Below are 144,179 nucleotides of genomic sequence, written 5' to 3'. Positions count from 1 at the left end.
CCAGTGTTGATATCTATTGCAGATGTGCAAGTTATGTTTGGATACAGGCTCCAGTGCTTCATAGCTTTCAGCCATATACAGATCGACAAAGCCAGAGTCAAAATAGCTCTTTTCAGTTTCCCACAGCAGCAATGTCATTCACCCTAGCACAGATGATCAGCCTTTCCCCAATTCCGAAGCATCAAAGAGCCTCTTACAGTGCTGAATAATCCTTCTGACAAGACAGTTTGGGAAGAGAGCATTTTCCAAAATCCTACATGAATTTTAGGGGCCACTCATTCTCTGTATGTACCTGCCATCAATTCCCTTTTCAAAGGCAGCATAAACCATTGTTGTGCCACTGCAAAGAACTTGTTTCTTTTCTGCTATGCAGAGCATCAATATGAAAGTGCCCTTGAGCAGGTGCAGACCAATGTCTCTTGTAAAGAAGTCACCAACCCCCCTCCCAAGCATCTCTAAAGTAAATGCACACAATAAGGAGCTGCAACACATTGGTAGGGGGTGGGGAAGGCAGCAACATGGAATAAATGTCCTAAGTCCTATAAAGGCATTGACTAGGTTTATCAGCAATGGATGGATTTGGGGTTAGGATCATCAGGATAGGAGGATTTAAAGGTTCCCTTATTTCCAATGTCCTTCCCCTTTTTATGGTGGCCTTTTTTTCCACAAGTAAATTAAAATTGTTGCTGCAGTATTGCTGACCTCTTTCACACAGGGCATCAAATCTCCAAAGAGCCCCTTAAAGCCCTGTCCTTTCCCAGTGCTGTATCCTATTAGTGCACTGACCCTTTGTGCATCCAGCAGAGCCACTAACCAAAAATGCCTTTGGAATCTGAAAGCTGCGGCACAAAGGCAGCCCTTGGGTTTGAATAGGGCAGAGCAGAGGGTTTATTCCTCTTTGGAGGGAGCTCTTCTCCATGGCGTGGGGGTTACAGCAGAGCAGAGAGAAGAGAATTTGGGTCCTTCAACAGATAAAATTCTTCTATATAAAAAGGAAGCAAATTAGAGTCTCTGCCAAGGGTTTCCCAAGACAGTTCTCACCAGGTGACCTTGGTTGAGTAAATGGCCTCAGACACAGCCAGCTTTCCAAGCCTAGGTCACCATGGGGAAAAATGCTCTGGGATAAAAGTCTTTGAATATGAATCAGAAAAAAACGGTTTTGTACCTCAGAAGGCAATCCTGTTCAGAATGTAATAAAGGGAGCACTTAAAAAACAAAGCATCTTTTAGGTGTTAGAGTTACAAAAACTTTCTTGAAACACTCCTTAAATTTAAAAGATGGGAGCAGAGTGCCTAACAAACAAGTTTTTAAATAAGCCTGTGTGAGTTGGCTCATGTATCCAAAGGTTTTCAAAAAGAGGTTGGGAGATATCTACGTGCAGAGAGCAAATGTCCTAGATTATCTGGAAAAAAATCAAAATCTGTGACTGTTCTGATGAATGCTGATGTTCTTCAGGAAAAAAAAATCCATGATGAAATGGTATCCCGGAGTGATGAATTCTCTTACACCGTTGGATGTCAAGGGCTGCAAGCTGACTAATTTCCAGTAACACAGCAGAAAGCTGGTAAGACAGAGGCACCATACCACATGGCTTACTCCCATCCTGAATGCTTGCTTTGTATTCCCTTCATCCACCTCCATCTGATGTATTCTTCATACTAGACATGTATGAAGTACTTTTTTCAGTAAGAAATTTGGGGGAAAGAGGTAGAAAGACAACTGAAATTCCGAAGAACTGAACTATCACAAATGAAATTAAAAAAATCTCATGAACACAGCTGTGCTTAGCATTTCACTCAAAAGTTATTGTATCTACAGTTTCGTCTGCACTTCTGCCTCTCCTTCAATCACTACTGACTGCGCTATGTTCACAGGTCATATAAGACTGGTAATTTATGTTATCCTTCAATTCAGGTGTTTGAGATAAGAAATAAATACTTGAGGATTGTATGTCTACACCTATTACAATATTTCTCGTGGTCATTACCACTTTCCCTTAACTTGAAAGCCCTGCCAAGTCTTCAAAGGAGTTAAGAGAAGACTTAACATGTTTGTCACTCTGCTACTGAAGTCAAACAGAAGCCTGTTTTCCTTCCTTTTTCTTCCTCATCACTCATTATTTATGTATTTCACCTTACCCAGGTGACCGTCTTCCTACAAAAAAAGTAAATAAATAAAGAGATTTTGATGTCTGCTCACTTCCCTTGATGTAGCCGAGAAAAATTCTGGCTCACCCAATTCACTGCATCACCTTGGCTGCCAGGGAAGCACAGGACAAATCCCATGGAGCTAATAAAAAAGCACTCAAAAGTGCACTTCAGGTAAAGATGTTTTGAATTTTCTCTAAAATATTTTTTTTTAATCCTTTAATATTTAATCAACTTTGGTAGCAGTAGCTCATCTTCAAAAAAAAATTAAACATGAATGTTGTGTGGATATTTACAGCTACTTTCTGCTACCACCATGAGTGAGAAAACAAAACAAAGATGCATATTATGACCCCTAAATGGACTAAAAAATATTCTCATTATTGAGAGGTGAACTCCTGTAAGTGGAGTCAGGAAAGATATGGATAAAATAAAGATATCAAGTGCCAGTACTACAGCAAAAACAACTCCCCCCTCCCCTTTCAAATATTTATATTATTTATCACCTAAGAATGTAAACTAAAGAGGAGAGGGGGAGCTAGGTATATCAATACTATTGCCCTCTTAATATCTGCACAAATCAACACACAAAAAGCTTTCCATATTGCCTACTTGTTTCTCTTAGCAGTAGTCCTTCTGCCTTTAAAGGCAAGGAGCATCTTTCTCAGAGCTCTGTACTCATGTAAACCTTCTCTTAGAAAGGGCTCATCTCCCTAAACTATACTAGGGCTGCTTTAGTCCTCAAAGAGAAGAGGGTTGGACAGCAACAGGAAGCAACAGATTTTCAGTCTCTCTTTTCAATTTTTACTGCCTACATTAGTCAGCTGTGCCCATTCAGCATGTAACATTCATATCATTAATAAAACAGTCTGCTAACATCCTTTGAGGAAGGAAAATAAACCCGAAGCATTGATTTCAAGCTTCAGCTGGAACAAGCACCCAACATCAATTGCACAAAATGAAAGATGAAAGCCAAGGCCTTCAGCAACACCCACATGCCCATGTTTCTAGCAGAGGGTTTCCACCTGATTATGTTTGTTACCCCAGAACCATAGAACATTATGCATCTACACTGCTCTGGGTTCACCACACTAGTTCAATGAAGTCAGTGGTATTTCCATAGGTGACTTTGTTTACAAAGGTGCCAAAGCTGGTCCACACCTCCCCTACTGCAGTCGCTACTTCAGCAAACACCTCAAGACCACAGCCACGCTCAGGGATATAAAAAGCCTTGAACAAATCCAACTTGGAGCAAGAAGTTAACAACTACAGCTAACAAAATAAAGAGGTTTCACCCACGCCTAATATAAGTGGAATAAAGCTCTGAGGAGTAATTTTTTCCTCCTATGCTTCTTCTTACTAGGTACTTTTGATAATGTGAGCAAAGTAGAGGGCAATCCCACTTCAAATTCACCTGCTGCTATACCCTATATCAAGCAAGTGTCCTGCTGCAGTTCAAGCTGTTTGTAGTCTATTTATTTCCTTCACTGCTAGAGAACAGGTGTATAGTTTTGTTATCACAAGGTAAATAACACACTTGTGTTATACCCTAATCTGAACACACAAAGCAGAAAGGCAGGCCGAGGCCTTCGCCAACATCCACGTCATTGACTCTAACAGAGGGTTCCCACCTGATTGTTTTCATTAACCCAAAACTGTAGGATTTGTTGATCAATGCATCCAAAAAGGATGAGACAGTTTTCATTACTTTATCACAGAGCTGGCTGCTGCAATCAGAAGTAGGCCATTCAAGCTGTCAGTCTGCCAGAGGCTTCATCTTTGACCCTCTACTTGGTAATTATCCCCTCATACAGCTGACATCAAATGAAACATATCAGGAACTCCAGCTGCATTCAGTCACCATCTTGGTGTACACATCTTATGACTCCTTCTGAAGACAAGCAGCCAGAAGCCAAAAATAGCTTCCTCATCTTATTTACACAACAATCATGAACACTGTAATAAACAAATAAGCTCTGATGAAGCTGCTTTATAAAATTACTTCAGATTTAAATATTTTATCTTCCACCAAGAAGGATAAGCAGAAGAGCTAACACTATCTTTAAACCAACAACAAAAAAATCATATCTGCTCAATTGTTTATTTCTAACATTCATATGAATATTTAAGATAATCAGGAGCATGGAGAAAGAATTACTTTCCAACATTTATTTCCTTCAGTTCTTACTAAAAAGTCCTAATCAAATATGTTTAATTCTTCTGCTAGTTGGCACAACCCATACTTAAGCCTCATCGACTGTAATGAAATTTAGGCAATCACTCAATTTATCCATTGATTTAAGTGTTCCCTCAAATCGGAGTGCAAAACCAAAGGCAAATTTAAAGCACAAAGAGGCTAAACTGCAACACATTGTGATCCTGAGTGAAGGAGTTCACTACTAGAGGAGTTGGTCTCTGCTTTGTCCAAGCTGTCGGATTGCTGAGTTAAAGATATACAAGAATAAAAAGTCTTTATGCTTCCTACCACTGCATGCTGGGAAGCTTCAGTTCATTTTTTTGCTTCATGTAACTTTTATTGATTTCCTTTTTCAAGTAATCAGTGGGTTTTAAGACCAAGATTTCAGAAACAGGGGAGGGAAGCTCTGAGCAACCCATCTGTTCTCAAAGATACCATTCATCCAAGTGACTGAACATGTATAGCAAAGGTGGCTGGCCTTATCAGTTAGACAATCACAGAACAGGCAGGGTTGGAAGGGACCTCTGAAGACCATCTAGTCCAACGCCCCTGCTGAGCAGGATCACCTAGAGCACATTGTGCAGGATGGCATCCAGGCAGGTTTTGAATATCTCCAAAGGAGGACACTCCACAGCCTCTCTGGGCAACCTGTTCCAGTGCCCTGTCACCTTCACAGATAAAGAAGTGCCCTCTCATATTCAGCCGGAACCTCCTGTGCTTCAGTTTGAGCCCATTGCCTCTCATCCTGTCACTGGTCACAACTGAAAAGAGGCTGTCTCCATCCTCTCAGCACCCTCCCCTCAGATATTTATACACATTGATGAGGTCTGCCCTCAGTCTTCTCTTTTCCAGGCTATGCAGGCCCAGTTCTCTCAGCCTGTCCTCGCACAGAGATTTGCGTCATCAGCAAACTTGCTGAGGCTGCACTCTGTTCCATCATCCAGATCATTGAGGAATAAGTTGAACAAGACTGGACTGAGTACTGACCCCTGGGGGATACCACCAGATACAAGCCTCCAAGAGCAGCTGGGGTTGGAAGGGACCATAAAGATCATCTAATTCCAACCCCTCTGCCATAGGCAGGGATGCCACCCACCAGATCAGGTTGGCCAAGGTCCCATCCAGCCTGGCTTTGAACACCCCCAGGGATGGGGCATCCACATCTTCTCTGGGCAACTTGTTCCTGTGCCTCACCACCCTTCTACAGTGAAGAATTTCCTCCTCATGCCTAGCCTATCCTCTTCTGGTTTAAGACCATTCCCCCTTGTCCTATGCCTTCTTACGGGTAAGAGGTATAAATGGCATAAAACAGGCTTGATTTTTACCCAAAACAGAGCTCCTTTCATCTGAGAAGTTTCCTGTGCTGCTCTGTGGAGAGCAGCCCATGCTGGAGCAGTCCGTTCCTGAAGGACTGCACCCTGTGATACGGCTCCTGGGCCGGCAGTTCTCAGCCCAGCAGGCATTTTCTTCTGCCTCAGGAGACTTTCTGTCAGCCTTTTTCCAGTTAAGGTACGGTCACCTTTATGGCTGCTGCCCTCACACATTTACCCAATCCCATCCCCTAAATGACTTCAAACTGGATTGCATTTTAGGATTTTATTTTTTTTCTTTAAATGTGGGGCCCGGCCTGGCGGCCCACGTGGTCACCGGCCCCCGGCTCCTCCTGCTGGGCCCTGCACAGCCACGACATGTCCCCGGCGTTGGCGTTCAGTGGGGACCGGGGCCGTCTGCGCCCGTCCTGCTCCCAGTGCCACGAGAAGCTGCGGACGAGCTGTCGTGGTGTGGAGCGGCTGCGCTGCCTGCGCGAGATGCTGTGGGACCTGTAGCTGGAAGGGCTCCACTGCCACTGCTGCTGCCGCCGCCCCAGCCCCACGTTGCGTTGGGCCCTTCCCCGGGGCCGGTGGGCCGAGGCGTCGCTTCGGGTGGGTGGCACCAGCCTCACGATGGCTATGATGGGCAGCCGGCAGAGCGGGCAGGTGGCTCTGTGGGCGGCCCAGGGTTGGATGCACTCCCTGCAGAAGGAGTGCCCGCAGGGGTCCAGCCGAGCTGCGTCAGCCAGCGGGCCCAGGCAAATGGTGCAGGTCTCTTGTCTGGGGGCCTCCGTTGGCAGCTCCTGGTGTGGCTGGCTCATGGTGCCTGCTTCTGTCCTGGTGTGGAGATGCTTGTCTTCTGCAGGACACTGCTCTGATGACAAGCGGGTATCAAGCGCCTCTGGTCCTCAGCATCTCCCTCGCGGGTCACTGCAAGAATCCCAGAGTCGCATCCCACCAGCAGCACCTTGACACCTTGCGCTCCACCAGGAAGACCTCGACGCCTTGCCTGCAACCAGAGGGATCTCAACATCTCACGTGCCACCAGAAGGACGTCAACATCTCAAGTTCCACCAGAAGGACCTTGACTTCTCAAGTCCCACCAGAAGGATCGGGGTGCCTCAACTGCCACCCAGAAGGACCTCGTGTCTCTCGTGCCACAGGAAGGACCGTGACGTCTCACGTGCCACCGGAATGACCTCGATGTCACGCCTTCCAGTAGAAACACCTCCAACTCTCACGCTCCAGCAGTAGGATCTCGACCTCTCGAGTGCCACCAGCTGGACTCAATGCAGGCTGGACGCTCAGGGCACTTATGGCCAGCTGCCTTTTTTGAGGCCATAGGGTGACAGTGACTCTCTGGTGACATCACAAGGCTCTTGGGGTGCCCCTGATGGCAGCACTTAGGGAATTAATATGATTGTTGTGAGAAGATGCTGACATGAAACGGCTGCTCCACAGTGACAGAAGCAATGTCTGCCAGGCTGGGGTCGAGGCCGGGTGCTCAGCCTCCGGCCTGGGAACTTCTCTCAGCCTGTCCTTGTACAGCAGCTGCTCCAGTCTTCTCATCATCTTTGTAGCCCTGAAGTTAGATCCCTTGTGATGCTGATCTGCTTGGTACCAGGACTGCTGTGAGCAGCCTTCTGTAAAAGAAAGGGTCACACCTGCAACTGCAGAAATTCCACACTGCACAGACCTAGCAGAAATACCACACTAGCTTGGAAATTGTATCAACACCTGAGCATTAGCCAAGTGGATAATAATCATTCAAACCATATAGCCTCTGAAAGTAGCAGAGGAATTTGTGTTAAGACCTTAATCTTAAACACTGGTAGCACTATGAATGCCCTGGTAAGTCATGGTTTAAAAATTAATAAATAAATAAAATTGTTCCCCCCTGCATGAAACACTCTAAAATAGAAGTGGACTGGCAGGAGTTTATAGAGACCAGGTTTAAAGCAGTTCAGTGCTTCATTACAGGGAGTAAGTCATGGGAGGACCTTGCATGGGCATCTGCTATAAGGATCAGGACCTAAGAGAGGAATCCAGACCATGGATCTCAGAATCATTAGCTTCCACATACATAAAATACTTCCTAAAACCTGGAAGACTCAGAAACTGAGCATTACATTTGCACATTTCTGTGCCAGCACAATGTAGCATATGCTTGACACATCTAGAAACATTATGGTGATGCTTCCCTTTCCTGCCAACCATGACAACTCTTTCTTTTCCTTCCTGATTTTAGGCTTTGTGAATTGTTTCAATGCAGGAAGAAAAGGAACAGAATAGTGCTTTGGTACCTGGGAAAATAAAGTGCTTAGAAGAAAGAGGCAAATCATGTGTTCTCAGGATCAGTTGGCAAAGGAGGCAGAAAATACCACAGACCGTGACACAAACTGAGAAAAGATTTTGTACTTGCTTTTCATTTGTTCCCACAACAGATGCGTGCTGGCCTGACTCAAATACCCCATGAAGTAGCAGCCACTGCATATGCTTCCAGATCCGTGTCAGCCTAGCTGAAGGGAAATGTGCTGCTAGCCAAACATGAGCTGAAGGACCAGCACAGCAGCTTCGACCCTGGACATATGCATCTGAATGCCTAAACATCCTCATAGTCCCATCACAGTCTGCATAGCCTAAGGGTCCCTTCCCACTCCCTTCAAGGCTAAAACTGCATTTGCTCATCTCAGCCAGGAGTTGGGTTCATGGTACGTAGCAGAGTTGATGAACTTCATTCTCAATTTTAGGAAGACCGCAAATGGAGGATCCACCCTTCAAACAGGTTCAGATTTGGGAGACAGTCAAACATCTGAACGACGTGATCCTCATCTAGATGATTCAAACCATCTGAGCACCACACAAGTCTGCACAAACAGACTTAAGTCCCTTGAGAAAGCCCTTTCTCATGAAATTTTGAATATTTTCAACCCTGGCTTGGCAAAAAGTAACATGAGAGCAGATTCCCTCGTGGTATTTTGGTATTTTTGATTCCAAACACAGCCAGAAACAGAGTGAGAAGATGGATTTCAATACATTAACTGAATTTATTAGACAAATAAATTATTTTAACTTTTTTTTTCTGATGACAGGCTCTTTAATATTTTTGAGCACAGACCCTGTAATCATGATCTATGTGATGGCTCAACTATGTTTTGAAGCCTTGCTTCTAGGCATTCAGTTTTCACTCAGATCAAAAAATAAATACATCACATGGCAAAACTGTCTCTTCCCTCCTTCCAAAAAGTTAGCCCAGTCCAATGACTGACCACTGTCCCACGGAAAGGAAGTAGTAAAACTCTGCTGCAAGAGTCTCTGCATTTCTACAGCAAGAAATCCTCTGCCTGTTACACTGTTGGAAGATAGCTCTAGCAAGGGTTGGTGGGAACCCAGATGCATTCATAGGCCCAAGAGGGACCAGTGCCTTTAAATCTCAGGGTCATTCTTCAGAAATGTCACATTCCTGCTCCCAGGGAAGTCAAAACAGTGGTATGTTTCCCCAGAAAAATCTAACAGAGGTGCCACCAAAACCAGAGGAAATTATCATGCTCCTCCTGACTTTCTGGAAGGAGAAAGCTTCATTTCAGAAAAGGGTGAGAGAGGGTATGTATTTATATCCAGCAGCAACAGGAACAAAAAATAGTATTTTGCCCAGAGCCTGATTCCTGAAGAGGCCAACAATGGCAAAAATAGGATAATTGTAAAATAATAGCTCACGGTGTTCTCACACTTTTTTTCCATGCTGCTAAAAGCAATTCACTCAATCAGCAGTTGGCTATCACCGAAATTCCCTCCTTCATCTCTGTATTCCACTCAGGGAGTAGCAAATATAGGGCACTCAGCCCATAACTTTCGTTATTTTCGAGCAAGAAAATTCTTATAAAGATTAAATAAGCCTCTGATTTAATAACCATCAACTGAGCACAATAGCTATGCTTGGAACAAGAGATCTTAGAAAAACTCCCTCCGTGACTATAGGGCTGATTCTCTCATATTAAATGATCATGGCATGATTCCAAATGCAGAAAAGCCAGCTCCTTCAGGATGGTTTGTTCTCAATTTTAGCTAATCTTCCCAGACTATAGGATATTCAGTAATAAACCAATCAGCAAGGTGGCTTCTAGGATGGAACACCCCACTTCTCAAAACTTTGATCTGCACCTGGTCATACAAAATAGTCTCATCCTACACAAAGGCACACATTTGCATTTCCAATGCTAGCTTACAGACAGCCCATGGACACTCTGGGATAGAGGTTATCTTCCATCTGCAGATTCTTTTTTCAGTTGAACTTCATAATATGTTGGCTTCCCTGTGCCCCTGTTGATCACAGTCAATATTTCTATAGCATGATCGATAAGGTTGCTTTAACCTGGCATGAGTCTGGATGTTTCTGCTCTTTCCACAGCCTTTGACAAAAGGTCATTCTCCCCAGAATATACCATGGTGATCCAACCTGACAATTATTCAGGACCCAACGGTCTCATTAAAAACAAACAAGACTAGTTAAAAATAGAAAGGAAAAGGAATCATATCTTATTTTTTTGTTTGTTTGCTTTAAACACATCCAGCAGACACATCTGCTAAATCTAGGCTAAAGAGATCCAGTTTGGGTTTATGCAGCTAAAAACTCCTTGCAATTACAGAGAACACATCCTGTATATTTGACATCTCCTTAGCCTCTCTCCTCAGGCACCCTGTCAGCAGGGCAATTTCTCCTTTCTGGAACACCATTCTCTCTCTTTGAAATAACATTGAATTCTACTATGCCCTCCTGCAGTTTCCATGGACCAGATATTCCTCCCCTCCTCTCAAACCGTTCTGTGATGTTACTATGTGCAATCAACGTGTTGTGCTCCATCTTACAGGCAGCTGAGGTCTTTGAGGATTAATAAAAGGTGCAAGGTAAATGTTAGGTATGTTATTATTACTTTAATTAGGTGTCCATCTACTAACAGCTCCTCGCTGAAAGCAGGAATTTAAAACTGGGTTCTACCAACTTCCTGCGCCAAACTGCCCATCTCCTGCCAGAGACATCAGGAAATTAACTGAAGCTGGAGGAAACGGGAGACAAGGGAGGACTCTTTAACCACATGGCAAACATAAGTGCAGAGGAGAAAGGGCCCCTTTCAGAACCAGCTTCCTGGTTTTGTGGATCCCAAGTGTTTCATCTCTCAACCTACCGCCTCATTCTTCAGAAGCCTCAACATCTGAAACGTGTCTAGAACGAGGGATGGAGGAAGTCAAGTCATTCTTCCACCAACAGCTCCAAACAGTGCCAGCACAACACACCAGAGATGTCAACATTTGGCCCTTCCTTCTCCCCCACCATGACAGCCCTCTAAAATAAGAGGTATTTCTGGAAAACCACAGAAAAAGACCGTGCCAATGGAGCAAAAGCCCCAAATGAAGCGTCGGCCAACCATCCCAGAGATAACCACCTGACCAAACTGACATGGATTTCACTCGAGCTAGCTAAATTCACTCATAATTTGCAAACGTTCTCAATTCATAAATCAGTAACGATTCAAAAGTGATTATTGCCACATTACATCATCTTCAAAGAACAGCATCACAATGCAGCTGCTTGCTACATCTGTAAGCGTTTTATGGATACTATCCACAAGTCAAGGAAAAGTATATTCTGCCAGGACCCACCAATTTCTAACATGCTGAGAGAGACAAAGGTAACTGAAACAAGAACTGATTTACCCTTCACCTCCTACAGGTTATGCTTCTGTCTGCTTAAAGCTCTAAGCGAAAGGAATCTGGCACACACTGAAACAGTTAATTTGAGTTTCCATCCCCAAATTCACCCCTTCCAATTTGGCATGGTGGGAGTATTCTCCATAGAGGCGGAATACAAGTTGCTGCAGATCAGGACTCAAGTACTTGGCAGGTATCTGCATCCAGGTAACACCTGGCTGTATTGTCCTGCCTGTGGTTAGAAGGATGATTTTCTACCTACCATAAGTTCAAGGGAAGCAAAAACGCAGACACCTAGATACTAAACATACAGCAGATTTACAGAAGCCAAAGGGTCTTGAAACCTTGTAGGAAGCACTGAAGCAACTCAGTCTCCAGTTGTGGTGAGGAGCTTGTCAGCTAACATAGCCTGTACTATTTCCCTTCTCTTGCTCTTGGATAGTCTGGTTTTCTGTTTTAATAGTGTTTGCAGAATAAAACATACCAGGTTTTCAGGATTTTGCTTTAAAGAGTCATGTGACTTGTGTGTGTTTTTGAGGCTTAGCTATGTAATCTCCTTTGGCAATTTTTCTATCAGAGGTTCTAATACTTCTGGAGACAACATCAAAATTATGCATGGATTTATGATTACGTACAAAGCTGGCGTTATTCAACTGCAAATCTGTAGCCAAGAGAAGGATGGAAACTCCCTAAGACAGATGATTTATAAAAAATAATAACAAAAATAACTCCTTTCAATCATACAAGGCCTGGAGCATCCCAGGTTGCCCTTTTGCCACCCAGTTCTCTTGCTCTAGGGTCTGTTCCTTGTGGACAGACACACATGGGCCACTGCTCAATCCTCATACCCCTGCCCATATGTTTAGTCTGCCATTAATGTCACATAAGGGACTAGCTGGAAGAGATGCTCCAAGGGAAGCAGAGCCAAAACATCCCCCCTCTCTGCAGCCAAGCACACCGTGCTGCCAGCACATCTGCTCCTCACCAAGCCAGCGAGTGTCAAGGTTATTTTGGGACCTGCGTCTACACTAAATGGTAGCAAAGAGCGCCAGCAGTATGAAACACAATAAGGATGGTCTAACCGAAACCTGCAGTTCAGGGACCAGCCAGCACAATGACAACTCATCCCCCCCAAAAAGAGAAGGCACCCGCATTTTTAAGGATGTAAGAGACAACACAAGGTACTAGCTCCTGATGGATTAAAGTGAAGCAAGTGAACGTGACAGGCACCCATAAAGAGAATTTGAGGGTGATGGGGGCGGGTGTGGTGAAGCTTGGAAAAAGGTAAGGAGGGGGTGATGCTGGGGATTAACTAAATGATATCAGGTGAATGGGGAAGAGGAAAGTTCAGCAGCCCTCTCCTTGGGCCTGGACTTCACAGCAATGTGCCTATCCCCTTCTTGCAGCCAGAAGGCCTGTTTTAAAACACCCACACCTTCCTTTTTATTACTGCTTCTATAATTCATTCATCCGGGGGGGAGGACGACACTGCATATACACAGCATTTGGTTTTCAGCAAGGTTCTGCTAGTTGTCCAGCTTTGCAGCTGTGTGAAAGGAGCCCTGAGTGGCCCTGCTTGCACAGGGGCCATAAGAGCAGGGACCACCATCCCTAGTGGGTTCTTGGCCTCCTGTGGCAAAGGGAGCCGTGCTTCCCATTTACTCCCCGTGAGGAGGGGGAACTGCTCAGCCCAGGTACACACAACCTGTAGCAGAGGGAGCTCTGGGCTTGCTCATTCTTTAGCAACACTCCTCCAGCTCGCTCACCTCAGCACACAGGTATTTTTGGTGTAATAGGTACCCCAGCCACAAATTCGCCCTCTGCCTTGCCTTGGGGATATACTGGAGCACACAGTCTGAGCTGTACCTGACTGCATGGTCAGCACCAGGCAAAGCATGGCATATGGCTTCAGGGGTGGGGAGGAAAACACGGGGAGGCATGTCTGAAAGCCATCACTGACCATGTTTAACAACACCTCAGAACAGAAACACAAGGATTGGGATAGTTAAAGCCACAGGAAGCTTCGACCCCTCCTCCTGGAGAAGCAGCTCAGCATTGCTTCAAGTTTGCTCTCTCTCTTTTGTGCCTAGAGAAGTGCTCACGGGCTCCAAAGCACATCTGCTTATTTTCGCAACTGCATTAACTACTCCAACAAGAAAATACTACTCCCTCCACAAAAACCTTGCCTCATTTATGGCCTTATATCCATCCCAGCAACAACACTATTACAACCAGAATTAGTCATTTGATTGCGAATTCAGTAAAGACTGCACTTAGGGAAACAAATTAATGGAAGTCTTGAAACATGAGTACCTTAAACTCTAGGAAAGTTCAAGCCTCGAGCCCTTCTGCAGACCTTCGCTACCACATCATGACAACATCGCCAAGAAAAGGAAATATAGAAGAAGATACCTAAGGAATAAAAAAAGCTCATTTAGGATCCATCAGCAACAGCCTTCCACATCTCTCAGATTTCCCTGAGGGATGCATCCCCTGGCCAAGACCCTCTCTGCTGTGCAGGGCTGGAGTGCATGGCGGAGGCGTTGCCTGGCCAGGACCCAGTCCTCAGACAAGACTTGGGGTGCTAACAGCTCTGGCCACAGCCATCCCCACAGCTCTGCTGCCCCAGGGAAAGCTCTGGTTTTCAAGCAAGTGATATTTTGACAGCAAGTTGAAACTGCATGCAGAAAGCAACTGTTTTGCACTGTTGCTTAAGCAGATACTGAAAACGCAGTTTTTTCCCTCAGTAAAAACATTTCAAGAACAACAAAACTGCTGTAGCCCCACTGTGAAACCAACATGGCTAACACTATCCACACAGTCCCAAGAACTAGGTTAGAAACTGTACAAAACTTTAGTTTGCATGAGTACGTGATGCTGTTGGGGCCATTCTGTACATCAAGGTCTGATCAGACCAGAATAGCTATGGACTATCCAGCAGCAGATAGTGATTTATATGTTGCTGTTCATGGGCACAAAAATAAATGCTAAGACTTTACTCAAACAAGCTTTGGCTTCTACATATTTAGAATTTAGGTCCCAACCTACATGAAAAAGATAATCTAGCGTGAGTTTTTATATTTTGTCTGAATGTGCTTTCTGTTCATTGCCTGAATAGAAATACACCTTTTGTTTGAAAACAGGAGGCATATTCCAAAAACATACAGGTCACAATTCTACTGTTTCATCTAGGGCCATAACACTATATAAACTGTTTCCACTTCTTTTCACTGTGTCCTTTCTTCTTTTCTGCCAGTCTTCACACTCACAAATCAAATGGCCTATAAAAGCATTACAGCTGCTGATTGACTAAGAATTATGCACAACTAGTTTCCTAAGATACCATACATCTTTGATACTTTTCATTTCCAACCAGCTGTCCATCACGCAGGCTTACTTCTGGGGCAAGCAACATATTTTATATCCATACAGAACCAAGACAAACAGAGGCTCAAGGCAGGTGGATTCACAAGGCTCTACTGCAATACAAACAGCTAACAGCATAAACCTCTACCAGCTTTCGCTTACAAAAACTAAGTATGTCAGACTAACAACTGTCAAACAGTGTCTTCAACCAGGGAAGAAAGAAAAAGCTATTTATTTATTAATCTAAGATGCAACTGAGGGAAAAAACTTTAAAGAATGGTGTTAAATGACTCTCACAGAACAAACATCCTGCACCAGAAAACTGGGTGCAGCCTGGAAGTTTCCTAGTAAGTACGTTGCTGTACCAGCAAAGCCACCACACTTGACACAACAGGAAAAAAAGCAGACAAAACTACTAAGATGTCTCCTGCATCCAGCTCTGACGAACTGTCACAGGGGAGGTCAGGTCATCCTGTAGCAGATAGTGTGCCAATAATTTCTATTAAATTCCGGTGGAAAAACTTATCATCCGGAAAAAAAAGTTTCCTTCAGCTATTGTTTCCTTGCCAAAGATCATTCCTGCAACTAAAAGGATGGGGAAGAGGAAAAAAAGAAAAGAGACTGGGTGAATAATGCTCCGTGACTAATAGCCGTGGTCTGACCAGTCTGAAACAGCTTCAAGTACCCATGACCTTTTGAAGAGCCACAAGTTAGATGCTAACAAAAACGCATAACGTAAGCTCTCACACCCCCTTCCTTTTATCAAACGGGCGTCAGGATGAATAAGCTGACAAAAACAACATGGAAGTAATCTGCTGAGTAATTCCACTAATATTCCACCGTGGGTTGGCTCTGAGAGTTTGAAGCACACAGCTACGGAGGCACTGCGCTGACTGTTGCAGATGACAACTTCTCATTAATCACACACAAACACTACGTGTTGTTCCACAGCTTACACAAATGTTCTCCGGGAACAGCACTCAAGCCATTAGCAAATCGACGAGCCCTCCCATATATCTCATTACATGATTTCCCTGAGAGAACGTGAAAGCTTTCACCCGACTGCTCCACGCATCCCACTCCCTGTTATCAGCCTACGGGACTTCACTCAGCACATGCGTTCCCACACTCTTTAAAGGTCTTCGGTATGAGTTCTGCTTTCAGGAGGTGGCATACTAGTTAACTGTTCGGGGGTTGTTTCCTACATCTCTTCTGTCAATCAACTCAGATCTACCCAAGGCTGCAATATCATTAGATCAAGCTTGGCAAAAGCAGATAATAGTAGTAAAAATAACAATAATGCCACCATCCAACTCGTATGTTAGTACTTTTCATCAGTAGATCTTAAGGAAGGTCACTAACACTGTACAGAAGGGTCACTGTTACCCTTTGGACCTTTGGCTGCTTAGCACCTTTCTCATCGTTGGACCACAGACGTATTCCTCTAAAGCAATGCATACTAATCCTGAGCAAATTGAAATGAAGTTATTCCTGCAAACAACATTTTAAAGTCACCAATAGACAAAAATTCATCATATAGTTATATAACTATTGAAAGGGAGTTAATAATTTACAGGACAGTTTACTGCTTCACTCTTTTTCAAGTCACAGAATATATTTGTCCTTCTAAGTTTCACATGTTCCCATTCCAAAATCACTGTTAACAGACTGAGTTTGGCCTATTAACATCTAAATTAGATCAGAAATACGCAGTATATTGTTTTTATTTCCTGAGTAGACAAGTAACATCTAAATTAGATCAGAAATACGCAGTATATTGTTTTTATTTCCTGAGTAGACAAGTACACAATTCTGATTCAAATACTGAAATTCACTGAAATGTTTCCTGAATCAACAAATGTCAGAAAGCAGTATAATCCACTCTATAAAGAAGAAAAAAAAAATTACTGCAGCGGTTACATTTCGAATGCATATTGCCAAATTCTCAAATGATTGCATGGCCAGAAAAAATACACACCATTAACTATAATGAGTTATCTGATAATAAAGCTTACTGGAAAGTGCTCAAAACTCCCAACTAAATCATCTGCTAGCTGTAGAAATCAAATCACATTTACTTAGATGCCTAAATATCGTTTAGCCAGCACTCAAATCGAGAGCATTAGTCTACCCTGGATGAAAAGCTTGGGCTTTTCAGTTTGGGCAAGAGCTGTGGTGTGATGGCCATCCAAACCTTTGGGAAAAGTCTGGTAGTGCATTCAAAGCCCATGCCTAGCACATGTTTATAGAAGGCAGAACCCTAAAATCCAGATATGACAACTTAAATATAAGGGAAATTCCAATTCATATTTCAAACCACCACCATCTAGAGGGAAACTTGTTTACACTTGTAAACAAAACTCATAATCCTAAAACGGAGAAAATGCCCTATGTGAACTCAACACAGATACAGAACTGATTATAGAGCAATAAAGCAGAACTCTGAAGTATGGCCTGAGCAGTGAATATCAGAAGCCAAGACCCCTCTTGTCCTGAGGAAAGCTTAAGCACCAAACATACCTGAATGAGTGTGGTGACAGTACAACAAACTGAGGGGACCCTCTCAATTGCAGACAAAAAGCCATGGATGAGAACAAAAGAGGGATGGGGAAATAAATGTCTTGGGGAGGCTCTGACAATTTCAGAGATGAGAGGTGACAGAAAAAATTCTGAAGAGAGAAGTAAACAGAGTGGAAGTCACAAACAGGAGAGTTGACAGCCAGAAACTGTTCAGATTTTAAATGAACTCAGTGGACAGAGAAGGGGAAAGATCATTGAACTGTTACCCATGAATGACAAGGATGGAAGTGGAGCACTGCGAGGAAGAAGACATCCAGCATATTTGGCAGCAATAGCTTTAGGAGGGCCTTGAACGGGGACACAGTGGCAACTGATGCTGCTTAGTCTCTGACACATATCAAAGAGGGAAATGGGGATAAGTGGAAAAGCATCCAACCTAGGAGGAGAGTTGAAGAAGAAAGAAGCACCAGAAAATTCAGCACAGACAAGAGAAGAAAAACCCTTCGGCATGTGCAGAATTGCTGACAAAGTGTTTACTGATGAGCAGTAAGAGAATCTCATCACGTCAGCTTCGCGAGCTGGGAAAACCACCTCACAGCTGAAAAGGGGCAGAAACAGTCCCTCAAACAAAGGCAGCAAAAATGCAAAGGGAGCATTCTGGAGAGAGCATTTTTAGTACAGTGAGGGCGAAGCAGAAGAGGAACGTTACAGCAGAATGGGAGATATGGATCCAATTCCTTTTTCTTGACCTGCAAAAATACGTTTCCTCTCCCATCTACCGAAAGAAAAAGATCACCTTTCAAGTTTAAAATTAAGCCTCTAATTTTTTGCAAAGGACATCAGGGATCTAAGGGGTAAGAGGTCCTAGAAAAACTTGTAGCTAAAAACCTTCCTGACTCCACAGACGAGGTCTCAGCAAATGTCGATTAAAAAAAGACCAGTGGTAGCTAGCAATGGCCAGAAGCATATGCAATGCTCCAGTTAACCCGCCACGTAGTGTTTGCTTGTGTAACACATTCATATTTCTCAGATAACATTTACTAAGAGGTTTCGTACCCACTGTTTTGTCCTCTCAGAGTACAGATCTCAAATAACAGGGCTGAGACCACCAGTAGCTCACTTCTCACCACAAGTACTGTAACACACTTCACAGAGGAAGAGCAAGGAGGAGCCCTTCAGCTGCCATTAGCTCCCGCGTGACAATGCCAAAAATTTGTTATTTGAAAAGTGCATAAATATTCCCCTGCTCTGTAGCTGTGTGGCCACTGGGCCTGCACCTATTTGACAGAGGATGTTACTGGTACTGGGTTTTAACTATTCTTAGCTCCACTTACCTGGGGAAGTGCAGGAGGTTTTCAAAACCATCAATGATCCAGGAAGGGCAGGCAGGGAGGAATAAAAGAGCTCTGGTTTCTCTGACAAGGATGCCTAAGCATTAGTAGCTATATCAGCAAACTTGGCTCAGACTACTCTGCCAGAAAGGTCCATTGGCATCCAATGAGGTAAGGCGTCTATGAACACGACCGTGCTAATGCCCAAGCTGATGCCCCTAAACACACCGCACAAGCTGCACTGAGCTGTTGCAGTTAATAAAAGCATTTTCTCTGGGTATAAGCCTGCTGGCCTCCTATAGCAGCCCATGCTCACCAATGGGCAGGAGCCACCTCTATCCTGATCCAGCAGGCCCTGCTCCTGAGCAGCCCAGAGGGCTTGCTGGACGCTGTAACACCACATGCTGTATCCTCCTCCTCACCATGGATGAACCACACTACGCTGAGCTAGGGAGAGCAGATACTTTCTCCCATATAATGGAGTCTCTCAGCTTTACACAGATTAAGCACCCTCTAAGAGGAGCACTGGAAAAAGCAAGGTGGGATTGTATTGTATTAATGTCACTTAATGGTAACTGTCAATGATCGTGATGGAATAAATATGGAAAGGAAATTACTGTAATTGATTGACAGTCTGGAAGCTTCCACATACTATATAATGAGAGAGACCCGTGAGAAGCTGCTGCGGTAGAGGCTATTAATGCAAATCATATGCACCATACCTGCTCTCTGAATTATGCAATGCCATGTGAATGTCTAATTCACTTCACCAGGCTTGTCTCTATCCAGAAAGAATATTCCACTGACATGCTGATTAGTATATTTAGGAGAGTTTTAGAAGTTCAGTGGTAGAGTGGGTGCCATTGCAGTGTTATTAATTTAGTTCAGAACAAAACAAACAGGTCTGTACAGCTATCAAAATCACTACATAAGTCTACAAGATAAGTTTGTCATGGCTGATGGGAATTTGCAGGAAGGCCTTGTGATATGCAGTAGGAGTTAATGAATAGATAAGGAGGGTATCACTTTTCTAGGAAGCAGTCGTTGAGGACTTGAGAATTGAAGACAAGGAAAAACACTTGATATAGCTTCATGATATTGTGCATTGCTTTCCAAAGAACGTTGTGATAACAAGTGGACAGGAAATTTAAAGGGAATTTAGAAATTTAGTTGGCATATTCATATTGCAATGGTGCCACAGGCACACATATAGGAAGATGATATCTGTCCCAAGCTTTCTGAGATAACGCCATCATATTTTGCCTCTAAAAAAGCATATTCAGATCAAATATCATTTAAATCAATGATGAAAATGATTTTGAAGGAATAACCATGGCCCCTGGGGAGCACTTGTCCTTCATGCAAAGCCGTAACACAATTAGCACCACAGCGTCTGTTAAAGGGCAGCACAGACCTGGACCACAGGAGACCTCACACAGTTTCAGATTAAGCCTGGGGATGTGAAGAAAGCTCACATAAAGCCTCCTGTGCCTATGCTGGCTGTGTCTCCCTCATTTCCACAAAAGTAAAAACCATTCAACTTTAACAAGAAACTGAGAGAAGGCACTGCAAATGTATACAGCATTCCTCACTGCTTTCTCAAAATAGCTATTTTACAGGTCTGAAAACTAAATAATACACCTGAACATTAGCCTTCTGTCATTCACTATCTAACATGGATACTAAGAGCAACAATTTTGCCTCAATATCGCTTGCATTAAAGGGTCATGGGCTAGCCATGTCTAAAAAGAAGCAGAGGGCCCACCAACCCGGTTACTAAAGTGAAAAATGCCTGAAGAACAGCCTTGTCTCAAGATTAATTTTGCTCTTCTCTCACTGCAGTAACAGAGACCCAGCCCTATGAGACACCTCATCCTTTTATGCCTGCCCAGTACACTGTGGAACATGGGAAGGCCTCATGCAGGGCAGCCACGTGGACATGCAGGGCAAGGCCAGACCTTCCACGTGAACCAGCATCGAAGGCACTTGCTTTGACTCATGTAGGATAAGGAAAAGCATGCTTCCCACTCCTGCATCATAAGAGGCCCCAAGGCACCTCCACATCTCATATGCAGAAAACACGGGTAGACTCCATGCGATAGATTTTCAGGATCCTCTGCAGTGATCTGTACAGGACCTACACTTTCCATCAGTTTGCCTGCAAGTAGCACTTGCACAAAAGCAAAGGTTTATCATTAAGATTTCATAGAGTTATCACTTGTGTGGTGATTATACAAAACAGCCCCATTACATTCTAGGCTTTATGGCACCTAGATATGCCTAGGGACAAATGCTGAGAGCAGAGCCAAAAGGATCTTGAAAATAAATGGAATGAAGCAGTGCTTGATATTTGGCAAGCCAGCACTGTGGAAGCAGAGATCCACGTGTCATTGTAATGTTACTCTTGTGGGGAAAAAGCTGCTGAAAGCCACTCTGGATTCAGGTATTATTACTTTATTAGACAGAGAGCCACATCCCCGAAAGGTCAAAAAAAAAAAAACCACACACCAACAGCCCCTCGGTAGGGTACAGTGATTTCAGAGGAGGGAGATGCAGAGCTGTAAGCTCCAGAGAAATCACCATTTCCTGGCAGATACACAACTCCTGAGGGGGCCGCAGGCACCCCAGGACCTGCGGACCCCCCAAGGGGCTGGGAGCACCTACAAGGATGCAATGCATTTTGCTGGTTCCCCTCAACCCCCCCCCCTTTTTTTTTTTTGCACAGCCCCACCTCAGAGGCTGCTTTAGGAAGGCAAGGATTCAGGATGGTTTAATCAGGCTTGCCTTGTTAGTGAAAAGAATATACTCCCTGTGACATTTTGATGTTGTGAATTCACACCACAGAAATCCATTGATGTTTCTCGGGGTGGGGGCTGAATTTGTCTGGGAGGGATGCACAGTGCAGCACGCTGGTGAGGAGCTGGGGCGGGGATGGGGAGAGGTTCTGCAAGAAGCAGAGGAGGCTTTTTCAGCCTTGGAGGAGCTATTATCCCACCCGGGGGCCAACACTCTCAGATTTTCGCAGAGATTGATGTATTCAACATGCAGAAACACTCTGAGGGAAAAATATTTTGCATTAGTTCAGCTTCCAAGATTTCACTATTTTACTTGCAGAACAGCTCAGTTCTCTCTGTGCTCATTCAGCAGGAAGTTTACTTTTGGGCAGGACAGGCCAGAAACACAAAATCTCGGTCCAGATTTCATTGCTCCCAAAAGCACAGGCACACAAGGACTGGGACTGCTGCACTGCCAGTAGCCAGCTGTGCATGAACTCCACTCTGGCACCCCACGGGGCAGGCACAGCTTCTGCAGGAAAGCCGATCCTATACCTTGAACACCGCTCTGCACAGCCCGGTAATGAAAGAGGACGGTATTAACATTCCAATCAAAACATCCAGGAGGAGGAAAAGAAGAACTGGTCCTTCCAGTGTCAACTCCAATTAGTGGGAAATAGAAGCCACAGACGAGAAATAGGAAGCATCTGTATGTGAAAGCATGTTTAGCTTTGAAGCTGGTGTGGGAATATTGGCTTAGTCCTTACTTTCCCCAAGTGTTATGTCATCTCATGTGTAATGTTGACACTTACAAGGATTACTTATTAAATAATTCCTTTACAAACAACAGGGAATAATTCTGGCCTTTGATATAGACAGATTACAATCTCAGATGCTACTATAGAGATCTTATATTCATCTGAACAGGCTAAGCACATTAAGAATCAGGGAAGAAAAATATATGAATGCAGAATATGGAAAGTAAATCATAGAACAGGAAAATCAAAATAGCCATGCTGAGCCACAGTTTTTAGTACCTGAGAAAGGGAAATTACTAAGATTAAATCAGCCCACATCAGTCATTTTAGTAAAAAATGTGTTCCATGCCAATCTGGGTGGAATGCCTTAATTCTTTTGTCTTGACTTTTATATATATTTATATAATTTTAAGTAGTATCCCATTTGGGGAATGGGAGAAAAAAAAAAGGAGAGTTTAAGAATAGCCTGCAGATGTCTAATTAACCTGACACTGCCCTCCGGTCAGGCGCAGTCAGCTCCCAATTACCTGCAGGTGCTTTAGCCAGGTTGTGGATGGAGCCTGGCACAGCACAGAGGTTCCCAGGCCAGCTCTGTAGGGGTGCAGTACTGCACGTACACTGCTCTCCTGCTCCTCCTAGTCCTGGAGCAGTTCAGCCTGTCTCAAAGAGCACAGAGATGGAGTTAATAAGCTTTGCTGGTACCTGCATCAGCTCTCCATGGAGCTCTCCTGAATACCACCACTCTGCTGCAGAGCCATTCACTGCTCTTCCTGGAGACCCCAGACCTAGTGCTATGGTCCTGGCAAGCTCTGCTTTGTGGGGCTGCAGCCAGGCTATGTAACATATAACAGCAGGCTTGGAGACCTTTCTGCCTAAAGTCCTAAGAGGGCAGATGCAAGGGGCACCGACTTTAAAAAAAAAAAAAAAACTATTCTTTTACTAGGATTTTTTTTTTTCCAAACCAACCTCATCCGAACATCTGCAGTAACATGGATGTGGGGGGAATGACTTCTTCAGAAAAAAAAAAAAAGCTGAACCAAAAAAGCAACAGCGTTAATTTAATTTGCTTCCTCAAACTGCAAGTCCTTGTACGTGCTTAAAGCAAATGAGGCATTAAGGCTGTGAAAATGCATGGAGGCCCCTGCAGCAGCACTTCCTTCAGCAGAATGAGAATGGGAAGGCCTTTTCACAGCGTCCCATTGTCCCCGCCAGCCGCTAGGTGTTCGGCCCTGGAGCTCCAGCTAGCAGCACAGTATGGGGTTACCCAGGGCAAGGAGCGACAAACAATTTAAAACTTTTCCATAAATCTGAAAAACAAAGAGGCTTTTTATCTCTGGGCTGAAAGAAGTAAACGAGCAGAGCCTGCATCCCCAGAGCCCACTGCTCCGGCCTGATCAGAGCAATCAGGCTGATGGCCTGACAGCAGACAAGCTGCTTCTTGAGCAGGAAAATCGCTTCAGAAACCCTCCCCGTGGCTTGTCACAAGAGGGGATGCCCATCCCCTGAACCCCTCTGTCCTTCCTGCTGGTGGAAGCAGGCTGTTGCTTCTGCTGCTCCTCACACCACCAAGAGGCACAGAAACCTCAGCCTCCTCCGTGCTCACAGCAACGCAACAAAGGCAGAGCAGGGCCCACTGTTAGCCTCTTCCTGAGCTTTACAGAGAACCTCATGCTCTTTATTGAGAGAAATCAAGCCAGAAACATTTCTTTTTTAAACAGCAATTGGAAAAGCAAAGCGAGGAGAACTTTTTCCAACCTAGAGTGGCACAGAGCGGAGAATAAGGACTGAAATGACTGAAAGCCTGCAGAACGTTTTATGAAACAGTTATTTTTCCCCCCTAACAATGGTACTCTGTCCCTGACATGAATCAAAAATGTCACAAGGCAGTTTGGTGAGGCCGCGTGTGAATGCTGGTTATTGAGCTGCAGCAGCTGCAGGCAGACTTTGTGGTTAACCCTGTGAGACTTTCACTGCTACAGCTGGCTTTGATTCTGTCGCTGCATCCAAGCAGCCGCTCCTTCCCACTGCGCCTCTGCTAAATATAATCACAGCCCTATCAGCGCCGGCATTTCCTCTGCGAGCATCACAGGACCAGCTCAAAGGTAAAGGCGTCGAGTTAGGCGATATCTGGATGTATTCCTGCACCACTGAGAAGCCTTCTCTCCAGTGGCAGTACTAGGAGGTCCTTTGGCGTTCTCTTCAATCCGAAACACCAAGGTTACCCGCTCACATGTTTATTGCTGTGGTATCCAGCTCTACAACACACTTTTCCTAGAACTATCAGCATAAACGATGCTCTCAGCTTGTGCAATACCAACAGCAGAGGCCAACAAGGCAGTAAAGTTCAGCTATTTTGCCTCTCAATTGTCATGAAAATTTCTGCAGCTCTTCAAGCTTTGGGTAGAAGCCTACATTACTTTCAGGTTGGCTCATATAAATTTGTCTTCCTCACAACAATCTGCCTTCCCCGCAGGAAAAAAAAAAAAAAAAAAAACGGAAAACAGAGCCAGAAGGAAAGGTGCACAATTCTCAAGAAACACAAGCCTGATTTTACATGAAAAGTGATAGCTGAAAAAAAAAAAAAGCTTTTAAAAAGTTATGCTTTATGATCCATGACTAGTTTCAACCATCGCATCTTTCCCAAAACAGCATTTTGAACAGAGATCTTGACTGGTATCTTTAAACCAGTTCAGTATTTCTGTAGTGACTCTGAAGTAGCGCACACACACAAAATTGAATTGGTTTTAAGTTCTAATCAAAGCAATTTAGGCTACTGCAGTAAGCTGCATACACTTCTGTTCATCCATGCAACTCCTTGCATACTGATTAGTCCCATCACAAAATACTGGACTAGTATGCTTCTGAACTAGACCCTGGTGCAAAAAAAAAAAAAAAAGGAAAACTGAAAATCTTGCGTCTCAGTGGATTTATATGCACACAGAAATTTACATATTTGGTCAACTTATATGCATTTGCATCAATGTAAGCCCACAGCCAGGTTAACTGAGTAGAAGATTTGTTCACTGCTACAGGAGTAATTTAAAACTATCATCCTCCTTTAAAGCTCTGTCTTCCTCACCTGCAATACGCACAAGAAATTCTTCCAGGGCCCTACTTTGATTTTTTACATAGTTTTCCTTACAGGGCAGACTTGGCTTTCCTAGAAAGAAGGCTTCAGCCAGTATCTGGTGGCTTTTTGCCACTGCATGTGTTGCCACTCTGTCCCAGCTTTATTGCCCTGCCGATGCTATCCCCCCCACTGAGCCCCCGAAGAACATCCCTCTTTCCTGCAACCCAACCCTACGGGCAGTATTGTCTTCCCAGCACAAATATGCAGTAGATATCTGCAAGAGCAAGCCACTGGAAGATGCATATCAACTTAAAAACACAAGGCCTTTCAGATGTGGGCTCTCAAAACAAGCAAGCGTGCATTAGCAGCAGCAGTCACCGCTGTATTTTTTTTCCCCCCAGAGTTTTTAAAGATGGAGGCAAGGAAAAAAGGCAAATTCCAATGCCATCAAGTTGCTTGTGAGTGTGCTCTGTGTGGGATGGCGCAGCAGCCAGGAAAGCTCCTGCTACTCTCCATCACCCCAGCCCTCTGCTCCACCTGACAGTGTTTTAGCCTGGAGCATACCTAAGGGCTACAGCACGAGCTGCCCAGGAGGAGAACAGAAACATAAAGGCTCAGTCACATCATTAGGCCACAATTTGTGCTAATTCCCCAAATTCTGTGGGAGAATGTGAGCACCTAGGAAATAGCCTCCCTTTGAAGAGGAGAACTCAGGACTGAATTTAGACCACCTGTCATCCTTTTTCCTTTATTTAATCCCTACCCTAACCCTCAGCCCCATTTTCTTTACACTACAAAAAAAAAAAATTAAAAGCTCTCCTTCCCTAATTCTAATGCAAGCCTCTTGACAGCCAGCAGGACCGTTTTAATAAGTCTTGGCTAAGCATGTCCATTTTTAATCATTCAAGGAGAAAAAAAAATAAAAAAAAAGACAGATGGAAGGATGAAGAACAAGAAAAAGAGGAACTTTGGGCAGTACACAAGTGGCCAAAAAAGTGCAACCTGGTGCCACTGTAGAACAGATCTGCACATACCAAAACCATCCTGTGGTGCTCGCTGTGAGGCCCTAGCCTGGGGTCTGCAGATAAAATCAGGAGAAGAGGAATGGATGGGAGCAGAGGAGCAGAAAGCTCTCACTGCAGTGATGGGCTGGAGCTCAGGGGGAGCTCCCCAAGGGGCACCCTGACCTCCCTAAACCCCCACCCAGCCCACGCCCCTGTGCAAAGCCTGGAGCCCCACTGGCAAGTAGGGTTTCAAGCTGCAGGAGATCCTGCCTTTTGCCCAGGAAGCAGAACCTGGCCATCTCTAGGCTGCAAGTCTCCCACAGCACCTTCTGAGGAGGAGGGTGTTTACCCTTTTACTCTGGCCACAATCTGCTCTGGTTAATTGCAACCCAAGCATACCTGCCTCCCCCACTCCTCAGGGGGCCAGGGCTCTCCTCCCTGCCTTTCCCAGCAGCTGCCACCCACCTCCCTGCCCACCCCAGAGGGTGGAGGTGGCCAGCCCCTGTGTCACCTCCCCAGCACCTCAGGCAGAGCAAAGAAAACAGCAGTAACCACCCAGCAGCTTCACAGTTACTCGTGATGCTCATCAGTGCACCTGAAAGTTATCAGCCACAAAAAAGGGAAAGGCCCCAGGAGTGAAAAGGGAAACACAGAATGGCTGTGCAGTACTGTCCCACCCAAGTGTTAGCATCAGCCCTCTCCTGCCCCCCAGGGCAGGGCTGTCTTGGTAGCAGCTGGGGGAAAAAAAGCATTTCCAGATCACGCATCTTCAGAAGCCTTATCCTATGTGACTTGGTTAAACCCTCAGGGACTAGGAGGCCACAGGGCTATGTGGGAACAGAGCTTGACACTGTAAGGCTCTGGCCTTTTCCCTAACAGTGAAACAGAAAAATGTCTGGTGTCTTTTTAGTCAGAAAAAGGGATTATGTCACTTGGCTAACCCAAGAGCTTTGTATTACCACTGTTGTTTAAGCTTAACCTACACTGTGGTAGTGAGCCTCCTCACTTGGATGTATGGTTTATACTGCTATTTCTGCCAGCATACCTTACACCTGGACCTACCTAATGCAAGGAAATAAGCAAGAACAACACGTGAAATCTGTTGAAGTAAGTAATCAGTGTTCCCTTAGGCCTCCCCTTTCCTTAGGCCCAGACTAAGATTTTTTGCCTGCATGTAGTTTCTCAGAGCTGGTTTGCCCCATGAAGTCAATAAGGGCAAGTCAAGCACTCACAGGTCCAGAAACTTCAGTTGTGCACCATCAGGGGGATGAAATCAAACCCAGATGCTATCATTGCAAGAGTGTGCCTTAGGTTCATACCCTCCACAAGGATGGGGATGCATGTGAGCATTATATGGCCAACCAAATTACCGCAATAGATGTGCAGACAAATAATTGTGTTGCATACAAAATTGTATAACATTGTTCTCACTTCACAGGTGTACAGTATGCATATTTTACAAAGACTATAAAAATAGATGTTTCCAAGTTTAAAATATTTGGACGTTTATTTTTCAAATTTCACAGATGTTTGTCTGATTTTAAAATTAATCTTCAACTATAACATAATACTTTAGAAGAGCCCAAGCCTAATAACACAAGCTTCTCACACAAACAAACTTGGTCAACTGTATGTTGCCCTTCCTGAAAGCTACATTTCTCCAACATTTACCTACAATGAACGCAGCGAAGAGAGTATTAGCATGTTATAGAACTGCATCAAATCTGAAGACTTCTGCATTTCAGGTTTTGCTTTTTTATAATTATTTTGAAACAAGATTTTAGTCACAACATTTAACCCTGTTTGACATTGTAATTCATGGAAAATCCAGTTTTACTTTAATCTGTTCTGTTTTGAGAATTCCCACATTTTGTATGATCTACACAAAAACAATGTTTGAGACTCAAACAGTCTAGACAAATCATTTTACAAATGTTTCCTTTTACTAGTTTCAGGGAAAAATATATAGGCTAATCACATGCATGGACCATGACTGAGAAGCAAGAAGTTCATTAACAGTCGTAAGAGGAAGAAAAGAGTTGTTCAGTCTCATAGTGCTTGCAAAGGCCTTAACCTTCTGTATGTTAACAAGAACAACCCGAATCCATGAGTACAACTCAAGAGCATACACAGCAAAACTTGTATTGGTAGAGACGCACCTTTGCAACTTGCTTCAGTTTTTTTTTTTTTACATTTTTTCCAGAAAGAGTTGCACAAGCCATACTATGAGCTCAGCAGCTGAGGAATTTTTCAGACTTTCAGTAGACAACACAAGTCTAGGAGATCTTAATGTGAACAGCCATAACTGCAAGCTTTGGGGGAAAGGTTCATGTTTGTTCTGTAGATGCCAGGTGCCTGGCATCATAGGGTTGTGGCTAGTAGCCAAGCCAACATCATTGCAAGACAGATAAGTAGCAGTTAAGAAAAGCCAGAATCCCACTGAAATCAAGTTTTGCTATCAAAACAAAATAACAAAAGAAAAATCAACAAATCTTGATTTCAATGGATTTGGGATTTCACAGGAAATATTTTCCTGAGACTTGCTATATTATTTCTCTTTTACTTAAGCTTACCAAATTCTACAGACAATATGGCCAAGAAAAATACCTGCATGCAATGAAAGTCAACAAAGAGAAATTTGCTTGCTTAAACAAAGCTTGAAATACAGGAAAGGCCAAGAAAACACTTTGTTTCTTGCTACCTCAGATCAGATAAAGTATGCATTTGCTTTCTGCCAGCAGTAACATATTTTTGGACATCTTACCATCAAGGGAAACCCCAGATCTCTGTTCTGTTTTCTAAAGCATTACTCACTTGAGTGACTGGGAGAAGAATAAAAAAGGCAAGAAAAAAGGCTTTGATTTCTTTGCAGGGATCGCACCCCACCGTCCTAGTCACACACACCCCAGGCACAGGATCTTCTGGTTCAGCCTCAATATTTCCTTGTGCTTGATACTTTACCTACTCCAAAAGGCCTTCCCCCATACTCAGCTTCTTATAGCAGAGACACCTCACTAGTTAGGGTGCTCCTAAACCTCACAGCTGGTCTTGCAGCTCCAGCACACCTCCACAGCTGAGAACCCACACCTAATCACAATAATTTGTCATAACTAGCTAATAATTGGAGGCAATAAGTAACAAAGCAAGAGAGATTTCAGATCTGCCACCACGTTCCTCCAACCACCTGGCCACCTTTGAAAGGCTTGTTGAAGGCTGTGACAAGCACATCGTGCACAGGGATGATTTAGCAGGAGAGGTGAGCAATGCTCAGCCTGAAATCCCATTCCTGTTTTGCTAGAGCCTCTCAGGGACCCATTCCATGAAGGTCACTATGTTTATGGCAATGGCCCAAGCACCCACTGTCCCCCTCCAATGGCTGCCACACGTTTCCCACTCATTGTCCCACTGCCATTGTCCTGATTTTCCTTCGGCAGAATGGCCACAACAGCACTTTTCATCACTGAAATGCGCAGCACAAATGGGAAGCACAAGCCAAACAAAAGCTACAGCCGTTCTGTTTACTAGGGAAAAAGATCAATGGGCTCCAATGAAAGGACAGGAAACTGATGTTCTCACTGTAACTTGTTGGTAAAACAGTGAATAGTGCTATCGAGGCTGACAAAGGCTCTCTTTTTTTTCCCCTCTTTTGCCCTTTTTTTTTGAATGAAGAATCCAATGGAGAGGGTTATCATGTAGTTATCAACAGGCCATGAAATAGGGAGCATCAGCAAGTTTATTCAACCCTTTTATTTGCTCTTAGAGAGTTGAACAGAAGCCTAGAAGTGCACACTGAAAAAGAAAAAAATCACACACGAAAAGACAGCCTGCTGGGGGGGTGGAGGAGGGGAGAATTGAGCAGGGGCACAAGTCTGAGGGGTTTGCAAACGCATTTGCTCAGCATTTTTCCTTGTTCAGAATGCATAGAGCATCTCAATGCATTGGTGAGGATGAGCATGGCCAACCTAGAGAAACCACTAACCGTTCCTTACACCCACGCAAGACCACACTACTGCTGTGACAAGCCAGCCCTTAGGGCCCTATTAGAAGCACTACACCTGGTGTTTACATGAGTAGGCCCTTATTCAGCTGCATCTGGAGCACTTTGGGATGCTCTAGTCTAGTCACCATCAACATTTACTGGGAACCATAAAATGGGAGCTGTGCTCTGGTAGAAATACTTCTGGATTGAGCCAACTCATTAGTCAGGATCATGTTGTCCTTCCACAGACACAGTTTACAACTCAGAAAAAAAAATGGGAGATAGAGTGACTAACAACATTTGGCTATGCATTGTCATATAGCCTATGCACCTGGCTTGTGCATTAATCATATACCTGCATATTTAGGTATATCCCATACATTGGACACACTTTATGTACCACACATATCTGCAATGATGGTAAAGAATTAAAATGCCATCATATGACTAACGCCAAGTGTTTTGCAAACATGAGAAGCAAAAATCTTTTTGCTCTCCCAAGACTGCTTTGCAATGTCCTACATATAAAATTTCAAACTCCAAATTCAAAGTGAAGCTTAACACAGGGGAAATTGTGATTTTCCTTCAAGGCTCAAAGGAAAATTCAGGATTGTATGAAATACACGAGGTTAGTTATTAGTAATGTTGTTCTTCAAAGGACTATAGAAACTGAGAAGACTGATGTCATGGGAAAGCCAAGTAATTGGTGAAAATGTTTTTAAAGGTTAACTCTTTATTTTACTGCTTTTGAAGAACTGTAAGGAGAGACTTGTTAAGATTTCCATCCTGCTCACTTTGTGCCTGCAGTATGATACCTGGGACTTATCACTTTCTGTGAGCCCGTTTTCCTCCTCAGGGTTTTTTGGCCCCATTTTACACGCTGATATAAAGCTGGTGCCCACAGAAGCCTGAACACAGCAACACATCAGCAAGAGCTGTCCTCCCCACTGCACACACACTGCCTATTGCAGAGCCTTTGAGAGCCTTCCAGTTCACCTTAACCTCTGTGGGGAAGTTTGCTTCCCTAGTGGCCAGGGTTGCATACATGCATAGAATCACCTAGGTTGGAAAAGACCTTCAAGATCACCAAGTCCAACCATCGACATGACCTACCAAATCCCTAAACCATGACTCTTAGTGCCATGTCTACATCTCTTAAATACCTTCAGGGATGGGGACTCCACCACTTCCCTGGGCAGCCCATTCCAACACCTAACCACCCTCTCCATGAAGAAATTCATTATAATGTCCAACCTAAACCTTCCCTGGTGCAACTAGAGGACTTTTCCTTACATTCTGTCACTTGTCACCTGAGAAAAGAACATGGAATGCCAGCATGGGGTCATGTCACCAGACGAAAGAGGCCAACACCCAGCATGGAGTATGGTCTGCCTTGTTCATTCCAGGTGAGCACTATTCACTCAAGCTACTGCCATGAAGCTAAATTAGACCAGAGCTTGTGGATATTACACAGTATGGCCCTAATACAAGCATGCTTGAAAAGCAGTTTGTACGCTTACTGGAATCATCAACATCCTCTACCTGTTTACCCTCAAACAATGCTTGCAGCCCACTTGCCTTGCACAGGATGCACACTGAGGGAGGGATGCAGAGGCAGATTTGAGGGCATCTTGCCCATAATCAGCGTGCCCACCTCTGCCTCCTGTGTCAGACCTCAACAGAGCCAAAAGGAAGGCAAAAGCGTTCTCCTTCCCCAGGATCTGCAGCACACATCCATGCACATGGACAGCCAGCACGTGATCCTCTTCCTATTCCTTTTTTTAATGAGAGTTGACAGGCCAGCACTTCTATTAGGGTTTGCACCAAGAATAAAGAATGTGTAAACAGTGACTCACTCCAAATAAGACATGCATAACCCTTTTATTTTTCTTAATATAAGAAGTCTTGCTTCTGCTCGTCATTAATTTTTAATTCTACAATTCCTTGGTGTGGTCCTATTGAAGCACCACTTCAGGTTTTTCACTAGTCACAGACACTAAAATTATTATCTGCCAGATAGTTTAGATGCATTTTGCTTCTCTGCAGAGATACTTTCAAAAAGCGCTATTGCTTACGTTAAGGGCACTCCTTCCAGCATAAAAGTTTACTTGACAAAGTATTCAGCAATATTTATTACACTGAGTGTATATCCTGCCTTAATCCAACAGAACTTTCAGTTTTCCTTTGGAGGCATAACAGTTGAATTGATCTTTTATACAGGGGGACAAATTTAATTTTCCAGCTCTGATTTGGAAAAGAATGCCTATTCAAGACAGCACTTAAGCCTTGCTGAAGTCAATGAGACCTAAACACATGTTTACAATTAACCACGTGCTTAAGTGGTGGTCTGAACCGGGTGAATAAATGTGAAGGCAGTAGGTCAGCTTGCATAAGAAAGAATTACCAGTCTGAGAGAGAATTACAGAATTTGGCTATAAGAGGCTGGAGGATTAGTAACAAATGTGTCATTCCTGTAAGTAATTTACTTAAACCAAAGCCATAGCAGAGCTGTTTAGAGTGTGCTCTCAGATTAATTTGAAGGACAGACTTAGAACATAATTATCAACCAAGAACAACTGTAAATTTGTAATAATATATCAGAATCACCAACCAACTCTCAAACAAGATCTATAGAACCGAATATCCTGCTCGGATTTAATGAATTCCAGTCTGTTTCAGAACTAGGTTGTGATTTCACATGGAAAACTGAATAAGTAACAGTGCAGGCCAGAAAAGTAATTGTGGCTCAAAAGATGAAACCAAAGAGCACATGTAAGAGCCTCCGAACCCTGCCAAAATTATTTTAGCGGTAGCAGTTTATGAGAACAGTATGAGAAGCCATCAACAGAGCTTAAGGAGTTTAAGTTCCCAAGTCCCATTGACTGATAAGGGTCCTGGAGATTGTCAGACATTCCTCTAGGTGCTCTTAAGATAACTTAATGAGGAGGATAAAATCCCTGTATTGGCCATATTTAAAGAAATACATTATGATTTGCAGGCAAGTTTATAGTGTACATTGCTTACCTTCTTTCCCAGATTCATTGAACATTACTGGCACGTGACTAGCTGGTACATCTACGTTTGATGAGGAAGGTCACACACTCCTGCACTGCAGAGGAGGGGAGGAAAGGGAATCATCTCCAGATGTCACTCCAGCTCTGCAGGATCAATGTGAAGTTTAACAATTAAGAAGAAAGACTTGGACTGACAGACCTTTTAGAAAAAAAAAATCCGCTCTCCTACTGCACTTTTAATTCATTACAGTCACAGCTGGCTATGGAAGTGACCCTCTGAGCTGAACTGATACCGCTTTTTCAGTGCCAGAAATGAAAATTCCCAATAAGAATTTGAAGAGCATAGGGGTGAATGCAGCTTGCTGAGGCAATGCAGGGCTTCAGAACCCTGGAGCAGCAGTGGGAGCCATCCCTTCCAGTCATCTCCCCTCCTCCTCATCATCCTCCCTCTGAGATCAGCAGAAGCAGCAGGCTGGGCATCTCTCCTGGCTTTCCCCTCTCAACAGGTAACACTGCTGCCCTTGTGCACAGAGCTGCACACAACTATTCTGGGGTGTTCCAGGTAACAGCCCAGCTCTAGAGGTTACAACACCTCTGGAAGTTACTAATTAATTCACCATAGCTGCTCTGCCCTCTCCACAGTAACTAAATCCAGCAAACGTGTGTGTTGTCAGGCTAAGGAGCGCAGGGCTCTGAGGTACAAGGACGGATACACTATTTCCTCAAATTTTCCTCAACTAAAATCAATGTGCAACTCTACAGGGAGTCAACACGTGAGGAAAGAAAAAAAAACTCTTTGGAATGCATGCCAAGTGCCTATATACATAAGGCACAGCATGCACATGAGCACAGGCAGCATTACTGCTGCTGGAGTGATTTACATGCATCAGAGCCCTGGTGGGGCTGCTGCTGTGTTTGGACACATCCGTATGTCTCTGGCTGCCAAGGATAAGCGAGCTCCAGCATTGCGCCTCTCCTGGGACCCTGGCAAGCATGCCTCAGGTGCAGGCACTCTGCCTGCAGCCCTGATCATAGGAGCAGGGTTGCACAGTCCAGCTGCCCGGGGCTCCCAGGACAAGTGCCAGCCCTCCAGTTGCTGAAAAGGACTTTTTTCCCCAGAACTTAAACATTACACACACAGTGTTTCAGTTGGTCCTAGAAACACAGTAAAACTGATGCAGGTAATACTTTTGACTTCTATAAGATCAAGGAAGATATCTCTCTAAATAGCAACAAAACACCAAGACCTATTGACTTAATGCCATTCCTTCAACACTGAGACATTTCTGAAGCTGATATCAGCCTTCCAGTGTTTGAGACCTTTCCTCCACCAAGCAGGTCTGACCCACCTCTAAATCATAGAGCAACAGAATAGTTTGGATTGAAAGGGGCCTTAAAGATCATTTAATTCCAACCCCTAGAACTCCTCCCACCAGACCAGGTTGCCCAAAGCCCCATCCAGCCTGGCCTTGAGCACTTCCAGAGATGGGGCATCCACAGCTTCTCTGGGCAACCTGTGCCAGTGCCTCACCACCCCCAAGTAAAGAATTTCTTCTAAAAATCTAATCTAAGTCTACCTTCTTTTAGACAAAAACCATTACTCCTCATCCTATCACTACCCTCCCTGACAAAGAGTCCCTCCCCAGCTTTCCTGTAGGCCCCCTTTATGTCCTGGAAGGCCACAATAAGGTCTCCCCAGAGCCTTCTCTTCTCCAGGCTGAACATCCCCAACTCCCTCAGCCTGTCTTCATAGGAGAGGTGCTCCAGCCCTTGATCATCCTTGTGGCCCTCCTCTGGACTTGCTCCAAGAGGTCCACATACTCCAGGTAGGGTCTGAGGAGAATGGCATAAAGGGGGAGAATCACTTCCATCTACCAGCTGGTGATGCTTGCTTGGATGCATCTCAGGATACAGTTGGCTTCTGCAAGCACACCTTGACAGCTCATGTTGAGTTTTCCACCAACCAGCACCTCAACCCCACACTTTCATCAGCCAAATCTTTCCCCCATCACAGCTCTGACTAGTACAATCACCACCCTCCCATTTCCCAAAACCACTCCTGAAGAGCCTCTTTTAAAACATCACAGCCTGTCTTTCAGATGACCCATCTGATCAGTCCTAGCAGGTGATCAAAATCCCAGGCATGTCAGCTGTTGCTTAATCACCTGCAGCCCAGACTTGGAGAACAGGTTAGGATGCCATTTCTTTGCCCAAGCATGCTCAGCCTGAGCGTATGATCATCCCAGTGTTGTTGCTGTCATTGTGGGCTCTGCACCAGGTGCAGGAATTTCTCTTGATGTTTGCTATGGGTTTTAGAGAAGCACAGAGGCAAAGAGTGAAGAAAGAAGGTTTAATACCTCCTCCCTGGGACTCCTCATGGCTGGGAGGGCTGTATCTGCTGCTTGTGCAAGCCCGTGGACATCTTCCCCCGGCTCCAACTGGGCATTGCTCATCCTGGGGGAAAACAAGGGAGTGAGCAGCAAAGCAGGTCTCTGCCCTTCCCCTGTACCTCCTGCCCAACCTATGTGCTGTCCCTCAGAGAGGAGCATATGCTCCACAGCCTCTTGCTGGCGTTGGATGCACGAGATGCAGCTGGTCAGCAGGCCGATCAGCCGCACTTGGCACACGGGCTCCCGGAGCCAGAGAGAAACCACAGCACGGTGCTGGGGATATATGACTTGTCAGCACTGCAGCGGGGGAACACGACGCAGGGATGGATGAATGGAGGCTGCTCAGCTGCCCTGGCCCACCCAGCTCAATCTGCCTGCCTTCCCTCAGCTCGCTTTCTCTTATCGTCATTGTAAGAAAGTGCAACAGCTTCTAAAATTGCCGTATCTATGCATAGCATTCACGTGCTGCCTTGCAAAGCCCCCCAAGGCGCAATGCTGCACTCGGGACATCCCACATGTGCAGCATGAGGAGGCTTGCAGGAAGATGCAGGCAAACCAAGCTGGGCTCGGGTGTTGCAGCCCCCGTTCCTGCTGCAGATCCCTTCATGATCAGAGTGCAATGTGTGGCGCCGGCTCCAGCATGGTTTGGAGGCAGCAAAAGGCACGCCAACTTCAAAGGGATCTTGGCTGCCCAGAGCGGCTTCTTGCAACTATTATTCTCACTATACTTTCCTTTTTTCAATTTTTGGGGGGAAGCAGACTTCATGACGCATCACACAAAGTATTTTTCTCACATCCCCCACCTCCCAGCCAAGGAACACGAGGTGTGCTGCTGGAGCTAATGAGCAGCCCCACGTGAGCCCATCTGCACTGCATGTGGCCCCAGTTTTGCGGCTCATCAGGCAAAAACTCTGCTCCTGCCTGGTCCTGCACACATGCACATGCATACTCAGAGAAATGCAATGCTCCTTTTGGCTAGGAGACAGGAAAAGACTCTTTGCTCTTTCACGTGGCCCCTAAACCTCACACGTGGGGGCTGTGAAAGGAATGGCGCAGGGACAAAGTACAGAGCTTCAGCTGGTTGAAGATGCAGGGTAGGCCCTTACATAAGCACGCTGGTGATCTATACATAGATCGACAGCTGGCTGGGATCGCTTTACGGTCCAGCGACCCAGGGGTCAGGGCAAAGGAGGGACAGGAGGATGGCAGCACTTGCAAGTTTGCCATTAAAAAGCAGTGGGCAAGCTGCAGCCCCGGGGACAAGTCTCAGCTCAGACTGGAGGGACCACAGAGCCACAAATAACACCGGCCATCCAGTGCTGCAAGCTAGCCCAGGCCATTGTAGAAGTGCACAAAATGATGTGCAGAGAGGCACACACAAGGTGATTTTGCTGCCCTTAGGTCAGCAGCCTACTTTTTTCAGTTCTAAGTGTGGATAACCAACGCTGGATGCAGAGGAGGTGCTGCAGATACCCTCGGAGGACTTACCCAAACTTTGAAATAAAGCTTCATCCAGGGGAGAAGAGCCAGGGAATGACACAAGGCTTCAGGTGTGAGTGGTCCAAGCAACCTGCCTTTGCTTCAAACCGTCTCTCAAAGGGATCTCACTGTCCAGCAGGATTAGGCACATCTGGGGGCTCCAGGACTCTCACGAGCCACCGGGTATTTTATGGAGCAGCCAGCCCAATCCAAGACAGTCCCTCCCTGCTGACACGAGGGCTGGCAGGCTGAGCAGAGAGGCCAGGGATTGAAAGGACCATGGAGAATAGACTCATTCCTCCCTGCCAAGATGGCTTTCTCTCAAGTCATCGCCGAAGCACATTTAACACCACAATGTTTGGAAGGAGCCTGTGTGGCACATATAGGTTGTGCTAGACAAGCATGTAGCAGCTTTCTGAGCTGGCAGCAGGCATAGTGCCTTCGCTTTTATACACATATTTTTTAGGTTCGGCTACTTATTTAATTGCCTGTCCCACTTCTGAAAAGGATCTTCTGACTGGTCGTTTGCAGTAACACTGAAACACAGGAAACAGCGTGTTCCCACACTGCAGACCAACCATTACATCATGCCAGCGGCTGATAGGAAACACTCCCTGCAGCTGCCCCAGCAACTCCACCCCACGAGCACATGCAGACCAGCCCACCCCAAGCTCATCGGGTCAGCAAGGAGCCCTCGGAGCCCCAAAGCCCAGCCAAGGGGACCTGGCAGCGCTTTGTACAGATGTGCATTTCCTAGGCTGCAGATGAAAGCAAGAAGCAGGCTGGCTGGCCCAGGAGCATCAGCCAAGGCTCCCACTTCTCCTCCCACCCCCAAGAAGAAAGGCAGGCAGCTAAAAGCGTCATTAGCAGGACAACTCCGTCCGGCGGTTGTGTCCTCCCTGGCAGAGGGAATGTGAATGGGCAGGAGCAGAAGCAGCATGAGGTGAGTCAGGAAGAAAGCCTGGAGGGGATATGAAAACAGTTCGAAGAGCCTTTCATTGCAAGGTTTTGTTGTCCTGAATCTGACCCAGTCCATGGATATTAACAAGTGCTGCTACTCCACAACGCCTGTTTCATGGCTGTGAGTTGGTCATGGCTGTGAGTTGTCATGGCTGTGAGGTGGTCAAGGCTATGAGCTGGTCAAGGCTACGAGCTGGTCATGGCTGTGAGTTGTCATGGCTATGAGCTGGTCAAGGCTACAAGCTGGTCATGGGTGTGAGTTAGTAGTGGCTGTGAGGTGGTCATCAGTCTTCTGAGGTAGCAGATGCTCTCATAATTAAAACCACCACAGTCAACTTTGGCCATCTTAGCAGAGATACTAAGGATTTAATTGGAAATGACACCATAAATATTCTCCTTTTGTTAGTCTAGACGGTCCACTCGGCCAGACCTAAGGCGTGTTGATGGAAAAGCTACCACTGCCCTGTTCCATATCTAGCGAGTTAAGTCACCAGAGTGGTGAAAGTGACGCATCAGTAATGGGTCCAAGTGAAATATTTATTTAAATGGTGAAGACTCCCCAGAAAACAATTAGCTAACATTTGCTGAACTGCCAGCAGCCTGATTTATCTCATTATTCAGCAAACCGTACATTTAGGAAAAAATATCAAATGAGAGCTGGTATGTGAAAATATTGCAACAGAGGACTGAGAGCAGCAAATTCTTGCTACAGAGGACAGATAGTACTATTATTATTATTATTGTAATTGTGATTGTGTAATTTTTCTGCAGCCCCTTCCCTAGCAATACTGGAAAGCAATCCCTCAAAGGAGCCTTGTTCTACCAATAGGGGTAATTACTATTTTTTTCACTAGAGATGCAAGTGAAGAAACCTCAGTCTCACATCACCGTATCTTTTGCGGTGCCCCCACCCAAATTGCTAACATGTGTTTCAGGCCTGGGGCAAGCCTTCAGCTTTGGAAAATAAACTGAAAACAAGAAATTGAGGGGTTAGTCTAGGTGTTTATCTTCCCCTCTAACCCGACTACCAGACAAATTATCATGATAATCCCAAAATGGCAAATCACCAGTGGGTCCTGGGAAAGTCTCTGTAGCAAGGAAGTAGCTAGACTTTTACTTCAGAGAGGGAATCTATACAGTAATAAAATTTGCATACTTTATAGCCATAATAATTGAGGCTGGACCTAATGGGCACTCAATGCTTGCTACTGTTTGAGTTCAGCTGTAGAATCTGGCCATAAATATCACAGCTATATCAGAAATTTTGCTGTCCTGCAAGCTGTTTATCTTTCCCCAATGTTTTCAAACAGCAGTCATCCCGCAGTCCTGCCCTAGATACACTTTCAGTACATTTTTCCCCATATAAATATATTGTAATAATATATATATAATGAAGTATATGTATCTAGTGTATCTATTTTGTCACACATACATTTTGTGTATATATTCACATACTATACATAAATGTTGTTTTGTTTAGAAATATACTGCTACGCTTTACCGCTTCAGTCATAAGTGAGTATGCTGAACTACAGCTGTAAAAATAAAGGAAATAAAAGTCCATTTTATGACATGTCATCACTTATTTTTTCCTGTTTACTCAGTAACTCACAGTGTCAGACAGGCTGTAAAGCACCCTCAGACCCTAGTGTGAACTCACAAAGTTCCTGCTGTGTATGTAGTCTTCACTTACACTTAATTTTGCTTTGAGTGCTCAGAAATTAGTCGCCAAGGGTCTCAGCAAGAGGGCTGGGATTTTTTCTACTACAAAAGTAGCACATGGTGCCCTGGACACTGGTTGAGCCCCAAGAGTGCTTTAGGAAAGCATCAGAAATGATGCAGGACTGGCATGTCTTCACCGGGGAAGTCCCATGTGCTGGTGCATCTTCGCCAGCCGCCTCAGCCTCCACCTTGGCCACCCACCTCCTGCACTGATGACCTGAATCCTATGTGTTTATGGTTGCTCTGGACAAATCACTCTGGCTACAGAGTCTATTTTAAATAAGCTCAGTCTATGTATATGCTCTGAACACGTTCCCATGCTACAGAGACAGCCCCCAAAGTCACATTTAGAAAGAAGCTGTGCCTGACACTGGGTTAAACTAGTTATTAACTCTCAAGGCTGATCATAGTGGCATTTTGTACCTCAGGGTAATTAATGGGCATAATGCATCTTAAGGCAAGAAAACAGCAAAGAAACAGTTTTAGTCTTATTCTAAACTAAGCCAGGCAAGGCCAACAGTGTTCCTCTGAAGAGGGAACACAGGCCCATGTAGTTAATGTTATTACTGATACAAGCGCTCTTAGGAAGCCGACAACTTTGTGCCAATTCCTACTTTTCTGGGTTCTTCCTTTTTTTTTTTTAATTTTTTATTTGTTCTTTTTATTTATTTCAGTCATATCTTCCCTTCCCATCTGCAGAAAGATGGAGCTGAGCGGAACCCAGAGGCAATTAAGATCTGCACCACGTGATGCTTTCAAGAAGAAGGTGAGGAAACATGCTGGCCATTATGCGGAGACCACGGAGATGAAGGAAGAGTCACGCTAATGAAGACAGGAAGGACGATGAACTCAGACTCGGAGATACAGGAAAGTGAATAAAAGCGCCAGACTGAAACACAGCAGCAATTTTATTCCAGCAGCAATCTTCTGAAACAGAAATTGGGATTAAAAACACGTTTATAATGAATGACCAGCAACCTCCGCAGACCAGCAGCATTCACGTGGGGGACAGAGGAACAGCCATCAGCAAGGTCAGAAGCTGAAATGGGCGCTGGAGCCCCAGAGACCCCCACAAGAAAGAGCCACCAGCCATCTCCCCCTGCCGCAGCGAGCTGACGGAGCTGGCAATTCTTCTGCAGGCATTAAGGTCCTGATCTTGCTCCCAGCAAAGTCAAAGGCAAAATTCCCATTGTATGATGGATCACAACTAATTTCCTGCAAGCTCGTTGAAGTTGCTCGAGCCAGCTTCCAAAAACAAGCCAATACATTTTAAAACCACAGCTGGGGGTCTACTGTATTATAACATGACCCCTGAGAGGGTACAAATTGCTGTGAGGTGAGTCCTCCTAGCTATTGTTTTAGGCTGCTGACTCAGGAAGACAGGGCTGCCTTGTTCCACATCTGAAAGGGCTTTTTTATTTATTTTGGAACCACGCAGACTAGAAACGCTTTGGGGTTGTTATTTGTGGGTGGAAGGGGGGGAGGTTAGGGTGTTGTTTTTTTTCCCTCCGCCAACACAAATTGTGAGGAAACTCAGGGTTCACAAGGAGCAACTTTCTGGAGTGGTGGGGGTGTCGTGCAATTCCTGCAAGTCGCTAATAAATGCCAAGGAGAGAAGGAGTGAAGCAGGATGCTGTCTGAGGGCCCTGCTCCTCAGCAGTGAGGGCCTCTGGTGATACACCCTGATGCACTCGTGTGGGTGTAGGTGCAGTGCGCCAGAGCTCAAAGCAAGATCAGCGGCTTTGCTTGGCAGATTATTTCTGATTATTGCACAGGTCTGGAAAGCCAGTTGCTGTTGAGGTTGAAGCCACAGTGCACCACTGGCGTGGCCAGGTCCCCCCAGCACACCAGTGATTTCTGCTGCGGAGAAGCTGGTCAATCTACCCCCGTCACTACTGTGGCTGTTGCCTGGATTCTGTTTGTCCGGTCCTGAATTTAGCCCACACTTAACTACACGCAGAAATAAAATGGGCCTATCGCTTTCCTATCAGCAATTTATGGAACATTAAAGCCTGAATTGGCAAAAGTCCCACTTCACAGAGAGCAAGATCAGGCACTCGTGCAACGCTTCACGTACAATTACTTTTAACTCGGCTCAGTTACCAGTGTACTATAATATCTGCGAGAATTTTTAAATGGATCATTTTGTCAGTTTTTCTCCTTACGCTTGCTCTGCCTTAGACACTTGTCACCAATTTTATTTAATTAGCACTGCAATTGTATTAACACCACATTTTTTTAAATTTAATTATGCTTCTGCAGTACCCCAGCTTGTTTTGTGCAATTAGCGCTCTACTTTCATACAAATTAATCTCCCTGGAGAACTGCATCGAAAACAGAGAAAAAGAAGAGACCTCATTTAATGGAAGTAACAACGTCAACTGACTATATGTGCATATAGCCTTCATATGTTGCCAAACACACAATTTGAGGTTTGCGCCTCTCGTACACACAAAATGATCAAGCAGTTTTATCAGGAGTGAATTATTCTGCTGTCAGTAATTTTATTTTGTTGGGGGATTTCCATCCTGGGTGTCATGCAAAGAGTTAAGTCCGTGCTCTGCTGTATCAGACAATTTAATCTAAAGAGGAGAGGAGGAAGACTGGTTCCTGTATCTGGAAAACATTTGCTTTATCGGGGAATGTAAGAGTGCCTCTAACAGCCCTTTCTCACTTCAGCAGCAGCCGCAGACAATCTGAGGCAGATTTAGGGTATTTCAAGCCAGGGACAGCTCAGCTTCTGCCATTGCCCTTCTGTATGGAGGTTTGTTTAGTGTTTTGGCTGCCCTCTGTGTAAACGGTGATGAACCTGAACCACTAACCTCTCCTCTGCTTTGCTCATAAGGCGAACAGCAAAGTGCAGCCAGTTCCTCCGGTGGGAGCAGCAGATCAGGCAGCCTTTACGCATTATCCTCGAAGTGCGTGAGGGCAGTCAGCAGCGCAAATGTCATGAAAAGACAGTGAGAGTGACAGCATGGTGACCGGCTGGCTAGGAACCATAAAGCACTCACCAGAAGCTACTTCTGAGTCCTATCAAAAATCAGAGAAATTGGACCTATGGTGGACACCTGAGGCCATCACCAAGACGAGGACTTGGTAGATTTTTGGCTGTTTCCACCAGCTCAGTTTCACAGGAAATAACATCCTTGCTATTGCCCTCGTAAAACGTTGACCATGGCAGCAGGTCTCTCCATCCTTCCCAAATCTGGCAGTGTGGCAGAGTCATGTCATCTTTGGGTATCCCTCTCAGAGTTACCTGCTCATGGAGCAACCACGTCTGCCCCAGCTTATCGCACCATCCACTAAGGGTCAGTACAGTAACCCAAACAGGCTAGATCAAAAGCCACAAAGTGAAAAAGAGCTGAAGGCATCTGTGCCCAAAAAGTGTTCACTCACACTCATTTCAGGCCTAAAACTGCAGTGATTTTCTAGCAGTCTTCAGAGGGAAGCAGTTGAGGACACCCAACTGTGAGAGATTTCTCCTACAAAGCATTGTCCATGTCACAGAGGAGCTGGAAATTGTGTCAGGAGGAAGAGTTTGGCCAGTCTGGATATTACTCCAAATCCTTGTCCTTTGGAATGGCACTAGTTTTACACAAAGACAACTCACAACACTCACATCTGATCAGAGGTACCAAAAGAATACAGTTTTTCACATTGTTACAGCTTCTTCAGCTTGCTCAAACCGTGATGGAGAACAGATAATCTTTAAAAGAAAAGCACAAATGGAAAGCTGGTTAAAAAGTGGGGAAGCGTCAATCAGCCACACAAAGCTGACAACAGATCAAAGACCGTATCAATGATTAACAGGAGTAGATCAGGGATTTTTGTTTTTTCAAAGCTTATTCTGAGCCAGCTGAAAGTGAAATACGTGGTGCTACAACCTTCCGGTGCATTTCATCATAAAAGAAAGTCCTACTTCATACACATCAGCAAAATACAGACCTGGCATTTCTCGTCACGACTGACTTCTTGAAACTTTACCCTTTAGTCGATCAAACAGGCTGTTCTGAGCATCTGACAACCTTGCCATAGCCAAGTCAAGTTGAACACCAAAGAAATAAAAGCTCAAGACCTGGCTTGATGCTTCCTGTGGTCTGGGAGAGTTGAACACAAAAAGAGTGGCACAGTGAAACTTGGCTTTATCCCATTGCCATCAAACAGTGTTTTGTTGGTTTGGCATGTTCTGGTTTTAAGCATATAACAGGAGAAAATTTGGATTGACTTAGTGACAGAGGGGGTTTAAAAGGTTGAGAGATGTGAGGTCATTGTGGAGAAGTGTGGAAAAGAATCCAGAAGGAGATGCCTTCCCCACCACCCCTGATGCACGCTGGAGGATGCAGAGGCTGAGGACAGCTTGGAAGGAACAAGCTGTGAACCTTTTTACACCTGGTTATCCATACATGTTTGAGTTTATGTGTCCAGTGACACCTCAGGTAGGCTACAACTAGGACAACCTGGCACCTTCAGAGATCCACGGGGCGGTGACTCCATCTTGCGCTATTTTCTCCCCAAAAACTTACAAGGAGGACTGCGACCAGAGTTGCTTCCTTGGTGGAGGCAACACTTCATCCCCCTTCTCCCTTGTATTAGGGCCCCAGCGTTATGCAGGCGGGGCTGTCACGTTGGCCAGCATCAGTGCCTGAGTATTGCGGCCCCTTCTTCTTCCTCGCCCAGCAGGGGTTTGCATTTCTAGATGCTCAGATGCAAAGCACCAGGGTTCTTCTGGCCAAAAACCTAGTGACAATCAGCATTGCAATGCTCAGCCACACATTTCAGTGATACCGCCAGCTAACAAGTTTCTCGTTAGCACATTAAAGCACTGCTGGCTAAAAACCCCTTGTTAGCACTTGCTGCATGGAGCAGTTGCTCACTTCAGCAGCAGACCAAGTTACTTTAGAGATTAATGGCACTGCCGTTAGGCTTTGTCCTTTCTATTTGTTAACTAGTTCGTTCTGCAAATAATAAATACGGAGGGGGGGGAAAAAAAACCACAACCCTATTCTCCAGAACACCACTGTGAGGAGACAGGATTAGAATGACATCAAGTGGCTTTCAGCGTGACTTTGTGCAGTGTCAGGGTAGACATTCATACGGCAGCACAATTATTCAGTCAATCCCACTCCCTGTCAAGTCAATGGATACTGTGCCAGTGACTTCAAAGGAAGAAGGATCATGCCCTCCTGTGCATTTTAGGGCTTTAACAGAGGTTTCTAAAAGCGTTTTTTAAACAAAGTAATCCCATTTATTTTTCAGAGAAGCGTGCAGAAACAGCAGACTTGCTAGCTGCAAGGGAATTCCATTTTTTTTCCAGTTAATTGTGTTCCTAAGCAGAATGAGAATGAAAACCGAGATCTTTTTTAATCTTCTGCAATGTGAAAATTCCAAAAATTGCAAAGCTCAGTTGGGATCAATGAAAGTGTTGTTTTTCAGTAACATCAAAACATGTTGTTTCGGTTTTGATATCTGTTTCATAAGAGATTATGCTGTCATAGAGCAAGCAAAATAAGTATTTCGGTGATGTTTTAGTTGAAAGAGACACCAGAATGGCCCGGTATGACAAGATCTGTCTGGACTGTCTGGACCACATTGCAAACTCTTCACTCTGGGGTTTATTTGTAGCTGAAATTTAGAATGCATTGATTTCTCATTCTCTGATGGGAAACAAAAACAGCAACAAAAACTGTAAGAAAGTTTTGTAGTAGTTTTATGCATCACCTGTTAGCTCACAACGTGCATTAAGGGAACATTTACAAAGAGTTAATAAACGACAAATAGATACTGTGGACATGCTACAGACATGAATATTATGTATTACAAATGCTCATAAGCATACAAGTGTGACAGAAATTGAGAGAAGCCCATTGACCTCCTGGCCTCTACAGCAATTGATTAACCATATACTAAGACACCTATTTATCCTGTATTAACCATTGTCCAGCTTTGCCCGCTTGTACGGCCTGCCCCTGACAGAAAGCAGGACCACTTCTGTGAGAGCTACCTCGCACCAGTGCCAATAGTGATTGTTCAGATCTGGAGGCCAGCCTCCCCCTCCAGGCCCAGCACCCTGGCCGAGATGCTGAGTGGGTGCTGGGGGATGTTTGTGCCCCTGCTCGCCTCTGGCAGGGCAAAATGCTGGAGGAGACAACGAGCAGCAAAGGGGTGGGAGCAGGGGAAGATTTACACCCTCCCAGGTCATGAGGCCGCTGGTTCTCACATTGTCCAACTTAATGTACTGCTTAAAGGCCACAGCAGCAAAAGCAAGCAATCTGTCAAGCTAATTTTTTATTTTTTTTATCACCTTCAGAGTCCTGAGCGAAACTCTCCCCTGTCAGGAGACAGGGAGTCACCTGTTCCAGGAGTCACCCTGTCCTCCTCTGCCCCTTTTTTGGAGCACGAATGCTCTAGATGCGCATCAGGCAGGGATGCAGTGCTACCTGGCACCTGTGGGATGGACGCCAGTGAACCCACCCTCCGTACAGCTAACCTCTTCCCTGCTAGCCTGACACGGCACAGCCACAGCACAATAAAATGTATCCTGCTAAAGTACAAATGCGGTTGTATTGACAGCAATGAAGAACAATGCATTGAAATAGCTGTAGTGTTTGAGATATCCCAGTTAATGTTGCTGGTTTAAGGAAATCTTAAGAGGCTTATTACATTAGCTCTGTTTCCCTGGTTAAGAAAAATCAGCTTTAACTCACTCTTCCCCAAGAGAAGTAAATGGAAAGTATGGGTAGCATGTATCAGAGATACTCAGATTTTACCTAAATCAGTTTAAATTAACACTGAAATTTTCACTACAAATATTCGCTACCTCATTTGCAGTGAGATATATATCAGTTTAAACTCATACAGAGGCTTACTTCAGCCATTAGAGAACAAACGAGTTCAGGCAGACTGCGATCTATTCTCACAGTCGCTAACATTGTCGTTACTTCTAAACTGAATGAGATGTGCCAGGATGGGCTTTCGATCTGCTGCTGAAGATGCGAGATGTTTACAGTCATCTTTCATATTTAAATACTGAGGGCATAAAGGTGGGTAGCTTGAAGATGGGTTACAGCACATGCAAAGCTAAGAGTCCAGGAAAAAAGGTCTGTGCTGTGAAGAAAAACTGCTACGTTTTTAAAAGGTGGTATGTAAATTCAGCATCAATGCCCTTGTGTGCAAGCCTATACATATCAACAGGGTAGTGACAGCTCATCTACACAATGTCCCCAGTGCCATCATGGGTGCTTCTGCACCACCTTGTCCCTGCATGCCCTGGCCTCTAACGCCAGCCCTGGACCTGCGTGCTGTCCACAGACAAGCTCCTCAGGCCAGTTCCCCATCTCTAAAGCACAGGATAATTCCCAGGAACTGAAATCCCTCTCACGCAGTGTGACAAGCTGCTGGGACAGCCCATGGTGAGGATTTTGCTTGCAGCAGCAGCACTGGGGCAGCAGGCGGGGCAGAGGGGCTGTTGCTCAGGAACGTCACTCGCACCTTCCCCAAAATCCCCTACCCTATCCAAATTTTTTGCTTCTTTTTTGTTCCAGCACAGAGTAATCTCCAAACAGCTCTGTGTCCTTGCCAGACCAACCAAATTGCGATAAAACTGATCACCCTATACGCTTCCCATAGTGTAATACGGCATCACAGTACCATGAACTTTCCTAGTTCTTCGTTACACTGAACAGGCAGGCATCACTATTTTTTGCCAAGTCAGCATGGCTCAAGTCAGGAAAAACAAAGTCACCACTCGTAGCAATGCAAGCCTCATATAACAGCATCACAAACAGAAGGAGAAAAAACTCCCACAGAACAAAACAGGAAGCAAAGGGCAAGGTGGAGCTCCATTTCCTAATTCCCAGTGGTCTGTACATAAGTCTCCATACGTTCCCCCACAACAGACCTGTTATGTGCCGATTAACCCCTACTGTGGCTGATTCTCTAACTTTGCTGTAAGATTATTCTCATTTTACTGAAGAAGGGGAAACCGAGATATGGAAAGACAAAGAAAGAGGAAAAAAAGCCTTGCCCAGCCTGAAAGATTGCACTGCAAAGAATAGATTAAAGACTTACAGTCCTAGCAGACACAAAGCTTGTAAAAATTATCTTTTTTTTTTTTTCTTCAGAATTTTACCATCTGGCTGCTATTGTTATGATTATTATGGAAATGTTTTTACTGTCACAGGGAAGTAACAGCAGTGGCACTATCTAACAATGCAACATCAAGAGGCAGCGAGACAAGTTTGCTAAGAGCGTGCAATGAACAGAGAGCCATCTCCATACCAAAACAGAAACTCTGGTCAGTATTTCCCATTCACATGGTTTCCATTCTCTAGATATTTCCTGCTTAAGTACACTCATGTTGTTCATCCTAGAAGTACTTTTCTTCTTTCCAAAAGATGCTTCTGGCAACAGTCCTGATGCAGAAACACAGATTGACTGTTACTTTTACAGTCATCTTAGCTGATAGATTGATCCATTGATCTGTTATTTGTCTTTCTTCATACAAGTATCATGTTGTTGGATGATTTGCAGTTACTTTTAGAAACAGGTAATCATCCGGTCAATAGAGCAGAGGCGGTTCGATAAAAGATGCAGCAAATAGAAATTCACTGGGTCCTGAATGAGTGAATTAATGGTTTACTAGATCTTAATAAATCATCAGCTACTTCCTCATGTATGTTATGGGAAAAGCTTCAAAAATGTCCGGAGGGCCAGGTGCCCTCAGCAGTGGCAAAGACCACAAAGAAAACTACTCACAGTCAGAGGGTTGGGAAGTAGAGGAGGAGAGGGTAACTAACAGACGGGTTACAGCCTGTGGTCAGCTGTATTCAAAATGCCTGCCATGGGGATGCTCCAGGTTGCAGGGGGCTGAGGGGGGAGGAAGACACCTGTATGATGTGACTGGGCATGATGAAGGTTTTCTTTGGGAAACACCACAAGAATCACAAAGCGAAACACCAAGACAAGCAGGTGCTGTCTGGAGGTTAATTGTGGCCATCAGAGATGAGTGGTTACATGGATATGCCTGTTTAAAATTAACGAAGACGTTGTTAGCTTCTACAGCTCTTTATAGAAGAGGCTGTGGAAAAGGACAGAAGGTCCTCACGCAAAGCTAAACAAACCAAAACATTGTTTCATCTTCTGAATGGGATCTGATAAAGTGGGTAGAAACAGATATTTGCTTGGAAACAACAAGAAACCTTACTGATGGTCTCAATGGACTCAAGAAAAAAGTGCTGACCAGAGCCCACTGGAGTATACAACGTGTGCAAGTCAAGGCATCCAGATTGTTCTTCTTTTCCGGTACATTTAGTACTTCTTAGGACCCACCAAAGAGGAAAACAGAAACAAATGGACAAAAAAAAACTATTGTCACAGCTTCTTAAAAAGCATCCCTTGCATGATGTGTGCTATGGCGGGCATGGCAGCAGTCAAGCATTACCACAACTGCACTGATCACCCATGTAGCCAAGGTAACCAAGATTTCTTGGCACAACTCGCAAGAGGAAGAGGACCCCTTCTTCCTCCTCACCGGTAAATTGATGCCCACTGCTGGCAAGGCAATGGGTGACTTGGCAGGGGGTGAGCTGGGGGCTTTGCTCCATCCCGTTGTGCTGTGTGGGAGAGCAGTGCTCACACAGTTATACCAACGAAAGCTTCACTGCCTTGGACTGCTGCCGAAAATTAGAAGGATATTTCCATGCAGCCTCACAGACTAGCTCTCTTTTAATGTTTTTACTCCGCTCGATGACTTAAATCCAGTCTGTGAGTTCATGGTCCTGGAGATTCCTGGAGGTACTGTAAAAGTATAAAATAAAAAGACAGACCCTATCCCAAGGAGCTTACAGTCTAAATACAGGTCAGAAAGATAACAGATGAACAGGCAGAGTGGGGAGTGCAGCTGAGATTAACCAGGGATAAAATACAGAGGAGGAAGAGGTGGGGATAAAAGACTCAACCCGATGAAACCCATACAAAACTTGGAGGGAGATGAGAAGGTCCTCCAAAGCACGTGCTGAACAAGATTAAAGAGGTAGGAGGAGAGGCAGGAAATGATAGCACCAATGAAGCCAAGGCAGGGGAAGGTTTCCAGAGGAGCACCAATGAAGCCAAGGCAGGGGAAGGTTTCCAGAGGAGCAGCACCGACTGCCTTGAAGGTAGCTGGCAGAGACGAGAGGGCATTGAGATCAGTTTGACCGCTTCCCCCACTGCCCCTTCCAAAGTTTTGTGGTGAAAGTTCAGGGATATCCATTGCTGCAAACTATCAAGGCGAAAAGGGCTGTTAATTCTGGGGTTAGGTTTTGTTTTTCTTTAAGGGCGATAGGGCTTGAGAGATTCCCTAGAGCGTACTCTTTTTATAATCCTTTTGGGATTAAGTAACTCCAGACACATTTCCCTGGGGGCTGGATCCCCTTTCAGTTTGGCAGGCTGGATAGGCAGCTGCATGTCTCCCTGCAGAGGGGGAGGATGTTAACTATCTCCCTGCCACTGTCTCCACACCATGCTTGACATCCTTTCAGGGTTTTAGCCCAGGATCAAAATGACTTTTACTTTCTAGGACAGGTACAACATGCGGAGAAGCAAAAGGATGAGCTGCCATTCTTTGAGAAGGCTGAAGCACCAGAGGGCTGTGGTGCATCTAGACACATGGCAGGGAACTGAATAGCCAACCAAGCCTGGATCCCAAATGTCATGCTGAATGCTGCAGCCGTGGTTGTGCAGTACAACTTCATGCCGATGTCAAGCAGGGGAGAGGGATGCAGGCTGGAAGAGCAAACAGGTACCTTTGTGTGGGTGAATGCTTCCTTCTATAGTATGTGTATACATACTTTCGGGACACCTACTGTACTAAACCACTGGCAGGCTTGTTTTCCTGATATTTGGAGGAGAACAGAGAAATCTCCTCTCCTGCCCTGACAAGGCAAAGCACTCACAAGAACATGAAGCCGTGTTATCTCATCAGATACAGAAGCTTATCAATTTACCCCAAACTGCATTTGTCCTGTTGAGGATGCTCCACTGCTTGGCCTGAGCACAGTCTGTTCCCATGGCTCTCGCAATGTGACAATCTCACAGGTCAATCCATGCAGGGCGACTTGAAACCTGAACTTCCCCAGTTCACAGATCATCAGACTTACTCCTTAATTAAAAAATCCTACCACTGGCCTCAGTGAGGACAGAGCCAATCTAACCCAAGGTAAAACCTCATCCCTATTATCTGAGAATTTCTGTTAGCAGTTTTGTTTCACCCTCCTTTCAAGAAGCTCCCTGTTACAACATGCTCACATACTTGGTTTCGGTGTTAGCTCTGTAGCTGACAATGAACCTGTCCAATATCTGCTAGGAGAAGGCAAACGTGACAAACCTGCAATGGTGATACATTTCATTTTGCAGTGATGGGATGGGTAGTGAAGCAAGAAATCACCTCCCGAGACAGCATGGGAAAATTGGAAAATAGTCCTTGTGCTTCCTGAATGAGATATCTTGAGGGGAGTAGCTGGTGCCGTAACTTACACAAGCCACTAAACTTCATTAGTGGAAAATTGAGTAAATATCATTAGAACCTGGCCAGCCCCCGCTCTTTGCTGGCTTTGTTTGGGGAAGCCATGGCACCAGAAAACAAGGAAGCAGAAGGCTCATTTTTCTGCCCCCTGCCACACAGGGACACTTCTTTCTCCTTGTACAAACTGAGCTCCCGCACAGCACACATGGAGAACGCAGCCATCGCGACTCCCCTCCCGTGCTGGGATGGGAGAAACACCTGCACATTTACAGAAAGATTACATTAGGGAAGTAAATCCACCAGCTGTGCCAGCCAGGCAGCGTGAGGTGTCACGTGCGTTTGCCTGGTGTTCCCCTCCTCGCAGAGCCAGCACGAGCCCCGTGCGGGGTGCTGCGGGTGGCACCCGGCCAGCGCAGATGCCTGCGGCTCACGCAAACCTCATTTTGCACCTTGTGGTTGGTGAGAGTGCTTGAAGAAGGCAGGTGCTCGAGGGGACCGGGCTCATGCACTGCCGTCCTGTGCAGTTGTGCAGTCAGAGTCCCCCAGTGGCTCGGTCAGGGTCGGTGACATTCCTGCTTTGCATTGCAGCCCCTGCAAAGAGCGTGGTCTTTATGGAAATGTCAGGCCCATGTGTTTATTCTCTGTGGGCAGAGAGTAAATCTAATTAAATCAGAAGCCTTCCAAAGGGTCATTTAGGCAAATTTGTGGAGCATATTAAATTACACTACCACCATTTTCCTGCAGTTTTGGCCTCCCAGTCTGAGGGACGGGGGCTTAGAGCAGATAAACTGATGGAAAGTTCCTCAATCTCCAAGGAAGGATGGGAGAACAAGTGGTCTGTTCACATTTTCCCATAAGTATCACAGTAGCAGCCTGTGAGGGAAGGGTTTATTTTAGGAAGAGCTATTTTGAAAGCTAAAGTGTCATATCCTGGCTGGCTCTTTTCGTGGTGTTACTATAATCATCCGGTTATGACAAGCTTAATGCAGAAAAAGCAACCTCTATTCTTTTTTTTTCTTTTTTTGGGAAAAGAAACAATGCAACTGGACTATTTTTGGACAAAGGCTGTCATTTTATTTCTTTTTTTCGATACGCTTTTTACTTTTCCCTCTCATCTAACGCTATTTATAAAGCGTCAGACGTTAGATCTAGGAACTGCCTGTCCTTGCTGCTGCAGAAGCCTGTGCTGGCAGCTCTGCCCAGCCAGGCGCACCTGCGAGGGCTTGCTGAACCTAGCACGGCAAGCGCTTCTCCAGCTGGCACACGGGCTCCCCTGCTCTCATCCAGCCCTGGCTGGGGACAGGAAACAACGTGCAGACCCTGGTTGGTGAGCACTCACCATCCTCACTATCTGAGCACTCTCTGAAACCAGCCCCTCATTACCTGCCTCCAGGCTAGGAGCACGCCCGCTGACCCCAGGGCGAAGGGATCAGGCAGAGAAGCCCAGCCTTTGGCACAGCAGCCGTGAGAGATGGGAGGTGGCCGGGTGGGCTGGCTAGTGGTCAAAGCGCTGGTCCTGCTGGTGGCACGTGCAGCTGGTGGTCTTGGGATCGCTGGAGTTAATGCCCGGGAGCTTGTCCTGGCTTAAGCCACATTTTCTGTGCACCAGACAGACAAACAAGACAAACACAGACTGCATCGTCCCTTGTGCTGAAGTAGCTCCTGCTTTGAATTCAAAGGCAGAAGTAGGAAATTGATATACTTTCTAATTTATTGGGGGGAAGATAACTCTCAGAAAACCAAGGAGACTGCTCTCAATTTATGGAAAGTGGGCGCTTTTAAACAGTGAATGAGTGAATGTTGAAAGAGTCCTGCCTATAGAGCTACATGCATTTAATATTCAGAAGACTCACAGGAGATGCTAAAGTGCCCTCAGCTCAGAAAATTAATAAAATATTATCTCACGAGTGAACTTCAAAAGCTTTGGCAGTTCCATTCATTCCACTTCAGATAAGCAGCCAAAATATTGCAATATCCTGCTAACCTGATGTGAAACATCCAGCTCTCCTTGGCCGGTAACATTAGGTTGGAAATGTGTGAACAATCTTTAATATTAAATATTTAGTCATTTCATCTGCTCTGTCGTGCCTCCCTATGCATGGATCCAGTATTCCTGCTTCTAAAGGTAGATCTAGGCTCGGAGAGCCAGCGGGGCTTTGACAAAACAGCAAGTTTGAAGTCTGAAGACGTGGGATTAAAACCCAGGTTTTGGCAAACCTAGCAGCCTTGTATTTAAGGGGTGAACTGTCCAGAGATCTCTCATCCTGGGACAGGAAGACTCTGGCTGATGAGCAAAGTGATCTAGTCTGAATAAGACTGGCAAGAGGACACCGTGTGAGGAGAGGTAATTTTAGGGACATCTTGCACTTTGTGCTCGCCTTGTCTCCCAGCAGCCCAGCCACTCTCAGTTATTTCTCTCTCCCTTCACAGTTATCTGGGGTTTTGTGTGAGTGTGTGTTTTGTTTGTTTGTTTGTTTTTGTTTTTTTATTTTTTTTTTCCCAAGATTCCTCTTGCCATAATAAACTACTGGCCATACTAGAATTTAAGTTATTGGCACCAGCTGAACCTTCTAATTCTGAGCCGCTGAGGGACCCTGCCTTTCCTCTACAGACAGGCAAAGGAGAGAGGTCTCTGGCTGACCCATGCCAGCATTTAGGGCTCATGCTCCACAGCACTGAGACCCGGCACATGTTGGGGATGCAGGTGGGGGCCTAACAGAGATCCCAAATTAACCTGACGTCTGTGGGAATCCAGGTGGACTGCAGCCTCCCAGAGTGAGCCCAGATATTCGCTTCACCCCAAACTGACACTCTCATCAGCGTACTCTACAGACAGAACAAAAATTAAATCCCTGCGGCATCTGATTCTCCTCTCTTCCCTGCTGCCAGTCCCTCAGTATGAGGGCTGGAGCCCAGGGAGAGCGTTATTAATCTGTCGATGAACATGAAATGCTAGCGCTCACAGGACTGTCAATCCAGCACAAGTAATGAGTTAAATATATATATTTATATTTAATTTCCAATTCATCAGTAATTCCCGACAGATGGAATCCTTGCATTTCAGGTCAACTTGACATTGCCAGCGCTCAAAGGTTCAAGTGAGCATTGCCAAATTTAATGAGCTGCAGTAACAATGTCTCCACATTATTGGACTAATTACTAGCTTCTGAAAAGAAAAGAAAAAAAAAGAGGGGGGAGGAAGAAAAAGAAAATCCTCTAAACAGATGAAACTTTAATTAACAGCATTTTGAGATGTTACTTATTATGGAGCAAATGCCACTTCAAAGTGAAAATAGCCTCTAGGTGGATAACAGATCTCATGAACAGTACGGGCGTCAATTCAGTACTGACTTGCTTCGCATGCACGGCTTTCAGCCCTCAGAGCAACCAGACTTCGTGGCAGCAGCACTCGTGAGGCAGAGTTTCCACCTCCGCCGAGCAGCCCAGGCACACGGAGAGCTGCTGCGGGTGGATGCCGCCTCTCAAAGCAGGACGCGGGACACGCTGGCTGCAGCCTGGCGATGTCCGGGGCTTGGCATGACTTCCCAATGTGAGATTTGGGGCAGGAAATTAATTTCAGGTTTGTTCAAAGCAGTGGCTACAGGCTTGGGCTTCCAGGTTGAAAGTCCGAGTTTGGCTGAAGCCGGTGGAAATGGTGTGCCTTTAAACTTGTGGAACTAATAATAGGATTTTGCCTCAAATGAATGAAGCAAATGCAAGGCTAATTTCTTCAAATTAACTCTAAGCAACTTCTGTTTCTCTTGCTCTCTCACACACACTCTCTCATTCATTCACTTATCTAAACAGACAGAAAAAAAAAATCCTAGCCTTCAAACTAATCAAAATATTTTCCCTGTGAACTGAGAAGGAAGAAAAGGAAGAGGTTTGTTGCTACTTCTATTTTTGAATACTGAGCATTGCTCAGATCTGCCGTGATGAGGGGCCATGTCAAATTGACTAGATCAGATAACAGCAGGCTGCAAAAACTTTTCCTTACCCTGCGGAGACCTTCATGAATCTATTCATACCTTGCTGGTTTCAACCACCTTTGGCAGTCCTGCTGCTTTGAATGGCGACTGCGGCAGCCCGGAGCAGGCTGGCACCTCACTGCAACATGCTCAGGTGATCCAGGACGCACAAATCGCATTGGTCTGCAAAGCCCCACACTGTCATCTTGTCCCATGCCATCTTGCAGCAGCCCCCAGGCAGGAGGAGGCAGGGATGGATAACGTTTGGCATCGCGTGGCCATGCAACATGCATGCTTGCTGTGAATTCAGCCTTCCTAGTGCTGGAAGTGGAGGGGAAGCCTCAGATTTATTTAAGTGTGAGGATATATCTCAATTTTCCCCTTGTGTTTCTTTTTGGTTTTTGTTTGTTTGTTTGTTTGTTTTCCCACTCCTATCCTGAAAGGCCTGTTCCCGCTGCAGAATTAGCACCTTGATACATTATTAGCTAGCCAAACATAATGGCAACACCTAAGGAAAGCTGCAGCCTTTGCCTTTGGAGCATTTTCTGCCCCAAGAAAAGGACTGTAATTGAAGCCATTTGGGGGGAACAGAACAGCAAGCGCTCTGCTGCCTGTACAGGGAAATACAGGGAATTGTCCCCCAGGACACTTCCAAGGCACAGCCTGGGTGGTGAGCGTGATCTTCAGCCCCCACAGCTTTAAAGCACAGCGATGCAGGCAGGGGCAGGGGCTGGAGCAATGGCTGGGGACCCTCCCTGCAGCAGAGGGTGAGCAAGACGCAGCCTGAGTCACAACGCCTTCCTCCTTTCAAGGCTGAATCACCTCCACGGAGCTGGGAGAAAAAAGACATGCATCACAGCTTCTTGCCTCGGCTTTCTGCTTGCATAGGTCCCTGTCCTCCCAGAGCAGCACCTATTGCATCCCAGCAACCAGACCAGTAAAATTTCTGTGCTTTGTTAAGCACCCAGGACCACACCTAAAAGTGGGCTAGTAGAACCCAGGAACTTCACAGTTTAATACGGAGAGTTCACTTTATCACCACCTCTCCCCGCTCCACCCTCAAAATAAAATATTAAATTAAAAAAAAAAAAAAAAAAGCAAGCAGCAGCTAGGAGGCTGGTGGCTATGTTTAGCTGGAACAGGATTTGAGGTTTTGAGGGAAAACCCCTGGCTGCAAAGCACCTGGCTGATGCAATAGAGCAAGAAATAGGCTTCTACCTATCAGAAGAGGGATCCTGACATCAGTGGGTGTATGGCTGCTCCTTACTGAGAGGGAGAGGGTCGCAGGGCCTGCAGACTGAGGTGTACAAGAGGAGAATATACCACAAAGGGTATCTGCATTGCAGAGGGTGCCTTGGAGGATTCCATACTGCTGAGCTGCACTCAGTTCATAGCCACATAGGAGTCTTCATGGCCATCTCCCTGCATGCAACAGCCTCCAAAATAATACCTGGATAGGTCCTAGCCCACTTAAGCTATGATTTTCCCCATAATGACAACAAAGATGACAGCTACCACTTAGCCAAACACAGCTGGCTCCTGCTGTGCTCCCTGGCCCAGCCCAGGCTCTTCACCAGCGCCAGTCCCACCTGGGCTGGACACACAGACCCAGGGTTTCCTCGGCCATCTGGCTTGGTGTCTTCTGTGAGGCTTTGTGCCACTGCTCTTGTCTGTCTGGGAGCTAGTTCCTCTTCCAAGCCATTGCAGTCTCTTCCAGTGCCCTCAGCTTTACTGGTGCCCGTGACATTTGGGACACCCTGACCACCGGAGTGGAAGCCTCCGAGGCAGCCTGTGGGATGCGAGCGGCTGGCTGGTTTCCAGGCCTGTGGTTGCCATCTTTTGTTACTGGAAATACCCTAATTAGTTTCTAATGCACCGCATTAACCTGACACCATCCACTTTACCCCACGTCCCTTGGCTTTTTCAGGACTTTTTATTTTAATCACCCGTGCAGATTGCAAATGCTTTTCCCAACACGGTGCTCCTCGCTCTGCTCACAGATGAAGGTGGTCTGTGAAAACACAGCGGTGTCTTCGGCTGTAGAGCAGGACAGCCTGATTCTCCCCTAATTCTTTCTCCCCTTGTCACCCACAGACTTCTCGCTGCACAAAAAAACAAGTGACCAGCCTCCTCCTAATCTCACTCTTGACACTTAAAAACAAACCAAGCACAAATCAGTCTCCCTTACCAGAGGACAAGAAAGATCGTCGGTACATAGCATTTGGCTGTTATCGGTCAGGCAGAGCCCTGCAGCCTGGGTGTGAGCTTTAGCAGCCGTTTGCAAATCTGCCCCCTGGATCCAGGTTGGCCTTTCAAGCACCTCTCAAAGGCCGTGGGTCTGAGACGTGTGTCTGGTCCTTATCTAGTTAGTTCTTCCCCCTGACTTGCTACGAAGGAGGGTGGGGGAAGAGATGGACCGGACAGATGAGGCTGGCACTTTGATTTACTCCAAGTCCTTGAAAGCCTGTTGTTATTAAATGCAAAAGAGGAGTAAAAAAAAAAATACAATAATAAAAAGCAACTAATGCATCCCATTTTTATGGCCAAAAATAAAGGCACTTGGAAGGCAGGCTATTTAATGGCTATCATTCCTCCTGTGTTATTCGAAGATCCCCTTGTAAACGGGAATCCTGGGTCTGTTTTGCCATCTGTTCCCTCCACTCCTGCCTAGGAATCCTGAAAGGGTATTTATTGTATATGCAGGTTCAGTGAGGCCCACTTAATATAAACAAATACTGCACGAAATATGGTGGGGCCTGCTCTTTCTGCAGTGCCTGTATTTATGAGGAAACAGTACAAAAACAAATATGTAATCTGGAAATAAACCTGTTAAATGAATAAAAAGTCCTACAGAGCAAAACATAATGATTAGCAGAGCCATTCAGTGAAAGACCCTGTTAAGGGAACACATCTGCTGTCATCCACTTTGCATCAGTGCCTTTCCCCCATGATAGAAACCCATCTGAAAGCAGCCATCAGGAAACCATGGGGGAGGGGATGGGGAGAAGGAGGCAGTGATTCAACCCAAGAGTTACAGGGCCACTTCTGCTGGCTCTTGAAATGCCCCTTGAGTCCTGTTCCCTGCTGTCCACGAAATAAAGCCTATGTTATTTACAGTATGCACTAGGTACAGATGACAGCCACTCAGCTGAAGAAGAAGACGACCAAGGAGTAACAACAACAACAAAAAGATTAGCAAAGCAATTGAAGGCCAGCATGGTGTGCTGAACAAAGATTCGAATAAAGAACTTGAAGTGCAACATGTTTGTGCACACACGCATAGAAAATCATATTTTGCTTCTGACCTTGCGCAGAGCCTGGGCAGGGCTTGTACAGAAGAGCAGAGCGAGATAAACCTGCTGTGGAAATGCAAATCAGTCATGATCTATGATTGCTAGCTTGACTTCTGTGCAACATAGCTATTCAAATGCAGGAAGTACTGTTCCAGCTACCTGTTCCTATTAACTCTATATTTACAGACCCACAGTAAAATCACGACCTGCTCCACACCCACCCCACCCACGCGGAGCCAGCTACAGGCTAGGTGAGTAACCACGCTGCTGGTCACCCTCTCTGCCTGTCATTTACATTTGCTCCAAGATGTGCTGGGTATTTCCTACCGCAGCTTCTGCTTTCCACCGTGGGTTGCCCGATCTTCCCCATGGAGCCCATCATTAATGAGTCAGTCTCCTCCAACAACGCAAACGCGACGTGGAGAAGTGGCCACAGCTGATGCAAGCCCGGAAAGTGATGCACCAAGCCCTGATGCAACCCCCCTGGGAGCCACAGTTACTCCCCCGGAGCACGTGGGACAAGGATGCCCTGCTTGCTTTCAGCGTGACTCTGGCTTTCGCCTTCGATTGCCAGCACAAAAACTGACAAAACCCATGGCTTCCTGAGCCAGATAAAACTCTGCTTTTAACCTCCAGCTAACAGCTGCAGGTGAGCTATCCTGGGTGAAAACACTGCACAGACAACGTGCTTTTCCTTTGTCACACGTGCTACTTCATGGTCACACTGAAGTGCATTGCCTGCCTGTGTTTTCAGCATCAGGATCGTTTGTTCTTCTTGCTGATCAATCAAAGTAAAGCAATAAAACCTTCACTTTTTGGCAAGGAAGACAACGCCGCAACATCTACCAAGTAGCAGGTCTGCGACTCCCCTTCCCCACCCAAAGCACAGAGTAATGAATGCATCACGTGGCACAATTTGAGTACTAATTGGCAAAACAGGCACAATAATTTGCTTGAACGTGCACTGTGGGGATGGTGGACTGTTTGCAGTTAGCCAGCGCAGATGTGCTGCTCTCTGTGTGCGTGAGATATATGTAAAAGTTCAATGGGTTTATGTCGCTGCAGTTACTACTGCTGCTCACTGACACACTCTAGTATTTTTATTGCTTTTTCATAGCTGACATGATTCTGATGGTATGTAATTAAATATTTTACAAAGATCAGGTCTGATCTGTCAACCTTTATGCATATGAAAAATCTCATGGTGTTCAATGCCTCTACTCATGTACACAAAGCAGGCTGGGCTGGGTTCCCACAGCTATAAAAGTATTTTTTTCCCCCTCTGTATTACCCATTTGGGACCCCAATGGAATTAATTGTGAAAAAAAAAAATCCTTAAATATCCTTCACTTTTATTCTGTGTATTGAAACCTTCAGCTAGGATTTAAAGAAACTATAAGAACAGTGTTGTGGCAGTTATGTTTGGCTGGGAGTGGAAAGAAGTAAGAGTTTGTGTTTTGTCATAGGCTGAAAGACATACTGCTTTTTTTGCCAGTCTGTATCTCGATGTGGTTTCCTGAGACTGATTAAGGGCTTGAAGGGTGTTTTTTTTTTCAAGAATTCATGACTCACTTTTTAAAACAGTGTATTTCAGACACAATGGGGATTGCCTGAATATTTTTTGTTGTTGCTGTTGTTTTGTTTTAATGATACCTGCAAAATATGTCACAGTCATATGCTTCCTTCAAACTGATACGCATGCAAAACTCTCATGTGAGGGTGTCTCACAGGTGCTGTGCTCTGGGTCTTTCCCTCCAACCCAGCGCCTTTTCATGCTCACAGGGATGCTCAGCCGCAGTGCACTGCTCTAGAGCAGGAGCTGAAGCTCTGCTGTAGCAAAGCGTTTCAAAGTGTGGCTTGGGGCTGAGCCACAAAGCTTTTCAAGTTTTGATCCAGATCTGGGCCTACAGGGCAGGTGGATATTTGGACATGAATTTTAGATTTGGATTCGTCTGATGGAATCACGTTTAAACCTTTGCAGTCATTCTTCTTCTAGGACCAAAGCACACGTACACAAGCGTGGGCCACTGCATATCCTCAAAACCCTCAATAAAATCTTCTCTCATTTCCCAGCCTCTGCTTCCCCAGTGCCTCCACAGCTGGGTGCAGCTATTTTTCCGATTTTCCCCCAGCAGGGAACACAGTGAGGGCCTGAACACAGCCAACCAGGCTTTCCTGTCATTTTATGCACACACCCTTAATATTTTACTGCCTCTTGGACCCCTGAGAAAGCATCTCTCCCATCTTTGGGCAGAAAGGGAAAAAAAATATGAGTTTCTGGAAATGAAGAGGCCTTTTAAACGGAAGTCTACTAAGTTATTAGTCTACTATGGAAACCAAGATATAACAAAGTTGCACCTAATCTTCGACTGGGAATCATTAAACCTGATCACAGCACTGCCAAAGCAGGCGGAGGACAGACTTATGCCTTTCAGTAAGCTCTGCTGGACCACTAGTTTTGCATGGCACTAAAATGAAACCCATTACACTTCCCACACCTCTGGACGGAGCGTTTCCACTTCCCTGTGTGCCATGCTGCTGCCAATTTGCCATCACAGGGCCAAAAGCAAGAGTGCTGAAGTGCCAGGAGAAAGCTGATCCCACATGACGCATCGGGGAAAGACAACACGCACCAAGGCTGCTGGAAAAAAAGGCACTCTCCTGGGTTCCTAGCCCACATGAAATTTTATGAGATTTGAATGAAATTCAGATAAAGAATCCAGGCCAACAGCTCCTTATCCAAAATGAACTCAATCGCTGGACTTTCGTCTTTTTAAGCGTCACCTGACCGTGCTTCGCACTGCCTAGGTTGAGCTCTGCTTCTGAACTACCTCAGAAAAAATTAACCCTTCTGTTGGCACCATAATGTGGGGTGAACTTAAAATTAAAAAAATAAAATAAAAAAAAATTAAACGGTATAAAAAAATAAAACCCACTAGATCATGACACTACAATGACCCCAACATATGGATGTGTTACAGCCCCTCAACAAATCAAGGGAGGCACTTAGAGACACGGAAACAGGCAGCTAAGTGAGACACAGGTTTTACTTGTCCATGCACACCTATGAACATGAACATATGGATTTCTTTACATCTTGACCCCGGAGAACTGGCATAAAACTTGAAAACTGCCACCTGGTTTCTGCAGTAATTTTTCCATTTAGGGTTTAAACAGCATCTAAACCCATGTGTGTGTGTTTTTCTCTTGCAAATATGCAGCACAGACAATTGCAAAGCAAGGAGATGGGCGTGAGAAAGAGGATTTCTGTTGACCCAGGGGAACCAGGAGAGGGATGAGCCCAGGCCTGCCAAACAGCTGGTTGAACTGCAGAGCCTGGTCTCAGGCTGTTGTGAGGCTTGTCTACTGAAGGCACAAAAAGCACCTTCTCCTCTGCCTCCCTGTTTGTTGTTTTTTTTCATTGCTCCCCCAATGCAAATGTACTGGAGGGTGCTCCATGAAGCAAGACTGAGGCATGTCCCATCACCTGAGAGGAAAAGCAGCATGCTTTTAAATGCTGTTTTTCTAGGACGGCACAGGAGTCTGGCCAGACAAGTGCTCAAATGTTTTTAAAGTGTTACCCCTCCTTTCCTCAGCTGTTGCTGGCTGCTTCCACCCCCCTGGGCCTTGAAAGCAGAGTCCGTGCAGGCTCTTGACCCATGGCATGGCAACCTGTGGTGGGTTTGCTGAGGAGAAGAAGGCCCTGTGCTGTCGCTTCTTGGCCAGGGGCCCAAGGAGGGAGTGCAACACGTATAAACCTCTCTATTCGTCATACGCCCCATCAGTTAAGTCCATCTGGAACCACAGAATCACAGAATCCTTTAGGTTGGAAAAGACCATTAAGATCGTCAAGTCCAACCATCACGTAACACTGCCAAGTCCGCCACTAAACCACGTCCCTAAGCGCCTTGTCCACATATCTCTTAAACACCTCCAGGGATGGCGACTCCACCACTTCCCTGGGCAGCCTGTTCCAATGCCTCAACACTTTCCCTGTGAAGCAATTTTTCTTGATATCCTGTCCAGGCCTCCCCAGGTGCAACATGAGGCCATTTCCTTGCATCCTAAACCTAGCGATTTAATATTTGTTCACATCTAATCTAGCTATTTCATCCATCTGCAGCTGAGGGCGAAGGCCATGCAGTGCATGCTGGCTGCCTGTGGAGTACACAAAGCCAGTGGAAGATCTCGGTCTTCATCGATGCTGAATTTGCAGCAGATCCTGGTTTTCCCAACGACAGGCAGCCATTTTCTGACACAGCCACGCAAAACCTGCCAGGAAGACAGAGGAAGCTGAAAACTTCCCTTGGCCACATTACACACTTCATCATGCATGGCTGGGGCAAGCGAGGGCAGAGGCCTGTCCCCCACCACTCGCCAGGCTGCTGGCTCCCTGCTCCACGCCAAGCGAAGGGCATGGGGGCCTCACGTGTGAGTCCAGAGCAGATCAGAAAATGAAAACAAAGCCCCCCCTACCCCCAGAACATTTCTTTGTCTCCATTCATAACCACAATTTCATTTGCATTGATGTTTCCTGACTGATTCTCTCCTCAGAATAATTGATGGGGAGAAGATCAAGAAATGTAATTAAAAGAGAAGCAAACAGAAAACAAAGGGAAGAGGGTAAATGGGCATGCGACTTCGGGTCAGAGAAGGAAGAGGAGCAGGTGGTGGAACTGATGAGGGAGATTTAATGAACTGCGATTGACTTCGAATAACAAAGGAGGAGGAACCTAATCCTACCCTTGGATCTGCACGCATATGGACTTACCATAACAAATGGTAATCAATCCATCAGCCTTAAATTAAAGATAAGGTGGGCAGAAAGGAAGGGACCCAGTCTAGCCCCTCCTCCCCCCTCCTGCCATCACACCAAGTCTGTTTGCGTGTGTTCATTGACATATGTCGATAGGGCTAGTGTCCGACACGTCTCCCTCCTCTGCTTAGGCAGTTGCCTTCCCATCACTAATGCCACCACAGGCAGGTCTTTGGATGCTACCCCATTTAGGTTCCTGGCTACGTTGCACCTACCGCCTGCTTCACCCAACAGCCATCAGGGCTCGGCAGCTCCAGAAATACACCCGCAGGACTCTGCACGTAAACACTCGCTGAGTTTTAATCAAATGCACATCACAGATAGTCCTGCGTGACAGAAACCAGAACAGCCAATCTGCAGACCTGCCAAGAATAGCTTCATCTGCGATGCAAGCATTTTTCCTCTTTTGTATCATTTTGGCCCTGGCTTTCTTATTCTGGGACGAGCTGCAGAAATATTCTGGGTTTTATGAGATAGCTGCCTGTTCACTAGACTTTCTATATATGCACCCAGGCTTTATGGTTCCTCATTAAGTTTTCTAGGATGGAGTTTCTATTTTAAGGCCCAGATTCGCCAAAGCAAGCTGCACAGTTGGACGCCCCTTCCCATGCATATGGTGAAGCATAGCTGTGGGTTTCTTTGCAGGACTCAGGGCCCTAGTGTTTGGGCCTGGCAGGAAGCTCATCCCACAGAAAGTGCTTCTAAACAGAGGGAGAACTTTCAGATGCTAGCGTCTCCAGGGCTGGCAACCTATACTTATTTCTCCTTGACCAGCAAGCAGAAAATGTGGAGCTGGAGGAGGACCAGCACCACCAGCAGCCTGTCTTTTGGGGAAAATAAGGCCAGCTGAGCTGGCAGTGGTGAAGCAGCAGGTAGGCAGCAGGATGTGACAAGAAAGATGTAGAACATGGGAGAGGTTGGGTCCAGCAGCAGAGGGGAGCTGGCACCCCTGGGCACGCAGCCCGTGGCCTAGTCCCCAGGCAGAGCTGCGCTGGTGGAAGGGCCCAGGCTGTCAGGTCTGGAAGCACTTCTACCACGGCTATTATTTGAACAAAGCATTTGCCAATTAAAATAATTCAGACAAATCTCCTGTATCCTGAGGAATGGGCAGAGCAGGCACAGATGGAAAAGAACGCAATGCCAGGCCCTGCCACATCAAATCCAGTGAGGGGGAAGAGTGGGGGAAAAAATGTGAAATAGCTACCAAAGTTAAACTACTCTGTCTATTTTTAGCTCTGCAAGAGTAGCAGGCTCCCCTTGCTGAGTTATTCCTACCTGGCAATCAGGAGATGGGCTCCCTAACACAGGAGGACCAACACCAGAGGAAGAGATGGCTTGGGCTGTGAGCCTGCATTGCTGCAGCTGGAAGGTTTTGCTGACTCCTCTGGCACCAGAGAGCCTACCTGCCCACGCTGTTGTGGCTCTCAGATGCTCTGAAATCCCCATCCTGGCTGATCTGCTGGATGGGAGTTGTGGGAACTTGGGATACTTGTAGGCATATATCAAGTACAGTCAAACGCTTGGCAAGTGTTAAAGCACAAAACCAAGGCATCAGCGACTTTGCATGTCACTGCTGAGCTGACAGACAAGAATTCAGAAACAGACAAAACAGAGGAAAGGCTTACAGCCAGTACGCTGCACTTCCTATGCCACCAGCATTTGTGGTACCTGGCCTCTGACTCAGCTCCTCCAGACTTCCACATCTTAAATGATTTTGCACCCAGAGCATGAATTTGCACCACAGGGGTGTTTTTGGTGCTTTTCAGGTGTGAGGTGGGCTGACAGGAAGCCAAGTTGGCACATCCCATCACCTCTCAGTTGGGCATACTGAGGACTGCTGGCCCCAGCTCCACGCTGCAGCCTGACCTCCTAACGCCTCTACCAACCAGGGCAATTCCCTGGCCTGCTGGCAGGTCACCGCATCGCTCCCTGAGAGGTATCACCACGAGGTTTTGGGGAGAAAAACCTTTTTCACCAGTGAGAGCATGGTGTGGTGCCACTGACCCATTCCCACAGGAGCAAGAGCCAACGTTTCGGCAGCAGTGGGCAGAAGTGTTTCACCACACGTATGCTGGTGAGCCACCACCTCACAGCCCTCATGGTGAGCAGGTTCAATTTCAGCCAAGCTGCTTGCTGGGCAGGTTCTTCTCATCCTTATTTCTCGAGGAGTCCCAAAGCAAAGCACATCAATGGCAAAGGAGTAGGGAGAGCATCGAAGTGGAGGTCATCAGTGCACAATCCCTCCTCATCGTGCATTTCTGGGACCTCCTTCATCTTCTTTTCACCTACAAAAATCTGGCTGTGAGCCACAGAATAATATAGCAACGGGGGAAAGGGAGGAAGAAGGCTTAACTTTTATTTATTTTAGTGCGATCATTAGGATTATGTCAGGGGGAAAAAGCATTAATACATAATCTTTTCCCTGTGCTATACAACACTGGCTGCTTTTAATTTAGAATTAAATTGAAACACTCACTCAGAGCAGCTTTGAACAGCAGCCAAGGCCTTCCCTTGCATTGTGTTAGCAGCCGGGTAGCCTTCCCACTCTTTTTTTTTTTTTTTTTTTTGAGTCTGCAGTGCCTTTTTTCAGACCTGTGCTGAGGGTCAGTCACTGACTATCCTTGTCACACGTCCCCAAATACTGGGGGTCTCCTTTGCTTTGAGCTGACACACCAACGCACCCACAGCGCAGGTGAAGAGGAAGACGTCCTGCGGAGACATGTGAGCATGGCCCCCAGCAGACCAGCCCTCAGCAAACAGCGTTCCCGAGCCACAAGTATTTCACAAATTAAAGAGAGGAGGGACGTATTAAAAAGCACATCAAAATGCACTTTTTTTTTTAAATGCTAAAGAGCAGTGATTTATTTCTCTCGACGGCGCGAGTTATTTCATATGCTTTGCTGCACATGATTAGGCAAGTTCACACAAGGAAAACACAGTTTGGAGGTATAAACAGGACAAGCAAGGCTGGGCTGGGTAAAGCCAAATTTAGTGAACTGGTCATCCTGTTTTGTTCACAAGAGCCTGCTCCAGACAGTTCTCACCAAGCTGATGAGAAAGGTGCCATGGTCGCCCCGTTCATTTCAATCCGTATAAATACTAGGTTTTGTCAGGCTAAAGAATCCACAGTGGATTCAAGCCTTTTTCTTAATTATTGGTATTCAGCGAAAGAAAGGGTAAGTTTAAAGGGGAAAAAAAAAGATTGCCACCCTTTCAGTGCTGCTGTGAAGGGAGTGCTGCTTATCACAACAGGTGCAAAGGCCACTCACAAAAACAGAAGCAGTTCAGCACTGAAAGGCTAAGAAATTACTTATTCTCTTTGTCAGCTGCTCACACAAGCAGGGTAAAGGCTACTTGGAAGGAAAGACAGAGGGTTAAAAAGAAGGGTTAAAGTTTGTCACAGAAAGAAGACAGAAAGAAAGAAAGAAAAGAAGACGACGCGCACACAGGCCCACAGGTTCACAGGAGACTCTGGGAGATACATCGACCTTAAAAAGGAGTTAAAAAGAAACCAGAAACAAAACCACATCCCCACACGGAGCGGGAATGAGCAGCACCACCAGACTGGGGACATTTTAACAGGCGGCCACTTCTCCTGAATGGCGCAGGGAACAATGCCACCCGCCTGAAAGCGCAGCATTCCTGCCGCTGCGCCCCTGCGGAAAGGGGCTACTGGGGTCTTCCCCACGGCGCCAGCTAATTGCACCTTCTTGGGCACAGCCCACAGACCATGCTTGTTCCCTGTCGGAGGAGTGATTTGTGTACCACACCTACGGAGTCAACATACTCGGGGGAAAAGTGAAGAAAAAAGGGGGAAAAAAAAAAAAACATGATGAGAAGCCTGTGGAGTGCAGGGTTCTGTTTCTCTTTAGGTTCTTAGATGGTGTTTTTCTCCACCCTCCTTTTTTCAAGATAAGGCATCAGAAGTAACTGAAACTGGAATTTCATTTTATAACACCCCTCCATTAATCCTTACATCTCTCTCAACTGCTGCATAAATTTCACCCTCTCTCCACAGAGCTCGAGGTTGCTTTACATCTGGTGCATCTTATTTTCTAAGGATGATGGCTCTGTTTATTTTAACCAGGCCTGGAATGATGTGCAAACCAGCCATGCCTCTTAGATGCTGATTGTTCCCAGAACCAGATGGTCAAGCCTTCCTCTTTCAAGACAGCTGACTCAAAAGCCATAAAAGAAAACACCAAAAATGAAAACAATCATCTACAACAACATCAAAACACACCCTGTGGTGGGAAAAAAAAATATTTCAATGTTGGCACTGTGAGAGAGAAAAAACTCAGAGAAGAGACTGTTTGGTTTTTCCAGACACTGGAGGTCCACGATGCAAGGGGGTATGTGCTCATCAGAAAGTTTCCACCAGTGGCAAAGTAGCAGGAGGAATTCTCAGGCTTAAATATGACAGATGTTCATACCTCTGTTATCCAGAAGCAGTAAAAGCCACCTGTGGTTGTTCTGACAGCCCCGCTAAATGAACGGCACGTTAGAGTACTAGTGAAATAGAATAATGCAAGTTGCTGTTGTCTGCATCTGCAGGTTCTCTGATACTCATACTGGCTTCATAATTTATAGCCAAACCCAAAGTGCATAAACTTCATTTTAGCTCCATCCTTGTGGTTCCCTTCCTTCCCAAGCTTTCTATTCCCTATTGGTCCTAGCTTAATTGCACCACTTTGCTCTAAGTCACTGAAAGCCACTGACAGGGCACGGTTAGGCATGGTGTAAAGCTGCTCCAGCCCAACTAAGCCTCTTAAATCCTATACTGAAGGTTAAATTGGTCCAGCATAAGATTGCAGGAGAACTCATATGTGTAGAGATAACTCTTATAGTTTAAAAGGACCAACTCCTCCCCACCTTGATCAAAATCAAAAAACATTTTCACACCATTGTAATCAAATCAGAAAAAAAAATACAGTCATGTTATGGACAGAAACAAACAAGTTACCACAAAGCAACTCATTAAATCTCCCCACAAAGGTGTAAACTTACAGCACATCGTCTATTCTGCAGTTGTGTTTGGTGTGCAGGCTCTCACCCTGGTAGACATTAGGTAGGTTTTCCCTCTTCAACTGTCTTTCACCTCTCTAGGGGAAAACAGACACACAAACTGCCTAAAGAATCTAAAAAAAAAACCAATCACGTCATCTTTAACCATCACAAGAAATAGACAGCCATGCAAAAGTAAGATATGCCTGGATGCCTTTCATCAACTACCGCATCTTAACATTCCTTAATATTCTGTAGGAAGTGTCCGATCCTGACATGAAAAGACTTTGTGAATATTTTGCGAAAGGTAGAAAGTCCATTTCAAGCTTTCCAAGATGAGGGGAGGCTTTAAACATTTGGAGAGTTTCTCATTCAGTGCTCTTTGGTTCTTAAAACTGCCAAGACCCTGTTAAATGAAAAGTGTTCTGTATACGGACCGTTGCACACTTAAGCTAAACGTGAGACTAGATTCAACTGAAAAGGTCCCCTACAAAGATGTTTGCACTTGCTGAGCTAAAATCAGCTTTTAACTAAGTTAAACTGCAAAGATATACAGTTGAACTCTCAGTGCAAGTATTTTGTGGGAGCCCTATGGCACTATTCACACCAAAGAAATTAGGATGAAGCTGTTAAGACCCGCTCCCACTCCCAGCTGGGGCACCATAGATAGAAAATATCCATTCAGCACCTCCTCCTGCACATAAGCATTCTCAGATAGCTATAGCAGAAATAATTAATTGCATACCCCAATGAAGCATTTCAAAGTGTATTGTCATTTAAAAACAAGTCCCCTGTGACACGCAAGGTAAATAATGATGACATAAAAACTTGAGCAGATGATGGTGTTGAAGACTGTATTGTCATTGTATAAACAACTGAAGATACCACGTCATACCTGCTTGGGGCTGGGACGTTCTCTACCGTATGTTTGCAAAATCCCCTGGACAATGGGACCCTAAGCTGCTTGCCACCTCTAGACACTGGTACAATATGGATATTTAACAACAAGAGCTGCAGGCCCAGTGCACACAGTACTTACTCGTCAACGTCCTGTATGCTGAAGAATATTTTCTGTGCTAATTGGCAAGGATGGCTGTTAATCCACCATAGAATAGCTCCCTTACAAACCTCAGCAAAATCCACTTAGCTTTGAATCAGGCGTACTTCAGAAAGTATTTGTGCTCTTTCCCTTTGGATTGAGAGAGACAGAGAGTGAGCAGGGGTGAGACAAATACTGGAAGTGCAGTGGGGCTTTAGTAAAACTTCAGAAATCTATTAAGAATGGGAAAGAAGCCACAGGCTCTGCGCTAAGGAGAAAAACTGTCACAGAGCAGCAGTTTTGAGCTGCTCGGCTCTGAAAACAAGGTTCTGCTAATTAAAACCTTGATACAGCACATCATTTAAGTTTATTTAAATATGTACTTAAAGATAAATGCAAAGCATTCTGCTCAAACATTTTGAGGAATATGGTCCTTAAGCAAGATTAACAAGTCTTTAATAACACTTGTGTTATGAAATGTCATTATAATCAAGCAGTAAATCAATAGTACAGTAGCATATGCTCAGATCACAAGGGCTGTATTCTGAGGAACAAAAGAAAAGCCAGCATCCCCGTCTTTTATGGCAGTGATACATGTTATGTATATCTACACCTTCCACATGATGCCACTTCTGGTACCTGCAGTCATCCGTGAGGCCATCTGTCTGCATTGCAAGGGGTGGACGGAAAGGGACAGCGATGTTCTCCTGTGACTCACACAACCTTCAGAGCAGGTTAAAGGCAGGGCTCATCAGTGCTGAATGGCTCCTACCCCAGCACGCTCTCTTGTTCTGTTTTACGGCTCCCCCCAGTCTCCAAGGGTCTGGCCTCGTGGCGAAGAGCTTGAAGCAAGCAGAGAGTCGCTGCGAGAAGTAGGGATAGCTTTCTGCTGGTTTAGAGCCACAAGGGAACAGCTGTGGCTGGTGATGGGGGTGAAGGCACTGCCATGGACAGATTGCAGAAATACAGCAGCAGAGCAGAGCTTCAGTGGCTTCCACTGAAGCTGTCAGAGATATGCCCCAGTGAGTGAGATAACGCATGTGTTCCCCTGCCTGGCCCGGGCTGAATTAGCACATCTGGGGCCCACATTTACCCCTGCTTTGGAGCACCTTTGCCATTAACACTAAAAACATATCCTGTAGGACACAAGGGCTTGAGATGAAGGAGGTGAGAGGGGAAATAAGACACCTTGCCTCCCCCTTCACCTTGCTCCTCCCGCCTCCCACAAGGCTCCGGAACACTTTGTGACTTGAATGCTGTCAATCTGCTTATGGGAGGAATATATTTATAGAAACCCCATCTCTGTGTCTGAACACTTTTATGATACCAGATGTCGGAGGACATGAAGTCGATGAAATAAAGCATAGGGGTCAAAATTATCTGCTGCCAGCAGTGAGATTTACAGTTTCTCCAACGACCATGGAGCAATGCCAGTTTACTCTGGCAGAGAACCGGGGCTGGCAAGTGGGTACCTATGTAAATAGTTAGGCTGTGCACGCTATTCACACAAGACGAAGGACACTTGTCCTTTTCAGGGGAGATGTTACTAGGAAGAGTTAATGCCTCCTCTTTGAAATATGGCGTGGCAGCTGCAGATGACATCAGATTTTCTGCCATACTGGTTTCTATCAACGTACACAACGCATCCAGGGAAGACCAAGCACTGCCTGAGACTGTAATGAGACCGACAGTCAGAAGTATCACAACAGATTATATCATTTTGGGAGTTCATGTGGTTGTGTTTAAAAACAGGGCTATCTTCAGTTTCTTAGGAGAGTAACACGGGGATGTATCTCAACAGCACAAAAACACTGAGAGTTCAGGCACCTCTTCAGTAATCAACCCACAAAAAATGCAGATCTCAGGTACACACGTGAAACTCACCTGCAACTGAAGCCAGCAGCCCAGGAAGATGCCAGGGTGCATAACCGAAGGATCCGTATCGTTGTATTTTGGCAGTACACAGCAAAGCTGAGGAGAAGTAGGTTAATTAAAATTCATATGTCATTTCCATTTCCTCTGCATGTCTACAAGACTGTTTATTCTCACCATCTGAAAGAGATTCTCACCATCTGAAAGAGATATTAATTGCTGCTCTTGGTTGGTGAGAATAAACACTACAAGAGATCAAGTTCCCTAGTGAAGCCTTCTCAGTTTTGCTTTTAAAACGCAATGGAACAGCTTGAAAGGGCTGCTCTTATCTGCACAGCAATTGGCTTAAGATGCAAGCCTAGGGTGAAGTCCATTATCATTTGTCCACTGGCATTTTGCTGACGAGCACCAGAGCAGTGGTTGTTGCCTGTTTCCATCAGCCACAGTTCAACACAGTAAGAGTATTTTGGCCATAGATTAGGCTTAGGTGATTTGCTTCAAATAATCCCCTTTCTTCATTACTGTGGCTCCTGAAGTGATCATGAATCTGTAGGCACCTGAAATGGGACCTTTCACACAAACTGGAGAGACACATTATGGAAATGAAGCATGTGTTTGCTCATCAGTATTTCAGCACTGACACCACATTGACACTGAGATGAGGTCTAACGAATGTTGTGCTCCTGCAATGCCATGGTGCATCTTGGAGACTGCTTATCTCCTGTTAGTATGAGACCCTGTATTCATACAGAGCATGCAATTTGGTGGTAATTTCTTCTGCTGTAGCTGAGAGTGTGGTGATGTGTGTGGATAGCACAGTCGGTGAAAGACAAGAGCTGCACGGTACTCACAACTGGTTTGACTGAAGCATCGCTTTCCTTGTGGTCATAGGTGTGTCTTTAGGTGTACCAGCTCGCCTGCCAACGCAGATGTCTTCACCTCCAGAAACACAAGGCCAGCAAAAAACTGGACAGGATCTGAAACGAGGTGTGTTCTGCCTGCTGTTGGGCCCCAGCCCAACTTACAGCAACATTGCTCCATGTGCATTTCATCAAGGCCCAGGTGGAAATGGTAGAGTTGGAGTGTGGAACAATACACCCACAGATCTTGCTGATTCTAAGCAGAGGGCTGGTCCACAGCACTGTGAGCCACCCCAAGAAAAATGTGATTGAACTGAACCCTCCTGCCCACTGCAGGAAAAATTAATGCCTGTGGTGAAGTGAGAGGCGGTAGAGTGAAATACACTTCTAGGTAGCTTCGACCAACCAAGGGAAATAATCTGTGTGGGTTACTGCTACTCCAGCAGACAACAGAGAGAGGCTACATACAACACGCCAAAACGAGTAGGCATCCACAGCATATACTGCTGCCATTTCCAAGCCAAAAACAGCTGGGGAGAACTTTTCAGATGGATACAGTATTCATAGCTCACTACATTTCACAAGAATATGGAAAAGAGCATCAATATTACTAAATACCTACCAGGTGAAGAGATACCAGTATTACTAAATACCAGCAGGTGAAGAGAGTGATTAAGCAACAGAATAGAGTTTTTTTTGTCAGGGTTATAGACCAGGGTCACAGTATTTTCAAAAATCAAGCATATACTACAGGAATGTTGAAAGAAGTGCACTAAAAACAACAACAGCAACAACAAATCATCCGCTTTGAAATTTTGGCTGACATTTACCTATAAATATAAAAATTCAGAAGTTGGTTGCACAGTATTTGTTAGCCTTCTGAGTTATATACATGGTGTAGATTAGCTGGATTTCAACTAAACAGAAGGAAGAGGAATTACCGTGGTGTACTTCAAGATAAAATTCTGGAAAAGGGACACTCATTATAAGTAATGAATTTCTAAGAAGAGACAGTCTGAGAATACTTCTCAGTTAACAATGTCTTTTTTTATCTCAGCGAGTTATTTACCTGAACACTTTAGTTCTCAAGAGATTTGGAGTGATGCAAAAATCCACCTCTCTTGCAGCATCTGTTTACAAAAGCTGTACCTGCAGCAGAGCCATCATCACAAAGAGAATTTGGCTTCAATGCTAATTTGCTCACCAAGTGTCACTTGAGACAACATCTAGACATGAAGTAATGGATAGCAATCTTCATAAACATACCCAGGCCAAATTCTTCAGTAACATGAAGGCTGTGAAAGCAGACGAGAAAACATGTAAAAGCTAAAGTATTGTCATCCTTTGGGCATTTCTGGGCAAGTCGAGACATACACAGATGGAGCAGACAGTGGGGAGCAATGTGAAGGCCACAGTCCCCTCTTGCACATATTCTCTTCCTTTGTTACTTCCCACTCCCATGCCCAAGACCTTCCCCCTTCGCATTCTTTGGTGGGTCCTACATTGCATTCATTCTGTGTACAGCCCAAGTGCTGCACTGCTGCCTTACAACTCACCCCTATTTTCTTGCTTATACCACCTTCCAACTACTAAAAAATTATTAGACTGCCCCAGTGGGTTGGAGGTTGGGGGAAAATAGCATTTTGTTCCCACTTCTGACCTACAAGAAGGCAACGGGATTTTACCTACTGACTTTAAGACAGCGGAAACAGATCCTTACTGAGAAATAAAAAGAGGTTGTTCATTAGATTTGGACACATCTCTCTGTTACACTGCCATAGCAATTTGCTGCAATACCCTTAGATCTAATTCTAATACAAACACATAGGACAGCTCTATCAAATCCAAACAATTACAACTTTATTAAAAAAAAAAAAAAGGAATAAATCTTAAATCTTTAGGCTTTTGCATAGAGCAGAGTGATTCACTGATCAATGCACTGACCCTCTTTTGAAATGTGAGGGGCTCTGTGGAAACACATCATGTATGCTTGACTTTTCTCCAAAAAGTTCTGACTATGAAATGACACATTGAGAATATATAATATATTTATGCCTACATCTTCACAATAGCACATGCAGCTGCCACTATTGGTAGTGCAGGAATAAGATACTAAATCCTATCCATCACTTTGAAAATGTCACTCTTTAACACCAGCCCAACTGCTCCAATGCATCGCCTTCCCTGGAGATGCTCCAGCCATTGTACAAACAGATATTTTGAACATCTATTTCTGAAACTTTTCCCTTCACCTCAAGGGCAGACTGGTCCTTATCTACTATTATGCATAGAGCATCAGAGATTTTCGTGCTGTTTTCTTTTTTTTTTTTTTTAAGTATAATGACTTTGCTCCCAGAAATGATCACACTCAGAGCTGTCTCAGTCCACGGAGAAGGTGGTGAGTGCCTGGAAGCCAGAAAAGAAGTAGCTTTTCCAGAGCATCTTTCCAATAAGGTTCCCAGTTGATAAGCACAGTTACTTGCATGTCTGTGAGGCACACCACAACAACATCATATATTTTCCTCCTTGACCAGTGACATATCTGCGGTAGCCCCCAGATGTCTGCAGACACCAGTCCTATACCCACCAGAGCAAATTACATGCATGGCAAAACTCTGGGCAAGAGCACCAGGAACAAGGTTCAGTATCAGTCAGGAAGGTACAACACCAAATAAAAGGTGGGATCCATGGGAATGAGAAAGACTACAGCCATGCAGGAGCTGTTGGGGCGTTCCTATTACACATGCATCCTGAGAGCTTCTCCATGCTTTTGTTTTTAATTAGCATTTGTTAACATATGGAGACATTTACCCAGAATGAAGGTTGGTGGAGAGGTTACCAGAAACAGCCTCTCTCTCCCTTTCCCCCATCCCCTTCCTAGTGGGGCAAAGGGGGCCAGCTCTCCAGCTGGTATAAATCTGCGGTGCTCCGCTGATTTACACCAGCTGAGCATCTGGCTTCAAGACATTTCCGATCGTATATAAAAAGAACAGCAATGTGGTGTGCTGCTTATAAATCTCTCTCGTGAGCCAAGGTTGTGGTCCTCACCTGCGGTCCTGCATGGCTATGTCACCCCGTGGTGTCCCTTGCCATCTCCTGAGGCATTGGTGGACACTGCCAGGCCCGCTCCTGGCTACTGTCACCTGGGGGAAACGGACACAGGACAGCCACCACCCATCTGCTCTTACAAAATGGAGGCGGGAGCGAGGAGGGGAAATGCCTGCCCGCTCCCTCCCCAGCCTTGTGGGGAGGATTAGCTGGCCAGTGTTTATAAAGCACCCTGGAAGGGTCAAGTGTGGGAGCGATTGATGTCAGCATCTCGGCACCAGGTCTAAAAGCTGACCCAGGGTTGCTTGTAATCTCTCGTAATAACAGAGCAAATGGCACCCCCCGCCCGGCCTTCGGTTTGTGAGGGCAAAACTCGGCCCTGTGCTGACATCCACTTTGGCACAGGAGGCATCACCCGGTCCACACACAGGTCCTGGGGAGAGGTGGCATCCCCCAGTGAAGACCGCCCACTTCCAGACCCTCCTTGCTCAGCTTTCCAGGCACCTTAATGCACGGGGATGCCTTTCCTCCCGGGACTGGGGCAGGAGCAGCCAGACCTGGACCTTGCCAGGTCCACTCCTCCTCCTTCAGCTGAAGGCCGTGCTTTCAAGCCTCATAACCAATTCACGCCTGTGCTTTTTGTCACTGTGTCCCATTTCCTATGGGCGAGAGGCAGGAAGATGACTATGCTTTCCCACAGGCCATATTCAGGCCTGCGCACCAACAATTTTCCCACTTTTGTCTTGGGTTTTGATTTGTTGTTTTGCTTTGTTTTGTTTTCAGGAAAAGTGACTCCTTTTACAGCAGTAAAGAAACTTTCTCCAAAATTGTCCAGCCTTCAAGTCTTCAGATTAGTCAGGCTTTTCAAGTTGAATTTCTTTTCCTGCCTGTCCTTTGTAAGGAAAACCTCAAATTATACATACATATTCCATTTATGTTTAAAGTCATATTATTTTCAAAGGTAGTTTCAGTGAGAACGAAATTAAAATAGAATTTGGTAGTATAGGCATTTTTTTTGTGTTGTGACACAATGTTTTGCTGATTCCTCTGCATTTCCATGATGAACACAACTAATCCACGACGATGTCAGATCACCCACGTGGCAGCAGCTGCTGCTCCTGGGGGAAGGCGCAGATGATGAAGAGGAAGCACCTCGCGTGAGAGCAGCAGTAAGACAATTTGCTTGTCCTCGGAAGGAGTGGCTGGTGCCACAGACTGCCACAGGGCCAGGAGATCACCCCAGTACCTGGGTGACAGGCCTCGCCATGGCCTCGGCATGAAGCTGGGGAGGGAGGCCTGCCTGAGCCTCCAGCCACCTCGTTTCCCCCAAAACAGCCAAAGCAGCTTCATGCTGATCTCCACTGGCCAGAGGGATGCAGCTGACTGAAGGGGTGACAAGCAACACAGGGAAAGGCTCAGCTGGCATGAACTTCTGCAAAAAGTTCAAAAAAGACCAGAAAGCCAAGGCATTGCCATCCCTCACCACTTTATCCTCTCTGTTTTCTTCCTCCCACCGCAGAAAGGTGGCAAGGCAACTGGCTTTAAAGCAGGCAATGGTACAGCCTCAGCCCTGCACCTTCGGAGGTCACGGGGAGTTTTGCCACTGGCTTCAATAGATGGAGAACTGGGGTCACGGTTTGGTGCTTAAGCGGCCCCTCTGGAATCACAGCCCGAGACTGCAATTAGTGCTGATTTATTCTGGGTGACTACAGTTCAACACAGACCAGTACCGGTCTGGCTGCCACAATTCATCCTTGAGATTTGCCAGTAAAGGCAGCAATTCTTTTGATCTTCCTAATAGAGAAAATTGGAGAGCATACAATTAGCCTTTTTTTTTTTTTTCCTCCCTGCCATTTGGATATGATGACAAGTAGTCTGACGGGGAGCTCTGTGCCCTCAGCAGGATGTGCCTCGAATCCTGCTGGCCACGTAACGCCAAAGGATTTAAACTCTCCCGACTCCACTCCTGAGCACGTCAAACACGTGTTAGTGGAAAGAGCTTGAAATGAGAGTGAGGGCATTCCCTGGGGCAGGGAGGATGGAGTCCTAGAGGAGCTCGCGGTGCTGTTTGACTGCAAAGCAGCTTGCTTTACATAGCTCACTCAGTTTGGTCTAGTAGGGATTGAGACGTGACCCAAATCCCCAGTTTACAGCAGGGTGAGGGAGGAGTGCAAATCTGTCTTCCCAGCTGCTTTGACATGGGGCTGCTTATTCACTGCTCCTCCAGAGCGACTCAGAGAAGTGCAATGACTGAGCTACACAACGCTGGGCAAATAGAGCAGCAAGTGGCCAGCAGGGTATAAAGCAAAAAAGAGCATTTATTTGGCTATGGGAAGTGAGAGATCTCCAGGATATATCTCCTCCTGTACAAAGGATCCACCAAGGCTGTGGTCATTTATCCATGCTCTTTGCATTGCTTTTGTCCTTGAAAGTGTTTTCTAAGTGCCATTAAGTGTTCTTTCAATCTGTAGACAAGATGTGATTAAATGCGATGGTTGCTCTAATGACAGTTCTTTTAGCCAGAAAGCAGTGAGCAATCAAAACCCCTTGCTGAAGGGGGACAGAAGGAAGCAGAAGTTGCCACCCAAAGCAGTGGGTTGAACAGCAAGGCTTGTACAGAAGCTAAACCACAGGAGCAGAGCTGGCGCTCCTTGAGCAAACTCCCTGTGAATTAGTCCTGTCCTCCCGCCCCCCAGTACGGTCATGATTATTTAAAAGAAGGGTAATACCAACCATTACATCTGTACAAACACGCAACAGGAAACCAAATTGTAAAGACATCAGCAATCAGGACCAGACCCTTGGTTTTGTTTGTTCAGATATCAACATCCACTGAATACAGCCCCCATCACTGACTGTAATCGGTAGGGCAGTAAACATCCCCAGGGCGATGTGGGAGGTGAATAGGGCAAGGTGTGCAGAGAGCAGACCTTGATTCTCTGGGATCCCCTACTGTTTCAGGAACAATTTGTGAACTTCTGGGAGCAGGGCATTGCTAAATTAGTCTGGGGAAGAGAAGGGTCATGCAAATATGTCCTCGTCATCTCAATTCACTCTGGCATTTCGCTTGATGTTCATCCTGAAGTTCAAGCCAGGAAGCAGCTGAGGAATCCATTCAGCTACAAGCTCTTCTCTTTCCTCCCAAAAATATCAAATAACTAGAATTTCACTTGCAACCAGAAGTGCCTGCTGTTCCTTGTGAGCTGTGCAGTGTAAGACATCCTTTTCCCACCACCAATGACAAAGGAGTTGTTTATTTGTCTGTTTGCTTTAATGATTAAGCATTTATCCTACACGGGTTTTCTTCTTTGGAGGTTAGGATAATGGAAGAGACCAAAAAAAATTTTTTTAACAATTCACCTGATGTGGTTCAAATGTTCACACATCAGCTCAGTTCTTGAATCTCAGGCAGTGGTTAAACATCATTTAAGACACCATCCTATAAGACATCTGCATACGATGCATCATTATCACTTAGCACACATTTATTCAGAAGAAACAAGCCCTTGCAAACTCTGAATATCCCAGCTTCAAAAAATCTGGTAGAGTCTCTTTTAAAAACCTCCACGAGGAGACTTCCCTCAGTGCTCTGAGAGCCTTCAAGTCACTCACAAATTAACAAGCATAGCTTATTAACGAACTGAATAGCTTAAGATGTGCACGTGGTCTTGCCCTCAACAGGGTTGGGGGAAAACTGTGCCTTTTTGCACAAAACCATATAGGAAAGGAAAAGAAAAAAAAAAAAAGAAAAAAAAGAAAAAAAAAAAGCAAACAATTACAAAAAGAGTAAGGCTGCAGGGAATTCAGCAGCACAATGTCCTCCAGTGGTCTTCCACTGCCACAGACAGCCTAAAACTACGGGGAGAATTATATTTTGTCTTTAGTGATCCGAACAGAGGAAAATCTGTCTCTTCTGTATGCTGTATGTCTCTGTAGTGTATCAAGTGTTGTCATGCGCAGGTATGAAACACAGCAATAAGATTAATAATAACAATATATATTTGTTGCTACAAATACAGTCTTTTGCATCAAGACCTCAAGGAAGTTAATCGCTTCAGTAAATATTTAAGAACATGCTGAAGCCAATGGGATTTAGGTGCTTTCCCTCACTGGGCCCTCGATATGTAAATATCAGCTTCTATTTGATTTGTTCCCAAAATCAAGAAAGCAGTGGATAAGTGAATGCAGAACTGTTATTTGCCATATCCAGCAACACTACAAACAGGGCCACTCCTTGGAACTAGTAACAGTTCAAAACTGTTAAGAAAAACTACTTTTTTACATGGCAGGTAATGATTTTCTGGAATGCGTTCCTGCCTTGTCTTCTTTACTGCCCCTCATGGGAAGGAAGCAATGTTGCTTACCTGTTAATCTGTCTCAAACCTCAGCTATCAACATTCCCCAAACTAGGGAAACTCATAGAAAAAAGGGGAGATCTATGTTACTGGAGAGAAATGTGAAAAAGGGAGTCACTTTAGGAATGAGAAAAGATACCAAAAGATAGATATAATAACATTTCTCTCCCCCCTCTTTTTTTTTTTTTCTGGGAAGGGGAGAAGGAGGTAATGGGACAACGAACACACTAAAAATAACAACAACAACAAACCCTAAAACCAGTTTGCTCTAGTTATGATAATCCAGGCATAACATTTATATGAGAACATAAAATACAGCACACAGCTGTAAGTAAAACAATATGTGTGTTCCTGAATAACGGGAAAATAGCTTGCCAATAAGGATATATTTTGAGCAATGAAAGATGACCTGAAATTGACTCTGGAGTAACAACTCGATTACTTATAAAAATAGGAGGTAGGGGAAAAGAAAAAGGGAGAGGAAGCAGTGGTTGAGAAGAGCTTATGCTATGTGGTATTTGATGTATTTACTTTGAAAAGTTTCCTTTTGATGAATAATAAAAACAATGCCGTAACAACCACCTTCATGCCAAAAAATAAGATTGGCTAGGGATTTTACAACTGGTGTGGCTCTACTCACCCAGATTCTCTGTGTCAGAAGGCCACGTTTAAGCTCAAATCGTGCAATTGGACCAAAAGACGCTGAGTAAAGAATTACTCTGCAGGCAAAAGGAGAAATGAGTATGTGACATGGTTCCTTGCAAGAGCCTCACCAGCTCTCCAGCCTGCAAATTGTTTCCATGCTGGTGTGCAGAGCAACACACTAGTGTGCCTTGGAAGAGACCCAGCATGCTCACCAGCTAATGCATTTATTTCTTTTAATATATAAGGTGAGATCAGTGTTCATAAAGCACAAGATGGGCAGCCTTGCTGGCTGAAACACTCTGCTACCACCAGTGAGTGAGTCATTTACCCCCAGGCTCTAGGTTTTCCATATACGAGGCAGAGCTGTGAGGTATAAGGCAAAGGTGGAGATGGGGGACAACACAATCCCATGCCAGGTTGCTGCTCGGAAAGCCTGGTCTGTATGCCTGCAAGGAGTGTTTTGGTGCAGGGCCCTGGCAAATTCTGTGGGTGAACGGTATGCACATTGCCCTGAATATACCCAAGCAATGAATGCCTGAACTGCTCTTACCCACCTTGAGACCCCTGCCTCATCACTCAGGGACATCAGTGCTAAGGAGCCTCTGCAGCTCCCTGGAGTCCCATCTTCCTGTCGATGCTGCATGCAATGGCATTTGCCAGACTAGAACTAGTCTGAAACGAGAAAAAGAGGGAGAATCAACTCCTTTTACACCAGTATCAAACTTTTCTACAGTTACCTTTTGTGTGTTTCTTTCAACCTGTATTTGTGATCTGACTTCACCTCTTTGAAGTAAACACCACACTTATCCTTGTCCCTCTTCCCCTCTCCTGTGTAGTGGAACTTTTCCCTCCGCTGCTTCTCTTGTCTTCTGAATCTCTGCCCATCTCTCTCCCTCTCCTTCTAAGCCATTTCCTTATTTTTAAATATCAGCCTAAAAGCTTTTCTCTCTAATCTCTGAAGAATGCAGTATTAAGATCAATTGCAATGCACTTCTGCCTAGCTCAAAAGCTGAGGGGCTTCCTTGAAAAATATCTCAGACGATTGCTTTTATAGTGATGAGAGAGAAAAGTTCATGACTTGTCCTGTTTTCCAGCTAATCTGATCTCACATGAAAGCTCTCCATGATACAGAAAGAAATATTTACTATATGAATTTAAGCAACGTTTCCCGCTCTGCAAAAACAAAGTTGGTGTTTGAGCTAGGTTTTCTGTCCCGTGGGTTTCTGATATACAGTGCTTTTAATGGCATCCTGACAGGTTTCTTCTTCACTTTCTCAGCTGGACCTGTTCGCAGAAAATAGGAGGACCAAGATTTATGGATTTAAAGCAGCATTTTGTTGCTTTACATGACTAACTCAACAAAGGTCAAGCAGTGAGAAGCAAAGAATGCAGCAGCAAGTACAGATGCAACACAGAGAAGTGAGCCCGATAAATTTTTCCCCTGTAAATGCTAGATAGAGGATTGCTTTCCTTGGAGAACATGAGTTTGAAACTGAGATGTTGCCACCATTACAGGGATGACTAAAATGTAGAGTGCAACTACTTCATCTTTAATACAGATCTCTGTCCACGGAGAGCAAAACCTTCAGAAAGCAATAAGCCAGCAGAAAGGCACAGTTATTAATCTGGGATATTTTATCTCTTTTCTCTGGATACATCTATTAGCTGTGCATGTGACTCTTTAAAAAAAGCCCTTTCCTATGTCCTCTTCTTACGTCCCCCTCCTTTGTTCTTTTATTGTTTTAAGCTGTAACTTACCGGGTCAAAATCATTCCCATTTTTATTACAAGTCTCTATAAATAATAAGTCATACATATGTTAGGAGGAAGAACTAGAAATAATTATTTGCCAAAGTCTGTCTTTCCTATCAAAGAAAGGGCAGCCATCATTTGTGTGTGCATTTTAATAAAATGGGTATTGTCATGTGCACTGAGCAAAGAAAGGCCTCATCAGAAAAAAAGCAATTGGGAAGAAATCTGTTGGCACCTTGACTTAAATGAAGCCATATTTCAGAGGGCTTTTCACTAGTTGTTACTGGGGTGGGGGGAGAGAGGTTCCTAGCCATATTCATTCTCAAATCACAGATGATCCCTTATCACTCGACTTGACATTAGGCTTTTTTATTCCATTTTATAGGAGGATATGGTCTTTTTTTTATAATTCATTCCAGAAGCCTACCTGCACTCCATTTGTGGGGGAAGATGATGAGAAAAATACCTCTTCATGCAGCTACAACGAAACTGCTTTATCTATAGCACTAAAGAGCAAACCAGCTCAGATGCAAAGCTGGGTTTTCTTTCCTCATCCCACGGGTACAGCAGCACATCTCATGGGCAAGGTCTGGCTACTGAGAAGCACTCAGAGGACATTGCCACCAGGGGAAGCACAGAAGGGTCACTGCGGGCTCTCCCCACTCCTGCAGGCTTACAGTGTATGGGGTTGCAGGGAAGAGCTGTGCTGGCTTGCAAACACTGCAGACTCTGGGATATTCAATATTCAAGCATCTCACGGGAGGGACCCTTGAGCTGAGTCCAAGGGGGAGGACAGGGAAGCAAGCAGGGGAGAGAGGAACTGGGGAGGAAGATGGGGAAGATGAAGGAGCTGTAATATTGTAAACTCCTTCTGGGGAACCTTAAACCAGGGTGAATGCCAAACTCTGCAATGGGACTGACACACACACAAAAATCCTTTTTAAAACTGCTCTAATACAATACGTCTTTCTTCCATGGTTTCATTCTCCAGTCTTACAAACACATCCTGCAGCAGCTTTTCTTTCTCACCAGCTCTTTGGCATTCCTGTTCAAATATCCTCTTCACTAGTACCTCTTTGCCTTTTCTTCCAGCAACACTGAAAAGGATCCACCCAGTTTACGCACTACTTCAATCCTCAAGCCCACAGCCAGCACTCTTCCTGAGTCGACACCTATTTAAACCACGTACTTTAACAAGGTTTGCTGCTCAGGTGGTAAATCTTTCTCTATTCTGCCCACCAGCCATCTTGGGGTATGCAGCCCAATGGTGACTGCAGAGTTATGTCGAAGTAGATCTTTGTCTTTCTGAGACTAAGTCTCTGCTCTCCCGTCTGCCACTATGCATCAAATTTATTAAGCTTCTGAGCACTGTGCAGGTAAGTGAGTTTCTGTACAGAACCACACAGCGTGTTGCTTCAGCATTGCTTCACTGCTTTTTTATTTTTTAATTTTTGTTAAATACACCACTTTCCGACACATACATTGTTGCTACATTGTGACAAGCTTTTAACTAGCAAGGAAGAAGCTTTCACAATTGCGTTTCTGAAAAGGCTCCAATTTATTTCTCATAAAGATCCTTGGGATAAAAAGCAGATTAATGTTCAGAAGAAAGTTAAATGAAAAATTGAAGCTGCTCAGAGGGAGATGTTAAAGGCTGACTGGCACAAAAGGGTACTTTCTGGCAAACTTCTCGGAGCGCTAAAAGAAAAGGGTCAGGAGTCATCTGCTTAAGTAATGATCTCCAAGGCAAAAATATTGGCTGGCCAATCCCATAGCTACAATGGACTATTATACGTATGTTCTATAGGCTGAATGCATCAATTATACTCATCATGTGGCTTCTTGAACATGCTTAACTTGCTATTTCCTTTTATTCAATGTGATAGCACATAAATTAATACAAAGGCATACATGAGAGCATTTTATACCTTCTCTCCTCTGTTTTAAATTTTGAGGGTCAGTGGTTTCATAATGAATAATTTAAAGGGGAAAACTTTCAGAACCGAGGGGGGTTGCAGGGTATGTCTGTGTCTGTGAGAGAAGTTCTGTCCACTAAACACACTTATGCAGGATGAGAAACAGCTTTGCCAATCAATACAGCATCATAATTCCTCTCCTAACAGGAAATGAGGACTCAGTACAATACTGCAGTTTTAACTTTAATGCAATTTAAAAGGAAAAAAATCCAACACCAGATGCTCATCAGAAGACTATTAGATGTTATTACTATATGCTATTTCCCCGAGGAACTCTCATGGTTAAAAATCAACAATACGCAGCAGCATATACCTTTTTATAGTGAACCCCTTCAGCTGTAGTTCAGTTCAGAGGTCTGACAGGTCAAAAGACTCACCACAAGTTTGATTATTTCTCAATAGGCAAGCTGAGATGAGGATAATTGCTATGTTTTTACAGACCTTCTCACCGCAGAGCCCCTCATGCTCTCCTTCCTTCAGGCCAATGCAACACAGCTCAAACACAGCTTTGTGTCCTGTTTCTCCACTGTCCTTTCCTAGACACACATGTGGTTTCAGTTTTCATGAAGGACTGAGCACGGGACCATCCACATGCAAGTTATCTCCTGCAGAAAATGAACAGCATGCCACAGCCGGTAGGTATCTTTCTGGATATCAAGGGTATTCTGAATATCCAAGGAGGAGATCATTTAGGCTGCAAAGCCACTGCAAACTGAAATCAAGGGAAAGCTAGTTGACGGTTTCTTGGAGAGTGGAGAGGTTAAGTCAATGATTTACCAAAAGTGAGGAACTCCAGAAGTGAGGAAGGGTGGTTAGAGCACAGAGCACTTGGAGTCCCTAAAGGCTCAGGCAACTTTTCTTGCTCTACTGCAGCCTTTTAGGACCCATCACTCAACAGCAGCAGTCTTAAGGACTAGCAATGTTACATGAAACAGGGACAATGGTACCTCTGCATGTCACAGGGACGTGAGGCATTCAAAACACAGTGATCCCAGAAGAGCTTTACATGGACATTAAAATTATTAGATTTCCTTTTAAGCTCCACATACTCCAAAAAGGGCAATATGGAGTACCAACAATTCAATTCCGAGTTAGAAGAGAGCCTTAATTCACAAACACAGATCTCAGGCCTCTGTAAGATTTGGAGGATTTAAGCAGCAATCATACTTCATCAGTTCACATTTCTTCTCCTCAGCCTTCAAATAAACATGAAACATACTGACCCAAGAACCTGGCCTCCCATAATCGGAGGGTAGTGCACTGCAAGACAAGGAAACATTGAAACCTGTTAAGGTTTGATGAAGAAGGAGCCAGGACTCTCAGCATCCCTGCTAGGTATAGAAGGGCGGAACAAAGACACCCTTCTTAGGAACTGGAAACAACACTACACATCTAGCTCACAAAACAGATAGGAGGAAGAGTTTTGTGGTGTTGAAGAAACATCCAACAAGGCTTTCTCTGAGGAGGCTGGTGTGCAAAGAGCACCAGCTTAATTTTCACAGCAGACATCTCTAAGCAGTCAGCTAAGTAACCTAAATGCTGCAGTGAGAGTGCTGAGAATCTTCTAGGAAATTAAGCCAAACAGCTACAGCACCACATCACTATGGAGTAATTGAACACTTTGATATGATAATTGATTATCATGCATTGATTAAAGCAGGCAAGAGAGCATACACTCTCCAGATGACTTTCAAATTACAAAGCCACAAGCTTCAAAGCTTATTTGGATTCACACAACAAAATACACTTTATTATTTTCAATGTAAAAAAAAAAAAAAAAAAAGTATCCTCGTAAAAGCAGCAAGAATTTTAAAACAATGAGTGGTAAAATGGCACAACTTGAAATAAGGAACTAATCAATGCTATCAAAATGGCTTCAATCTGTCCCGAGGACTCTAATCATTTCCAGATGATAACATGGGACTGATTGGATGTCTCCGGCAGCAGTTCTTATCAAGGCCTGATTATAACAACTGCAATAGGAAGAAGAAAAATTGGTTGGTACAGGGTGGTTAAGCAGGCCTGAGGAAATGTGCAAACAGTCGTTCAGTTCGGTGTAAATCTACCTGATCTGGTGCATGCAAGGAAAAGCAGCAACTGCTTTTGGTCATTTCCAGCCATGCTTAGATGCCTTTCATAAATACAGCCAAACACACGCTGAAGGAGTTTTACTTCACGGTAAGAGCAAACCAATCTGCAACCACCTGCAATTTCTGCGAACCAGCAAATCGTCACCAAAGCATCTTTAACTTGCTTCTTCATTTTAAATGCCTTTTCAAGCTCTTCTTAATTACAAATGATTTTAACTGTCATGATTCCACCTCTAGAGCTGAAAGGGAACTAAGCAGTTGGTACTACTTATTTGCATTATTACTCCAGACAGCAATCAAGACTGTGTTTTCCTTGGCATCGTTAAAAACTTAGCCAAGATATGATCCTGCTCAAAGAACTTTATCTAAATCTGCGTGACCAGAGCCAACAGGTGGCCACAACAGAGCAACCAACGGCAGCAGAAAAAAATCACAAAGCTCAAAGGAAAGCAGTGGGTTCAGGACAAAGTCAGGTCTTTAGTCCTGTAACTACAGCACTACATTTTTGGGCTGAAACCTGATGCCAGAACATGCAGCTCACATCACTCAAAAACTGGAAGCTAACCAGCTTTTCTGGAGGGTTCCTGTAAGGTTAACCACATTTCCTTAGGCAGGCCCTGCGTTGCTTAGTTGTTCACGTTATGTCAGAGGAACAGTTCCCTGCAATATGGCTTCGATGGAACAAGGTAAAATCAGGTGTCTAGAGCCAGGCTGGGACTGATTTAGACTGGAAAATCAAAACAAAACTCAGGATATACAAAGTCATCCAAAGCAAATACAATTGAGAACTAAGAGAGGCAAAAGTACAAATATTTTGCAATGTGTTTAAGCTGACTGCACTTGGGCTGACCACACAGAATGCTGCTTCTAAGTTAGGAGGTAGGTTAAAAATTTGGTTTGGCACAAGGGGTGAGACAAAAAGAGGAAAAAAGTTTTTTTGGAAAAGGAAGGAATATCCCACTCATGACAAACATTAACGTGTCTAATAAGAACTTACTGCTGGTGGCCTAGTGTGTCCCTAACCAGTTACCTCTGTTTCAGAGGCTTGGTCCATGGAGTGCCACTCCTCAGACAAAGAAAAGGCGACCTTCACAATGTCTGATGAGCCAGAGAAGTTTGGCTGTGAGGGGAAGCTTTTTCAGGGTGAAAGAGAAGGCTGACACTCTTAAGGACAGAAGACAGCATAATTTTTAAGTAATCCCTATCTTTGCTATCTGAAGCTTAACTCATACATGCCAGAAAAGCACGAGAACTTTACTTACATTCACATTTCTGGCTTGATGGCTGCTTTCAGTGGACCTTTTATAAAATTACCTTGTGCAGATGTGATTGCAGAGAAAGACATAGTCTCCAGTGTCATCACCGTGTCAGCATGGGCCAGTCCCGGTAGTGGCAATAGCATGACATCAAACAGCCAGGGGATAACAGAGGCTAACCACATCAGGTGGTTTTCTCCACCAGGACCCAGTTGCCCACTGGTGTGCAGTGATGGGAAGGAGAATCCATACTGCAGCAGCTTGCCTTTTTCAACCAGAGGCAGAATATGCCTTGTGATGAGAACCTACCAAAACTTTCTACCTCCACGCTTGTTTTAGTCACATCTTCTGCAATACAGAGTGAAATATGAAGTGAGCAAGGATCTGCATATAAACAAGATAAATACCTCAGTCAGCCCTTTCATCAATCACCATTTCCCAGTCTCAGGGAACATGTAAGCCCTTTCTCTGAAAATAGAACAAAATTCAGCATACAAGGACTTACTTCTCACAATTATTGGCTTATTTTTAATGAAAAGCATCACACGTATTACAGCAATTAAGCGCATGAGTCATGGATTTGCTCATTTAGAAAGGCTCCCACTTCATGTTATTGCTCACTGGGACCACAAAAGGTGCGTGGCAAGGAGGAAAACTGTCCCAGGAGCCATGGGACTGATTTGTAGCCCAGGCTGTTTGCAAATACACCTGAGTTGTCACCCAGGCTCACACCCTTCTCCTCCTCCTCCCCCATCTAATGGGACTGCCAGATTCCCAGCTGAGATGCCGCTGTTGTGCCGCCTCCTCCCTGGGAGCGTAGGCAGCACTGTAAAGGAGGCTGCTTCCCTTTCCCAACCTTGTCTTTAGAACCCCATCCTGCTGTGGGAGTGCCTATGGAGCAATAAATGCATAGCCTGTCCCACAGGGCCTGAAGAGCCTGTTGTGCTTTTCAGGGGAGAGGTAAACCTGCCTCCCTCGTGTCCTGTGCTGAAAGCCCATTATGGTTATGAGGTTCTACGTGTGTATTGCTATGCAGGCTGAAGAGGAATTAATGCAGCTGGATTTAGAAGGACAAAGAATCTGATGTTCTACTATGATCAATGGTCATTGATCCAATGTTAATTAGTAAAAAAAAAAAAAAAAAACACTTATAAAATACTGGAATTACATATAATCGCCTGATTATTCATTCTGCCTTAGTACTGGTTCCTTGATGCATTTGACCCCACTTCTAGCAAATATTTCTTATTAAAAATCCTAAGTATATTTAAAACACAATGAAAGGTAAGCAAAGATGCCATCTCCTTCTGTCTTTGTTTGGCTTAGCACTGTGCTTTGCATGAGGAGATGCTTTGCATGAGAAGCTTTGCATGAGCTTTGGGATTTCAATCCCTAATGTTGTCTCATCTAATGTAAACATCTGAAAATGTATAATCTTTTCTTTAATAAAGCTTCTTACAGACCTCTCAGAGTTGATTGTGTTTTGTGAAAGTGAGTTCCATGAGTCAGTTTCCTGTGTGAAACAAAAATTTCTTTACATATTCTCAGTGTCCTGTTTTCTATTCTCAGAAAGTTTCTCATTTTGGTTTCTGTATGAATGAGTTCTTAGAATGCCTCGTTAACCTTGTCTATGGCTTTCTTTCATATGCATCTTTCTTACCCATTTCCTTTGTAACCAGACGCAAACTTTATAATTCTTCACTGAAATGAGCAGTGAATGGAAATTATACAGCTCCAAGCGGTGTACTCAGTGGTATTCACAAATCTCTCACAAGGCCATTGATAACAGCAGCACGTAGTGACTGTCGCAGACAAATACCTGGACCTGAATGACTGTGGAGTACCTGTCAACACGAAAGCATTTTTTTTTGCCATCTCTCTTATTCTCCTCCTCTTCAAAACCCTCAGTGCCTGGACCTCCCCCTGTTTTCCATGCCCAGCTCAGCTACAAGAGGCTCTGCCTGCTCCACAGTGCAGGTCTGCTCTAGCTGGCAAGGGTCTGTGGAAGGCATTGAGCCCCTGCAGAAAGAAGCCCAGACAATGTGCATCAACAAATTAGCTAGACATGTGGCGAAGGTCAACGCGCCATTGCTGTAAGAATCAGACGGAGCCAACAAGGCAGGTAGGAAAAATGAAATCCTTGAAAGTGGTAGAGGAACAAAGTAGAACCAATTGCTTATGGGGCCTAGAGTGGCATATGATTGGAAAGGGCAGTTTTGACAAGATGTAAATTCCAGAAATAAACGAAAGACAAAAAATAATTTAAAAAATAAAAAAAAACTCCAAAACTTTTCCTTCGAGCCGGAATTGAACCAGCGACCTAAGGATTTCTTTCTACAGACAGCCTACAGTCCTCCGCTCTACCAGCTGAGCTATCGAAGGAAGATGAGAAAAGAGTGCCAAGAATGAGTCAAGACTACATCAACAATAGCCTTAGGCTCTAATGGACTTCCATATGCATTGCTTCTCACAACAGCAAAACAGTATCAGAAAAAAGGGCACAAGCCTGGATTTCCCTGCACAATTGGATTTTGGTTACAAAACTGCCAGTTTTCTGCCAAATAGTTCACAGCTCTTGTAAGACTGTCGTTAGTGGTAGCATTAAGGTTGGAACTCCTGTGATGACCCATATGAAATCTGCCTACTGCTTGACAAAGTAATTTGCCTACTCTTCTGTGATCTCACCACATTTCCTAAACTGAGCTAGGAGAACAGAGAGAACTCCACTCCACACAATTCCCCACAACACTTCTCCAGCCAAATCCTATAACAAGTCAGCAAAAAAAATATCAGTTAACATGCTCCCTGACAGCTTCCAGACTGAATGCAGAGAAATGAAGGAAAAAGATGTAAAGCAATAGACACTAAGGTTTTAATTCAAATCCCACCAACTCCCACGGCCCACGTGAGACTTCTCATACACAGATGAGTTGCAGTGTCTGGTGTTACTGCCCCAGTGGGATAACCAGCCCCTGGGCCTGGGAGGTTGAGCCTTTGTGAATCATCTGAGTGCCCCAGCTCACAGCAAAAGCAAACTTCCCTATTTTTGAACCGCAGTGATTCACGAGCATCTCAGCTGTCTGAAAAGCAGGGTGGGGTAGAAAACTGTGAGCAGACACTGTTTGCTGAAACTATGCCACCCTACTTGTGATGGAAGCGTGTGTAGCAGCGTTACCTCGGTGTCCTGACAGCATACCCCTCCTTAATGTATGCTTACCTCCGTCTTCTCTTGTTATACAACGCCAGACACAGGTCCGTTTTAGCAGGTGTGTAGCCAGCAGGCTGAGGGAAATAATTATTGCTCCATGTTGAGCACTTGTCAGCCTGCCCTGGGAGTGCTGTGCCCAGCTTTGGGCTCCCTTGTACGAGGCGGGTGCGGACAGCCTGCAGTGGAGGGCCAGCAAGGTGACGGGGCTGGAGCACATGGTGTAGGGGGATGCTGAGCAATCTGGGCTCCTTCGGCCTTCAGAAGAGCTGGGTCAATGGGGACCGTGCTGCAGCCTGCGACTGCCGAGTGGGAGAGGAGAGGAAAGGCAGGGCCAGGCTCTGCTTGGAGGTGTGCGGTGAGAGGACGGGGAGGCTGCAGCTGCTACCAGGGAAATTTAGATTACATACAAGGGGGAAAAATACCATGAGAATAAGGATTTTTACCACAGGAAGAAGCTGCCCAGCGGTTTTGGAACCTCCATCCGTGGAGATATTTAAAACTTGATTGGATGCACTTTAAAATCGTACCCTGTCTGGACCAAGAAGTTGGACCAGACGCTCTCCAGAGGTCTTTACCAACCTCATTTACGTGGTGTGGATCACCCCTTCACCACATACTCAAAAGTGACTCCCCATGTCAGGAAGGTGACTTCACAGAGCAGAAGAACTCACGGCAAAACCAACACCACATACTTCTCTGTGCGGTAAATACAGCTTTTTGCCTCACAATCACGCTCTTCTTCCCACCTCACCCCCCACCTTTTATTTATTTTCGTACTAACAAACATCTTAGGTCTCCCTTACACAGATCTTTACGGAAATTAAATAAAATATCTCCCTGATTATGTTTATAGGAACACAGGAAGGGCAGGAAATATTGTCTTACGTGTGAGGTGCTGTTGTGGCCTCTCAGAGGCCTCATCCCGGAACCTGCCATTAACCAGGACATTCACGTGCACACAAACAAATATCAGGTCATCTGATGATGTGAAGAAAAATTTGGAGAGAAGCGGAACTGCTGGATGCCAGCAGGAAAATATCTGAGCTCTTGGGGGTCAGATGGCCTCGTGTGGTGGGAGGAGGACTGGGAGATACCCATATGCGAGAATGCAAGGTTAATCTTGTGCTGGAGAAAGAATGGCACAACAGATAACACACACAACCGTGGATCAGCAAGCTCCTAAATCAGAACAGATAGTGTAGCCCCAGGGCTTTAATCTTTTCCAGTCTACAGACCACACAGCATTTTCCAGGGGCACTTCAGGCTCCCTTCAAGCAAATTTAAGCCTATTGTCATGACTCTGCCTTATCTGAGTTACCTTTCACAGACCCCTTAAAAATAATTCACCAGTCCCACCCACGCATTCAAAAGACCCCCAAACTGAAAATCACTGCTCTATTCAGTTTAACTTATTGGCACTGTCATCTAATCCAGTGGTGGGGTACCAAATACAGACTTTGGGGGAAGTATCACCATTTCTTTGGTGTCAAAAGTTGTTACTGGGGAAGATAACCATAAACCACTTGTTCTTTCCTATAAAAAATCAGTGGCAGTTAAGTCAAGATAATAATTCAAATGGAATCAGATAAAAAGTGGATGCTGTTACTATCTATGCATGAACAAATAGGATGCAGAAACCACAGTGTTGCCTTGACAATAAAAAGCACTGGAGTTCTCCTTTTTTTCTGGAACTTGGTAGCTGTGGTGCATGGGTGATTTGTGAGAGATATTCTCCTAAACTACAAGTGTACCCCCCAGGGCAGCTTTTCAAAGTAGATATTCCTAGGAAAAAATTAATTTTTTCTTCTCCCTTTTTTTGTTTTTTGAACTTGGTAGGCTTTGAATGCTTAACAGAATTAGATTCTGGCATGGAGATCATGAAAGATCTCTGATTATTTCGATTCTTTTAACTGATTAAATGAAAATACCAAGCTCTGAGAGTCATGTGAGCAGAGCCCTGAGCTATATAAAGGGAACAGCTCACCTGTTTCATGTTGTGTAGAATAAGATGAAAGGAAAGGATGTAGCTTGAAAGCAGGTTGGAGAACAGCCAGAGGTAAAGCTCCTAATAGCTGGACTGTACAATTAGACTTGGTAATACTATGTGTTTTGTTAAGCTTCGATTAGCATATGATGGTCTCCAGTGTTTTAGATGCTTACACTGACTTTCTAATATGGCTTTAACTGGCTTAAAGTTGGTTTTCTCCAATGAAAAGCTTTAAAAAATCTGGTTGATTCTGAGGGACTTTGGGGGCTCTTTTCTCGTATTTTAAGGTAGAAATAAATACATGCTCTAAATACGAGCATTAAATTTGACTTGCAATGAATTTGTGAAGTCTTTATGTTCACTTTAATTCTACCTGGTCTGTGATACAAGCCACCAGATGATTGTCGTGGTTTCTGCACTGCCAACTACTGACGAGTTTAGGATATCTCAATATGACAGTCTTGTGTGACACCTCTGCAACAGAGGAGGAGGTTTTAAGTACTGCTACTCACAGCAACTTGAATAAAGAGTCTGAAGCATCAGTGAAGCAATCATCTCTGTCCACCTACCTGTTGAAATTCAAGATAGAAATCTCTTTGGGTCAGACTCAGACTAAGACTTTGTACTTAAAGGCAGAATAGCAGCTGGCATAACAGACCCCCAGCCCTGCCTGGTGCCCCCGGGCTCTGTTGTGATGTAAATAATATGTACAACTCCTTGGGCCAGCTTCAGAGATAACTTTAATAATATCTCAGTGTGAACGAATGCCAAGGGGCAGGAAGGTGGGAATGCAGAAGGAACTGATGGGGGTTTCATATAAAGGCAGCTTGATTGCATGAGCAGTGTGGGCTGCATTTCAGGAAATACAGAGTTTATAGGCCATAACTTACATTATTTGTCGCGCTCAGAGAACTCACTTAACACTTCTGATGCTACACTGCTATCAGTAATAGACATTCAGAGGTAAGTATCTTACAGGTATTCAAAACCTGAGCTTATACTTGCATATATATGCTTATAATTATATATGTATATAGCTTAATTTTGCTATGTAATAACCTTATAAGTCTGGGGTGGACTTTAATGCAAAAATATTTCCTTTACAGCTAAATTATATTAATTCAGTATTTTTCATATGTATGACCAGTTCCATAAGCAATTAAAATAAAGAAACTGAAGTTTCTGTGGCAGTGCTCAGACATCAGAGTCAGACAACCTTTTTCAAGTATTATCTCTGGAGCTGGCCCAACAGTTCGGCACCAGTCACTATTAGCAATTATACAAGTGCCTGAGAGCTCACCCCATCAGTGGGCATGGAAAGAGGTAGTCTGTATGTTAATTGTCGAACTGTTCTTCAAGGAGTTAAACATTCAGCCCTGCGAGTTAAACTGAGAAATGCAGCCAGTAGCATTCCCGTCTTCTCCCCCACAGAGGGTTCCAAGTCTTGCACTTCTCCTGGTGAAAGACAAGATTAATAATGTGTGAGCTCTTCTGAGATGATGATCAGCCCAGAAAGTTTTGATAATTGGGTGGCAATTAACCACTGTCAGGACGTGACATTATTCAGATACAACGGACTAGTGCCTAGCTGCTGGAAATCAGAAGTCATCAGAGAGCCTGACCCCGTCTATTTTAGCTTAGTTTCCATTCAGTGATTATCACGTTGGACTTCTTTTAAGCAAAAGCTCAGCTAATCACCAATAGGCTCTCTGTTTAGGTCCTGGTCTCATCGAGATGGCAAGGCAAATGAGGGTATTTCTGACAGATACTTTGTGCTTTCCAGCCTCGTGTCTTTCCGCTGCATGTAAATATTGCTTTGTGATAGCAGTTGCAAAGGTTGTGGTCTTCCCTGCAGGTTTTGGTGTCAGTGAAACCCTGCATCATCTGGGGGAGGGCTGCAGCACGGAGCACAAAAGCAGCACTGTTTGGGCTACCAGAGAGCCCGCCGCCTCCTGCGGCCGCTTCCCCTCGGGAGGCAGCCCTTCCACCCGGCAAGTTTCCTTTCCCTTCTTCATCAGGCCTCTCAAACTATAAAAGCCCTAATGAAAATGAAACACGCATGTCATATATAACAAGGAGAGGCTCAACTGCTAGGGAAAAAAAGTGTGAAATTACAGTATCAGTGTGAGAGGGAGAGATATGAGCCCTCATTCCCCAGGAGAGAATTTGAAAGTGCATAATTTTTTCCATTCACAAACCACATTTAAGGGGCAGTTTTTGGAGGCTGAGAGGAAGCACCACAAGAAAAATAGAACAGTTACGAGAGAAGAGAGTACTTCTGCCCTAAATATTTGGGACCCTTTTTTAATACACCAACTTGGTTTGGCATGGAGGGACGTGCAAGCAGAGCCCTGATGAACAGGCATGGTTCCCAATAGGTTGTTCCCCCCACAGCTAATACTTTTTCTAGCCTTCCTGAAGACCAAAAACCAAATCCTTCAGGGGTCTGCAAAGGAAAGAGAGTAGAGTATAGCCCTTTGGCCGCTGTGTTGGCTTTCCTCTTCATGGGAGAATTTACAAGTCCTGTGTAAGGAGGAGCCTTGCCTGTGTTGGGTCTGGCTGTGGCAGGAGTCTCTTGTTCATGAGAATCTAATTTACTTTTAAAGAGCACTTTAATATAGCATAACAATATTACCACACATCTTGTTCAAGCAAAGGATTTTTCCAATCCACATTCACTGCCATATAGAATGACTATAAAATGAGTCACCATACCTTAAATTTTTGCATTGGCTATGGTGACAGGAAGCTAATTAGACAAACTGACCACATCTTCTGGACCCAAATCCACATTACTTGGATGCATAAGAATTATCAGCTGTGTGAGAGCTCATGCTTCTGGAGGTAGTTGGACTTAAAAGAAGAAATAACAGGTAAAGGAGCAAAGACCAATGGCCACTATGGGGCCTAAACCAGTAAAGAAGCAGTATTTAAACTCTTTTTCAGCTAAACTTTCACACCTCACAATGTGGCCAAAATGTTAGAAGCATGTCTGAGGCATGAATGCTGGACTCAGACCACATGTAAAACTAAGCTCCAAAGACGGTTTGACTTTTCCAGGTTATTCATAAATTGCAAAGAGCATATACTGGAGCCAACTGCACATAATAATCTTAATGGAACTGACTGTATTTTTCATAGCCCGTGAAGCTCCTGACCTTCAGGCAAGCTTTGCAGGGTGGCAAGAGACCTGGACCTACTGGGATTCAGTAGACCAGAGAATAAGAGTTTAAAATCTGGGCTTCAGTTCAGCCACCAAAATCAGGAACCTTTGGTCAGGTAGGGAGACCTATCTAAGAGCTACTGTCTTAAAAATATCATCTGTCCTGTTCCCTTCCTTATCAGAAGTCATGATGCAAACTATGCCCACATATTATATAGTCCTCTTTTCTGGTATTCTTAACTCTGCATCAGATCCAGACATGTCAGATATCATTATGTATCAAAAAAGGAGAAAGGACAAGGTTAACATCAGATTTGCTTCCATGTGGAAACACCTCTTCTGAAAGGGATGAACAAACTTCAGAAGGTTAGAATAAACACCCAAAATAATGGCTACATCCCTAGGAGCTGCACAGTCCTTCCTTTTTCTTAGATTATGCTCAGCCAAAAAGGGGGCACAGCACAAAGAAAGGAGTTGGGCCAAGGGATAGTATTGCTACTATTCTGTGTGTATTATTTGTATTGCTATAGCGCTCAGGGACCTCAAACGGGGATTAGTGTCCCATTGAACTAAGCACTATAAAAACAAACACCACAAAGACGGTTGCCTGCCCCTGAGAGCTAATCTTTGGCCACTTCTCTGCAGCATCTGGCTAGAGCAGGGCATAAAGAACTGTATTAGAGCATACTGCATGGATTGCATGTAATCTTATTTCTGTAACCCTTGTCCTTCCTTATCCTACTGCCCCACTTCTGTTTGTTGTCCTAATTCATCACCTCAATCTAAATTTAATTTGTAAGCTTCTTGTACAAAAGACTTTGTCTTTTCATTTGCTCTTTTTTGTTGTTGTTTTTTTTTTCATTTTGCATGGTTTTGAGCAATAATATATAACTGAATACACGAAACAAGATAAATAACCTGTTACCCTGAAGAATAAGATAAACAATATATTTAAATATGCATCAAGACATGTTGTGATTTTGTACCTCTGTAGTGCTTAATGTGTGTCAATGAGCAACATAACTATGTTGGCAATATGTATATATTTTACATATGGCAATATAAATAAAGAAGTCTGGTTGACAGGTATATACACACCAAGCGTTTCTCTAAATGATATGTGGACAAAGGAGAATTATCTGTAAATAATTCCTACTGGTTGAATACAAAATAAGCTGCTAGTATACTGCATTGTGATTGACAAATTGGGTTTGCAGGTCCCCACAGAAATAAAGGAATGTGACAAAGTCAGGGCAATACAGCCTCAGCATCCCCAGGGCCTGGACCAAAATATGGGCATTCTCCCATCTTCCAGACCAGCTTCGTGCCCACAGCATCCTCTTCCCCTGCCTGCAGTCATGGCAGCTCCAGTTTCAATAAGGGACCATTTGTTGGCAAAGGAGGGTGCCGTAGAATTGGCAGTTTCTGTCCTTTCCCAGGAAAAAGGGACTGCCTGGACAGAAAAGTCTGTAAGCCAATAGTGTCGTGCAGCAGGGTCCAACAGCTCTGCCGCTATCCATCCACCCTGAATCTTATGTAATCAACTCATGTTCTAAAAAAGGAAGAAAAAAAAAGGATTTGTTTAAAACACTCTATTGAAGAACTATAAACAACACAGCATGTTAGTTTACACAGACTGAGCAGTGACGGTACAGTGCAATGTGAGGGTACAATTCACTCCTGTTTCCCCTCCAGGCTACACGGATCTCTGCCTGATTGTCAGTTTAAAATGCAGCAACTACTTCTGCGGGCTTGTAAACTCAAACTTACGCCAAAGACAGCAGAGCATACAGTAAAGATGGACTCCAAAGAAATGAAGAAGTCCCTCAAATATCACCCTGCCTCTTTTCACAAACAGCAAAGAAAGGAGGGTCAAGGCTTTTTAAGGCACATCTGAAAAAAAAAAAAAAAAAAAAAAAAAGTGTGCAAACTGAAGTGAGTGAGCTTCCTTCCCAGGCCTGGCATGCCGCACACTTGTGGACACGAGGGGTGAAGGGGGAGGGAGCCCCTTCACAGCTCAGCAGTCAAGGCTGAGAGCTATTTGGATTATATGAGGAATTTCAAGTGGAAACCATCTGAATGTGTGTGTGCCTGTGTGAAGCTGAACTATGTTGAAAGAAAACAAATGACTTCTTATAGTACCTCTTCGAGGTCCAGTTCTGAAGGGGCATAAGTAAGCCTCGTTTTTCTTGCCTTAGCAAACCTAAATGGGACAGAAGCTCGTGTTTTTTTCTGTTCTGAATGCAAACAATCAGGAAAAGCCCCTGACAGCAGCATTATGAATGAATTGGCACAATAGGCTGTAAATAGGTTTGATGCTAAACAACAACAAAATCCTATTGCAGCCATTTTAATATTTCAGCTTCCTTCTTCACCCCTGCCACAAAGCAGGCTTCCTCAACACGTGACAAGAAGAATTCAGAGGGATGCTTGCCAAGTGTTTCCTGACCCAAATCCTAGAGGTATCCTCCATCTGCAGCAACAGACAGCTCGCTGTGGTCTGTCATTACCTTCTGTTTGGTTTTCAACACCAGCTATCCTAGTTAATGAAAGAAGATGCAACCACTGAAGACAATGGTCAGACAAATGTTAGCAGCATTTCTGTGAAGCTTTGAGGAAGACTTCTCTGCCCTCACACAGGCCAAAATACAGAACAGTAATGACAGTCATAACTGAGGCATGCATACACAAGCGTGCAGCTTTAGCAAACGAGGTAAGCTCAGCTGCTGTGAAAACAAGCTGTACAAAGCCTGGTGGAGAGGATTTAAGGACCAGAGATGAAGGGCAGAGCTAACTGTTCACTTTCTGTCACAGCACCACACCTACCTACTCGGCCCCTATCTGAAGGCAATAAATTTCATTGCCTGAAACAGACAGGCTGTCAGAAATATGTTTCCTGTAGGACCAAGACCCAGCTCCACATCCATAATGCTCTTCTATGTAAATGTTTGCATGTGGCCCTTCACATCTAAGGTTTATAGCAACGCATGGTATTTAGCCAAATGCCATTCCCCTAAAGGGCAGCATATTTTTGTTCTTATAATCTTGCATGGAAATTGAAATGGACATATTTTAACATGGGAAAAGTAAACACGTTTCCCCTGAGCTAGGCACTGCTGTATGGAAGAAGCCACTGTGATGATGATGACAGCGGCCTGAGATTTTTCTCTGTGCATTCCTGACTGAGATTCTGAAACCACCAAGGAAGAAACTTCCCCACAGAAAAGTAAACCCTCGATTTGACACAGGCACATAGGCTCTGCACTGGGGATTGGATCTACTCAGCCAGACAATGCAGGAAGTGCTGGACTCATCAGCAAGGCTTTGTCATTTTGTTCGTCATCAAGCCTCCCTATTTGATATAACAAGCTCCCATTTACCTACCGTGTAAACATGCTGTACTTAAAATGCTTGTCTGTGATAAACCATTCTCCCCTTTGGGGATCCATTAGGCCCAACATAAATCGAGCCAAAAAGCTATTTAGAGCTTTTGGAGAATTCTTTGGATTTCCAGCTTCACATTTCAGTTACTGCAATGTTTGTGTTAAGATGCTTGTCTGAGTTCTGCCCTGCAGGATTCAGAAGAAGAAAAATGTTCCTTTTGTACTGAACACAACCAGTAGGTATTTAGCTATTTTTTGTGTATTATGACAGTACCATCTGGCATTCATCTGCTGGGTACCTCAAGAGAATGTCCCCTTCCTACTTGCCTGTATGATGCCGGACAAAATGATAGAGTACACCAAAGGTTAACTTCCTGTAATATGGTCTCTTGGCTTATCTTGGATAAGACAATAGATCCTTTATATTCTTAACTATGTGTCTCACATGTTCTCCTGCCTGCCTGGAAAATGGGGTCATAAGAGATTCTTATGGGTCAGACACTTCCTAATGTGAAGCCTGGGATAATGCTAGCGAACTTAGTAACAACAATCTATAAGGCCAGCTGGCGGTGTGCACAGAGAAGGAAATATGAAATAGGAATGGATATTTGCCCAGATAGATTTGTTCTGTTCCACTGAAATGCTTTGTACAGTGGAAGAATAAACAAACCACTGCTCTCAAAAGTCATGGTTCACCTGCTGACTCAGAAACTCATGTCTGTCAACCAGCGTGAGAGAGGCCAAGGGGACTATCTGTTTGGGTTTCTCTTTTGGTCTCAGCCTCATTTATCTTGTTAGTTCCAAGATCTCCATTTCATTCTTGAAAGAACTATAAAGGAAGTTTGGCTCAGTCACTCACACACACACACACAATTATTTGAATATTTTTAAGCAAACAAGCAAGAACTGCAATGCCAGCTCTTAGCATGGACCAGTTCAGATTGACTAGTTGAGCTGCTGAGTAATGTCTTAAAGCTATTTTCATCTTAGCTCCTTCCTCTAACAGCAGTTCCTACATCTCTTTTAGGATACATTCTTTAATACTCCCAACCTGCTTCTTGCAAACAGCCTTTTCAAGAGAAACAAGCCAGTCTCGAGCAATTAAGACCTATAGATCTCCCTTCACTTCCTTCAAAGCCATTGTGGAGGTGCAGCTGAAACCCATTAAATTCAATTGAGCCCAAATGGCCCATAAGTCATATGGAAACTTCCTCTGGGCTTTTAACAAAGAGCCTTGCTTTAAATTCCAAATTACAAACAAATTCAGTCTGTTCAGCTTTCACATAAAACATAAAAATTAAAGAAAACATACAGAGGAGAAGTTGCATCAAATCACAGGGAGCATTATAAGAAAGTACAACTAGTTACTCTTGTTCTTTAGTTACATTCTTCAGTTAGAAATGTCATATTAAGTCATGGCAATATTTTCTTTAGCCTGGAATGGAAGCATGCTTTATTCAGTGTATCACAAAGTCAAACTCACAGCATTCACCACCCTATTCTCTCCTCCAACTTTTCCTCACAAAGGCTGAAAATAATTTATAGTCACATATACATACATATTATATATACATATAGAGTTCTATTATATCATGTATATCTACCTAACTAATCTAAGGTTCATATATAATAAGTAAATAATACATTTTTATATACTATATACATACACACACACTTAGTATTAAGTATTGCTTTATTGTGTGTCTTTTTTTTTTTTTTTTTACAAGTTGACATATTTTTAGTGTGGCTTTACACGGGAGCTTTCAATCTGTCTAATATTAGGGATCAATATACGTACTGCAAGATCATAAGTCAGCTGAAGACTGAAAAGATCCAAGCAAATACTGCACTTAAAAATTATACAGTAAAATTGTTCCATAATACATCTTTATTCAGACTCCCCGTGGGACTGGCATGCTGTAAAAGCCTTAGAAAAGCCTCTGTTTGAGGGTTAATTTCACCCTAACGGCTCTGGGAATAACTGGAGGCCCAGATCTTTACGACTTTGTATCAATTAACATTTTTACATTCTTTTTAATAAGAACTTGATGAAAAATATCCTGCTCTACGTATTCTATTTGGCACCCGAGTAACAAGTCATTAGAAGTATCTGAATCTTTTTTTTTTTCCTTTTTAAAGTGCTATGGAGCAATTTTTTTCTGAAGATACCGTGCATTCCCAGGTCGCATTGAACGGAAACCATCGATGGAAGGAGCAGCTCCGTTTCTCCTATCCCTCCTCCCAGCCCCGTGCTCCTGCTGCTCCCTCTGTACCAGCCCTGGGCTGCTTCAGCTCACTGGGCAGGCAGAAGTGCAGCTCAGCAAAACGAGCAACCATTTCTCTGCCAGCTCATGTGTAGCGAGTAAGAAAGATGGTGCAAAGGAAGCAGGACTCCGAAGCCATGAGCAGAGAGAGGAGAAGCAGGTCTGAGTTTTGGCAGCAGCGAGCAATTAGTGTGGCTCATCTGTTTCACGGACCCACACCCTGGAAGACATTAGGTTTGGTAAACCAGCAAAAGGAAAGGACAGCTGAAATGTGTTAGCCTGCACCTAAGCCAAAAACCAAAAAGTGCAATAGGATGAGGTCAGCATACTACATTAACAGCTTGAATCTTGTTCCATTCCTTTCTCAACATCCCCAGAAATTCGCTGTTATTTGGACCTCACTCCTGGGACAACAGTAACATAAACTACACAATTCCTAAGACTGTGTCTCAGGTCTGGGAGTTTTAGGCAATTATTTTCACACCGATTAATGAAGTAACACCTACTGGTAAAATTTTAAGAGACAAAGAAAAAAAAAAAAAGGATGCTGAAATACCTGTCTGGAAGAAGTATGTTCTCTGCTTTGTTTGTTTGTTTTTCAGATTTTCCTGAATTACTGCCACCACAGGAACACAGTAAATCTGAAGAAGTGTAGACAGGACACTTTGAATTTCAAATAACGGGGAGAAGGAGAGGAGAATCGTTCTCTCTCCTCTGATTCCCCACTGCCAGGCAACAGTGAATTAGGACTGTCTGAGAAGCCAAGCATGCTGAAATCACCCCTTCTGGTGGATAAAAGTTATCTGAGGACAAATTCGTCCCCATAGCTGTAATACATTTCCCCTAAGTTTCACAACCCTGAAAACGACAAGAATTAAAGCAATAATAAAATCCCCCTAAAAACACGAGCCTGCATGCTAGCCCTGTAAAAGAAAATTCTCTAGAGCAATTGAATCAATGTCATTTAAGGGGAGAGGCGAGGAATCGCGGAGTGTCTGCGGCACTCAGCACACCACCAACTGCACCGAAGGCAGCTACGCCTATGGAGCCAGCATATGTCCATCTCAAGCCTCCTCTGATCCAATTTGTCTTGGGCTGACCCAAATACAGGAAAATACCCGCACCAGTCACTGTCAGGATAGTTTCATGACAATCTAAGTCATGAGTGCTTTTCAAAGTACTATTTTTTTTTCCCTGAGCAAAAGCCCTGACTTCTAATTTGAAAAAGGATTTAAAAGTGGTTGTGATTCATGGGGATTTATGGTCATTTCCCAGGGAGTTTCAAGCTCCTGGACTTTCTTCCCACAACTCCCAGGAAATGCAGTTAAAAATCTCCCACAGGTTGTTAATTCAGCGTGTTCGGGTTGGCCGTGCAGGAGAGTCACCTGTCAGCCCCCGTGAAGCGCAGGACTCCTACGGACACTACCCAAAGTCGTTCCCAAAACCAGGAGACGTGTCTGAAAACACAGTGGTACTCAGCTGGCACTATCGGCCTCGCTCGATGATTTACTACGCCATTGCCTAGTGCAGGCATGACCAGCATTAACTTGGACAAGTTACACAGCACTTCTCTCTCTGTACGTTGCTAATTTATAGAGAAACTCGAGGCCAATGGAGCAAACTGGGTGCGGGGGGGCACACCATTCCCTTTAGGAAATGAGCATTCGACAATTTCTTAAGCCAAAAGCACACTGAGGACACCATCACATTTAACCTAAGAAGTATTTTGCATTAATCCTGATTTAGGCTGAGATTTTCAGCTCTGACTGGTTCCAGCAAGTAATGTACTGAAAAGCCCTGGGTGAGGCTTTCTCCTTCGCCTCCCTCACGCAGAATGCGCTTCCAAGAGCTCTCTAAATGTCAGTCCTTGAGCAATGTGTTTAATACACAAGAGCTGGTTGCCTTGCACAAGTTGAAGGGGGAATCTTCTGCTTTTTGCTTTCCAGTTACTTCCACTGTTTTATTCACCATTAACATTGCCTTCAGTGATAAAGCTAAAAAACCCCACCCTCGCTCATTATCCTGCTGATACTTAATTCTGACAGTACTTTCCATATACTTAATGAAACATGCAACCCAGTGACTAATGAGGTATTTGCACATAAGGGCCATACACGGTAAACTGCAGGGCAATAAAAGTAAAGGAAGACCATGAACTGATCAGCCGTCTGTTAAAATTATGCAGAGTGTGTCTTTTTATATGTATTGTATTATATCCAGATGCTGACTAGAACTCAATCCTGACTCCTTTAGCAAAGCTTCACCTTATATATATATATATACAAAATAAAATAATTTAATTTAATAATAATAAAAAAGATTGGTCTCCCTTTATTACACGATAGCTCCCTACTTTTCAAATAGTGATGAAAAGTTCAGCTACCTAGTGTCTTCCTGCTTTCTACCTCTCATGTAAGGAGAGTACTGTTTTGATTTTGTGTGTGTGATTGCGTCTGTTCCAGTGCTAAGCATCCTATCAGCATATGACCAAATAGCAAAGCTGACATTTTTGCCATGATTATCCATGAAATGTGTTTCCTACCTCTGATTTACAAGAGCCCTATTCATGAGAAATGATTAATAGCTCACTAGCACTGCCAAAAAAGCACATAAATCTAGACATCCTCTACACTACTGACATGCTGCTCATCTCGTAGACGTGTTCAGATCTCTCTCCCTCTTTTCCGCTTATCTATGTCTGATCCCCAGTGGGCACAGGCTTGTGCTGATTAGGCAGTACAGTTGCTGACTGGGACAATCTTAGGCTTACATTACTGATGGCACCCAATTAGAGGTTGCAGAAAGCAGTGTCCTTCCTGGCTGGTGCTATACAAGCATGATTAAGTGCTAAATGCTCTTTAAATTAACAGGCAGCATCACCAACGTGTCTGTTACAACTTACCGGTGTAGGAAACCAGCCCCACTGCCAAATTTTCCTTATTCACAGTTAGTCTCCCAGACAGCAGACTAATACAGCTGAGAAGAGGGCAAGATGCGTGTAAGCATCTTGATTACACCTGATTCAGTTCATGCTTACAATATCCAACAAGGTTTCATACACTTGGCATTTAACATGCCTTTAAGTGCCCCACTCACATGTGATAGATTTAAACAAGAACTGTCTGAGCTGGATGGAGCCTATGACAACGTTCTCCATACCCCGACCCTGGTCTAATAAATGTTAATTCACAGTTCTTGAGCATCCTTCTTTCTGAAGATCTAAGTGTTTTGCAATTATTACAGAACAGATCATACCATGACTTCTCATTTTGTTCCATAACTTCAATGGGGCTGATGACACATTAAGACCAAAAAAAAAAAGAGTGGCTCATCATGCCTAGGATATGAAGAGAGTATCAAGGTTGAAGTGCTTTTCCTACATGTGTCTATTATGACAGAAGCCTTTAATTGTATGATCATGTTCTATTTTACAAATAACACAGGGTACAACATGCCTCTTCCTTGCTGACTTTGATGCAGACATGTTACAGCTTGCAACCGTTTTTCATTCCTGCATTCACTGTTATTTTCACTGTCGTTACGATACAGTGCATTTTCTATTTAAGATACTGCCATCAGACCTCAGAATCACATACAGCTCCCACTGATTTCTCTGGAAACCCCAGCTATTTATTACACAAGACATTTTGGCCCCTGTAATAAATATGTATATATATTATTAATAAAATAATGATAAAAGATCACTGTTTCCCCAAGGTGTATTTTGACAACATTTTTAGTACTCACGTGCTGTTCATTTTTTTCCTTTTTAACTTCCTCATGATTAATTACTGTTGCAGACTTGCTTACAGTCAACTACAAACTTTTGAGTGCACCCACCCAGAACTTTGCCAGATCGTGCCTTTTCCACAGATGCTGTTTGCAGCTAAATTGCTGGGATTTATTGCAACACAAACTCGTTCTCAGGTAAATACCTGGGAAGGATTGTATCAACGTGAAGGGATATCTTGCCTAATTGCACACTCTTTAGCTATGTAAATACCGTTCTGTTCTTCATGTACATTTGTATCTTTGAGCTGTTCAGTACTTCTGCTAAGTAACAGATAAGCTTTCTTAAAACAGCACTCAACTGTTTCGTTAAAGAGTGAAGAGTGGCCTACATAATTTCCATTTCTATGTCAAGGATAAGAAAAATTTTAAATGTTGCTTCTCTGGCTGTTGTATCACAAATTCTTTCAGAAATTGAATATTTCATTATGGTTTCTTGCCATGACCTGACATCCAGATACATATCCTACATAGCCATGTGTGCAGATTAACCATGGGGCTACACCAGTCAGAAAGAAAAAAGTGCTGATGTGAACAGGTGTTTACTGTGGTCATATTTTGTGCAACATCATTTGCAAAGTACATAAATACACAAAGTAAAAATCACACCCTAACAGCCACTTTCGTTGTTCAGCATGCCCAAGCCTCTCTGTCCAGTGAGTCATAAGGCCCAAAGGGTCTTGTCTCTCTGCATACTTGTAAACCATGCTCACAGCTTGTTATCTTACTTATTTCTTCTGCTCACACCAACTGCTGCATTTGGAACCACTGTCTCAGACTGCATGGTCTGATTCTGCCCAGCTTTTGCTTTGCTTGATTACTGCCTTTCTGCAAGCAGCTAAAAACCTGTTCAAATATTCCTATGGCTTAGCCTGAAGGAAAGCTGTTTAGAACATTGTATGTCTTTACCCAGGTCCATTACTTTCTACAGATTCAAGAATAACCTGACGGAAGCCAATAACACCTTGCAGTATAAAAAAAATACATTTCTAAAGCAACAGCTACAAGCAAAGTAGTAGAGAATAAAACAACATAGATTTGTGCAAAAGGATATTTTTTAAACAATAAGTTACAAAAAATGAATGTTTTTTATCAATCATTTCTGTGATATGTGCAAAGTAGAGCAGTTAGGATGAGGTGTTAATTTGATCATTTTCCACCAAATGGCAGAATCAACACAATGGAAACCATGATGCAACCCTACCTACTGGGTATCTACCCACCTCTCAGCTTTTCAGATAATACAAAAACTTAGCTTTCTTTCATGACTATGCTGAATATAACCTAAAATTGGACAGATCACACCAACAAGCAAAAAAAAACCACAATCTTTCCATGTATTTTTAGCAGTCAATATATTTTCTTAGCCATTTCACTGGGAGCACAACCTACCAAATCTTACATAACACCACTTCTTGGTGCACGTAGGAAACATGACTCCACTATCTAATTAGAGATCTCCTGACAGCTCATCTCCACTAAGTTTCATAATTACTTAACTCCAAGCATCAGTAATCCTCACTCAGCAGTTCCATATGAGCCTTCTCACTAGCCATTGTTTATCTCATTTCTTTTACTTTCATTCTTATTTCACCATGTGCAGTAATCATAACAGTTTTCAGATACCCTTTTCTTTTTTTTCCCCCCAAGATGTTGCTTGTTGCTTTCAAAACTCTTATTCAAAAAAGCGCAGAAAGGAATAAATGACATTTGGGGTATTTCATTACAGCTATAACCTCAAAGGTAGGAGGTAAGAGAGAAAAGTTTAAAATAACCTATCTCCTCTTGTCCACAGAAACATACCATCAAATTACATATTTGTGTTCTGGTGGTAGATGATGTATTTACAGGGCCTCTTCTGCCTGTGTCCTTTAGTATAACAAAATACACTTTCTCAAAGTTTGTGCTATTTCAAGGATTGTTCAACATTGGCTTATTCTATGTCCAACAAACACATGATTTAAGCAAGCAATGCCCAAAAGAACGATGTACAAAAATCAGCACTCAACTTGATCTTGGAGTTCTTTGGCAGGTGCTCTACTTTCATAAGCACCAGTACAGGTAGAACAACTCTCATGGAGTGGCGTGTGTTGAGGGGGCGAGGAATTATTTTCATGGATCACTTGCCCTAACTTTCCAAGCTTGGTTCCCATTTATTTATGGAAACAAGTAGAAAACAGCATCTGAATCCAAATTACTGACATTGAGAACCACCACTGACTTTTCATACGGTACTGTGAATGTTGTGTGTGCTGTTTCGGTCATTTTTAAATCAAAAGAGCAATGTGTCTACCTAAAGTTCACGATGCCATTTTAGCAGTAAAAAAATTAATGGATACCAGTACCCAGTAAGACTTGAAAAGTAGAAAGCAAAAGTCTCTACCACCGCTATCATTTTTTAAGAGAACGTGTTTAAACCTCAAACACTTAATGGGAGCAGTGTATACTCCCATCTGCTTGGCATGTCTAAAAGACACCAAATAAATCTTGACATGCTTTTGGAGAATTTTATCATTAAATAGTTTTTACACATCATCTTGACCCTTAAACAGCTTGATGAAAAACAAAAATTCTGAGTATCGTCAAAGTTTTTTCCTAAGCTAAAAGCCCCTGAAATGACCTAAGCTCTATTTTCTTCACTTAAACAAAGGCAAACAAACAAAAAAAAGCTTTCTGAATAAATTAATTCTAATTAGGTAAGGAAAGTAAAAGTTGGGTGGTTCTGGCATCAGCAGAATCAAAGCACATTCCATTATTTAGCTAATACGAGCAATTTTGTTAAACAAACTATACCTTTGTTCTGTTAATTTTGGAAGTCAGGCTTTGGACAGATGTTCCCTGCTGGATGCAGACATGCCAGGGGAAGGTTACAGCCCAGCTGTTGATCATCACTTCTTTTCAGAGGTTGCTGCTCCCTCACATTTGCCAGCAGAGCTTGCTTATAGAAACACTCCTGAAGCCACTTGAAGTGAGTGGTGTTACTACTTAGACAGTTTAAGCTAACTAGCACAGCTGCTGGAAGAGTTCGTGCCTGCCTATACCTTTAAACTTCCACTGCTCACAAAACTGCAAGTTTCCACAACTTCTTGTCAGGGCAGAAGCTTTTCTTGCTTTTTTGTGTCGCACCACAGGTCCAATCTGAAACACCTCCCTTGAATATTTAGCCTTAAATGCCTCCTAATTAAACAGTGGCAATTGTGTTAAATGTGCTGGCTTTCTAATGAGGTTGAGACTAAGCCCCTCAGCCAGTGAACTACAGTCCTATTCCAGCCTAACTTTCTGCTTTCGTCAGCTTTCACAACACTTTTCCACCAAGTTCACAGTCTTAGAAACAAGGATGAAAAGTCCAAGTGATTTCACTGTGCAAGGAAATGCTATGTGACATATTTGAGGATACAGCATGCAGAAAATGCACCCCAGATCCAAAGATGTTGGGAGGCACCAGGCTATGGGCAGAATACTTTAGACACTGGCCTGCTGTGACACTCTAAACAAGCTCCTCACCTTTCTCTGCTTTTTGCAGAGTTCTTTGAAATCTGAGTGAAAAGTGCTATGTGTTTATGCTAATTATTAAGAACATAGATCTCCTATTCCTTGGAGGCATAAAACAAAAACAAACAAACAAAAAACCCTACATGATACAAATATTTAATCAACAGATAATTAGTAGTTGTATTTGAATGGTTCTGACTTCAGAATAATGCAAAGTTTATTTTCTCACTCTTTTATAAGTAATATGTAATTATAAGTAAATTCCAGTATATCTCCAATTAAAGGATGCATTGAATTTACAACTGTTTTTTGAGGGAGTATGTTTCTTCTGGCAGGATATTGACTGAGCTGCCTAAAATGTCATTCACAGCAGGCTATTTATGTGATGACGTTTCTATCCAAGTGAAATTGCTATGTCTAACACCTTTTTCCTCTCCAAGGAAAAATACTATTTTGCAGACAAAACAGGAAGTTATCCAAAGGTTTAAGAAAATAATTTGCTGTTTCTCTTCTTCAGTGTAGACCTACCTTACTTTCATACATTTGTCTCCCTCCACTATAGCTTGAGCTACAGACAATACTAAATAGTAAATTATATGCCAAAAATCATATTAAAAGAACATTACAGATACCAAGTCAATTACTCAAAACTTACAATGTTCCAAGATTTTCCAGACAATTGTATTTCAGTCCCCTTGGCATACACATTGCATGCAGGAATATGGATGACATGAGTATTTTTCCTGAAGCCATTTCCTCATTGAATGGGCAGACCAGACACTAATTATTACACACACGGATGTTCAACATTTTGTTTAATTCCTATTGCCCTCTCTGAGGCACCAGATCTTATTTACTGACCTGTACTCAAGACTTGCTACAAAGACAAAATTATGAATGTCTGTTGACTTTTCTGTCATGCCATCCTTGTACTATTTGAGTGCTTTGCAAACATGAAATGAATCCTTATGAAAGTCACGTGATTTTATGAATGGGATGAGCTTCCCTACATTTTCTCAGGTGAAGAGCTAAGGCATAAAGAGTTCATATAAAGATAACCTGGAAAATAGTAGTTATTAAGTAGCTTCACTTAAATCACCCCAATTAATTTACTTTCCACCGTGTCTCTTCTGTGTTCCTACCTCCGAATTATTGAGTGCCTTCTCTGTTCCTTTTGCAACAAAATGGAAAGAAACAGTTCTTTTCAACACATTTCTTCTAAATTTGTTCTCAAGTCAAAAAAAAAAAAGCTGTTTTTTTCTGAGGCTTTAGATACAAAAATTCAGTCATATGCAATCTCTCAGTCTGTACATTATCAAGTCCAAATTATATACATTTGACAAATTTATAAGCAACTGAAAACAGGGCCCTGTGATGAAAAGTGTCAAGCAAGCTTAAGTATAGGTGGCATTCACAGCTTCACCTATAATTAATATCTCCTCTGAGGAGACTGCCTGCAAACCAGGTGAGGCAGGCAGCATACAATGACTCTCTGTATACCTACACAAAAGAGCGAGGCTCCATTAAGATGTCTCATTCATTTCTCTGATGATCTGAAACAAACAGGCACTAAATGACTTATACTGTGTAATCAGCGTTTAAAATCATAGCAGAGAATCTGAATACAGTACATAGGCAAAAATGAACATCTAAACCCTCTTTCGCGTTCCCACATATGAAACACTAAGTTGGGGAATGATAATTGCATTAGGAAGCCAGAGAGGAAAACTTCACTTGCAACCAAACCATCCAGCTATCTAGCTCAGAAGTAAGTGACTTTGACCCAGACAGTTTTCTCCTGGTAAGTCATGGCTAGATTTGTCTGGATACAGCCAACAGTAATTACCAGATACTTCCTCTTACCAGACACTTCCTTGACACTACTCCATAAAAGAAAAGACAAGAAAGGAAAAGGCATTGTCTTATTCTGCTAGTGTTTCTAAAGCCAGCTTTTCTCCAATTTGGTTCTCATGTGTCCGTGGACTACAAGAGTAAATCACTGCTCTACCACAGCACGTTTATTCAAAATACTACAATGTACTGTAGTTCCATAAAAAACTAAGAAGCCCTTGATAATTTGGAACTGCATAGTATGCTACTGCATTTAGCAGAATCGCTAAATAATAGTAAAACAAAATCTGTCATTAATTGAAGAACTGTTTTATCCCCCTGACCATGTCCTCCCATCCCCCATGGAAACAGAAGGAAGCATATAAACAGTTAACATGTTTTTTATGGAAATGAAGACCAACACATTCAACTAACTAGGTTTTTTCCCCCCTTTATTTAAATCAGGAAAATATTTTTTAGCACTCGTTTATGTTTTCAAGATTGTCTTGACATCTGTTCTTAAAAAAAAAAAAACAATGAAAGGCATACTTTCAACTACAAACACTGATAAAATATGGTAACACGCTGTTTTTCTCTGCTGCAGAACTGCCAAGTAATAAGGATTTGCATGACTAAGCTTCTATTATGCTGACATATGCAGAATTTAGGAACAACCATTCTTTCTGGTTTGACAACACTTAGAAGAGAAACACTCCTTTCACTGTCCTCTAGGACGTGTTAGGCCTCAGACAAGATGAACAGTATCATTCAAACAAATCAATTTTTAAATGGACATTTAAATGCCGAGTTCTCTTAAGCAGAGACACTTGGATAGCAACCTTATTATGTGAGCTAAAGGTCACTAGGGATTTGACTAACACTTTCAACACACAGTATTTCATTTGGCACGTCTCTACACAGAAACTGCCACACCACTTGGAATCTATGTCTTTGAACCTAAATGTTTAACTAAGCTTTTTCAGGCACCTTTACAAAATTCCTGAATCTGTGATCAATATATTGGATTTAAATAACATCCAACTAAAGCATAAAATATCGGCAAACATTTTCAAACATGGATATTTAAGGTTAGTTTCAAAATGATAATTACCATTGGCATACTTTCCTCTGGGAGCAGCACCTGCAGGTCCAAGTAACTTGAAGTGAAAGGCAAGTGCTCAGCCACCAAGAGAAGTATTATTTATCAGCCTAATTTTAGGTGTAGATTTTAAAAAGTTGCCATCTTTCAGAGTGAATTTTCTCTTTGTTTGTTTACTCAGCACCTTCCATTGTACTGCACAGTATATCCCAACTTAGATTTCAACGTAAATCACAACAGAATGTAAGGAAAATGCAATTTTGAGCTAAGGCCCTCAGTGGTGATAAGGCACCATTTCCTTCCTAGACACCCAATCCATACCACAACCTGCAGCATCCATCCAAATGGCTATATCCATCCATCCAAACGGCTATAAGCTCAAATGTATCTCCTACCTATCTAGAGCATCTAGTGACCACATACCAAGTAAGACGTATCCTTATGATTTCTCCTGAAAATATATGGTATGTTGTTAAAGATAAAACTGTCAGTTGCAAAATGTTTTGAAACTAGCTACCAGAATGTAACTATTTTGTCATATCTTACTTAAACCTTGTGTAATTGCCTGGTTAGGGTGAACAGTCTGTAGATGCCTGCAAGAAAGAAGCACTTCCAGGGAAAGCATATGAAGCCCACATTTGTAAAGATGCAGGAAGGGAATTAGTATTCATTCTATGAACTACTTCGCAGGAATTAGATGGGAAAAGAAGAGAAAATGTCCAGAATTTGAACCAAACACACGAGAAACACCAAAGGAGCTAATTCTGGCAGTACAGGTTTTCGTGCTGCGCTCACGAGTTGCGCACGTCACTCTCCACCTCTTGCAAGGAATTAAATGGACTTTAGATGGTGAGTCCAGCTCAGCTGGCTATTACAACTGTTGACACAACGATTCTGAAAGTTACTGGAACTGTAATTAAAGTGTGTGGCTGGGAGGGAAAGGCCACTGCTGCACAGCCCAAATGCATTGCTGGTGCCATGGCACATTTGACATCTCACTGCTGTATTCTAGATAAAACTTTCATTCATAGTAATCACTGGCAGCCATTTTCAGCTGAGTTCTGTAAGTAATGAGCCTTAAATGACTGTACTATCTGCCTCCTTCCATCTGTTTACCTCTTCCCACTCCCTCCCTCTCAGGAAACTTTCTAAGCTGTTGGCCAACCCAAATTAGTGATTGCTCTGAGGGAAAAAGAGGCAGAGCTCAGCTGTTACAGTTGGCAGCAACCAATTGGCCAGCTCGTACTGGGCACACAAAGTGCTGAGCTAGACAACACGCGTGCTGGTCTTTATGTAATGGCATGCCATAAAAGAAGTGCGGAAAGGTCAAGGTAGTGCACCAAGATGGGAAGGGGCAAAGGACGCACCAAGCCAACGGAAACCACATTTTATGAGCTCCACTGGCTGTGTTCTAGTGGTGATTCTCTCCTGTAAGTTGTTTGCATTTGGTACATAAATACTGATATCACTGGTAATGTTAGAACAGCACAAGGGAAAACGCAATGATGAAAAACCAGATTTGCTTTACTTGTGACCCATTACAGGTGACCTGGAACAATTAAAAGATGGATATGGCATGAGAAATACAAGAAATCCAGAATAAGGAAGTAAGTCATAGTGCATAATTCCTTATGAGAGATTTGCAGGTACGTACAAAATTAGGGTTGTTTTCTGCTTTTTTATTTTCTTTTTTTCAGCTTTTCAGCAACTTATAAAGTATTATCTTAACACTGAGAATAATAATTTCCTTTAAAATTCATCAGCTGCTAGCAAGTGTCCAGAAGACAACACAGAATTCCCTCCTCTCTCTTCATTGCCCTCCAGGACCACTCTCCTCAAGCACGAGTCCTTTGTACAAAGATTTAGGTTGAGAAGCCTACACTCGCAATCATAAGAAAATCAGATAAATAGGAATGGAATTAACCCATGAATTAATTATTTGGTAATACTGTCTTCTAGATTAATGTCTCTTGGATTATCTGATGAATGCTGCAGTTAACTAACTTTCTTTTGATCCTCCTACTGGGAAAAATAGAAAGGATGAGATAGCGGGGGTGGAAAGATAATTACGCTCGAGAAGATGAGAGCATCTTATCCATACTAGGAAGGTTAAACTCAAGTAGTTCCTTCTCAAAACTCCTACTACCATGTGGGGATGCCAGTGTGAAGTTGTTTAGCCAGTTTCAATTTAGTAAGTGTTCTCATGCTCTTGCGACACCTGGCATATGGTAAATGCATTGAGACTTGTAAAAAACAGTGATTCATGGTTAATCATTCAGAAAAGAGTCAGAGATTCAAGGTAACCTTGTATTTCTGCAAAAAAAAAAAAAAGTTTATCTACACCCCAATTTTTATCTGTTTTATGAGGCAGAAATTGCAGGTGAGATTGAGAATAGAATCTGGACCCTCATTCATTTTACAAAATTTTGGTGAGTGTCATTTACTTAAACCCACACTTCATCTCTACACTATTTTGTATGGTGAACTATGGAGATTCAATAAGCAACCGCATGATTAGGAAGATCTTCTGGCATCACGTGCACTTTTCAATGCTGGGCTTAGCCTTAAATGAACTTCATCCACTGGCTGAACTGGATCTGTTCTCTTTTGCACTGTAAAGGCTGAATTCTGATTTCCTGGTTTGAGACACATACACTTTTCACCAAACAATCACATTGCATGTGCACCTATTCCAAAAAATTATTAATTTGTATTTGTATAAGGAAGATTTCAAATAACTTTTTTAATTGAAAACTTGCCACTTTACTCTCCCACGTGTGATTCTCCATAGTTAAATCTCAGGGTCTGAATTTCACACTTCAATACCTCAGACAGGCTATTTTACCATAAAAAAAAAAAGGCATGTTATTTCCTCACCTTGTTTAAAATAGCTTCAGTGCTGCTCCAAGCTTAGCAGAAGTGATGTTCAGACTCAGCAATCCCTGCTGCTTTCTTCCTGTCTCATCAACTCTCTTTAGCACCACCAATGAAGAAATCAAGAAGACAAGCCAGCCAAAGTGAGGTTGACCCTGTGGAAGAAGCGTGGCTCTTAAAAGACACAGAAACGGCAGGCATAACACATAGAGATTAGGCAGATTGAAGAGGGGGATGAGCAGATTCCTGATGAATTAAGAAGCAGCTTGGAGGGGGCATGTCATGGGCATTATGGAGAGAATACCTAGGAAGTGAAAGCATGCATAGCTGTGTAATGGGAGCCTAAGGTGAAAGGATGAGCAAAACCACCAATTCATTAAGCTCTGAAGCAGTGAACCTGCCCTGTGCTAACCCTCGAGTAACACAGATAGGTCCTCCAGGCTTGTTGTTATTCCCTGTGAAAGCATAGCATTTCTGTGCTGAGTTATCAGTGCATCGAAGGCTCGGAACAGAGCAGTTGCCAGGCTGCCTTTGGGAGCAAATGCAATAGCACCAGAAACTCTCTTCATAAGGTACTAGCCTTGCACTGGGAAAAGATCAACTCCCAAGAGACTACGCGTCCACATATTGCAGATACAAAACACAGAGCTAAGGATTATAAAAACTCGGACAGCCTGGGTAAGCCTTCATGAATTCTGGCAAGCTTTGGATGTGAAACCATAATTCACTGGTCTCAGGCATAGTTCTGCTATAAATTAGAACTGAAGAAACATCACCAAAAGATAAACAATATTGTCAATTCTGTTGCTTAGCTCCTCTTTTCGTTGCAGCACAATGCATGTGGCGTCAAAGACACTGCAGAAAAATGCACTTTTTAAAAAAAAAATCCTGAAAATTGTACTCCTCCCCCTACTTCATCAATTACATTAATAACACCATCGCTATGACAGAATACAGACTTTAAGTGAGCCCTAAGCTTGTTTTCAACAAATTAAAGCCTGCCAGTAAATTAAAGCATCATATACAGGCCAGGTATAAAGTTCATCCAGGCTAGCAAAAGTACTAGTAAACATTACTAAATTCAGTCTCCATGTGCAGAGCACCGATTTTATTTCCTTGTATTTTGTTAACAATGCAAAATACCGAGGGCATTGTTTAAACATATTTTCCAAAGAATACAGGAAAAGTTGGAAAATGAAGAGACAGATGATGTGATAGGGAAGAAGTTTACATTTACATCAGTTATTCGCACTGCACCTCCTGGTTCTCTGGAAAATGTAAAAAGCAGGCAAGAGAGTTGCATGGGGCAAGACAGCAAGAAGCACATAAGGCTGGATTTGTTCAAAAGTGCTTCCACAAAAGAAACAGCCACAGGACTATCCAATCCAACCTCACATCTGCTTCCAATTTTATAGTCTTCTGTGTCTTTGATGAAAATCCAAATTTTCCCAAAAGGAATTGCAGCAAAGTTGAGTAAAGAAAGGTCTATTGATAAATCTAACGCATCTTTTAGAAGAGTGGGATGCTTCAGGGACTTGGGGGGTGGGGGGTGGCTGGAGGGAAGAGGTTTGTCTCATAATGTTGTGTTGCAACTCTAAAGCTCCCTTTCTAACCTAAGAGGCAGTCTGTTTGGCAGTCTGTTTTAGAGAAAGACTGAACTAGAGCCTCCAAGCTAGCTACTTTTCTTGTCACAGTCCCCCAGGCACTTTAGACACTCGCCTCCAACTAAGCAGATGTAGTCTGAGACATTTTGTGTGTACATATTTTTAAGCAATGTGAGGTAGCACACGTCCAAATCCACTTGACACCAGCATGTCCTTTTGACACCCTCTCCAAAGGGAGCAGCAAACAAAGAGCAACGCTTCAATGATAAATAGTGCTTATTTTATTACGCTTCTTTCACAGATACCCATAGAAAACTCCATGTCCTACAAAGAGCTCTACTCAGTTCTTAAGGTTATGTTAGCCCTACCTAGTCCTCATCCCAGCAACTTATTTTGAACTCCTGGCCCTTTCAAAGTTAATGGAGATTTGCCACAGAAATCAACAGGGGAAAGACACACACTGCTCCTGTTCCAAGGCACACAAACCATTTGGGGTGTTGTCTGTCATCACCCCACTATTTTCTCCCCTGAGGCCTTGTTGTCAGAAACAGTCCCCAGGTGAGACGGGACACAGCCAGCAACAACAAACCTGCAGACACATGGCTTTTCAGGGGGACACCAAAAGTACTATAAATTGCCATCCAACACAATTGGGCCAGAAATCTGACTGGCAAAGGATGTAAAAGGATGCACTTAGGTCAGGGGACATGTGCTCATTAATTTGAAGGCTTAATTTCACCCATTAAAGTGAACTGTCAGGTAAACTATACTCTGTGGACTCCTGTGGGATTTCCTGCCTTCTTAAGTTATTTGCAGTTTACCTATGAGCCCCGTCTGAATGCATGAATTGAAAATAAAATACCTTACGAGAGACACAGGATAAACAGTCTACATTATATGCTGCCTCCACTGCCAAAAAAAAAAAAAAGTATTGGTTTTAGTGTGAAAGCACACCTATCCTTCTAACACACAAGAGGAGGAAAGGCACAGTACTCTGATGAGATAAGACCAGGTCAACTACAAAACAAAGGCCTTAGTGCTGATCTTACCTTTTTTGCAATGTAAATCTCCAGGGATTATACAAGTCACCCCGCTGTTTAAGAGTGACAAAAAATACGCAAGCAGCCCCATAACTTTTTCTTTTCTGCAGCCAAGACAAAGCCATTCAGGATGTGATACTAGTGCTAATTTACTTAACATAATTTCTTATTTGAGCACCTGTCTGGGGGTATGCAGAAGCACTGGGACTGGATAATCCACTGAATGATCTTTAATCAGACAGTAATATTAGGTGCTAATAGCTCCGATAAAGGGGCTGTTTAACCCAACTGTTAAAACAAAGGCGTGTCTGCCACAACGACTATTTCAACAATGCATTTGCCAGTCTCATTAATTAAAACTAATTCCTTGCAGGCCACAGAAAGCACAGAGTAAACCCACATGGAAAATGTCTAGGTTCTACCATGACAAATCACATTAAAGAAAAAAAAAAGGGGGGGGGGATTACCCTAAGGCGATGAAATTTGTCTCAGAAAATATACTCTCTTGGAAATTCTCAAATTGTAAATTCACAGCAAAGCTAAAAAGGCCTTTAATAGAGCCTTTTAAATGTGTAACTATCTATGTCTCTGTCTTGTGACTAACTATATACCAGTCATTAAAAGCTTCTAATAATTCAAATACAAAGCACTGGGTTTTGCTAAAAGTCCTGATGTGATAATTATTTGCATATCACTCAGATTATTGTCCAAGACTAGAGTGGTTTAAGTGAAACAGCACAGTTGGTAAATCTCCTAGACAGGTTAGAAGGATTTTCTCCTTTTCTATCTCTAGAGTGTAAATAATTCTCATCTGTATATTTATCAGGCTATAGAGGGATAAATTCTTAACACCATACAGCTTTCAGGCATAAAACTTCTACCTAGATCAGCTGGAAGACCTTGACTTAGATCATACCTACAGATTATGGCTTATTCTTAGGAAGCTTTGGAGAGTTGGAGTTAGATGATCTTTAAGGTCCCTTCCAACCCAACCCACTCTATGATTCTATGATTTTGGTTTTCAGAAAAGTGTTTGGCTTTCCAAATATACTAAAAGGAATAAAATACTAAAAGAAATACAAGAAAAAGAACTTATTTAGGCACATCAGTACTCCAATAAATCCCCAATAATAGTTTGTTTAAGAGGTAAAATGCATCCAGTTTAACTCGGCACTGCTTCTCCTTATGGAGGCTACGAAAAGACAGAAAATCATCTTGGAAAATATGAAGTTATTAAACACGAATCTAGATCGCAAAGCTGTACTCAGATGTGATGGTACAGACCCGCATGCAAGACCTGTAAGTGTCAGAACCTGGAAGGGGCAGACAAATGAGTATTATCAAATAGGCATGTTCCAGAAATCTGTGCAACGCTCAAAAACTCTTCTGATAGAAGGTGAGCAGTGGTCATAATCTTCAAAGATTAATATTTTAAAGCTTTCTTGCCAGAAGGTCAGTTGCTGTTATGTATATCTAGGGGTTCCAGGGTTAAGAATAAAAGCCATCTGTACACAGTCCTGGGCAACATGGTCTAGGTGGACCTGAGTCAACAGGTGGTTTGGACAAGATGACTTCCTAATGGCCCTTCCAAACTCAACCATTCTGTGAAAAGAAAAAGAACAGGGAAAAAAAAAGTGCTACAAGGTGGTATTCCAGCTATTAACACCTATTTCACTGGGAAATAAAGATAGGAAGCAGGATGTGTAATTTTTTTGAAAATGATGCAGCAATGTTCCTGGAGCTCCATTCACTCTGACCATGTTAGCCCTAACTCCACGTAGTTAGTTAGGAATGTGAGAAAACTTTCCTTTACAGGAGTCTTGCAAATCTTTAGTATTATTTTAATGCAGTTTTGTTAAGTGAATTATTCATTAACTTGATACCCTTATTGATTAATACAGGCAACTCCCACCAAAGTCAATTGGACTTCCGAGTGCTAATCAATAGCAGCATTTAAAGGGATATTCTTCCTTGGCACATGGAAACTGACATAAAAAATGATAAGAAATTCCTTGCAAGGAATTATCTTGATAAAAATCAGGAAAAATAAAGATAACTTTTTATTATAGTTTTTTTTTTTTTAAGCCTGATTTACATTATGCATTACTAAAATTAGCCTGACCTCTGGTTAAGCTTTCATAGGATATAATTTGGTCTCTGACTTGCATTATCAAGTTCTTCACCACACAGTCTTCTAAATACTCTGAAAATGCATTTATTCTGGAATATCTACTCAGTTCACAAAATAGAATAACTGTTCTAGGACTTAAAAATCATCTTTATTCTCAATCAGTGTTCATAGAGGAGACTTTTGTAGAATCCTTTGTCATACAATAGCTGTGTCAGTTAGTTTCCCCACTTAAGTATGTCCTAAACTTAGCTGGGCAGAATTTTAAACACTTGTTAGCAGAAAGCCGGCTTTTATTGTTTTATTAAGGTTTACAAGCCAATCATATCCTGGTTCTTGGTAAATTTACAGCCCATCATTCAACGGATTGTAAATCACTATATAGAACTGTAGTAGCCAGGCCCTGGATTGAGCTATTTTATTGTTTGGAAGGCAAATTCATTTCATCCTGGAGTTGATTTTTTTTTTCCCCAAAGAAAATGCATTGAAGCCACTCGCACTGTGACTTAACAGAATCTTTGTATTTGTCAATAAGGTCGTGCAAGTGTTGATGCCTTCTGGAAGTAAACTTCTGTTAGCAATGCCGTTGTCATTCATTAAAAAGAAATACTATCTTAGAAACTTAAAAAGCATCACAATTTTCCAGAGCGCTTTCATTCAAGAATAGTTCTATTATCTTGCACTTTTTCTTGATACCAACTCAATGCTGGTAAACCATGGCTAGACTTGTGTGACCACAAACACCTACCTATCATGAATTTCACAGAATCATAGAACAGCTTGAGTTGGAAGGGACTTCAAAGATCATCTATTTCCAACCCCCCTGCCATGGGCAGGGATGTCACCCACTAGATCAGGTTGCTGAGGTCCTCATCTAACCTGGTCTTGAACACCTCCAGGGATGGGGCATCCACAGCTTCTCTGGGCAACCTGTTCCAGTGCCTCACCACCCTCTGAGTGAAGAATTTCCTATGGCAAATGGGTGCCTCAGTGCCTCTCAGAGAGGAGTCTCCAATGACTAACACCCTTTGTGCCTTTCTTGCGGTCCACTCTCCCTTGTCCTGAGTATCTTTCAAATGCATTAGTCCAGGGCTAGAAGCTTGTTTACCTTCCCCTTGCCGTTCTGAAATAAACAGCACATTTATGGCCAACAACAAGTAGCAGAAACTAGAGAGAAAGATTTTGGCTCTTTTAAATCCCACCTATCTCTGTCAGCATGAATATTTTCTGGAGACAACCACTTATCTTTGTTTTAAAGCCATGTTTCAACAGTGTGGCAAAGATGCAAGAACTCTTCTTTGGCAACTGGCAGTTTCTAATCAATTTTGAGGGGAGAAGATACATATCTTTTCAGATGCAGGTATATACATGAAAAGAAGAAGGAAAGTAAGTTGTCCTGGAATATACTTGGATGTTATTTGATTTAAAAAAAGAAAAAAAAAAAAGTTAGTTAGAACTGCAAGATGACACGTCTGCTTTCCATCCAATTCTAACCCTTTACTCATCAAAAAGTAACATACAGGGAGGTCCAGTGCATTAGCCATTTTTGTCCTGCAAAGCAAACATGACTGGTCTACCTAAATTCTTGTGTTTGGATTTTGTAACTGGAAATACTGGTCGAAATTTTCTAACAGAATGATTTCCTGTCAAAACACTCGAGCAAGAGCCTAAGGATAGCAAGCTTCCCGGTTCTCCTGGCATCATCATACCAGGCAGGCAACTGGAGGCTGTCTGTCATTTTTGTAAACTATGAGAAATGCCAGGTGTGGAAATGGTTTAGTATACGCCAGATGCGGTGTTACAGAATATACAATAGACAAAGGCATTCTGGCTTCAGAGTGTGCTTTTCCCCCATTCAAAATGAAAACCTTTCCCAAAGTCAAGCTTTTCCTTTTCTTACTCAGTTACAGTATACACCAATGCACAGTCTACTTAAAAGAAAAGCTTCATTGACTGCAACAATTGAAAATTACACAAATAACATTTTAAATTACAGTCTACACAAAGCCCTCTCTCCGCAAAATCCTTTGATGGCTAACTGGTAATGCTGAACTTCCTTATATACCCAGAGCATGCTCCTGAACATTGTTCCTTCATGTTGTGAAAGGGAACCTTTTCAATCCTGCCAAATTCATTTGTTTTAGTGAATTCCTGGGCTTTTAGCCCTCTGGCTAAGGGAGTCCCAAAGGCTCAGCAGGAGACAAAGGCAAGGTGCTCAGGTCCAGGAGTGCTGGCTTTGTGTTAACAACTCTCAGGTGACAAATGAATGCCTTATCTTAAGTCATCCTTTCCTCTGACTTTTTTGGGGGGAGGGAGGGTTAGTTGGCTAGCTGGTTGGCTCGTCTTCCAGGAGCCTCAATTAAGTGAAATCAACATATTCTTAGAATTAACATACAAAATCCAGGGTAACATAAGGTGTTCCTACATTATTCCCAGACTTCAATAGAAGATTCTGCATTCCGTAATCAAAAAAACAGACTCCTACCAGTATAAATGATGGAGGTGGTGGACTTGTGATCTAAGCACGCCCATGCTCCTGGGAACTACCACTGAAATAGCAAAGTAAACCACTGAAGATCACAATGTTAAATGCACTGTGGTTTACACAGTCTACTGCATTCTTTGGCTACAATTTTAATAGTTTTGATTCTACCTGTCTCCTTTGATTTCTAATGTGGGATTTTCATGAGTCTGGATGCATTTGTGTGCAAATTGGTATTGCAAACACACAGACTTTGTGCTGAAAGTGCCATAGTGTTTTTCTAAGAGTATGTTATAAAAGGCGTTGTTTTGTTTTTCCCATCCTAGAAAACAATCTCATATATACATATACAGGTAAACATTCTGGAATCTTATCACAATTCAACTGCCCTCTATCATTCTTTCATTACTTGTTTCACAGATAGATAAGTTAAGACATCCATGGATCTATCTTGACAGATAAAATATGTAATATAAATATTTAACGTAGAAAATATATCTCTGATGATATTGTGTAGTAACTCAGGCATTTGATTTTGATTCTGAAGCTTTTAGTAATTTTGTACTGCAAGATATTTATGCCAGTGTGCATCCCTAACTGCAGCAGTAATTCTTAAATTTTTAGTAGTGCTAATGAAAAAGAGGTTATTTCTAGCCTAATTTTGTATCCCAAACTATGAGAGTAGATATAGTCCCAAAAATACACCAATAAAATATATTATGACTTATTTTATCATATGAGGAATACAAATCAAGACATGTAGTTTACACATAAATGTAGCTATCTCTGAATTAGAATTATTTTTATTTTAGCAGTTTTCTATTTGAGGTCTTGGCTTTTCATAGGATTCTGCAAGATCCGTGTTCTTTCCCTGCCTCTCCCCTTTCTTTTACTGTGTAACTGCTTTATATAAAGTGATATTTGTATGCCAGCAGGTAATATGTTTATGGAGTAGTCACCCAGACCTGACAAGTACTGTAGTGTATTTCTTTTGAAAATTGCCCAAGGTGGGGTTATTTTATCTGCTTTGACAAATTGTATATGCACTATCCACATTACGCTGTCACATCTACCTTAGGTTCATCAGTATCTTATTACTGATGCTGTTGTTTTTAAATCCAAATACAGTACAGGGAAAGCAAACAAGCACACAAACAAACCTATCTCAGTAATAATTTTAGAAACGAAGCCTAAAACAATGACACTGTGCTATAGCCTTGAGTGATTTCTTTTTATTTTTTTTTTTCCTAAGTTGTGTTCTAATTCTTCAGAGAACAGAGAGGGGAGCTTTGAAAAGGTGCTAATAGACCATGAATTTGCAGCAGTGTAGTTCACAGCTAAACACACTCCCACTTCAAGCTCAGGCAGGAAAAATGAGGGCACCACAGAAGTGAATTAAAAATCAGACAAACAGTCCCAGCAACAATCAGGGCAGTAGCAGCTTATAAGATCAGCCTCATTTGGCAAGATGCCCATCATACCATGACCTAACATGGCCATGGCAGGAGGATATCTTATGGTTTACAAAAAAAGGATGGGGCATGGGGTAGTAGTGGGGAAATAGAAGCAAAAGGAACACCTTTTAAGCCTATGTTGAATTAACTTGTTTTACGGAACAGTGACAATAAACTTTTAGGTATTTTAGATGTGATTGGAGAGTTTATCTATAATTTATTTTCTGCTGTATATACATCTTCTCTCTGGAATAGCTGTGCTACTGTGAGAGATTACTGTTGCAAGGCCCCCCCCTCCTGCCTGGGGGTATTGTCCCCTCAAATCTCCCAGAGCTGCTCATGTGTGTGCTCCAAATGAGACTGTGGTTTCACGACAGTCTAATCCGACCTGAACTGGGGCTGCTGCAGTCCCTCTGTCCCCAGCTGCTGCCTTTTCCTGCGCCAGCAATGATGCTTGTCTGGTCCCATGCTGAACTGATTCAGAAAACACAACTAACAAGAAAAAATGTAACACTTTCCTCCCCATTTCAGCTCCCTGTAGAGTCAAAACAAGCACCAGTGTTGGTGCAAGAGATGGGGTAGGGATATACATGATGCAAAGCAAGGCTTCAGCATCTCTGGTTTGGATCAGCTTAAACAACCCTGGAACCACACTCCAGGCTGGGCTAGCCAATGCCTGCTATTTAAAGTACTTGTGCTGATCTAGCTCTTTTGGTCTGGCTCAGGTTTGGGAGTGGTCCTAAAAAGAGCTTCCTCATCAGAACAGAAGGGGTTGCAGCCTCCCCTCGCTATCAGCAACCACCTCCTCAAACACACCTGTGTGCAGGGTTTCCTCGTCTTGTGGAAATGGCTGTGTGATCCACAAAGTCTACAAGGAATTTCTGAGTTCCTGTGACAGGAAAGATATTGATGAATGTTACTCTGTGTTGAGTCACCAGAGGAAGCTCCCTCTCGGAGGCAAAGCCAAGTTCCCAAGCGTCCCACAACAACCAGGGCACTCTGGGAAGCTCAGGATCCAAACCTGATGTGACAGATGCTTTGAACATGAAGAGATGATGAGGAAAGAAAATGGTAAAGACCAAGGTCAGAGCCTTTTTGGACTGGAAATGGAAATAATTTTCCTCCGTTTCTGAAGTTTGTTAGGCCTTTCTTCAAACCCTGAGTAGTCAGGCCACAAGCAAAGGGGATTGGTACTTGCTGACTTACCGACACACATTGTCACATCTGATATGTGCAGGCTGTCACGTTTAGAGATGGGGAGGAACACGCAATATCAAATAGCAAGCATGTAATTAAGACGGTTTTACTACCTCCAAAAGTCACTTGCTTCTTTCCAGTACTAACTGTGGGATGCTTTAGAGCCAACACAGTTTAGAGCCTGGAGATGCTCTGACAACAGACTGATGAGGACTCTATAAAGCACACGAGAGAAAAAGAGTCCCAAGTTCAAGGAATGAGAGAGGAAAGACTGGATTCACAAGGAAAAGTACTAAGCGTCTGAGGGTGCGAAAAGAGAAACCAGTTAAGTTATAAGAAAACCCTGAAGCTACCTTTTAGATGACAGACTTGGTCCTGGGAGGTGAGTCTGTACCTACACGTTCCCAGCCTGTGACATTTCACTTAGAGCAGCACATCTGAATGGTTGGAGTGATGTGGCTTGGGAAAGCAGCAGGAGTAACATTGCTCAGATTTTGAACTGTGTGAGGCAGGAAAACATCTTAATAACCTGAAACTAATGCAGTGTTTGCTGAGGGAGAGAGAAGCAAACTATAAATTATAAGAAAACATTTATATTGGGAAGGGGGAAAAGAGGGAGAGAGAGCAATTTAGTCAGGAATAAGATCAGGAAAGCAAAAAGTTTAACCAATATGCTTGCATAACTGCTTACTGGAGTAAAGACACTAGAGAGAGATTATTATTTTTAAATAAAACTTTTCAGTTTCTTGTCATACAGCCAGTCACTTATTGCCAATTATTTTATTGTCAGATGCCAGTTTATATCCTAAATGTCTTTGGTTTGAAAGGACTGTTCTGTTCAGGGGGTAATTTAGTGGCCAGCCCAAAACTGCCCCTTAGGTGCAGTTCATTTGTAACATAATGGAGATTCACATGGGCCTTCATAAGGGGAATGCTACTGTATTAACATTCAGGCCAAGAATGTTATCTGTTTTATCCTCACAAAAAGGTGCATTGAGCTCAGCTTTTTCACTGATTCTCAGGAGAAATATAATCATAAAGATCTTCTCTGCCAGTTGCAGATGTGTTCTATTTTTTCCCTACATCAGAGCTTCTGAATCACTCTTAATAATAGTCAAAGGCTATTCATACTAAATGGGGAAGTTCTCACACACTATGATGATAAAGCACTTCATCCATTTGAGGAAAAAAAAGGAAGAAAACACTACCCACAGAACTGCAACATCATATCATCTGTGCTTTGCCGAATGTTCACAGAACAACATTGGAAGTCACTGAAGTGTCAGATAGTGATTTCATCATGTGTCAGGCCTCCCACTAATAAATGATTCATCTTTCTCAGTACTGACACCTCACAGAATTAAGGGGAAGAAAAGAAATTCATAAACTTTAAAGTGAAAAGTACTCCACTGATACTGTTCTTCCCAAGTACATACTAAGAATGTGTTTAGAATTTAACCTTCCATTTATCTGAAGTGTGCTTTTAAATTTAAAACATGAATGTATTACAGTAAACAGGTATCATGGAGTTCTGTGAGTATTATGTCACTATAATAAAGAAAAGTATCTTGCTCAGTTTACAAACATGAGATTTCCAATTCCCACAGCTTTGTAAACTGAAACTGGAATTGGAAAGAAGTCTTCTTGGTTTACATAGCAATGATTAACAGTACATTGGTGGCAATAAGCCTGCCCCAACCTCTTGAGTACTGATCACAGTTGTAAAAGCAAATCTAGCTGCTGTTGAGGGCAATGAGAGACTTACAATTGACTTTAATGGAAATAGGACTGGAAGGAAATTTGTCACTTTAATAAGAATTTACATAATCGGTCTTTGATGCTTCATAAAGCCAGAACATCCCCCATTGATGACAGTAGCTCTACAGGATGAACGTGACTAACTAGTAATCCAAACTTATTTCTCTCAGGAGGTATGAATTTAAATGCAGACCAAAACCAGGCAATGCACTTAGCAAGATACTACCATTTTTGCTTGGTTTGCTATGACATTGAAGTCTGTGCAGTCACACACTGAGTTTCCAGTTTATTTTTTTCTATTTCAACCAAATGTAGTAGGGACACAGAGATTTCAAAATTCCCGTGTTCTTTGTAAAAATAAATAGCTAGGATAAGAAAGATTTTAGAAGTGCCCTACCTGAAAAAAAAGGCTGTGACATGAATTTAAACCTTATGAAACATTAAAGAATCCACATGGGAGAGAGACCTGACAAATGACCCTGCTGTAGGAAAAGAGACAATTGTAATTCACCATCAGACCATGAGACACCAACCTATAGGAAACCAGGCTTTGCTGGTTCTGCCACTAATGGAACTCCTTCAGCTATAGTAGTTTTTTTCTCATCAAACCAGCATCTATTATAAACAAAACACTTCAATCGGTAGACTCAAAGCTTGAGGACTATATGGATACAGAATTTATCCCACTTGATTCCTCTCCTGTGGAGCAGGGAAGAGAATTAGATGAAGATGATAAAGTTTGGACATGGACTCCCATTCTCAGCAGAAATAATTAGGCTGGTATGAAAACTGCTGGGGACAGAAAAAAAGCTGTAAGCCTCTGAGGTCTCATGTTGTAAGCAGATACTTATTTTTCTGCCTCACTCTGAATACGTATAGCAGAGTTATTAATGTGATGAATGGAACACTTAAAACTGGTAATGTACAAAATCAGATTATTCTTTGCTGTTCCTTTACCTTTTGTTTCGGTAGAATTAATTTGGGCGTCCTGGGTAAAGTTGATGTCCAGTTTCTCTGTCAGTTTGATTTAGCGTGACCTCTTCACTGTCAGCAGAGGAATCTAAAAGACGGCAGTGAACATTCAGATGGAGGAAAATTTACATGGCTGTGGGGCAGAATGCCTGGAAGATCAAAAAGAAAAGAAAATAGTAAATACTTAAAACACTTTACCATGAAATCACCTTCTCCCCCTTCTTCCACCCTCTCCCCCCATGTTAAATCAGGTAGAAAAGTGTGATAATATTAAGGCTTAATCCAATTTAAATAAATTATTTTCTTGTAAATGTTAAAACAATCATTACATGCATCATTTACCCCCTCCTCTGCCCATAGCCTTAAATTATGCTCTATTATAGCCAGATGGAAAAAATATGCAGAAATATTTCTTAAACATCAGAAATTTTGTTTTTGATAATATTCAGAGGTAAAAGTCATTTAGGAGTCCCAGAAAAAAAAAAGAAAAAAACAAAAAACACACAACTCCCATATATATAAGAAAGCATTATGGGATTTTGTATAGCAAACTTAATTAAGAAATTTCTTTGCTAGGTTACCAACAATATTTTATTACAAGCTTAAGTTATAAGATTGTTATATCTCTGTCATGCTTGGCAGCAAAGAAAGAACACATGCAAAGAACAACCTTGTTCTTACAACTAATTACAAACGTACCAATGAGTGATATATCAGCCCCTGTCTACACTGTATAGTCATGCATTTATAACTATTTCACCATGCATGGCTATTAAAAAGCATGCTTTGCTTCTATAGTAGCTTGATTCCACACCACAGCCATGGGTAGTTACGTTTATTCATATAGCTACCACTAGCCAGAACTATATGTCTGTGTATTTTAGCCAAATTTGCATCAACTAACCAATAGTGCAGGTCCCTTCAGCTCTTTCTTTATTTTGTCTTCTTTCTTTCATTTTCTTCCTTCTTTCTTTCCTGCTTTCCTTTTTTTCCCCACTTTCCTTTTTTCCTTTCTTTCTTTCTTTCTCTTTTTCTTTTTCTTTCTTTCTTTCTTTCTTTTTCTTTCTTTCTTTCTTTCTTTCTTTCTTTCTTTCTTTCTTTCTTTCTTTCTTTCTTTCTTTCTTTCTTTCTTTCTTTCTTTTTCTTTCTTTCCTTCCTTCCTTCCTTCCTTCCTTCCTTCCTTTCCTTCCTTTCCTTCCTTCCTTCCTTCCTTCCTTCCTTCCTTCCTTCCTTCCTTCCTTCCTTCCTTTCCTTCCTTCCTTATTTCTCTCTCTTTCTCTTTTCCTTCTATTTTTCTTTCTCTTCTTCTTTCCTTCTCTTTTTCTTTTTCCTTCTTTCTCTTTATCTCCTTCTCTCTCTCTCCTTCCTTCCTTCCTTCCTTTTTTTTTTTTTAAGGGGGCAGACTGAAAGCAAGATAGGAAAAGGCAAGCCTGGGTGCCAAAGGGCAGGAGATGACAGACAGCAGTCCTCAGCCATTGGCCATTCTGAGTCAGTCGATGTGACCATCACGGATATGAAAGAGCACAGCAACCCTTCCTGTTTATCTCGCACATCCTTACTGTCCCAACATACATCTGCCACCTGAACGGGTGAGGAATTCTCTCCCCACAGATGGCTGAGGGGGAAAACACCTGAGCTCTGGGCATGGCGAAGTCCCTGACTGCCAGAGGGCCCTACAGCTGGCCCTTGCCGGGACCCCACTCACGATCTAGAAGACGCCCTGCAACACAGCAACCTGCAGCACATGGGACAAGGAGCAATGTGACACTGACAAATTCTCCTGAGCAGAGACGTCCATCTCAAATCCTCCCTTCAGAAATCTTAAGTCATCCAGCTGTGTTGCTGGATCACAGCAAGGTGCCATGTCTGGGTGTCCAGCAAGGGTGAAACATGTAGGTGAAGCTAAAAAAAGGAAAAGTTAAAGTGTAATCACTTCAATACCGGGCCAAGCTACCAACCAACCAACCAGAAATCCCTGCTGTGGCTATATGGACACTGGCATCTACACATGCATGTCCCTGTGGACACAGACCTCACTACATGCTCTTCTAAATACAGAACCCAATGCTCAAGAATTACAACACAAATCCCACAAACAGGATTTAAAAACCATCTCCCTACTGCTCTCTCCTCAGGACAGCAAGGTATTTAGTTTTAACCTCACACCTTCAGTTCATGCTTCTCCTTAGGAACAGTTGTTTTCCTCAGCTGCCCAAAGCTCGTGCTAGCAATAAGACTGAACGAAACCAGTCTCACTGAGAAGTGTTTCAACAAACCAAACCACTGCAGCTCTGAGCACGTAAGTTGCCAGACAGTGTTACTGGTTATAGAGGGAATTCCAGCCTTTGACTCACTGGTAAGTAAGTCTGTTCCCACGCCATTTCCTCATCCACACAATTCCCTAGTCCTGAACTGTTTGCTAAGAAAGCTTGAGATTATTTGTGTTACACTCCATGCAGAGAAACTACAACATACAAACATATAATTACACAGTCATGAGATGCTCCGCTTCCAAAAGCCTTAAATCCTAAACAAGATTATCTTGTTTTTAAAATTGATCTGCCCTGCTTCACAAGATGAGCCATCTCATGGTCCAGGTAGGCAAGATGCATATTATGGTTATATAAATTACCAGGCACGCACTTACTAGAAAGGACTACTGGGGCTGTTGCCCACGCTCTTAATGACAGCAGCTGCAGGAATACGTGTTCCCCTGCCAGCTAAAGTGAGGATGGCACAGAAACTCAAAAGGACAAGCCTACTTTTAATATACAGGTCACACTGGCATTTTGAAAACTTTTTAATTAACAAACGCAACTAATTGTGTATATGTATGCTGCAGAGCTGGCTAAACTGCCTTGGGTTCTAGAAGCAGACTTGTTTTTTTTGCACTTATTTACCATTGTAGGGCAGTAATCTAACAGAAAACAACCATACTTTTCAGCTGGCTAAATGAGCTCAGCCCAACCTCTCTACTCCTCAGTGAGATGAAGCAGAGGGAGTCAAATTAGCTTTGGGGCTCTTGTATCACACTGCAACCTGCAATACGGATCTAAACCTCTCTTTTTGGAAATGCCAGGGGTGAAGTGACTCCCGCCTCACCATCCCACCTGCACAGCTGCTGGGACCCACGGCTACAGCAGAACCAGCACAACTCGCCTAGAAAAAGGGGAAGGGAGGAGATGCTGGGACACTGCCCACGGGGCCTGCAGAGCTGCGTGCATACTTCTGATCTGGGAGAAGCAATAACCCGATCCGTACTCTACCCTGTTCTCTTGGCAATACACAGGCTTCAAAAAACATGCTTCCATTGTGACCAGATATTCGCTTCAATAAACAAACTTTAATAAAACAAACAATTAAAAAAGCCAGATACTCGCACACAGCACTCCCAGAAAGCCAATTACCAAGAACCACTCTCGCGGGCCAGCAAGCAATCACTTCCCCAGACCAGGCAGCGAGCAAGAAGGGAGCCTGCTCTGCTGCTGGGCAGGAAGGAGCCAGGCCCACTGGGGCTTTGAAATAAAACAAACAGCTTGTTTCGGAGATAACTGCGTCTTTGTGGGTTGGTCAGCAGCAGGCATCCTGGAAGTTGGCTGGCTGGCGACTTCACCCGGCCTGATGCCTTCCTGGTGCACTGTGTCCGCATCAGTGAAGGAAGCAAATCTTTAGCTGTACCCGAATCCCTTCAGAATTACGTTGACAAGACCGGCATTTGATTGGGCCATCCTCTCTCTGTTGTTGTTGCTGTTATTTTAAACCTAATTCAGCTTTTGCCACAACTCACTCATGCCCAATATCCTTAATCTACAAACACTCAAGGACAGTAATTCAGCTTTATTATCCATATTCCCCGAGCTCGCATTTCATAAAGTATAAGCACACTCAAGAAAGACTGATTCCAAAAATAGCCAGGCATGTACATTTCCACCCTCTCTTCAGGAAAGCAGTTCAAAACATAGGTCCTACAGATCCTTGTAACACTTAATACTGCTAACCTGAACCTCTTGATAGCAGCAGGCGAGGTCTTCAGAAACAGCTGGTGTTTTATCTTAGCCTCTCACAGTAAGCTACTGCATCAGCATCAACCGTGCTTACATATGCATTGCAATGATAGAAGCCATAGCATGAACCAAACAAAAATTAGAACACAGTTCCAGAAAAGCCAGTCTGAGCTCACATCGGCAGAAGACTTTGCAAATGTGCGTCCAAAGCCAGCACATGCTGCAAATTTGATAAAAACAACAGAAACCACCACTGGAGTTATTATAATTGGCTATCACAAGCAAGAAATAAACATATCCAAGTTCTTGGGCAATAAAAGATATTACCAAAACCAAGTTAGCTGTTCCTGTAATTTATTTTGTTCCCTCTGCTCTTGGCATAATGATTTCAGGGTCTTAATGCTGTATGGTGCTGGCATACCACAAAAACTGGTCAAATAACAAAAGAAGCTGGGACCATCCAGCACCTTACAAGATGTAGGTATTATGTGTGTTGTTATTAAACACTGAATTGCTTGATAAGCTTCCTTAAGGCTACAGCAATAACTTGCTGTTTCTGTCTTTTCAGCAGGAGCCCCCACTCTATTTGTATTACTTGATTATTTACAAAGATGACCTTTTATTAAAAACTTCACACAGCCTCCACTGTGCTTGAAATTAATTATACTCAGCTGTAATGCAAACAGTGTTTCAAATGCGTGAAATTTATGGCCGGGTACAAGGGAAAATGATGGCTAAACTTTGGCTAGTAAACTGGACACCAGCAGTGCTACCACTGCCAGTGCTGGAGCCAAGCTTGAGGCCTCATTCACCACTTTTCCACGCTACTCATCAGCTGGAATCAGCTGTGGGCAACTGGGCTGTTGTTTTTTTTTTTTTTTACAGGAGGAAAACACGGTGTGTGCAATGCTTGAGAGGAGAATCATTATTGCCTACAAAGATGAACTCTAGCATGCTACAACACCATGCTCAGCTCACAAACTACATTGCACCGGTCCCACTAGCCTCATCTTCCCTGTGGCTCAAAGTAAGCATTACACTCTTCACAAGGCTTTGAGAAAAGACGGTGGAAGAGAAATACAAACTTTCAAATGGGCAAAGAGAAGAGAGAAAAAGAGAAGAAAGACTGGGTGGAATAATGCTCTCAATTCCTTCTTCCACCCACTAAGACATGCTCTTGTTCCCCTTCTTCCATGTTGAGCTCTTCTTTCAGAGTAAAATTGTCTTACTTTAATTTAATAGCCTGGTTAAATTTACTGACTCGACTAAAATTGTTCACATTCACGCAAACTTCTGAGTTTGTGCAGCAACTTGTACTGAAACAAAAAAAAAAAAGAGAAGTTCTCACCGCTTTGACCATTCTTGTTCAAGCTTATGTGCATTCACACCCCTGAAGAGCTACTGTCCCACAATCCTATTTCTCAATTGATGCAGAGCAAACTCCAGTAAACACGGAACAATGTCGCAAGGACAAACACCCTTACATTGCCAGCTATAAAAAGCAGTGAAATCAAACGTGAAGAAAATAAATGCTGAGATAGTACTGAATTCAGCAGAGAAAAAGCAGACAAAGAGACAAGTGAAGAGATACTGCCTCTTCTGCAGTGCTCACACTAAGAACATCATTGATTGTCCACAAGCACTATGTTTTCCTCATTTCTATGAAATAAAAGAATAGTAGCCCCAGTTTACAGATTGTCCAGAGGCAGTGAGAAATTAAGATCTGAAGAGTCTGAAAGTACCTAAAGCCCAATTCTTGTGAGTACTGTGCACTGCATACTCTTTGAGTACTCAAAAAATACAGCTTCCAGCAACCTTTGGTGCAGATGCATGTGTAGTCCTAAGAGAACCCATAAAATAAGGAACACAATGCATGACCTACAACAGGAACACGTTAACAACCACGGATATATTTATTTCCCCATCTCCTCTTCTACATTCTCAAGTGGGGAACAAAGTATCCTGCACACTAGGCGATTTGGATCAAAGAGCTGTGATGGCCACAAGTCACAACTCATCACCCATCTGACAACTGTAGCTATTTACGTACAAATTAGTAGTGCTGACCTGGCCGCTATTAAAGATTGATGTAAATGGCCTATCCAGCATTACGCTCCTTGGCAGAGAATCAACTTCTCCAGCTTTAACAATGAGATTATGTCTTCCCATCTTGCATTCATAGGAACACACGAGGGTAAGAGTTTAACAGACAACACTCTCCTTCAGCATGCACTCTAATTCATCCCTAGAGCAGACTCACTTAATACGCTGTACAAAAAACAATCATCCTATGGAGGGGAGGGGGAAAGGTATGCAATCTATTTTAAGATTATTATAAAGCAATATACAGATGTATGGATGGAATTAAGGTTGCATAAGCATTTCCTAATTCTGGCATTTTGTAACTTTTCAGTGCTTAACTTAGCCACTTTAATATCCTTTCGCTCTAACCATCTGTGCAGTGTCTGCCTGCACGTGTGTGTAAGGCTGCCGCAAGGATCCAGGAGATGCTAGGCACCATATCTCAATTGCTGAGAGGACTTTAAATCACATGCATAAATCTGCATCGCCTGAATCCAGACCCATTGTGCATGTGATACAGAATCCACGACACATGTAGAAATTAAGTGCATGATGGCAGTTGCCTGTTTGGAATCCTCAGATGCAGATGCAGCACCTTGTGCGTGCACTAGGTAACTATGTTGGATGGTCATTATGTTTGTGTTTTATAAATACATCTCACAAACTATGAAGTAAAAAAGGTTGTGGGGAAGTGGCCAAACTGCCTGCCAGCAACTGGCTACAATGTCTCTACTTCCCTATGGGAAAGAACAAAAGGAAGTACTACTTCCCTCTTCTATAAGGGATTCATTCATAGCAGTAGCCATTTTTCTCTTAGATATGTATTGTAACACTATCTTCAACCTTCTACTCCAGTATTACACAAGTATGCTGTGTGAATCACAAGACCGATGGAAAACAATGAGGAGAATATGAATATAAGAAAGACAAGGTGCTTAAAACATGACAAAAAAGAGGAGGGAAACTCAAATTAGGGGATGTGGAAACAGGAATACTGACATCGACTCAAACCACAGGCAAGAATTACTCCAGAAAATTCAGCATTCTGGGTATCTACTGGAAGAGGCCCCTCTCTGATTGTCTTCACAGCTTTCTTACCTGCTACAAGAAAGTTGTTTGCCTATGGTAAAGTTCTTGTCTTCTCAAACACAAAACAAAATGTGCGATACATAAGTGGTGGTGTTGTTTATGGCACCAAAAAAGCAACTGTGTGGAAATGTCTTTGATTTTCACAAACCCGGCGGACTACTTTCATAATCCTTTAACCTAGTTTGAGCAGTACATCAAGTGTCTAGGAAGCCACTGAAACTTCTGAAAATAGGAATTCCTTGTGCATTACTGTATCTCCAAAGATTGCCAACCTGAAGAATGAGGGTTAGAAGCAAGTTCTGTAATCCTCAGTGTAAAACCACCAACCTACTCCCACCCTCGTCCTTCTTAGCTTACAAAAGGTTTTGCTTTTATGCACACAGGGATTAAATATCAGAAGGCAAAGTTGCATCCTTTTCAGATAAAACAAAACAAAACAAAACAAACTATGAAACACTAGACAATTTAATCTTGACTTTTTTTTTTTTAAGTAGGCATAATTCAGGTAAATATGCCACATTTGAGGAAAAGGTATCCAGAAGTTATTTTTATGAACTGGTAAGCAGCCATCTGTCCACAAACAATCACAGCCTGCCCCCAAGACAAGGCTCCTTTTATAGCTGAACTTGTCTGGCATCATGCCCTTTGTTTGCTGACTGGTGAATTATGGCTCGTGAATTCACCCTATACATTCTTTCTGCCTTCCCCGTACTGCCTGTGCCTATTGTTTTATCTGTTTGACCAAAAAGGAAAAAATAGAAGTCTCAAATGACTGTTCTTTGATTTACGGTAGATTGTCATTTGCCTTATGAACTACATACTCTTTTTAAAATTTTGTCCAGCAACCATACCAGGACCTTCTCCGTTACCTTACTGAAGATCTTTCCCCAAGAGAACTCCGAGGACACTGCAAAATATTTTGCATTTACACATGCCTTCCAAGTAAAACAGTATCAAAAGCAATAGTCCCTGATTAAAAAAGACAAGTAGTCATACATAAGTCAGCTGCGATGAATGTTCTTTTCCTACAAACTCTGAAAGAGATTTTACCTATGTTGAGATGTGAAGTAGGTAAGTATCATGAAAGCTCTAGTAGCTGGAGAGGTATCACCAAGGTTCCTTCTCAATGGAGCTTCCTGTTTTCACTGGAATTATGTACTACAAGATTATCTTATGTGCTAGAAAGTGCCCACATGTCACCTATTTCTTGGAGGTAACTGCGCCTGAGATGTTTAGTATACACAAGTCCAAATGCACAATGCATAAAACGAATTATTCTCATGCAAACAACCCACAATTTTACCTCCACCTCCCCTTCCCCCCAAGAAATCCCAAAGCCTTTTGAACTACATTATCATGTTTCAGGACACTGAGCCTGTTCTGTTCTCTGTGAGTTGCTGGAAAGGTTTATTCTGGACAGTGGTAAAAAATAACTGTAAAACACAGGAATCCAGGTTTTGGGCTCCTTTATAAATCCATGTAAGTCCTAGTAAAATAATTATGTTCAATGGAAAAATTAATGAGATACACAAAAGGAAACTCTACCACGTTAACATTATGTACTTAAACATCTTCAAGAAATACTAGAGTTGAAAGTGGCCAGGATATGAAACTCACCATCAAATTAAAAATTAAAGCTTTCCAGAAAAAAATAAAGCTAAATAAATAAAGAAAGAATGAAAGTGAACTACTGTAATGGCAAATACTGACATCAGTATTGGTAGTACTAAATTCTATTGTATCAGAACTTAATTAATTTTCTAAACCAGTCAAATCTCAGTATTTAAAGGGTCAGTCTACAAAATGCGCACAAGCTAAAACAGAAGGGAAAGATCCAACGCAGAAACAGGATACCGAGCATATACATAGTATGATGCTCTCTAACACAGCGCACATATGTGAATACAGCCATGGATCTATGCAAAAGGTTTCTGTCATCCAGCCTTGAGAAGAAAATTCATTAGTTTGCACTGACAGTTAGCTCTTGTTCAACACATGGCACAAAAGCCAGTAGCAAACATAGCAGCAGCAAGACATAAGAACAGCCAGAAAGTAATCTCTAAAGCGTGTGTACAAGGAAAAGTTGGTTTTGCTACCTTATGCTATTTGAGAAAAGGGAGGTAGGTTTGTTACAAGAACCTTTTGCTTAATTGTTGACTTAGAAATATACAACTGACTGTATTTGCCTCTTACGGTTTTCTGAAATGTCTCCTAGAGAAAGAGAAGTTGCAGACCCACCGTTCTTAACTGAAGAAAACCTGAGACAAAAGTGTTTTCTTCCAAATATGTCCTAGGCCTTCAAGCTACATAAATACCTTAATAAAAAACAGTGAGGGCAGAGAGCTCAGCATAACTAAAAGAAATGCACAAATTTCCATCTTAAAGGAACAAAAAACCTCTCTTCATACTGACACTTTGAAATAATGTATATTTTCCTACAAGAGGCCTAAAGTAAAGGCTTCAAAATATTACCTTGATCACAAGTAGTTATTACCATAAAAACTTGATACTAGATGAGGCCAAGCAAAGGTCATTTCTCTCAGCTTAACTACTTCACGAATAAGACTAGAAAAAGCGCCTAAAATCGTTAGGGGTAAGCACAAAGAAGCAAAGTAAAAATTAAGTAGTTATTGCCTAACTTGATTTTTTCCATTTAGCATTTCAAACACCATTTGGGTCCTGTTTCTAGGATAAATGGAGAATGCTGTGTTTGCATACGTGTGTGAGAAAAGCTGGATGGAGGGCCTCATGGGTTACAGCAGTGGACTAGGAGCCACCAGTGACTTGAAGTTCTGGCGACTCCTGGGCCTTCAGCTCTCCTGACTTTAAGGACAGTCATTCAACGGCCTTACACAGAAGTTTTCTCATCTGTGGGGCGGAGGTATTACTCTACAGAGCTGAATGAACATAAACTGCATTTAGAGAACATGGCAGCGTGTTTGAAGCAATACATAACTGTATGCGTTATGGTAGAGGTACGTTCCCTCACAGTTTGCAGTGAGTTACACTGAAAAGCACAAATGGCCACTGACTACAGGAGTCTTCCTGATACTTCACCGGGGAAGCCACCAATTAACCTTGCCCCCGGCTCTCCATGCAAAGCCCTGTCCAGAACTGCTGTCCTTTCTGTGACTCCGCATGCTCCTCTTTGCGCTGGTGGAAAAAAAACGTACAAAAACACACACGCGCACATAAAGACCACAAGTATTTGCAGCTCATAGCTCTTTATTGAAATTCCGGTCCTGAATCGCATCAGCAGCCACCCCTGCGTGTGGGGCAGGAGGTAACGCACTGCGGGCCGGTGGGACGGGACGAGGAGGAGGAGGAGGAGGAGGAGGAGGAGGAGGAGGAGTGCTGGTGGTGACCTCAGGCTACCTCCGGGGCGCACCAGGCGGCCTGTCCCGAGCTGACACCGGGGCCGACCGACTTTCGTGCGGCCGCTCCCTCCCCCGACCCAGACACATCAATCCCGGCGCCCTGCCGGCAGCCTCCCGCCGCCCTTGCGGCCATAAACTTCCCCCTCCTCCTCCTCCTCCTCCTCCTCAGCGCCATGCCCCCTCCCTCAGCGCCGCCCCCGCCCCTACCACCGACCGCCGCGGGGGGGGGGGGGGGGGGGGGCGCTCCTCGCCGAGCAGCCAATGGTCGGCGGTGCACGGAGGAGGGGGGGGGGATGAGCGCGAGGCACGCCGGGAGATGTAGTTCGCCGGCGCCGCCATTTTGTGGCGAGGGAACTACAACTTTCCCGCGGAGCGAGGACAATTGCCGGGCCCTGCGCGGAGCCCCGCGGCCAGGCCAGGTGCTGCCAGCGACCGGCGGGCCCCGGCGCACGGCCGAGCCCGGGGGACGGGCGCAGGGCCGGAGCGGAAAGGAGAGGAGGCGGCGGCGGCAGCGGGGCGGGGAGGGGAGGGAAGGGGAGGGGGCAGGGCAGGGCGGCGAGGCCGAGCGTGCTGCGCGCTGAGGGACCGTCGCCAAATTCCCCCCCAGGGCTCGCAGCGGCGACCTTGGGCCGGGTGCTGCGGCTGGCGTGCGGGTTGGGAGTTGCGGGCATGCCCTAAGCGGTGCCCGGCTGTGTGTGCGTGTGCCTGTGTGTTGTATATATATCTATATACACGCGCGCACACACACACGCAGACATATATATTATAAAAAAAAAAAAAAAAAGAGGCAGCCCAGGTCCATTTAAAGTTGCTGGCGGAGAGCTGTTCTCATTGGTTAGGGGGGAGCTGGAGGAGCAGAGACACACACAGTGCGTGCAGCCCTCACTGCTGCTGCTGCTGCTGCTGCTGGAGCTGCTGCTGGTGCTGCTGCTGCTGCTGCTGCTGCTGGAGTTGTCTCTGCTGCTTTTCCCTGCTGCAGCAGCGCCAACGTGACTTCCAACATTTTTGTTATTTATCTTCTCCCTTCAGTCCCTTTCCTTTTCCAAGATGTAACTACGGCTCTGACACTAAGGACCTGCAGATCGCTTAGGTGGCTCGAGAAGGAAAAAAGGGGATATCGAGGGCGTCGTTTTTTGTGTTTAGGGGGAAATTTTCCATTATAATGTTTCACTAAAGTGAATTTTTTTTTTTGTTTCCTTCGCATTCGTCTTTTTTTTTTTTTTCGTCCCCCATACCTCGGATTTATTGCTAGGAGAATCACATTGTGAGGAAAGAAAAGTCGGATTACAAGATACCACTACAAACAACCCCCTCCCCCCCAGGATTTTTCGGTATTTTTTTTTTTAATTGTCGCGGCTTTAATTCATGAAGCAATTGTCCCCTTTTGCAATCAGAATTTGGATACCAGAATGAGCAAAGAAAGACCCAAGAGGAATATAATTCAAAAGAAATACGTAAGTGGTCATAACGTATATCATTTGACTCCCAATTTTAGGAAATGGCAGTGAATGTCAAGTTTATAGCTAATTCTGCGGCTATACGGTTTTTAAAAGAAATGTAATGCTGGATTTGTTTGGGGTTTTGTGTGTTGTTGTTGTTGTTGTTTTCTTTTTTTTTTTTTTCCTGCGGTGTGGTGGGGGAGTTTCAGAGGCCCCCTTTTCCCGGGGAAGCCTTCCATCCAGCCGGGTTATAAAACCAGCCTGTGCCTCGCGGTTCCCCCGCTGAACAAATGTATTGACCTCAAATGACACAATCATCATCTAGTTTTCGATGAAAGGCGGGGAGCTCGGGGGGCTGCCGCGGGGGGGATGCAACGAGACGGCGGCTGCCAGCGCCGTGCCGCCGGCTTCTCCCGGCCACCCATGGGTGCTCCAGCCCGGAGCCTGCTGCAACTTGCGGCCGGTGGCCGTGCCGGGCCGTGCCACACGGGAAAATGGCTCGGAGAAAAATATTTGGGAGAAGGAGCCGCAGCCCGGGTTCTCCGCTTCTGCTTCATTTTTTTTTTTTAATTAATTAATTTATTTTTAATCCGGCCGATCCCTCGCGATTGTCTGCTCCTTTAAAGGGGAGAAATGTGCGTGGACGTGGGGGGGGGGGGGGGGGGATTTTTGTTCGTGCTCCAGTTGCGTTTTGATTGGCATAGGGGAGTTTTTTCTTTTCGTTTGGAAAAAAAGGCAAAAAAAAAAAAAAGCGAGGGGGGATTAGGCGAATATGCAGCAGACCGAATCGCGATTTTTATCTGCACGTTGGAAAAATGCTGCGTTTCGGCGTGGCGTTTTGGGGCGGGGGGACACACAGACAGACACAGACACCGTCGCTTTAGGGTGTGTTTGCTGCGACACTTTAAAAGTTGCAGTTTATATCGTACGTGTCGCCGGCGCCCGTGGTTGTCGGCGGGGGCCGTACGTGCGTTTCCGTGCAGGGCGGGTGACCTTCGGGACACTTCCCTCTGCTGCTGTTCTGTGCATTCCCAAAAATTAAAAAAAAAAAAAAAAAGGCAAAAAAAAATATAAATAAGGGGGATGGGTGGGTGGGTTTTGGACCCCCCGCCGGGCGCTGCGGGGAAGGAGGGGGGGGACGTGGTGCTAGGCGGCAGCCGGGCACCCCGGGGCCGGCTTTTGGAATTAAAATACATCCGCATTGCAGAGGGACGGGGTGCCCGGAGCCGCCGGGCTGCAGCTACGGGATCGGGCGTGCGGGGGGGAAACTCTGCCCCGAGGCGCGGGGGGGGCCCAGACAAAAGCAGAGCCCGGCTTTAGGGGAGGGGACACCGCGGTGCGAACGGGGCTGCGGAGGGGGATGAAGGAGGGTTCGCCCCAAACTCCCCCGGCCCGGCGGGGGCGGACAATGCCGGGGCAGGACACGGGGACAGCGCGCCGCGGGCGTGCTCCCGCGATGCAACTTCGGCCCCCCCCCCTTTTTTTTCTTAATTTTTATTTTTTTTATCCCATTTTAATCCGCATCATCATTTAATTTCGCCTTATCCTTATCGTTCTTCTTTTACTATTGCTTTTTTTTTTTTTTTTTCTCCCCCCCCCGGCCTTCACGGCGGCGGCGGGGCCCTCCGGCAGCAACAGGTATCCGGGGCCGCGCCGGGAGCCCCGCCGGACACCGCCACCGCGCCGCCGCCGCCGCCGCCCGGCCAGGTTCGCCCCGCGGCCGTGACGTCACAAAGGGAAGGGCCTGCGCGCCGCGCGAGCGCTCCGCCGCCTCGGCCCGCGCGTGACGTCACGGGCGGGGCGGGGGCGGGGGGAGGCCCCGGGGCTAAGAGCGGGGCGGGGGGGGGGCGGCCCCAGGTGGGCAGGTGTGGGGGTGGCATGGCGTGGTGTGGCATGGCACGGCACGGCACGGCACGGCGTGGTATGCTATGGCATGGCATGGCACTGCTGGTTCCGGCGAGGGGGCCATGGTGCCAGCAGCCCCCGCCCCGCCTGGTCTCATGCCCGCCTTGCTTGGCGTGACACGCGTGGCGCCTTCCCCCTGGCCGTGGTGTGCTGTGCCGTACCATGCCTGTTGTTGTCTGCCCACCCAGAGGAAGGTGTAGCCAGCCCACCAACCCTCCCACACCCCCAGCCCACCTTCCCCAGGGACAGGCTGGCCCCCTCCCTAAACCATATCCCCGCGGGGCACTGTATACCCTCTGGTCTCGCACTCCCGCGGGCTCAGCACAGAAGCCCCACGGGGTGGCCGGGGAGGTGGAGTGGGCTGCTGGGAGTTGGGAGCGGTGTGGGGGCCGTGGAGCATGACAACAGTTCACCCGGCACTGCATGGAGCCGGCACCGAGTGGGGTAGATGGGGGTACCCACACATGACAGCCCCCTGGTGCTCCAGTTCTGGGGCGAGCAGTCCCCCCCGGCTCCTCCAAAACAACATCCCGTCTCGGTGGCACATGCCCATCATCGGGACATTCGGGTAGCTGCAGGCCGCCGTCTTGCTCTCAAGCAAAGCCTGCTCGGGCTTTCTGCTTTCCAGTGCTCGTGAAACGAGTTCTGAAAGCAAAAAGGTAGCGAGAACAATGGGGTGAAGCCCGCGTGCCGTGGGCAGCTGTCGTGTGGCTCCACTCGCTGCTTCGTGAGTAGCGGTAGTTAAAAGTTCCCCAAAACTTTGCATTATCTTCGCAACTGATAACCCAGGAATGAGGAAATCCGCATATGCATCCCCCCCCCCCCCCCCCCGGCTCTTTAAAAACGCTATTGCTTAATTTTTAAAAGAGCTATGGCTGACTCATTCACATCTTGCTTCTCACTTTATCCTCCTCCTTCTCAAACATCTTTACATATCAAATATTGCCTTTTGGCTCAAGCCTCAGAAAGCTGACAGCTTTGTAAAGCATCGCCCGAGAAGCCAGACTGCATTCAGTATGCGCTTGGAATTAATAGTTCTTAAATGAAAACCTTTGAAGTCTCGAGCGTAATTTCACAGGTGTGTGTTTTTCTGCCCATTTTCGTGCTGTCGGAGAGCACGTCTTCTCTTCCTCCCGGTGCAGGCCTCGGTGTATCAGGCCTGGATCACCGTCCCAAAATACCTGCACAGCTCTGCCAGGGTAGCAGATGGCGAAACGCGATTCAGGAGCAACGTCACTGCCGTCACCTCGCATGACACCTCCTCTTCCCTGCGGAGGTGCCGTGAGGGGACATGGGTCCCCCCCCCCCCCCCAGTTGGTAGTGGCGCCTCGAAGCGTTGTGTGCGTTAAAATCCCTCCCAACGATGCCTTTGAGGTCGCTGCGAGCAGCAGGCCAGAGACTGCCTCGTTGGTTGTGCCTGTCGTGAAACCTGGCGGCCACCCCGCAGCACTGCCATGGGGTCGGGCACGCGAGCGAGGCCCTGTGGGTGCTCAGGCCCTGGTGCTGAGGCACTCCAGGGAGCCGGGGGAATGGTGACAGCAGCAGCCCCTGGGGAGGGGACATTTTTGTGCTCCCCACGGCTTCAGACTCACCCCGTTGCCTGGCCTTGTCTAGTGCATGGTGGGGTTCCCTCATTTCTCACCCCCCAGCACCCCGTTTCCCTGCCCCACGCTGAGGGGCGTTGCGAGTAGGGCCAGCTCCTACAAGGCATCATGTAAAGCCGCTGCTGGGTGACGGCAGGGGTGGTATGATTCAGTGTGCCTTGCGTTTTATTTCGGGTAGCCTTCTGGAGCTTTCTTGTGCTGGGTCTTTTTCAGGCTGGTGGTGACAGTTCCAGCGTTGTACCTGTTCCAGCAATGTAGTGTGCTGAGCTCCTTTTTTTTTTGTATACATAACTTAGGCAGCTAGTGTACGGATGCTAGCCTCTCTTGAGAGTTTGCATTCCTCTTAACCTCCTCCTGGTCTGTTGAGACTGCAGCTTTATGCTGAGTGGCATGACGGCATGTAACTAGAAACTAGTAATTCCAATCTTTTTTTTTTTTTTAATGAATATTTACTTCTCGCTATCAACAAATGCCTTGCACTGAGATACTAATGCACTCCTGTTCACTCCAACAGACCGTGAGCCAGAATTCTGCGTAGGATGCTGTCCAGAGTGAATTATAATGAATCAAGGCCCCTGTGAAGAGTTTCTAATGTTCATTAAGCACTCTCACCTTCTCTTATGAGGCCTACTAAGCCAGTATTAAAAATATATTACCCCTTCCTTTTCTGTAGATGTAAAATAACTGTTAATGTTACGCATATTAAAGGGTGGTATAAACGTCAGCTCATTTTCTAATGTAGTAGCATTCCCTCCATTTTATTGTTTGATGAAACAGAAAGAAGTCCAAATTACTTGCCTGAAGGTACGTACTCTAACAGTGGCAGAGAAGGAACTAATCATTGTTTCTGCAGCCTGGTCCAATATTTTGTCATGTAGCTTACAGGCGCTTGCTATTAGGCATGGCATCTGCTATACAGAGACTACTTGACGTGGTTCAAACTTTCTTCAAGGCTTCCCCCCCCCCCTCACCCCCCCCATTATGTTCTGGACTGTGAGATTACCAGTGTATTTTTAACAGAATTAAAAAAAAAGAAAAAAGTTGTATTTCAGCGTGGATACTTGATTTTTTTTTTAAGTGATGATCACACCCTGCAGCTGATAGAGACCAGTTGATACTGTGATGACTCAGCTGTGGGAGTATTACATAAAGTAGGTCACTTTTAAAATCTCATAGACTGAAGCTAAAGAGACTCCAGGTTTAAAATTCGTATTTTGTTTATGCCCATTTCAAACTAGGATATTTCCTAGTTTGAACATAACTGAAAGTTCTTGAGGAGGAGGGAAATGCTTTTTTGTTTTTCTTTTTTTCTTTTCTTTCCCTTTTATATTGTATGGTGACTGAATTCAATCAACTTGAACTTGGGGATGGAGGGGGGGAAACACCAGCTGCTTTCATTTCTAAAGTTTATAGTTTGCAGTATTCGAGTGAAAGGAAGGCTTAAAGGTAATTTTAATGTAGGGAAAGGAAAAGCAGAGACATTTATTATTACTATTTTTTTTTATTACAACACTCAGCTTTTGTGTGATTTAACAGATGTGGAATTTGCAGAGGAATACATGCATTGCTGCAAAATCCAAATTTGCATTTTAAACATTCTGTTTTTTCCCCCTAGTCCTTTGCATGTCTTTCTTCCCAACTATAAATGTAAACCAAGTGTAAATGATGCATTGTTTGCTGTAGTGGGCAGACAGTCTGAAAACAATAGTGCTGATGGATTTGACTGCCTCTGTGTAAGATTAACGGGACATTAAC

General features: G+C 43.9%; 2 protein-coding genes and 2 long non-coding RNA genes across 8 annotated transcripts in view; 3 read left to right on the top strand and 1 right to left on the bottom strand.

Moving 5' to 3' along the window:
• Positions 1 to 43,326: 43,326 nt before the first annotated feature.
• On the bottom strand, positions 43,327 to 114,428 carry LOC310895445 (uncharacterized protein). 4 transcript variants are annotated; one of them, XM_083826857.1, is made up of 6 exons: positions 87,259 to 87,339; positions 80,682 to 80,799; positions 80,123 to 80,201; positions 71,232 to 71,318; positions 68,312 to 68,406; positions 43,327 to 43,433 (listed from the first exon to the last, which is right to left on the bottom strand). In XM_083826857.1, exons 2-6 carry the CDS (start codon positions 80,768 to 80,770, stop codon positions 43,388 to 43,390), a joined length of 396 nt encoding a protein of 131 aa, XP_083682983.1. In that variant the 5' UTR covers positions 80,771 to 80,799; positions 87,259 to 87,339; the 3' UTR covers positions 43,327 to 43,387. The 4 variants fall into 4 exon arrangements, with proteins under 4 accessions (XP_083682983.1, XP_083682984.1, XP_083682981.1 ...); XM_083826855.1 differs by lacking the exons at positions 43,327 to 43,433; positions 68,312 to 68,406; positions 87,259 to 87,339 and adding exons at positions 69,535 to 70,288; positions 114,293 to 114,428; XM_083826856.1 differs by lacking the exons at positions 43,327 to 43,433; positions 68,312 to 68,406; positions 87,259 to 87,339 and adding exons at positions 69,535 to 70,288; positions 107,788 to 109,981.
• Positions 101,588 to 102,470, top strand: LOC310895454. Its single transcript, XR_014580702.1, has 2 exons — positions 101,588 to 101,713; positions 101,808 to 102,470. It is a non-coding gene; the product is annotated as an uncharacterized lncRNA (long non-coding RNA).
• Positions 109,992 to 114,530, top strand: LOC310895450. Of its 2 annotated transcripts, none has more exons than XR_014580697.1 (4): positions 109,992 to 112,845; positions 112,960 to 113,022; positions 113,787 to 113,844; positions 114,394 to 114,530. It is a non-coding gene; the product is annotated as an uncharacterized lncRNA (long non-coding RNA). The 2 variants fall into 2 exon arrangements; XR_014580698.1 differs by having other exon boundaries at positions 113,783 to 113,844.
• A 23,530-nt stretch (positions 114,531 to 138,060) lies between these two features.
• The window catches only part of JARID2 (jumonji and AT-rich interaction domain containing 2), a 211,172-nt gene continuing 205,053 nt past the window's right edge, over positions 138,061 to 144,179 (top strand). The window contains exon 1 of the mRNA XM_083827018.1: positions 138,061 to 138,930. Coding sequence (XP_083683144.1) covers positions 138,886 to 138,930 — 45 coding nt within the window. The 5' untranslated portion in view covers positions 138,061 to 138,885. The remainder of the gene's footprint in view (positions 138,931 to 144,179) is intronic.

The sequence above is a fragment of the Anser anser genome, assembly GCF_964211835.1.
Source record: "Anser anser genome assembly, chromosome: 2".
Classification (NCBI taxonomy): Eukaryota; Metazoa; Chordata; class Aves; order Anseriformes; family Anatidae; genus Anser; species Anser anser.
Note: the sequence above shows the minus strand (reverse complement) of the source record. Positions and strands in the feature narration are given on the sequence as shown.

Coding starts and splice junctions, on each gene's coding strand:
- LOC310895445 (XM_083826855.1), bottom strand. CDS start 80,770: ATGCAGCATCGACAGGAAGATGGGACTCCAGGGAGCTGCAGAGGCTCC. Junction 80,202..80,681: donor GATGAGGCAGGGGTCTCAAG/GTGGGTAAGAGC, acceptor TTTTGCCTGCAG/AGTAATTCTTTACTCAGCGT. Junction 70,289..71,231: donor GCTGCTGGCTTCAGTTGCAG/GTGAGTTTCACG, acceptor TGTCCATGGCAG/TGCCTTCACCCCCATCACCA.